Raw genomic sequence first — 144179 nt, forward strand, 5'->3', positions numbered from 1 at the left:
GCATCTACCCTGCTTGGTGACCTTCAGACAGCTTAGGAGCAGGACCCTGAAATTCAGAAAATCAAGCAGGGGTTAGCAGAATCAGAAGGTAGAGAATTCAGAGTGTCCGATAGTGGGGTATTGTACTTTGGTGACAGACTCTGTGTTCCAGATCAAGAGGAACTAAAGAGAAAGATTTTGGATGAGGCTCACAAGACTCCTTATGCGATGCATCCAGGTTCCACCAAGATGTACCAGGACTTGAAGAAACGCTTTTGGTGGCCTGGGATGAAAAGAGACATCGCTAGATATGTTATCACCTGTCTGACCTGCCAGAGGGTCAAGACAGAACATCAGAGACCAGGCGGAGTTTCGCAGCCTATTCAGATTCCAGAATGGAAGTGGGAATACATTTCTATGGATTTCATAGTGGGATTACCCAAAACCACGAATGGTTTTGATACCATCTGGGTAATAGTCGACAGATTGACTAAATCAGCCCACTTCTTAGCTATCAGGATATCCTACTCCATGGAACAGCTAGCTCAGTTGTATCTCAAGGAGATTGTCAGATTACATGGAGTCCCATGAACCATTATTTCAGACCGAGACAGTACGTTCACCTCTCACTTCTGGGAGTGTGTACAGACAGCGTTGGGCACTAAGTTAAGATTCAGCATAACTTTCCATCCTCAGACAGATGGTCAAACAGAGCGAGTAAATCAGGTACTCGAAGATATGCTCCGAGCGTGTGCTCTAGATTTCAAAGGAAGTTGGTGCAAATATCTGAGCTTAGCAGAATTTGCATACAACAACAGCTATCAGGCCACTATCGGCATGGCACCTTACGAGGCTCTCTATGGGCGGAGGTGTAGATCTCCAATCTGCTGGTATGAGAGTGGTGAATAGAAAGAACTAGAACTTCAGACAGATCTAGTAGCAGATACCACAGCAGCTATACAGTAGATCCGCCAGAGGATAGAGACAGCTCAGAGCCGCCAGAAAATCTATGCTGATACACGGCGCATACCCTTAGAGTTTTCAGTTAGGGATTCAGTGCTCCTCATAGTAGCTCCCATGAAGGGAGTAATGCGTTTTGGGAAGAAGGGCAAACTAAGTCCCAGATATGTGGGACCATACCTTATCAGTAGGAGAGTTGGCAAGGTGGCATATGAGCTAGAGCTACCCCAGTAAATGTCAGCTATTCATAAGGTATTTCATGTTTCTATGCTGAAGAAGCATATCCCAGATGCCACCCAGGTGATTGAGCCCCAGCTGGTACAAGTCTACGAAGACCTCAGCTATGACAGTCGACCTACTCAGATAGTAGATCGAGCAGTTAAGAAATTACGGAATAAGGAGGTACCATTAGTAAAAGTCATTTGGCAAAATCACACAACAGAAGAGGCGACTTGGGAGATGGAAGCCAGTATGAGACAGAAGTACCCAGAGTTATTCTAAGTTCGAGGACAAACATTTTATAAGGTATGGGGGATTATAATGCCCGAAAATTCTCAAAATAATTATTAGAAATATCCTAGTATTTTTCTGGAATTTTAGGATATTTTTATGGAATTTTTAGATTAGCGGAAGTAGTAAAAATAAATAGAGAACGAAAATAGCTTACGCGGGAATTGAACCCGAGACCTATTGGGTCCTATGACTTATAGTGAACTCCAGTAACCAAGTGAACCCAGCAGGGCCGTGCTGAAAGAAAAGGGAGGCAATTAAATTTATATTAGAGTTGGGTGAAATTACCCACTTAATATAAATAGGGAATTAATAAGTAAAGAGTTATTCTAACGTAACTTTTCTCACCCTCACCCTAACCTCACGCCGCCCCCTCCCTCCTCTTTCTCTCTCGGCGCACCAAGCCCCCAAGGGCTAGGGTTTCATCCCAAAGGCTCTAGGAGCAACTTTCGGCGATGACTCCGACACGAGGGTGCTCCCCTCCGCGAGAGGAACGCATAGACGCGAGAAGATCGTCGAAAGGATCGTCTTCTCCGGAAACCTAGCGATTAGAATCGTAAGAAACTTCGAGCAAGAGGTAAGAAACCCCTCACCTGCAGTATAAGTAGCTTTCGTATGAATTTTAAGCTTCAGTTTAGTAGTATGTAGACTTTCGGCACAAAGGATGCGAACTAGCGCATACCAAGTGTTCGAATAAATTGTTAGCGCAGTCGAAATGCAACTTAGGCATTTTATTAGCTTAGATAAATGCAATAGAAGCATTTTCACAGTTTATTTAGTCTTGCTATAGCTCTTATAGGACTAGATGTCCAATGGGTGGGCTCCCACAGTCGCCTCTAGGTTCAGACAACCTAGCTCTAGGTTCAGATAACCTGGAAAGAGCAAGACAAGTAATAATTAGCTATGTTCAGTATTTTATTTTCTCAGTGGCACTGTACTGGATTAGATATCCATTGGGTTGGGCTCCCATAGTCGTCCCTAGGTTCAGCTAACCTAGTAACCCTACTAGATTCGGAATTTGCAACCCCGGGTTTAGTTAGAGATGCGCGAACAGCAAGTACAGTTGCCGGGCCCAAACAACAACATGATTATGTATTTTAATCTATTATGAATATAGTTTTCAAACATCACAAAATAGTTATGTGAACTCAGTACAACTTCAGCATCAGATTAGTATTAGCTTAGCTCAGTTTTATATCGGTGTAGCTTTCTGTTGATACAACATGATAGTTTATGATTAGCTCTATTGTTATGATCAGCTTTGCTTTTATGTGTTGTATGTCATGTCATGCTTAGCATATTCAGTATGTATTTCAAATAGCATGTTTTAAAAATATAAATTGCATCGTATGCATGTTTTGTGAGGTAGATGGTTTCTTACTAAGCATAAAGCTTACAAATACTCTTTCCTTATACTGCAGATAAAGGTAAAGGAAAGATGGACTAGCGGAGGCTGGAGGGCAATGCGATGAAGATGTGTGTGGATGGAACTTGGAATAAAGACCTTGGAGAAACTAGAAATACATCTGAAACTTTAGCATTTTATTGAGTTGATACTTTCTTTATTTTCAGTTATTTTAATGTTATGAATCATGAAAGACCTGTTCAGATTATTAGTGTTCATGCTTAGAATGTCAGTTAGTGTTATTAGAATGTTTCCCAGTCATCTTAGAACTTATGTGTGTGATTGAGGCACGAAACAGTGCTGAAATCAAACTTCTAGTACGAAATCAGAACCCCCAATCGATCGGCTGATCGATTGGAGGCTTCTCAATCGATCAGCCGATCGATTGAGAAGTTCGTACTGTGAACAGTAAGCTCCTCGATCGATCAGCCGATCGATCCGGATGCCTTCTGTCACGAACAGAAAGCCCTGGGATCGATCACTGGATCGATTGGCCAGTCTGGATCGATTAGCCGATCGATCCAGAATATTGCCCCGAGCACAGTAGCGTGCTGAATCGATCACTGGATCGATCCAACCTGAGTTCCGCATACAGTAGCCACCTGGATCGATCAATGGATCGATCAAGCCATTGCAATCGATCCGTGGATCGATTGGGAGGCCTGATTTCAGTAAGAAACTCTTAGCTAAGTTCCTTGACCATTGGGGGATGTAATATATGTCATGAATGGTTTAGATCACACCCCTTAGCACATATAGAATCAAGAAATGATAATAGTTAGCAAAATTTTAATTAGTATAGCTTCCGCACCTAGACTTAGTGATGGTCATGGAATAGTTAGCACAACATATTGTGACGGTCCGGCCTTACAGCCTACCAGTAGAAGGCGGGTCGTTACAGTTTAAAACAAAAGTATGTCTTCTTTTAATGTATCATTTTGTGAGTAGATGGTACTTACTAAACATCCGCTTATAGAGTGCATTTCCTTATACTGTAGATAAAGGTAAGGGAAAGCTCGAGTAGGAGGAGGCAGCAGGAGCAGTGCTTGGGTGTGTAAGTGTGTGTGTGGCGGAACAATGGAAAGAGATCCGAGATTTTGTTATTTTGGGGAGCATGTAGAACTCTGGTCATGTTTCTTCTCTCCATTTTACCTGTGATACTGGCACTAATTGGGTTAGAATAGATTTGGCGGTTTGGCAAAATTTTGAATGGCAAGTGAAAGTGAAAAAGAGGAGAACAAGCCTTTCCATCGGAGAAAGGGGGTCCTCCGCACGGCCCGTGGCACGGCCGTGCGGGTTCTCATGGCCTTGCGTTGTTTCCTCTCGGCCAGGGTGACACAGCCGTGTGAAATCACACGGTCGTGCCCTTCCTCCTCTCGGCCAAAGGTGACACGACCATGCGAAAACACACGGCCATGCCTTTCTTTCTCTCGCCTGAGGTGACATGGCCATGTGGAATCACACGGCCGGGCACCTCCTCCTTTCGGCCAATGCTACATGGCCGTGTGATTTCACACGACCATGTCTCTCCTTCTCTCGGCTGAAGTGACACGGTCGTGTGGGTTCACACGACCATGCCCCTTCCATCCTCTAGTAAGGGTCCCAGCCGTACGACCCTCACACGGTCGTGCCCTGTGCCAGTGGGAGTACAATACCTATCAGGGCCACACGGTCCAGACTCACTAGAAGCTTCAAACTCCCTTCGACCTTACGTGGCTGCAAGTCATATACTACTAGTCGTAACAGGGTAGAATAGATCTATGGACTAAGCAGCATGTAACAGTTAAGAATGCCAAAAATTTAAGATATAAGAGGAAAGAGTAACGTTTGTTCTGTAGCTTAAGGGTATGAGTAAGGGTAGGCATTACAGTTTAGTATTAGAGCTAGTTCCATCCTTCCATCACATACCTCAATCATTGATCCTGTAGCTTCCAAGTAAGAAATTACCATTTTCATAACTTTTATGCATCTAGTTCTATTATGATTATTAAGAATGCTTGTTAAGATTTAGCACGATTTTACATGGAAATGTTATCCCGTGCTAATGATAGAAAGTAAAAATGAGAGCATGCTTATACCCGGAAGTACTACTAATAGTAAATAAGAATAATAATAGGCTGACGAAATATCTTACTGGTTGGTCTATGGATATGTAGAATGGCTAGAGGACAACCAGCTAGATAGCCGAGAGTTAATGAACCTCAACCGGTGGGAAATGAGTCTGCACCCCAGCCCAACCTTTTAGAAGTAGTAGCTCAACTACAGAGATAATTGGCAGAGCAGCAACAGGTCATTGCCACCCTGACTGCTAATCAACAAGTTCATCCTGTAGTCCCACCGGAAGCTAATATGGTGACACCTACTACCGTCGAAGTTCCATCAGTTACACCTGTAGCACCAGCAAAGGTAGGGAGGCAAGAAGCATACCTCATCCAGTGGCAGAAACTGAAACCAGAGAACTTCTCTAGCACTAATGAACCATGGGATGCTCAGGCATGGTTCAAAACCCTGGAGAGCATAATGGAGCTACTGGACTGGCCGGAGGTAGAAAAGATTAAGTGTGCTTCCTTCTGCTTTACTGGTGATGCAAGAATGTGGTGTGAACGGGTCATGGCAAAATGAAAAGTGGATCAAATAACCTGATCTGTCTTCGAGACTAAGTTCTTTAAAGAGTTTTTCCATATGCGAGTCACGAATAAACATTATGACAAGTTCACGAAATTTCGACAAGGAAATTTATCGGTGGACGAAGCCGTGAAGAAATTCAATAGACTAGCTCGCTTATGCCCCAAGCTGGTCAGCACGGAATGAGAAAGGGTGAGACTAATGCTTAAGATGTTGAGGCCAGAGATAGCTCTGAATGTAGCTGGTGGAATAAATAGATCGTAGACTGCAGAAGAGCTGATTAGTAGTGCCCTGATCATGGAGCATTACCTGAACAGCATCAAGCAGTAGAAGCCAGTACAGATGGAGAACAAAGGTCAAGGGAGTTCTGGCACTCAGAAAACTCAGGGCCAAGGTTCAACCTAGAAGGGGAGCTCCAAGAGAAAATGTAAGATACCGCATCCAAATAATAATTAAAAATAAGATTTAATGGACAAAAAATCTTAATGGAATTTTTAGGAAATTATAGAAATTTTCTGAGAATTAATTAGAACTCGTATGAGTTAGGTTAAGGGGATCAATTATTGGACTAAGGAAAAGTCTGTTTAAGTTACCCGATTTAAACGAGGAAATGTTTAATTTCCTTAAATATTTTATTTTTCCTTTTTCTTTAAAATCTCTCTCGTGCCCTAACCTTGATCGCCGAACTCCCTCTCTTCCCTCTCCTCCTCACGCGATCTCCTCACCTTGCGACACCACAACCGGCGATTTTCCCTCTCGAGCCACAGCTGCCTGCCCTAATCCTTTCCCCGCCGCCGACTTCTCCCGATTACCCTTGCGAGTTCCCGTGCACAGCCGGGACTTCTTCTTCCTCGAGCTATAGCCGCCGCCTCTCCGTGCACTAGCTCCACGGCAGCCAGCGATCTCCCTCTTCTCCTCGCGAGCTCCCGCAAGCATAGCCGCCTCAGCGACCGATCGCGCCGGCTCTGCCATCCCGGCGTCGGCCGAGCCTTCTTCCCTCTTCTCCTTGCGAGTTCCCGCAAGCACAACCGCCGATCCTCTTCTCTCCGAGCCGTGCCCTAACCATCTCCACCCGATGCCGCACCACCTCCACCTGACGCCACAGAACAATAGCTACTGCTGTTGTCGGCACCGCTGCCAATTGTTTACACCCGCGACACAGTAGCTTCGCAGATTGCCTTGAGCCACCATTGGAGCAGTGAACAGCCACCCGGGGATGAAGTCATAAGTAATGAGGTTTATACCTAAGTTCACTCATTCAATTTAGTTAATTAGATCCTATTAGCAATCAAGGTTAATTTAACTATAGGAATTGAAATCTACTTGTTGATTTGGGATGTGAATAATTGTTTGTTCTTGTTAACGGAGAGGATAATGAGCTTTCTTTTCATTCAGTAAGTTCTCACTAGCTAACAATAGAGATAAGGGTGGAACCCTGTTATTAATTGGCTAAAAGCTTGTGACTTAATTGAGTTAAGTATATGATGGATATATTTATAGAATAATAAGTGGGTAGATAGATTAATGAAACCATGGATCTAATAACTTATACCATACTCATTATGTTCGGTTACTGGTTTTCCATCTATTTTAGTATTCAGCGTGACTAATTACTAGGTTTGTGGTTTGATGGATTTGGGTGAATTGAGGTTCATAGTTGGATTAGGATTTTATTTCCCTAATTAAGTTGGGTTTAGATTTAGCTAGTTGCTGCGTATGAAATTAGCTAAATTGTATATCACGCGATTTGCAGGACGTTGATTTGAGACGAGCATCACGACGTGAGTTTAAGTCTCATACGATCGACAGATGAAGGTGGGTGCTTCTTGCTTTGTTTTCTTTTAGTACTTTGACCTTAGTGCATGAATTATTTTGGATAAGGACTGTTTACCTTGACTCCACTCTTATTTTTCCTGCGCTTGATACTTCCACGCAATCTTTGAGAAATTCGTTCTATATCTATACAGTCTCTTGTTGTTGTCCATGATCAGTAGCAGATACTAGATACCATGTTTGTATGCTTGGACTATTGCTTATTTATGTACGATATTGAGCATGCTGGCTTTATGTAGCATACCTGTTTCTGCTTATATATATATGATGACTGTTGCATTGTTCGCATCATGTCATTGCATGCATGCCGCATCCTCGGCCACTCGAGAGAGTGGTAGCTGGAGTTGATGCCGCTTGTCCTGTCGTGCCGCACTCGGCCACTCGTGTGAGTGGTAGCTGGAGTACGAGCAGCAGGGACCCCGTCACAGATGTAGCTAGTTAACTACTATGCAACTGTCCGCTCGGGCACTCGTGTGAGTGGTAGCTGGAGTGGTGTACAGTCTGTCACTGACCCGGCCTCTCGACCATACAGGGGTCATGGTGTTGAGAGGTGGGCGGGAGTGACCATCCGTGCATACGTTGTTATTATATTTGTTTTGGCTGCTGCTGTCTATATATGCTGTTATTGCTTACTTACTGTTGTTGCTCACTTATACTGCTATGCTTGCTTGTGATGAGATATACCCTCGTTGTAGGGGTTTAGTCCTTGGTTTACTTATATGGAAGTTTGTATATGCCTTACCTACTACCTAGTAGCAGTACAGTAGCAAATCTGCGATACTTTGACCTTCTATTGTTAGCCTAGGATATGACTTCAGGTATGATCATTTATGTTAACATCATGGTGGTATCTGCTATTTCCTTTTATGAGACTGTATACTCTTGGCTCACTTTCTTGTTATATGTTATGTTCATGCACTATCTCTTTCCTTACTCGCTGAGTTACAATACTCACCACCTCGCAAATTGGTCTTCTTTCGCCAGGTAACAGGTAGATGAGTCATGGATGCTTGGAGAGATGTCGGCTGCCAGTCCTAGGTCCTACGTCACACTCGAGGATAGTTTTCGTTTTAGTTTTGTTATCGTTTGGGGTGGTATATTATTTTTTTGTATATTTTGTTTTTTCAACAAGTCGATGTGAATTTTGGGTCAAGTCTGTGATGACAGGTATTTTTGTTAGTGTCGTTATTGGTGTTACGTTCGTATCGTTTTATGTCTTCCGCTGCTGTGTGTTTACGTTCAGCCGTGTAGGCTTATTAAACTGCGTGGTTATGATATTTCTATTCTATATATATTCCAGCCGAGTGTGGCTGAGGTATATTTTGTATGTAGTAATGCTTCAGATTGTCACCCATACAGGGGAGATGCTACCGAAATTTCTTCGGACAGGGACTCCTTTGGGGCGTGTCAATTTAGTGGTATTAGTGCGGGTTTGCGATTCCTATTTTCGTATTTTGGATTTTTGAGTTAATCTGATACCAATTAGTGGTATCAGAGCAGGTTTTCGATGTCTATTATTTTTCATGATCTGGATTTTTGAGTTGGTCTGATACCAATTAGTGGTATCAGAGCCCAGGTTGCGTAGCCTATTTTTATGTTTCAAATTTTGCGATTTGTTTTTCGTATTATGGATTTTTAAGTTAATCTGATACCAATTTAGTGGTATCAGAGCCATTTTTCTATGCCTATTTTTTTTTTATGTTCTGAATTTTTGAGTTGATCTGATATCAATTCAGTGGTATCAGAGCCAAGTTGCGAAGTCTATTTTTATGTTTCAAATTTTGTGATTTGTTTTTCGTATTATGGATTTTCAAATTTATCTGATACCAATTTTATGGTATCAGAGCAGGTTCGATTTTGTTTCGATTTATGATTTTCGGTGTTCCGATTGTTTTGCTTTCCTTTTGTAAGGATACCTCGATGTAACTCTCGAGTTGTGGGACCAGGCAACGGCAGGAATCTCCAAGCTATAGGAGGTATGTGGTATACCGTTATCATACACTTTTGTTAGTACTTGGTTAGTTATTTATACCATGTGTTTATACCATGTATGGTTTACGGTGTCAGTCATTGGTTAGATCAAATATGGTGATATGGTTATCTTTTGATGATCTATTTGTGGATATTAGACTTGATGGTCTATTATTTAGCCTTTGATGTGGATAGTAACTTAAAGAGTATAACGCCTTGATATTTATGGAGTTGGTGATTTTAGTTGAAGGTTAGATTACAGACTTTGTGCTAGTAATCTTATTTTTGGGTATGTTTGTCGTACGAACATGAGAAGTCCTTGATATTTCTATTTAGGTTTACAGTGCCCTAAATATTTTTATAGACCCGATGTATTGAGTGTCAATTCACTCGCGTTGATTTAGTTAGTAGAGAACCAATTGACTTTTGTTAACTTTGATCAATAGAGTATCAATTTACTTGTTTTCATGGAAATTATGAGAAACTAGCTAGAAACCTCATTGTGGAAACCCAGTGGGAAAAATGCAAATGTGGAAATTAACCAATGTTCAAATATGGTTGCATTTATTACGTTTTAAGAAATTTGTGTTTTTTAGGAAATCGTTCTCAGGGGAAATGTTTAGTATCAACATTGTGGTCCAGATCAGCTTCCAATTTCTAATCATAACGGTTGAGATTTAATTTCAGTTATGATCGGTTCTTGTGGATCTTTTCCTTTTCTAAAACAATAGACTTGGATAACTTTTGAAGTTTTGGTATTATAAGGATTGCAGATTATTCCAGGTCCTGCTTAGGTGCATCTCTTTCTAGAATAATGAATTTTGAATTTTCTAAATGTTTATTTCCTATAATAGGCAGAATGCATTTGTAATTTAAATTTTGATCTGATTTAGGACCCTAGTTGAATTAATCCTGTTGTTGCCATCATAACTATTATGGTTATTATTTGACTAAGTTCTTCGAACTTGCTTCACTGAAGTAAGTGCTAGGGAGTCAGATTGAATCTTTAAAGAGTGTAATAAAGAGGATCTATTGACAGTGTGTATTATGGATTTAAGATGTAATTAATTTATTCATAGTTGGGTAGGTAGCAGAGTATGTGCGCAGCGGAAGCAGGGTGGGCTCATAATCCACAGAGTCATCCTTTATGGTTGGAGATTCGTTATGATACTTATATGGAGTGGTACATAACGATGTTGTTTGGTTGTTACCCTTAGATGAGAATTCTGAGTTTGAGAGGTAAATTTGGGGACCAAATTTTTATTAGTAGGGGAGAATGTAAGATACCGCATCCAAATAATAATTAAAAATAAGATTTAATGGACAAAAAATCTTAATGGAATTTTTAGGAAATTATAGAAATTTTCTGAGAATTAATTAGAACTCGTATGAGTTAGGTTAAGGGGATCAATTATTGGACTAAGGAAAAGTCTGTTTAAGTTACCCGATTTAAACGAGGAAATGTTTAATTTCCTTAAATATTTTATTTTTCCTTTTTCTTTAAATTCTCTCTCGTGCCCTAACCTTGATCGCCGAACTCCCTCTCTTCCCTCTCCTCCTCACGCGATCTCCTCACCTCGCGACACCACAACCGGCGATTTTCCCTCTCGAGCCACAGCTGCCTGCCCTAATCCTTTCCCCGCCGCCGACTTCTCCCGATTACCCTTGCGAGTTCCCGTGCACAGCCGGGACTTCTTCTTCCTCGAGCTATAGCCGCCACCTCTCCGTGCACCAGCTCCACGGCAGCCAGCGATCTCCCTCTTCTCCTCGCGAGCTCCCGCAAGCATAGCCGCCTCAGCAACCGATCGCGCTGGCTCTGCCATCCCGGCGTCGGCCGAGCCTTCTTCCCTCTTCTCCTTGCGAGTTCCCGCAAGCACAACCGCCGATCCTCTTCTCTCCGAGCCGTGCCCTAACCATCTCCACCCGACGCCGCACCACCTCCACCTGACGCCATAGAACAATAGCTACTGCTGTTGTCGGCACCGCTGCCAATTGTTTACACCCGCGACACAGTAGCTTTGCAGATTGCCTTGAGCCACCATTGGAGCAGTGAACAGCCACCAGGGATGAAGTCGTAAGTAATGAGGTTTATACCTAAGTTCACTCATTCAATTTAGTTAATTAGATCCTATTAGCAATCAAGGTTAATTTGACTATAGGAATTGAAATCTACTTGTTGATTTAGGATGTGAATAATTGTTTGCTCTGGTTAACGGAGAGGATAATGAGCTTTCTTTTCATTCAGTAAGTTCTCACTAGCTAACAATAGAGATAAGGGTGGAACCCTGCTATTAATTGGCTAAAAAGCTTGTGACTTAATTGAGTTAAGTATATGATGGACATATTTATAGAATAATAAGTGGGTAGATAGATTAATGAAACCATGGATCTAATAACTTATACCATACTCATTCTTTTCGGTTACTGGTTTTCCATCTATTTTAGTATTCAGCGTGACTAATTACTGGGTTTGTGGTTTGATGGATTTGGGTGAATTGAGGTTCATAGTTGGATTAGGATTTTATTTCCCTAATTAAGTTGGGTTTAGATTTAGCTAGTTGCTGCGTATGAAATTAGCTAAATTGTATATCACGCGATTTGTAGGACGTTGATTTGAGACGAGCATCACGACGTGAGTTTAAGTCTCATACGATCGACAGATGAAGGCGGGTACTTCTTGCTTTGTTTTCTTTTAGTACTTTGACCTTAGTGCATGAATTATTTTGGATAAGGAATGTTTACCTTGACTCCACTCTTATTTTTCCTGCACTTGATACTTCCACGCAATCTTTGAGAAATTCGTTCCATATCTATACAGTCTCTTGTTGTTGTCCATGATCAGTAGCAGATACTAGATACCATGTTTGTATGCTTGGACTGTTGCTTATTTATGTACGATATTGAGCATGCTAGCTTCATGTAGCATACCTATTTCTGCTTATATATATATGATGACTGTTGCATTGTTCACATCATGTCATTGCATGCATGCCGCTTCCTCGGCCACTCGAGAGAGTGGTAGCTGGAGTTGATGCCGCTTGTCCTGTCGTGCCGCACTCGGCCACTCGTGTGAGTGGTAGCTGGTGTACGAGCAGCAGGGACCCCGTCGCAGATATTGCTAGTTAGCTATTATGCAACTGTCCCCTCGGGCACTCGTGTGAGTGGTAGCTGGAGTGGTGTACAGTCTGTCACTAACCCGGCCTCTCGACCATACAGTGGTCATGGTGCGGAGAGGTGGGCGGGAGTGACCATCCGTGCATACGTTGTTATTATATTTGTTTTGGCTGTTGCTGTCTATATATGCTGTTATTGCTTACTTACTGTTGTTGCTCACCTATACTGCTATGCTTTCTTGTGATGAGATATACCCTCGTTGTAGGGGTTTAGTCCTTGGTTTACTTATATGGAAGTTTGTATATTCCTTACCTACTACCTTGTAGTTAGTAGCAGTACAGTAGCAGATCTGCGCTACTTTGACCTTCTATTGTTAGCCTAGGATATGGCTTCAGGTATGATCATTTATGTTAACATCATTGTGGTATCTTCTATTTCCTTTTATAAAACTGTATACTCTTGGCTCACTTTCTAGTTATATGTTATGTTCATGCACTATCTCTTTCCTTACCCGCTGAGTTCCAATACTCACCACCTCGCAAATTGGTCTTCTTTCGCCAGGTAACAGGTAGATGAGTCATGGATGCTTGGAGAGATGTCGGCTGCCAGTTCTAGGTCCTACGTCACACTCGAGGATAGTTTTCGTTTTGGTTTTGTTATCGTTTGGGGTGGTATATTATTTTTTTGTATATTTTGTTTTTTCAACAAGTCGATGTGAATTTTGGGTCAAGTCTGTGATGACAGGTATTTTTGTTAGTGTCGTTGTTGGTGTTACATTCGTATCGTTTTATGTCTTCCGCTGCTGTGTGTTTATATTCATCCGTGTAGGCTTATTAAACTGCGTGGTTATGATATTTCTATTCTATATATATTCCAGCCGAGTGTGGCTGAGGTATATTTTGTATGTAGTAATGCTTCAGATTGTTACCCGTACAGGGGAGATGCTGCCGAAATTTCTTCGGACAGAGACTCCTCTGGGGCGTGACAGAAAGCAGTGGAGTAATAAGAAGGGAGAATCCGTAAGCAAGCAACCTAAGTATGCCACGTGTTCCACGTGCGGAATGATGCATCCTGGAATCTGTCGCAAGGGCACTAGTGGTTGTTATACGTGTGGTCAAGAGGGGCATATAGCCAGGTATTGCCTGACCAAGAGCAACCTACCTCCAGTACAACCTGTTCAGTATGGAGGCAACCAGGCGCAGATACACCAGATGTAGGCCACGTTGGAGGGTCCTCAAGTTAGCCAGGGCAGATTGGAGGCTCCACCAAGTGCCACTAATGCTCGAGTCTTCTCCCTTACCAGAGAGGAGGTATCAAATGCCTCCATGGTTGCCACAGGTCAGATACGCATTTCTAATCTATATGCAACTGTGCTATTTGATACTAGGGCAACCCATTCGTTTGTCTCCATAGAATTTGCTGAAAGTATAGGTATACCCCCGGATGTCCTAAGCGGATAGTTCTTAACGACACTACCCTCGGGAGAGATAATGACATCTACGCACTAGCTACGTGTTGTGCTAGTCGAAATTTCAGACAGAGAACTGTACAGTGATCTGATAATGCTGAACATGTCTGATTATGATGTTATTTTCGGGATGGACTTTCTAAGCAAGTATGATGCTTCCATCGAGTGTCAAAAGCGAAGAGCCCTATTCCAATCTGAGGTAGAGCCTAAGTTTGAGTTAATCAGAGAATCCAAGAAGAGAACCCAGAAATTCTTATCGACCATAAAATCTCAGAAAATGTTAGCCGATGGATGTGTCGGGTTTCTAACTCACGTGGTTAATACCCAGTAAGAAAGAGACCAAAAGCTAGAGGAAGTTAGAGTTGTATGTGACTACCCAGAAGTGTTTATGAATGAGTTGCCAGGCTTGGCTCCGGATAGGGAAATCGAATTTGAGATTGAACTTATTCCGGGTACCCATCCAATCTCAAAGGCACCCTACCGCATGGCTCCGACAGAATTGAAAGAACTTCAGGGATAATTACAAGAGTTGCTTGACAAGGGTTTTGTTCGCCCTAGTCACTCACCATGGGGAGCTCCGGTGTTGTTTGTAAAAAAGAAGGAAGGGTCCATGCGAATGTGCATGGACTACCTATGTAACGCCCCGCCATCTACTCACTAAACTGTAAGGTCAGGGGTTACGGTTGCTAACTATTCTATCCTTTCAGTGAAGTATAATATGCGGAAAGTTGAACTAATTAAAATCTCAAGTGATTGCTATTAAAACTAGAATTTACATTCAAAATACATTTTCATTGTTGTACATATGCTAAAGGAGGGAATCTAAACATTCCATTTGATCAAGGAGCTGAAATCAGACATTTCCAGCTGAAATCAGACTTTCCAATCGATTGAAATTGGGACTCAATCGATTGAAGTCATTTCGATCGATCCACTGATCGATTCAACGTGCTTCTGTGCAAGGAAGTCAATTCTGAATCGATCGGCTGATCGATCCAGCCTGGCCAATCGATCCGATGATCGATTCAGCAGCTCTCTGTTCACGGAAATTACTTTTCTATCGATCAGCTGATCGATCCATGGCCAATCGATCAGCTGATCGATTCAACAGCTCTCTGTAGGCGGGAAATCACTCCCCAACCGATCGGCTGATCGATTGAGGACCCTCCAATTGATCGGTTGATCGATTGGAGCTCTGATTTCTGCTGCATTCACCCAATAATCCCTATCCAATGTCAATGTATCAACTTAAAAGCATTACTAAGCTACTAGGCATGTCAATACTTTCATTATTCACAGTTTATTAACTAACATCAAGACAATTAGTAGTCTAGGCATAACATAGTGCATATTTTCACAATCCATGGCATTTAAACATTCTAAAGGTGCGGAATGATAAGAATATAAGAAGTCTAATTCTTAAACTTGCTAGTCCCTGAGAGTCTTTATTCCAAGTTTCTTCTCACACACATCTTAACACATTGTCCTCCAGCCTCCGCTAATCCATCTTCCCTTTACCCTTATCTGCAGTATAAGGAAAAGGAAACTATAAGCTTGGGAGCTTAGAAAGAACCATCTACCTCACAAAACATGTATTCGATGAAATCATGCTTTTAAAAGATGCTATGGGAAATGCATGCTGATAGTTACACTGAAAATGCTAAAACATGGCATACTGATATACGAGTAACGGCAAACAAATACTGATCATAGAACTATCTTATTGTATCAATAGAAAAAGAAGCTGAACTGATACAAAAACTAAGCTAACCTAATGCTAGGCTAATGCTAAATCTGAATTGTATTCACATAACTGAATTATGAAATTTTGAAAATATTTTTCATAATAGGTAAAAATAATAATCATGCTGCTGATAAGCCCGACAACTGTACTTGCTATGTGCGCATCCATAACTAGACCCGAGGTAGCTAGTCCCGAATCTAGTAGGGTTTACTAGGTTATCTAAACCTAGGGACGACTATGGGAGCCCAACCCAAGGACAACAAAGAGTCTAGCATAGTGCCACTGATAAAAGTAAAATATTGATTCATAAGCTAATTTATCTTATCTTGCTCTTACTAGGTTATCTGAACCTAGAGCTAGATTATCTGAACCTAGAGGCGACTGTGGGAGCTCACCCATTGGACCGTAGTCCCATATAAACTGAAGCAAGACTAAGCATGCTATTTTAAATGCTTCTATGACATTCAACTGAGCTATTAAAATGCCTACTGTAGCATTTAACTGTACTAGTCATTTTATCGAACACTTGGTGTGCTCGATCTCTCCTCTCTATTAGGGGACCACCTCTAGGCACTCGGCAGCACCTAAAACCCCAAAAACTGGAGAGGGAGATATGTCTGGCCCATCTAGAGGTGCTCGAATAAACCCTAAACTTACGATGAGGGTCAAATACACCCTACGTGCCGAAAAATCTGCATATGGCTAAACTAAAACATAAAAACATATGATTAACTACTTATACTGCAGGTGAGGGGTTACTTACTTCCTGCGCTAGGTTTCTTACAATTCTAATTGCTAGATTTCCGGAGAAGAAGATCTCTTCGGCAATCTTCTTGCGTCTACGTGTTCTTCTCGCGGAGATGAGCGTCCTCGTACTAGAGTTGTCGCCGGAAGGTACTCCTATGACCCCAGGGATGGAACCCTAGGTCCCTTGGAGCTTGGTGTGCCGAGAGGGTGAGGAAGAGGGAGAGGTTGGCGTTTTTGTGGTGAGGAAGAGTTGCCGATCCAAAATAATAAACCCTCACTTAAATTCCCTATTTAATTTAAGTGATTAATACGGCCCAAATAAATCATAACTATAATTTCTCTCCTCTTCTTTCTGCACACCCCTGCTGGGGCCACCTGGTTACTAAAGTAAGGCTATAAGTTGTAGAGTCTAATAGGTCGCGGGTTCATTTCCCGCTTACGCTATTTTATGTTTTTTATTTAATTTTGCTACTTCTGCTACTCCAAAAATTCCATAAAAATATTCTAAAATTCTAGAAAAATAATAGAATATTTCTAAAATTTATTCGAGAATTTTCGGGCATTATAATCCCCCATACCTTATAAAAAATTCGTCCTCGAACTTAAAATAACTCTGGGTACTTCTGTCTCATACTAGCTTTTGTCTTCCAAGTTGCCTCTTCTGCGGTGTGATTTTGCCAAATGACTTTTACTAATGGTACCTCCTTGTTCCATAATTTCTTAACTGCTCGGTCTATTATCGGAATAGGCCAACTGTTATAGCTAAGGTCTTCGCGGACTGGTACCGACTGGGGCTCAATCACCTCGGTGGCATCTGAGATATGCTTCTTCAGGATAGAAACATGAAATACGTTATGGATAGCTGACATCTCCTGGGGTAGCTCTAGCTCATATGCTACCATGCCAACTCTGCTGGTGATAAGGTATGGTCCCACATATCTGGGACTTAATTTGCCCTTCTTCCCAAAACGCATTACTCCCTTCATGGGAGCTACTCGGAGGAATACTATATCCCCCTCTGAAAACTCTAAGGGTCGACGTCGTGTATTCGCATAGCTTTTCTGGCGGCTCTGAGCTGTCTCTATCCTCTGGCGGATCTGCTGTATAGCTGTTGTGGTATCTGCTACTAGATTTGTCTGAAGTTCTAGTCCTTTCTGTTCACCACTTTAATACCAGCAGATTGGAGATCTACACCTCCGCCCGTAGAGAGGCTCGTAGGGTGCCATGCCGATAGTGGCCTGATAGCTATTATTGTATGCAAATTCTGCTAAACACAGATATTTGCACCAACTTCCCATAAAGTCTAGTGCACACGCTCAGATCATATCTTCGAGTACCTGATTTACTCGCTCCGTCTGACTATCTGTCTGAGGATGGAAAGCGGTGCTAAACTTTAACCTGGTGCCCAATGCTGATTGTACACACTTCCAGAAGTGTGACGTGAATCTACTGTCTCTGTCTGAAATGATGGTCCGTGGAACTCCATGCAGTCTGACAATCTCCTTGAGATACAACTGAGCTAGCTGCTCCATGGAGTAGGATATCCTGATAGCTAAGAAGTGGGCTGATTTATTCAATCTGTCGACTATTACCCAGATGGCATCAAAACCATTCGTGGTTCTGGGTAGTCCCACTATGAAATCCATGGAAATATCCTTCCACTTCCATTCTGGAATCTGAATAGGCTGCAGAACTCCTCCTGGTCTCTGGTGTTCTACCTTGACCCTCTGACAGGTCAGACAGGTATTGACATATCTAGCGATGTCTCTTTTTATTCCAGGCCACCAAAAAGGACTAATTAGGTCTTGGTACATCTTGGTGGAACCAGGATGCATTGCATAAGGAGTCCTTTGAGCTTCGTCTAGGATCTTCCTCCGTAGTTCCTCCTGATTCGGAACGCATAGTCTGTCACCAAAATACAATACCCCACTATCAGATACTCTGAACTCTCAGATTTCTGATTCTGCTAACCCTTACTTGATTTTCTGAATTTTAGGGTCCTGACCCTGAGCTGTCTAGATGTCACCAAGCATAGTAGATGCTAATGTCATAGTAGAGAGCTGTCCAACTATAAGTTCGAGACCGAAATTTGTAATTTCCTTTTGTAGGGGCGGTGACATGGCTGCTAGGGATAGTAAGGTGGCACTGGACTTCCTGCTAAGTGCATCTGCCACCTTATTGGCTTTTCCTGGGTGGTAGAGGATGTCTATGTCGTAGTCTTTGTCCAGCTCGAGCCATCTGCGATGTCGCATATTCAGATCCTTCTTAGTGAAGAAGTACTTCAGACTCTGATGATCTGTATACACTCTGCACTGAGCTCCATACAAGTAGTGTCTTCAAATTTTGAGGGCGAAGACAACTGCTGCAAGCTCAAGGTCATGAGTAGGGTAGTTCCTCTCATAGTCCTTAAGTTTTCTAGAGGCATAGGCGATCACCTTGCCATTTTGCATCTCCTAGTCCCAATTTAGAAGCATCACTGTAAATATCAAAGCTATCTGTGTTTTCTGGCAGAGTCAGAATGGGAGCACTGGTCAATCTTCTTTTTAGCTCGATGAAGTTGTTCTCACAGACCTCTGTCCACTAAAATTTTCTGTTCTTCCTGGTGAGAGCTATCAGTGGGGAGGTTATCCTAGAGAAATCCTCTACAAATTTTCTGTAATAGCCTGCTAGTCCCAGAAAGCTTCTGATTTCACTGGCGTTCTTAGGTCTTTTCCAGTTACTCACAGCCTTTATCTTACTGGGGTCTACCATGATACGATCCTTGGAGATGATGTGACCCAGGAAGGATACCTGATCGAGCCAGAATTCACATTTCATGAACTTGGCGTACAGCTGGTTCTGCCGAAGGGTCTGTAGTACTATCTTCAGGTGCTCTGCGTGTTTTCCTGAGTTTCGGAATAGATAAGAATATCGTTGATGAACACGATAACAAACTTATCTAAGTATTCTCTGAATACTCTGTTCATGAGGCCCATGAAAGTAGCTGGAGCATTCGTCACGCCAAAGGACATGACTACGAACTCATAATGTCCGTATCTGGTCCTGAAAACTGTCTTGGGTATATCACCTTCTTTAACTCTCACCTGGTGATAACCCGATCTGAGGTCTATTTTAGAGAACACCGCTGCTCCTTTTAGCTAATCAAACAGGTCATCTATTCTGGGAAGAGGATACCTGTTCTTAATCGTGACTTGGTTTAGTGCCCGGTAGTCTATACACAGGCGCATGCTCCCGTCCTTCTTCTTCACGAACAATATAGGCACTCCCCATGGTGAGTGACTAGAGTGTATGAAGCACTTGTCGAGCAGCTCCTGTAGTTTCTCCTGAAGTTCCTTCAGTTCCGCTGGAGCCATGCGGTAGGGTGCTTTGTAGATGAGATTTGTACCGGGGATGAGTTCTATCTCAAATTCAATCTCTCTGTCTGGTGCTAGGCCCGATAACTCTTCAGGGAAGACTGCTGGGTAGTCACATACGACTCGGACCTCTTCTAGCTTTTGGTCCTTGTCCTGATTGGTACTTACTACATGTGCTAGGAATCCCTTACATCCTGAATCCAGTAGTTTCTGTGCTTTCAGAGCTGAGAGAAACTTCATGGCCTTTCTCTTTGGTTCTCCGATGTACCTAAACTGCACTCCTGCTTCAGGTTGGAATACAACTTTCTGTTTACGGCACTCTATGGAGGCACCGTACTTGACCAGGAAATCCATTCCTAAGATGACATCATAGTCAGTCATATCGAGCACTATAAGATCACCAAAGAGTTCTCTGTCCGCTATAATGACTGGCACTGCTCGCAGCTAGTGCGTGGATGCCATGATTTCTCCTGAAGGTAGTGTTGTCAAAAACTGACCACTGAGTGCCTCTGGAGATATTGCTAACTTTTCGGCGAATGTCTTGGATATATAAGAATGGGTTGCCCCAGTATCGAATAAGACAGTTGTACTTTTCTTTAAAATACAAATCTGACCTGTAACAACTGTCGAGGCATTCGCTACGTCCTCTCTGGTTAGTGAGTAGATTCTCGCGTTCGTCGTGGCTTAGGGGGCTTCTAGTCTGCCCTGGCTGATGTGTGGACCATCTAAAGTAGCCTGCATCTGGTGTAACTGTGCTGGGTTACCTCCGTACTGAATCGGCTGTGGTGTGGGAAAGCTGGTCTTGTTCGGGCATTGTTTAGCCATATGCCCTTCCTGGCCACATTCGAAGCATCCTCGTGTGCCCTTGTGACAAACTCCTGGGTGGAATTTCCCACAAGTGGAACACTTGGGATAGCTAGGCTGTTTACTAGTTTGTCCTCCTTTTGGATAACTCCCTGGTTTACGTTTGTTACTGGAGTTCCCTTTCCAGTTAGAGTTGTGGCCACAGTATTTCTGAGTACTTGAGCCTCCTTGGCCTTTTGACTCTAAGAAGGCTTGATTCTACTGCTTGAAGCTGTTCTGGTAATGCTCGGTGATTAGAGCACTACTTACCAGTTCTTCAGTGGTTTGCGGCCTACAAACGCTGCTGGCCACGTTGAGTGCTATTTCCGGCCTTAGCGTTTTTAGCATCAGCCGGACTCGTTCTCTTTCGGTGTTGATTAGTTCGGGGCACAGACGAGCCAACCTGTTGAATTTCTTCACGGCCTCCTCAATTGAAAGGTTGCCCTGACGAAATTCAATGAACTCATCGTAGTGGCGATTTGTGATCCGCATGTGAAAGAACTCCTCAAAGAATTCCCTTTCGAAGTCGGCCGATGTCATCTGGTTCACTGGGCGTTTCTCTCTAATCCTCTCCCACCACATACGTGCATCTCCTGCCAGGCAGAAGGAGGCGCATTTGACATTTTCATGCTCTGGCCAGTCTAGGAGCTCCATCGTACTCTCCAGTGTTTTGAACCAGGCTTGGGCATCCCATGGTTCACTGGTGCCTGAGAAGTTCTCTGGCTTGATTTTCTGCCACTGGATCAGATAGGCTTCTCTCCTTGCCCCTGCTGTTGGGGCTACAGGTGCTGTAGGTTGGACTGGTGGAACCTCTATAACTACTGGGGTTGCCTTGTTAGGTTCCGGAGTGGCAGTGTGAGTATTCTGCTGATTAGCCCTTAGGGTGGCTATCTCCTGTTGCTGTTCAGCTAGTTGCTTCTGTAACTGAGCCACTACCTCTGTAAGGTCTGAGGGAGGCACTGAGCTGTCTATCTCATGCTGAGGCTTAGTAGCTGGTGCCCTTCTAGCTGGGCGTCCTCGTACCATTTTCTAGAGAAGTTGAGGGCATACATAACTACTACAATCATGTTCACATAACTACTACTATCATGTTAGATGTTATCATATATAAACATGCTTTAGTTATCTATAAACATGAAAGCAAGAAACATAAATAAGTTGAGGTATTATTACTTGGAAGCTGCAGGTTCAATGCTGATGTCTGTGTGGAGGAAATATGGAACTTGCTCTGATACCACTCTGTAACGCCCCGCCTTCTACTGACTAAACTGTAAGGTCGGGGGTTACGGTTGCTAACTATTCTGTGCTTTCAGTGAAGTATAATATGCGGAAAGTTGAACTAATTAAAATCTCTGTTGATTGCTATTAAAACTGGAATTTACGTTCAAAATACATTTTCATTGTTGTACATATGCTAAAGGAGGGAATCTAAACTTTCCATTTGATCAAGGAGTTGAAATCAGACATTTTCAACTGAAATCAGACTTTCCAATCGATTGAAATTGGGACTCAATTGATTGAAGTCATTTCGATCGATCCACTGATCGATTCAACGTGCTTCTGTGCACGGAAGTCAATTCTGAATCGATCGGTTGATCGATCCAGCCTGGCCAATCGATCCGATGATCGATTCAGTAGCTCTCTGTAAGCAGAAATTACTTTTCGATCGATCGGCTGGTCGATCCATGGCTAATCGATCAGCTGATCGATTCAACAGCTCTCTGTATGCGGGAAATCACTCCCCATTCGATCGGCTGATCAATTGAGGACCCTCCAATCGATCGACTGATCGATTGGAGCTCTGATTTCTGCTGCATTCACCCACTAATCCCTATCCAATGTCAATGTATCAACTTAAAAGCATTACTAAGCTACTAGGCATGTCATTACTTTCATTATTCACAGTTTATTAACTAACATCAAGACAATTAGTAGTGTAGGTATAGCATAGTGCATATTTTCACAATCCATGACATTTAAACATTCTAAAGGTGCGGAATGATAAGAATATAAGAAGTCTAATTCTTAAACTTGCTAGTCCCTGAGAGACTTTATTCCAAGTTCCTTCTCACACACATCTTAACACATTGTCCTCCAGCCTCCGCTAATCCATCTTCCCTTTACCTTTATCTGCAGTATAAGGAAAAGGAAACTATAAGCTTGGGAGCTTAGTAAGGACCATCTACCTCACAAAATATGTATTCGATGAAATCATGTTTTTAAAAGATGCTATGGGAAATGCATGTTGATAGTTACACTGAAAATGCTAAAACATGGCATACCGATATACGAGTCATGGCAAACAAATACTGATCATAGAACTATCTTATTGTATCAATACGAAAAGAAACTGAATTGATACATAAACTAAGCTAAGCTAATGCTAGGCTAATGCTAAATCTGAATTGTATTCACATAACTGAATTGTGAAGTTTTGAAACTATTTTTCATAATAGGTAAAAATAATAATCATGCTGCTGATAGGCCCGGTAACTCTACTTGCTATGCGTGCATCCCTAACTAGACCCGAGGTAGCTAGTCCCGAATCTAGTAGGGTTTACTAGGTTATCTAAACCTAGGGACGACTATAGGAGCCCAACCCAAGGACAACAAAGTGTCCAGCACAATGCCACTTATAAAAGTAAAATACTGATTCATAAGCTAATTTATCTTATCTTGCTCTAATTAGGATATCTGAACCTAGAGGCGACTGTGGGAGCCCACCCATTGGACCGTAGTCCCATATAAATTGAAGCAAGGCTAAGCATGTTATTTTAAATGCTTCTATGGCATTTAACTGAGCTATTAAAATGCCTACTGTAGCATTTAACTGTACTAGTCATTTTATCGAACACTTGGTGTGCTCGATCTCTCCTCTCTATTAGGGGACCACCTCTAGGCACCCGACAGCATCTAAAACCCCAAAAACTGGAGAGGGAGACATGTCTGGCCCTTCTAGAGGTGCTCGAATAAACCCTAAACTTACGAGAAGGGTCAAATACTCCCTACGTGCCGAAAAATCTGCATATGGCTGAACTAAAACATAAAAACATACGATTAACTAGTTATACTGCAGGTGAGGGGTTACTTACTTCCTGCGCTAGGTTTCTTACAATTCTAATCGCTAGATTTTCGGAGAAGAAGATCTCTTCGGCGATCTTCTTGTGTCTACGCGTTCTTCTCGCGAAGATGAGCGTCCTCGTATTAAAGTTGTCGCCGAAAGGTACTCCTACGACCCTAAGGATGGAACCCTAGGTCCCTTGGGTCTTGGTGTGCCGAGAGGGTGAGGAAGAGGGAGAGGTCGGTGTTTTTGTTGTGAGGAAGAGTTGCCAATCCAAAATAATAAACCCTCACTTAAATTCCCTATTTAATTTAAGTGATTAATACGACCCAACTAAATCATAACTATAATTTCTCTCCTCTTCTTTCAGCACACCCTTGCTGGGGCCACCTGGTTACTAAAGTAAGGCTATAAGTTGTAGGGTCTAATAGGTCACGGGTTCAATTCCCGCTTAGGCTATTTTACATTTTTATTTAATTTTTCTACTTCTGCTACTCCAAAAATTTCATAAAAATATTCTAAAATTCCAAAAACATAATAGAATATTTCTAAAATTTATTCGAGAATTTTTTGGTGTTACAATCCCTCATACCTTATAAAAAGTTCGTCCTCGAACTTAAAATAACTCTGGGGTACTTCTGTCTCATACTAGCTTTTGTCTCCCAAGTTACCTCTTCTGCGGTATGATTTTGCCAAATGACTTTTACTAATGGTACCTCCTTGTTTCGTAATTTCTTAACTGCTCGGTCTATTATCTGAATTAGCCGACTGTTATAGCTAAGGTCTTCGCGGACTGGTACCGAGTGGGGCTCAATCACCTGGGTGGCATATGGGATATGCTTCTTCAACATAGAGACATGAAATACGTTATGGATAGTTGACATCTCCTGGAGTAGCTCTAGCTCATATGCTACCTTGCCAACTCTGCTGGTGATAAGGTATGGTCCCACATATTTGAGACTTAATTTTCCCTTCTTCCCAAAACGCATTACTCCCTTCATGGGAGCTACTCGGAGGAATAATGTATCCCCCACTGAAAACTCTAAGGGTCGACGCCGTGTATCCGCATAGCTTTTCTGGCATCTCTGAGCTGTCTCTATCCTCTAGCGGATCTGCTGTATAGTTGCTGTGGTATCTGCTACTAGATCTGTCGGAAGTTCTAGTACTTTCTGTTCACCACTTTCATATCAGCAGATTGGAGATCTACACCTCTGCCCGTAGAGAGCCTCGTAGGGTGTCATGCCGATAGTGGTCTGATAGCTATTATTGTATGCAAATTCTGCTAAACACAGATATTTGCACCAACTTCCCTTGAAGTCTAGGGCACACGCTCGGAGCATATCTTCGAGTACCTTATTTACTCGCTTCGTCTGACCATCTGTCTGAGGATGGAAAGCTGTGCTAAACTTTAACCTGGTGCCCAATGCTGACTGTACATACTTCCAGAAGTGTGACGTGAATCTACTGTCTCTGTCTGAAATTATGGTCCGTGGAACTCCATGCAGTCTGACAATCTCCTTGAGATACAACTGAGCTAGCTGCTCCATGGAGTAGGATATCCTGATAGCTAAGAAATGGGCTGATTTATTCAATCTGTCGACTATTACCCAGATGGAATCAAAACCATTAGTGGTTCTGGGTAGTCCCACTATGAAATCCATGGAAATATCCTCCCACTTCCATTCTGGAATCTGACTAGGTTGCAGAACTCCTCCTGGTCTCTGGTGTTCTGCCTTGACCCTCTGACAGGTCAGACATGTACTGACATATCTAGCGATGTCTCTTTTTATTCCAGACCACCAAAAATGTCTCTTTAGGTCTTGGTACATCTTGGTGGAACCAGGATGCATTGCAAAAGGAGTCTTGTGAGCTTCGTCTAGGATCTTCCTCCGTAGTTTCTCCTGATCCGGAACGCATAGTCTGTCACCAAAATACAATACCCCACTATCAGATACTATGAACTCTCCACTTTCTGATTCTGCTAACCCTTGCTTGATTTTATGAATTTCAGGGTCCTGACCCTGAGCTGTCTGGATGTCACCAAGCATAGTAGATGCTAATGTCATAGTAGAGAGCTGTCCAACTATAAGTTCGAGACCAAATCTATAATTTTCTTTTGTAGGGGCGGTGGCATGGCTGCTAGGGATAGTAAGGTGGCACTGGACTTCCTGCTAAGTGCATCTGCCACCTTATTGGCTTTTCCTGGGTGGTAGAGGATGTCTATGTCGTAGTGTTTGACCAGCTCGAGCCATCTGCGATGTCGTATATTTAGATCCTTCTTAGTGAAGAAGTACTTCAGACTCTGATGATCTGTATACACTCTGCACTGAGCTCCATACAAGTAGTGTCTCCAAATTTTGAGGGCGAAGACAACTGCTGCAAGCTCAAGGTCATGAGTAGGGTAGTTCCTCTCATAGTCCTTAAGTTGTCTGGAGGCATAGGCAATCACCTTGCCATTTTGCATCAGTACCGCTCCTAGTCCCAATTTAGAGGCATCACTGTAAATATCAAAGCTATCTGTGTTTTCTAGCAGAGTCAGAATGGAAGCACTGGTCAATCTTCTTTTTAGCTTGATGAAGTTGTTCTCACAGTCCTCTGTCCATTGAAATTTTCTGTTCTTCCTGGTGAGAGCTATCAGTGGGGAGGCTATCCTAGAGAAATCCTCTACAAATTTTCTGTAATAGCCTGCTAGTCCTAGAAAGTTTCTGATTTCACTAGCGTTCTTAGGTCTTTTCCAGTTACTCACAGCCTCTATCTTACTGGGGTCTACCATGATACCATCCTTGGAAATGATGTGACCCAGGAAGGATACCTGATCGAGCCAGAATTCACATTTCATGAACTTGGCGTATAGCTGGTTCTGCTGAAGGGTATGCAGTACTATCTTCAGGTGCTCTGCGTGTTCTTCCTGAGTTCCGAAATAGATAAGAATATCGTCGATGAACACGATAATAAACTTATCTAAGTATTCTCTGAATACTCTGTTTATGAGGTCCATGAAAGTAGCTGGAGCATTCGTCACGCCAAAGGGCATGACTATGAACTCATAATGTCCGTATCTGGTCCTGAAAGTTGTCTTGGGTATATCACCTTCTTTAACTCTCACTTGGTGATAACCCGATCTGAGGTCTATTTTAGAGAACACCGCTGCTCCCTTTAGCTGATCAAACAGGTCATCTATCCTTGGAAGAGGATACTTGTTCTTAATCGTGACTTGGTTTAGTGCCCGGTAGTCTATACACAGGTGCATGCTCCCGTCCTTCTTCTTCACGAACAATATAGGCACTCCCCATGGTGAGTGACTAGAGTGTATGAAGCCCTTGTCGAGCAGCTCTTGTAGTTGCTCCTGAAGTTCCTTCAGTTCCGCTGGAGCCATGCGGTAGGGTGCTTTGTAGATGGGATTTGTACCGGGGACGAGTTCTATCTCAAATTCAATATCTCTGTCTGGTGCTAGGCCCGGTAACTCTTCAGGGAAGACTGCTGGGTAGTCACATACGAATCGGACCTCTTCTAGCTTTTGGTCCTTGTCCTGACTGGTACTCACTACATGTGCTAGGAATCCCTTACATCCTGAATCCAGTAGTTTCTGTGCTTTCAGAGCTGAGAGAAACTTCTTGGTCTTTCTCTTTGGTTCTTCGATGTACCCAAACTGTACTCCTGCTTCAGGTTAGAAAATAACTTTCTGTTTACGGCACTCTATGGAGGCACCGTACTTGACCAGGAAATCCATTCCTAAGATGACATCATAGTCAGTCATATCGAGCACTATAAGATCACCAAAGAGTTCTCTGTCCGCTATAATGACTGGCACTGCTCGGAGCCAGTGCGTGGATGCCATGATTTCTCCTGAAGGTAGTGTTGTCAAAAACTGACCACTGAGTACCTCTGGAGATATTTCTAACTTTTCGGTGAATGTCCTAGATATATAAGAATGGGTTGCCCTAGTATCGAATAAGACAGTTGCACTTTGCTTTAAAATACTAATCTGACCTGTAACAACTGTCGAGGCATTCGCTACGTCCTCTCTAGTTAGTGAGTAGATTCTCGAGTTCGTCGTGGCTGAGGGGGCTTCTAGTCTGCCCTGGTTGATGTGTGGACCATCTAAAGCAGCCTGCATCTGGTGTAACTGTGCTGGGTTACCTCCGTACTGAATCGGCTGTGGTGGGAGAAAGCTGGTCTTGTTTGGGCATTGTTTAGCCATATGCCCTTCCTGGCCACATTCGAAGCATCCTCGTGTGCCCTTGCGACAAACTCCTGGGTGGAATTTCCCACAAGTGGAACACTTGGGATAGCTAGGCTGTTTACTAGTTTGTCCTTCTTTTGGGTAACTCCCTGGTTTACGTTTGTTACTAGAGTTCCCTTTCCAGTTAGAGCTGTGGCCACGGTATTTCTGAGTACTTGAGCCTCCTTGGCCTTTTGACTCTGAGAAGGCTTGCTTCTGCTGCTTGATGCTGTTCTGGTAATGCTCGGTGATTAGAGCACTACTTACCAGTTCTTCAGTGGTTTGCAGCCTACAGACGTTGTTGGCCACGTTCAGTGCTATTTCTGGACTTAGCATTTTGAGCATCAGCCGGACTCGTTCTCTTTGGTGTTAACTAGTTCGGGGCACAGACGAGCCAACCTGTTGAATTTCTTCACAGCCTCCTCAACTGAAAGGTTGCCCTGACGAAATTCAGTGAACTTGTCGTAGTGGCGATTTGTGACCCGCATGTGAAAGAACTCCTCAAAGAATTCCCTTTCGAAGTCGACCTATGTCATTTGGTTCACTAGGTGTTTCGCTCTAATCCTCTCCCACCACATACATGTGTCTCCTGCCAGGCAGAAGGAGGCGCATTTCACCTTTTCATGCTCTGGCTAGTCTAGGAGCTCCATCGTACTCTCCAGTGTTTTGAACCACGCTTGGGCATCCCATGGTTCACTAGTGCCTGAGAAGTTCTCTGGCTTGATTTTCTGCCACTAGATCAGATAGGCTTCTCACCTTGCCCCTGCTATTAGGGCTGTTGGTCGCTACTCTGAAAACCTAATGACTCCACTGTACAAAAAATTTGTACAAAGGTCTGAAGCTTTTCCTAACTACCATGTGTTCTTTTAAATTAAACTTGGATCGCCTGCGGAACTTAACACGTTTGATCCAAAGTTTAATCTATTTGTTCTTTTAGGTTTAGACTCGGATCTCCTGCGGAACTTAACACGTTCAATCCAAATCACCTAGGTTATTAATTTCATTAAATATTAATTTCCAAAATTGGCTTCCAGTACTGACGTGGCGAGGCACATGACCTTCTTGGATATGGGAACAACCACCACCGACTAGACAAAGCCTTTTAAGGAAAGTTAATATTTAATTTCCTTAAATAACTTTAGGTCAACCGAAAAAAACAATCAAATCACAAGGAAAAGAAAAAAAAAAAGAACACAACATCGAAAACAAATTCGAAATACTAGAATCGCATGCCTCTTGTATTTGGTATTATTTTCAAAAATAACTAGTATGATGCGGAAAGGAAAAATACTAGTTATACCTTTTAGAAAGACCTCTTGATCTTCTACGGTATTCCTCTTCTAACCTCGGACGTTGTGTGGGCAACGATCTTCCGAGATGAGAACCACCAAGCACCTTCTTCTTCCTTACAAGTTTCGGCCATCAAAACTTCTCCTAGGATGAAGAGGTTCGGCCACCACCACCATGCTCCAAGGGATGCTAGAAACAAAATTTTCTTTCTCTCCTTCTTCTTCTTCTTCTCTAAACTTGATCCGGCCACCATATGAATCTCCACAAGAAGGATGAGGTTCGGCCATCAAAGAGAAAAGAGGAGGAGAGGATGGCCGGCCACACCAAGGAAGAAAAAGAGGGAGAAAATAGAATAGAGTTGTTCACCATGAAGCCTTCTCTACCCCCTCTTTTATAATCCTTGGTCATGGCAAATAAGGAAAATTTAATAAAAACTTCCTTAATTCTTTTTCCATTGAAAAGGAAAATTTATTTAATTAAAAATAATTTTTCTTTTCAATTTACAATGGCCGGCCACACCATAAAATTTCCAAGCAAATAAAATTTTAAACACAAATTAAAACTTCCTTATTTGCTTCCGGAAATTTATAAAAAATTTCTCCAATAATTTTTCCCTTCATGATTGGTTAATAAAAATGAAATTTTATAAATTTAAATCTCTCTTTTAACATGTGGATAAAAAGAAAGTTATCTCTAAAAATTAAAATCTCTTTTAATCTACCAATAAGGAAAGATATTAAATCTTTTCTAAATCTTTTGTAGAAACTAATAAAAGAGAATTTTTAATTTTTAAACTTTCTTTTAAATAATAAACATGATTAATAGAAAAGTTTTTACCAAAATTAAAATCAACCTTTTAATCTACAAATAAGGAAAAAGATTTAGCTCTTCTCTTAATATTTTGTAGAATCTTATAAAAGGAAAGATTTAAATTTTTAAACTCTCTTTTAAATCATGTTATCCACATAAGAAAAATTTAAAAAATAAAAATCCTTTTATTTAAATTTGGGCCGGCCACACCAAGCTTGAACCCAAGCTAGGGCCGGCCACCTTGAAGCACCCATGAACCAAACTTTGGCCGGCAGTAGCTTGGTCTCCAAGCTAGCTTGGCCGGCCCCTATGGGATGGGTAAGAAGGTGGGTATAGGTGGGTATAGTACTCTATAATTAAGAGCCTACGATAGGGACCGAGAGGAGGAATTGGTTTTGGTCTCCCGATAAAATTAAGCATCCCGTGTTCACCCCGAACACACAACTTAATTTTATCAATAATAATTCATTCCACAAGAGAACTATTATTGAACTACCGCACCAATCCCAAATTACATTTTGGGCTCCTTCTTATTATGAGTGTGTTAGTCTCCCTGTGTTTAAGATGTCGAATGCCCACTAATTAAGTAAGTTACTGACAACTCACTTAATTAATATCTAGCTCCAAGAGTAGTACCACTCAACTTCATCATCATGTCGGACTAAGTCCACCTGCAGGGTTTAACAAGACAATCTTTATGAGTTCCTCTTGGGGACATTCTCAACCTAGATCACTAGGACACAGTTTCCTTCTATAATCAACAACACACACTATAAGTGATATCATTTCCCAACTTATCAGGCTTATTGATTTATCGAACTAAATCTCACCCATTGATAAATTAAATAAATAAATATCAAATATATGTGCTTGTTATTATATTAGGATTAAGAACACACACTTCCATAATAACTGAGGTCTTTGTTCCTTTATAAAGTCAGTATAAAAGAAACGACCTCAAATGGTCCTACTCAATACACTCTAAGTGTACTAGTGTAATTATATAATTAAGATAAACTAATACCTAATTACACTATGACCTTCCAATGGTTTGCTCCTTTCCATCTTGGTCGTGAGCTACTGTTTATAATTTATAAGGAACCGATAACATGATCTTCTGTGTGTGACACCGCACACCATGTTATCTACAATATAAATTAATTGAACAATTACATGTAGACATTTGATCAATGTGATTCTTATTTTTAGATAAATGTTTATACCAAAAGCTAGGCTTTTAGTATACATCCTAACAATCTTCCACTTATACTAAAAGACTAAGCTGCAATATCTGCTGCCATACATTTGATTCCCAACTCTTCAACATGCTCATCAAAATCTCTTGCCTTAAAGGCCTTAGTGAAAAGATCTATAGGTCATCATCTAATGTAATCTAGGCAGCAACAACTTCTCCTCGTTTATACGATTTCTCGTATTGGGTGGTAGTTGCGCTCTATTATGTTTACCTACCTTATAGACTTATGGTTTCTTCGAGTTTGTTACTGTACCAATATCATTACAATAAATTGTAATAATCTTTGGACAAACCAGAAATCATATCTAAGTCCATCTTGAGGTTATTGAGTCATTTAGCTTTTATGGCTACCTCAGAGGCTTGCCATATACTCATCTTCTATGGTGGAGTCCAGAAAAACACCTATGCTTATCACTCTTCCATAGTTATGAATTTTCCTCCTAAAGTAAACACAAAACCCCGAGGTTGACTTATTATTGTCCCTATCTGATTGGAAGTCAAAATTCGTGCAACCCACAGGGACCAAATTAACTGCCTTGTAAGCTAGCATATAATCTCTAGTGCCTCTAAGGTACTTTAATATATGCTTTACTGCAGTCCAATGTCCTTGTCTAGGGTTACTTTGATATCTGTTAACTATGCCCTTGGAAAAACAGATTTCTGATCTCGTGTATAGCATATATTAGGCTGTCTAACTTTTGAAACATAAAGAACTGCCTACATGTCCTCAATTTCCTTTGATGTCATCGGAGACATCTCTTTAGATAAAGACACTCCATGCTTAAAAGGTAGAAAACTTTCTTGGAGTTTTGCATGCTAAAACGAGTTTGTTATATAAAGCTTGAGATAAGCACAACATTCTTTTCTTGCGAACCTTGATCCCAAGAATATGTGCTTATTTTCCTAAGTCCTTTATAACGAATTGCTTGGACAATCATACCCTTACTTCCGATAGCACCTTGATATTGTTTCCAACTATCAAAAATGTAATCTACGTATAGTACAAGAAATACCACCACGTTTCCATCACACCTTTTGTATACACAAGACTTATCCGGTTACTAAATAAATCCATAGGTCTGGATAACTTTGATAAACCGGATGTTCCAAGACCTTTGAAGCTTTGTCTCAGTCCATAGACTGATTGAGCTTGCACACAAGATGCTCTTAGCCCTTTGCAATGAACCCTTCTGGTTACTTTATATGGATGCTTTCTTCAAGACTTCCATTAAGGAATGCTGTCTTGACATCCACTTGCCAAATAGATAAAAGAATCCAGATAGACTTAAGCATGGCTACCAATGAAAAAGTTTCATTTTTCATCAAGCCTTGCTTTGAAAGTTTCTACCTTCCTGTCTATCCCTCTTTTCCTATTATAGACCTTTTTATACCCAAAGGCTTTTACACCATTTGGTGGTTCTACAAGCTTCCAGATTTTATTAGAATACATATATTCTAATTTTGTTATTCATTACTCTTTGCCAAGATGCTGCATCTTTATCTTGGAGTGCTTCGTCATATGTCCGGAGATCAGGTTCATGTCCTCCAGGGATCGAGTCCAAAAACTCTCCCAAAACATGAATCTTTTTAGGTTGCCTAACAACACTCCCACTACGACGAGACACTTTCTGCAATTGTGTATCATTTGTGATACGTGTTGCAGTTTCTTGTGATATTTCATCTTGTACAGTTGGTACTAGGTTAGACATGTCCTTTATTATTTCCTTAAGAACAAATTACTTATGGGCACGTGATTTATTACATAGTCATTTTCTAAAAATCGGTCATTGATGCTAACAATGACCTTCTGATTTTTAAGACTATAATCCTACTTTCATTTCTCTAGGATAACCTACAAACAAGTGAATTCCTGTCCAACTTATCATTATCTCTCTTCAGCATATGTGCTGGACTGCCCGAATCCGAATATGCTTCAAAATAGGCTTACGCTTATTCAGCAATTCTATATGAGTAGAGAGTTCTGACTTTGGAAGGTACTATGTTCACTTCCGTTTCCAGAGTATATCCTTAAAATGAATTTGGTAATTTTCCAAATAACTCATCATCAATCTACTTATTTCTATAAGAGTCCTATACCTTCCTTTTTCTACACCATTCTGTTGGGGTGTACCAGGTGCAGTTAGTTGGGATTGAATCCCTACTTCTGATAAGTGACTCCGAAATTCTCCCAAAGAGGTACTTGCCACTACGATCTCACCGTAGTGTCTTGATACTTTTACTTTGACTTTTCTTCGCAACAGCCTTGTACTTTTTGAACTAATCAAAAACACTTAGTCTTACGGCACATCAAGTAAATGTATTTGTATCTTGAATAGTTGTCTATAAAATAGATGAAATATTTGATACTACCTCTTGTCTGGATAGTCATAGGATCACACAAATTAGAATGAACCAATTCCAACATATCTTTGGCTCCATACCCCTTAGACTTAAAAGCTTCTTGGTTATTTTTCCTTCCAAGTAAGACTCGCAGGTTGGAAAGATTTCCACTACTAATAAACCCAAAAGTTCATCAGCTACCAATGAATCCTACTCAAGTTAATATAACCTAGCCTTAGATGCCAAAGATATAATTGGTTCATTTCCGAAGGTTGCTTTCTCTTAAAGTTAGAAGATGTGTTATAATTTCCATTTATTGCATCGTGGGAGTTATTGGATTATAAATTGTCAACCAACATACTAGAATAGATAACTTCTCTATTTTTCTTGATAACAGCTTTGTTATCAAAATAGACACAATATCTATTCTATAATAGTTTAGAAACTGAAATCAGGTTCTTTCTAAACTTAGTATGTAAAGACAATTTCTAATAATCCATATTTTATTCCTATTAAAAGATAAACATCTCCCACTGCAACAGCTGCCACTTTTACAGCAGTGCCCATGTGGACGGTGTTTTTATTTTCATTTAGTTGTCAGATTTCCTGGAACCCTGTAATGAATTGCGGACATGATTAATGGCATCTGTATCTACACTCCAGGTTCTGGTAGATAACACCACTAAACATGTTTCAACTAATGAATTAAATACACTTATATTGTTCATTAGTTCTAAAAAGACAGACTACCTTAATGTCCAAGTCCTATTTCCAATTATTACAATCGGGACTACTAAGTCTTTTCTATAGTATAACAACTAGGGAATTGACAAACATTTTAAATCCTAAGAATCAAAAAAATATTTGGTCAAGATCAATTCCTTAAAATCCTCATGAATTTTGTATGCCACGATAGTGTGGACGTATACAAAATCAAAGAAGAGATTTTATCCATTTATTTTATTATCTTGTCAACTTTACTTTATGATGAATAAAATTAATAGTTGATCTTTTTTTGATCAAATATTTGGTCAAAACTTTTGAATTTAAAATAACATTGATTCCTCAAACAATATTATTTAAATTCACCAACACCTCAAACACCGTGAATTTTGCATGCCACGATAGTGTGGACGTATACAAAATTTAAACATTTGTAAGAGGAGGGGTTTACCCATTAATTATCTTGTCAATAAATCTTTATGACAAATAAAATTACCTCAAACACCGTGAATTTTGTATGCCACGATAGAGTGGACGTATACAAAATCAAACATTTATAAGAGGGGTTTTTAATTTTATTATCTTGTCAACTTATTTATTTGACAAATCAATAGTTGGTTTTCTTCGGTCACACAAATAATAGCAGTGACTCCGATGGGGAGGATACTATTAGACGTGCCTAAGTGTATACCATTACTTGACACTAAGTCCGTTAATAAGATTGTGTCCCTTCCGATGGGGAAGATCACACGTTCTTAATTAATTTCCTATAGTCATCCAAAATGGAAGTTTAAGCTAGTGATCCGCAAACAAGCTCATCCAATATGGAGGAAGGCACTCAGAGCCAACGCGCAAGCTTGTTGCATCACTTATAAACCAGTAATAGAGACCGTGGAATTTATTTAAAATAAATCTCTCTCCCACTTAGTTATTTAAAGTGAGGAATTTTGACTATGCTAGCCTACTTAGCATGCATACTAACAAGCACACACAACACAGCATAAAAAGCAATAAATAGAAAAACTAATTTTCAACTATTATGGCTTTTATCTATTGCTGTCCTCCGTGTGTCGCCAACCCTAGCTGCTGCCATCTTTGGCCACCGCCACCGGGTCTAGTTGTCGCATCCATCTTGCTCCTTGTTCCGCTGCGCCTCTGATCCTCAAAAGGTTCCACACCTTGCAAGATTCGATCCGCGACATAAATAGAATTTTACATTTTTCGATCCTATATTCCTCGAAGGAATGTACATGTAAACTAGATTGAACATAAAATAAAATTTACATCCATCGATCCTATATTCCATAAAAGGAATGTACATGTAACTAGATCAAAAAATAAAATCCTAATAAAACTAAATACAGCACCTGCTGTATTTTATAATACAATCATGCACACACAATAAATGCCCTTGACATGTCCAAGGGTCCAATCACACACATAATAACTATAAGCCATAATAGTTGGATCCTGCATCCACAAAGTTAGCACATCCTACTATTATCCTGCCTAAATTATGTATGACATGTGCATAATTAAACTAATACCAAATACACAGAGGCAAAACCCTAGCTCTGATACCAATTGTTGGTTGCTACTCGGAAAACCTAATGGTTCCACTGTACAAAAATTTTGTACAAAGGTCTGAACCTTTTCCTAACTACCATGTGTTCTTTTAAATTAAACTTGGATCACCAGTGGAACTTAACACGTTTGATCCAAAGTTTAATCTATTTGTTCTTTTAGGTTTAGACTCGGATCTCCTGCAGAACTTAACACGTTCGATCCAAATCACCTAGGTTATTAATTTTATTAAATATTAATTTCCAAAATTGGCTTCCAGTACTGACGTGGCGAGGCACATGGCCTTCTTGGATATGGGAACAACCACCACCGACTAGACAAAGCCTTTTAAGGAAAGTTAATATTTAATTTCCTTAAATAACTTTAGGTCAACCGAAAAAACAATCAAATCACAAGGAAAAGAAAAAAAAAAAACACAACATCGAAAACAAATTCGAAATACTAGAATCGCATGCCTCTTGTATTTGGTATTATTTCCAAAAATAACTAGTATGATGCGAAAAGGAAAAATACTAGTTATACCTTTTAGAAAGACCTCTTGATATTCTATCGTATTCCTCTTCTAACCTCGGACGTTGTGGGGGCAACGATCTTCCGAGAAGAGAACCACCAAGCACCTTCTTCTTCCTTACAAGTTTCGGCCATCAAAACTTCTCCTAGGATGAAGAGGTTCGGCCACCACCACCATGCTCCAAGGGATGCTAGAAACAAAATTTTCTTTCTCTCCTTCTTCTTCTTCTTCTCTAAACTTGATCCGGCCACCATATGAATCTCCACAAGAAGGATGAGGTTTGGCCATCAAAGAGAAAAGAGGAGGAGAGGATGGCCGGCCACACCAAGGAAGAAAAAGAGGGAGAAAATAGAATAGAGTTGTTCACCATGAAGCCTTCTCTACCCCCTCTTTTATAATCCTTGGTCTTGGCAAATAAGGAAAATTTAATAAAAACTTCCTTAATTCTTTTTCCATTGAAAAGGAAAATTTATTTAATTAAAAACAATTTTTCTTTTCAATTTACAATGGCCGGCCACACCATAAAATTTCCAAGCAAATAAAATTTTAAACACAAATTAAAACTTCCTTATTTGCTTCCGGAAATTTATAAAAAATTTCTCCAATAATTTTTCCCTTCATGATTGGTTAATAAAAAAGAAATTTTATAAATTTAAATCTCTCTTTTAACATGTGGATAAAAAGAAAGTTATCTCTAAAAATTAAAATCTCTTTTAATCTACCAATAAGGAAAGATATTAAATCTTTTCTAAATCTTTTGTAGAAACTAATAAAAGAGAATTTTTAATTTTTAAACTTTCTTTTAAATAATAAACATGATTAATAGAAAAGTTTTTACCAAAATTAAAATCAACCTTTTAATCTACAAATAAGGAAAAAGATTTAGCTCTACTCTTAATATTTTGTAGAATCTTATAAAAGGAAAGATTTAAATTTTTAAACTCTCTTTTAAATCATGTTATCCACATAAGAAAAATTTAAAAAATAAAAATCCTTTTATTTAAATTTGGGCCGGCCACACCAAGCTTGAACCCAAGCTAGGGCCGGCCACCTTGAAGCACCCATGAACCAAACTTTGGCCGGCCGTAGCTTGGTCTCCAAGCTAGCTTGGCCGGCCCCTATGGGATGGGTAAGAAGGTGGGTATAGGTGGGTATAGTACTCTATAATTAAGAGGCTACGATAGGGACCGAGAGAAGGAATTGGTTTTGGTCTCCCGATAAAATTAAGCATCCCGTGTTCGCCCCGAACACACAACTTAATTTTATCAATAATAATTCATTCCACTAGAGAACTATTATTGAACTACCGCACCAATCCCAAATTACATTTTGGGCTCCTTCTTATTATGAGTGTGTTAGTCTCCCTGTGTTTAAGATGTCGAATGTCCACTAATTAAGTAAGTTACTGACAACTCACTTAATTAATATCTAGCTCCAAGAGTAATACCACTCAACTTCATCGTCATGTCGGACTAAGTCCACCTGCAGGGTTTAACATGACAATCCTTATGAGCTTCTCTTGGGGACATTCTCAACCTAGATCACTAGGACACAGTATCCTTCTATAATCAATAACACATACTATAAGTGATATCATTTCCCAACTTATCGGGCTTATTGATTTATCGAACTAAATCTCACCCATTGATAAATTAAAGAAATAAATATCAAATATATGTGCTTGTTATTATATTAGGATTAAGAGCACACACTTCCATAATAACTGAGGTCTTTGTTCCTTTATAAAGTCAGTATAAAAGAAACCACCTCAAATGGTCCTACTCAATACACTCTAAGTGTACTAGTGTAATTATATAGTTAAGATAAACTAATACCTAATTACACTACGACCTTCCAATGGTTTGTTCTTTTCCATCTTGGTCGTGAGCTACTGTTTATAATTTATAAGGAATCGATAACATGATCTTCTGTGTGTGACACCACACACCATGTTATCTACAATATAAATTAATTGAACAATTACATGTAGATATTTGACCAATGTGATTCTTATTTCTAGATAAATATTTATACCAAAAGCTAGGCTTTTAGTATACATCCTAACAGGGGCTACAGGTATTGTAGGTTGGACTGGTGGAACCTCTATAACTACTGGGGTTGCCTTGTTAGGTTCCGGAGTGGCAGTGGGAGTGTTCTGCTGATTAACCCTTAGGGTGGCTATCTCCTGTTGCTATTCAGCTAGTTGCTTCTGTAACTGAGCCACTACCTCTGTAAGGTCTGGGGGAAGCACTTAGCTGTCTGCCTCATGCTGGGGCTCAGTAGCTGGTGCCCTTCTAGCTGGGCATCCTCGTACCATTTCCTAGAGAAGTAGAGGACATACATAACTACTACAATCATGTTTACATAACTACTACTATCATGTTAGATGTTATCATATATAAACATGCTTTAGTTATCTATAAACATGAAAGCAAGAAACATAAATAAGTTGAGGTACTCATACTTGGAAGCTACAGGTTCAATGCTGATGTGTGTGTGGAGGAAATATGGAACTTGCTCTGATACCACTCTGTAACGCCCCGCCTTCTACTGGCTAAACTGTAAGGCCGAGGGTTATGGTTGCTAACTATTCTATGCTTTCAGTGAAGTATAATATGCGAAAAGTTGAACTAATTAAAATCTCTGCTGATTGCTATTAAAACTGGAATTTACGTTCAAAATACATTTTCATTGTTGTACATATGCTAAAGGAGGGAATCTAAACTTTCCATTTGATCAAGGAGCTGAAATCAGACATTTCCAGCTGAAATCAGACTTTCCAATCGATTGAAATTGGGACTCAATCGATTGAAGTCATTTCGATCGATCCACTGATCGATTCAACGTGCTTCTGTGTAGGGAAGTCAATTCTGAATCGATCGGCTGATCGATCCAGCCTGGCCAATCGATCCGATGATCGATTCAGCAGCTCTCTGTTCTCGAAAATTACTTTTCGATCGATTGGCTGATCGATCCATGGCTAATCGATCAGCTGATTGATTCAACAGCTCTCTGTACGCGAGAAATCACTCCCCAACCGATCGACTAATCGATTGAGGACCCTCCAATCGATCGGCCGATCGATTGGAGCTCTGATTTCTGCTGCATTCACCCACTAATCCCTATCCAATGTCAATGTATCAACTTAAAAGCATTACTAAGCTACTAGGCATGTCATTACTTTCATTATTCACAGTTTATTAACTAACATCAAGACAATTAGTAGTCTAGGTATAGCATAGTGCATTTTTTCACAATGCATGACATTTAAACATTCTAAAGGTGCGGAATGATAAGAATATAAGAAGTCTAATTCTTAAACTTGCTACTCCCTGAGAGTCTTTATTCCAAGTTCCTTCTCACACACATCTTAACACATTGTCCTCCAGCCTCCGCTAATCCATCTTCCCTTTACATTTATCTGCAGTATAATGAAAAGGAAACTATAAGCTTGGGAGCTTAGTAAGGACCATCTACCTCACAAAACATGTATTTGATGAAATCATGCTTTTAAAAGATGCTATGGGAAATGCATGCTGATAGTTTCACTGAAAATGCTAAAACATGGCATACTGATATACGAGTCATGACAAACAAATACTGATCATAGAACTATCTTATTGTATCAATAGGAAAAGAAACTGAATTGATACATAAACTAAGCTAAGCTGATGCTAGGCTAATGCTAAATCTGAATTGTATTCACATAATTGAATTGTGAAGTTTTGAAACTATTTTTCATAATAGGTAAAAATAATAATCATGCTGCTGATGGGCCCGGCAACTGTACTTGCTATGCGCGCATCCCTAACTAGACCCGAGGTAGCTAGTCTCGAATCTAGTAGGGTTTATTAGGTTATCTAAACCTAGAGACGACTATAGGAGCCCAACCCAAGGACAACTAAGAGTCCAGCACAGTGCCACTGATAAAAGTAAAATACTGATTCATAAGCTAATTTATCTTATCTTACTTTTACTAGGTTATCTGAACCTAGAGCTAGGTTATCTGAACCTAGAGGCGACTGTGGGAGCCCACCCATTGGACCGTAGTCTCATATAAACTGAAGCAAGACTAAGCATGCTAATTTAAATGCTTCTATGGCATTTAACTGAGCTATTAAAATGCCTACTGTAGCATTTAACTGTACTAGTCATTTTATCGAACACTTGGTGTGCTCGATCTCTCCTCTCTATTAGGGGACCACCTCTAGGCACTCGACAGCATCTAAAACCCCAAAAACTGGAGAGGGAGACATGTCTGGCCCATCTAGAGGTGCTCGAATAAACCCTAAACTTACGATGAGGGTCAAATACACCCTACGTGCCGAAAAATCTGCATATGTCTGAACTAAAACATAAAAACATATGATTAACTACTTATAATGCAGGTGAGGTGTTACTTACTTCCTGTGCTATGTTTCTTACAATTCTAGTTGCTAGATTTCTGGAGAAGAAGATCTCTTCGGCGATCTTCTTGCGTCTACACGTTCTTCTCACGGAGATGAGCATCCTCGTACTAGAGTTATCGCCGGAAGGTACTCCTACGACCCTAGGGATGGAACCCTAGGTCCCTTGGGGCTTGGTGTGCCGAGAGGGTAAGGAAGAGGGAGAGGTCGGCGTTTTTGTGGTGAGGAAGAGTTGCCGATCCAAAATAATAAACTCTCTCTTAAATTCCCTATTTAATTTAAGTGATTAATACGACCCAACTAAATCATAACTATAATTTCTCTCCTCTTCTTTCAGCACACCCCTGCTTGGGCCACCTGGTTACTAAAGTAAGATTATAAGTTGTAGGGTCTAATAGGTCGCGGGTTCAATTCCCGCTTAGGCTATTTTACGTTTTTTATTTAATTTTGCTACTTCTGCCACTCCAAAAATTCCTTAAAAATATTCTAAAATTCCATAAAATTAATAGAATATTTATAAAATTTATTCGAGAAGTTTTGGGCGTTACAACTTAGCGCTGAACAAAGTAATAATTAAGAATAGATATCCCCTACCTAGAATTGATGATCTGTTTGATCAGTTAAAGGGAGTCACATTCTTTTCCAAGATAGATTTGTGGTCCGGATATCATCAAGTGAAAGTGAAATCGGATGATGTGCCAAAGATGACATTTCGAACGAGGTATGGGCACTACGAGTTTGTAGTTATGCCTTTTGCAGTAACGAACGCTCCTGCTACGTTTATGGATCTGATGAACAGAGCATTCAAAGCATATTTGGACAACTTCGTAATCATCTTCATAGACGATATTCTTATATACTCCAGAACTCAGGAAGAACATGCTGAACATTTGAGGACAACATTACAGATCCTTCAGCAGAGCCAGTTGTACGCCAAGTTTTCCAAGTGCGAGTTCTGGCTCAATCAAGTGTCCTTCCTAGGTCACATTATTTCCAAGGATGGGGTTATGGTAGACCTGACAAAAATAGAAGTTGTGAGTGACTGGAATAGACCTATGAATGTCAGTGAAATCAGGAGTTTCCTTGGGTTAGCAGGCTATTACAGGAAATTTGTAGAGAACTTTTCAAGGATAGCCTCACCATTGACATCACTTACTAGAAAGAACCAAAGATTTGAGTGGACAGAGGATTGTGAGAAGGGTTTCACCGAACTGAAAAGGAGACTGACCAGTGCCCCAATCCTGACTCTCCCAGAGACTAAAGAAGGCTTCGATATCTATAGTGATGCGTCTAAATTGGGACTCGGGGTTGTACTGATATAGACTGGCAAGGTCATCTCTTATGCCTCGAGGCAACTCGAGGATTAGGAGAAGAACTATCCTACTCACGACCTTGAGTTAGCAGCAGTAGTCTTCGCTCTCAAGATTTGGAGACATTACCTATATGGAGCTCAGTGCAATATTTACACAAATCACCAGAGTCTGAAGTATTTCTTCACTCAAAAAGACCTGAACATGAGATAGCGGAGATGACTTGAACTGGTCAAAGACTATGACTGTGAAATCCTCTATCATCCAGGGAAGGCGAACAAAGTGGCAGATGCACTAAGTAGTAAATCTTGTGCCACTCTACTGTCCTTACTGTAACAACCATAGAATCTCTAATAATTCATGTAGATTTATGCATGATTAATATAGATTTGTGCATGATTAAAATGGGCCTTAATAATTCAAATAGATTTATACATGATATAGTATGAGCCTTATGTGGATTTTCAAAAAATAAAAGAAAAAGAACCAAAAAAGAGGCATGACAAAGGATTGAACCTTGGACCTCTTGGTAAGTGGTTCCATGACATAACCAGTAGCCCCAGCAGGGGTGTGCAGATATGGAAAGAGGGAAATTATGGTTAAAGGTAAGGAAAGTGAAGGCTCACTTCACTAAGGAGGAGAAATTCAAGCTTCCTTCTCTTCTTACAATGAAAAGAGAGTTTTTACTTTCTCCCTTCATTTAGGATGAGTAAAAGAAGAGGGAAGGAAAAGATCATTTTTCCTTCTTCCTCTTAATTGGAATAAAAGGAGAAAGAGAATGAAAATCTTCATTTTTGCTCTCTCTTTCTCCTTCCACCTTCTCTCCACCGAAACCACTCTCTTCTTCCTCACCATTGCCGAACCAAGCAAGAAGGTTTGCTCTCTAGGAAAATCTTCACAACCAAGGATTTCTTCTCTTAGAGGATTAAGCAAGAGATGTAAGTATCCTTTCACCTGCAGTACAATAGTTATCGTAAACTTTACATTTTATATGAAAAAAAAGGACTTAGGGATCTCCTTGCAAGTTTTGGCCAAGATAAGAAGTTGTGGTCACTTATGGTTGTCAAGTTACAAATTATGCTTCATGTTGTAACAAAAAAATAAAACCTAGGACCCTACCTTAGGTTTCGGCCAAGAGAAAATACAAGGTGTAGAGTAAGATTTTGAAATCTAAACATGCTTATTTATGCTCCTTCATGATACATGATCTATTATATGTTGTTAGATAAGTTTTCATGCTACATGATGTATAAACAAAACCTAGAACCTTTCTTTAGGTTTCGGCCAAAGATGAACACAAGGTCTAGGGCAAGATTTTGAGACCTAACTATAATTACTTTATGCTTCCTCATGATGTATGCTTTCTTATGCTATGTTAGGTTAAATATCCATGGCTTATGTTGCATGAAAACCTAGAAATACCACCTTGAAGTTTCGGCCAAGGTTGAATTAAAGGCTTAGAGAAAGTTGTTGACCTAACTATACTTGTTTTATGCTTCCTCATGATGTATGCTTTCCTATGCTATGTTAGGTTAAATATCCATGGCTTATGTTGCATGAAAAACCTAGAAAAACCACCTTGAGGTTTCGGCTAAGTTAAGAGACAAGGTCTAGGGCAAAATTTTGAAATGAAAACATGCTTGTTTATGCTCCTTCATGATACATGATCTCTTATATGTTGTTAGTTAAGAGTTTTATGCTCCATGTGGTATTAAAGGTTGACAAAACCCTACATTGATGTTTCTGCCAAGTTGGGATACAAGGTCTAGGGCAAGGTTTTGAAATCTAGTCATGCTTGTATATGCTTCCTTATGATGTATGATCTTTATTATATGGTTAGTTTAAGTTTCATGTTTCATGTTGTATTTAAAAGTTTGAATACCTCACATTTAGGTTTCGGCCAAGGTTGAAATTGAGACTTAGAGCAAAGTTTTGAAACCTAACCATGATTATTTATGCTTCCTTATGATATATGATTTCTTACATGTTGTTAGTTTCATGTTACATGTTGTATTAAAAAGAATTGGAACCTCACCTTAAGGTTCGGCCAAGGATGATTTAGGGTTTGTAGGAAGATCAAAACCCCAACCATGCATGATAATGACTCTTTATGATATGCTTTAGGTTATATGCACTTATGACATCATGTTATGTTTCCTTATGATATGCTTTATGTATGTGCACTTATGACATCATGTTATGATTCCTTATGATATGCTTTATGTATGTGCACTTATGACATCATGTTATGATTGCTTATGATATGTTTTATGTTATGTCCACCTCATGCTATTATGGTATGTTCTGAAAGGCTTATGTAAGATGAAAAGCCTAAGAGATGCTTCCCTTGAGATGAGATCAAGAGCTCTCTTCATGGTATAACAAGAACATGAAATGTTATGATATGACAAGAACATGATATGTTATGATATGACATGATATGACATGCTATTTTACGTTGTATGGCTTGTACCAAGGGTGGACTCTATAAGCGCCCCTAGGTCGATGGTCTATGAAACGGGTCTAGTAAAAGGGATGGGCTCCTAAGTTGCCCCTAGGTCGATGGTCTATGAAACGGACCTAGTTCCTAGTAGGTTCAAGATTAGCTACCTTGGATCTATTTAGGATGCGCACATTCATGTATGTATGTGGTACAAGTCGGGCCCTCATGTTGAGATTATGTTTAAGTATGTATATGATATATGTTTTCAAAAGGACATCTTGCATATACTCATCTCATGTCACATGTTTTCAAAAGAACATCTTGCATCTACAAGTTCATGTTATATGTTTTCTTTTATGCTTACTTAAGATGCTCTTGAAAATATGCCGATGATGCTCCTATGATCATGTTATTACTTTATGTTTATGCTCTCACATGCTATGATATGATCTTATGTTCTCACATGATATGATATGATTTGATGTTTATGATTTCACATGATATGATATGACTTTATGTTTATGTTCTCACATGATATGATATGACTTTATATTATGCTCTCACATGTTATGTTATGATTTGCCAAATGAATATGTTATCACTCTATGTTTATGCATGATCCATGATTTTTGTGAGTAGGAAAGGAACTTACTAAGCCTATGGGCTTATAGTCTTTTTATGTTTCCTTGTACTACAGAAAAAGGAAAGGAATGGCTAGATTAAGAGGAGCAGCAGGAAGGGAAAGTGTGTGTGTGGCAGTGGCATGGTGGAAGAAAAAAAACTGCTTTATGTTTATATGTTTTAAGTTTGCATATGAACCATGTGTTGACATTATGCTTTGATGGTACTTCCACTAGTATGGATAGTATGCACTTATGTTCTCCTTATTTCATATTATTATGCTTATGATATCATGAATCATGTTTCAAGTAGTTGATACTAACTAAGTTATATGCCTGAACATTAGCATGTCTACATGTTCAATATGATAAGCATGATGTTTAGTGTAGTTAGTGTAGAAAAAAAAATTATAACTGTTTCCGCTGCCATGATTTTATATGTATGCACGTATGTAAGTAAGTAACCCCGTCCCTCCTTGAGCAGTGTGAAGGCGGGCGTTACAGTTTGGTATCAGAGCAGGTCTGCCTTTCCACTACACACACACGTCAAGCCTACATCCTGCCGCTCCAACTAAGAATTTCTGTGCCTACTCTATATTATTTTTGTTTTTATGTATGATAAAGAATGCTTTAATTTAAGTATGCATGTCTACTTCATTTTTATTATTTGATAAGTTACAGTTTTAGTTTAAGTATGCATGATGGTAGATTAGGAATAATAATAACTTATGCTAGCCTTGTTGTCATTCATGAAGATAAGCATGGCTAGAAGACGCAATACTAAAGCCGATGAGACAGTACCTCCACCTGATCTGATGCATGTAGTCACTGAACTTCAGCGTCAGGTCACAGAACAACAGCAAATAATAAATACTCTGATGAATCAGCAAGGGAACCCTGCTACCCCACCGAGAAATCAGAATATGATGCCAGTCATACCTATAGTTGCACCAGTGCCACCAGCACCTGTACCACCGGTAGGCCCAGCTCCAGTGGTTCATCAGGAGGCGTATCTGATTTAATGGCAGAGACTAAAGCCGAAAGCTTTCTCCGGTAACTGTGAGCCATGGGACGCCCAAGCCTGGTTCAAGACTGTGGAGAGCATAGTGGAGCTATTGGATTGGCCCGAACATGAGAAAGTAAAATGTGCATCGTTCTACCTTACGGGCGATGCCAGAATGTGGTGGGACCGAGTCAAAGCAAAGAGACAAGTGAATCAAATGAGATGGACAGACTTCGAGACTGAATTCTTCGAGGAATTCTTTCACATGCATGTGACCAACAAGAACTATAACGAGTTCACCGAGTTCCGACAAGGTGACCTCTCAGTTAATGAAGCTGTGAAGAAATTCAACCGTCTAGCGCGCCTATGCCCAGAATTGGTCAGCACAGAAAGAGAAAGGGTCAGACTTATGCTGAAGATGCTCAGACCCGAGATAGCTCTGAATGTGACCGGCGGAGTTAATAGACCGCAGACTGCCGAAGAGTTAATCAGCAGTGCCCTGATCACCGAACACTACTTGAAAGCGCTGAACGAGGGCAAAAGTCAAGCCCGGCCGGGAGGATAGAAATCTCAAAACACCAAAGCCAGCTGGAAAGGAAACCACAGAGGCAAGAGAAAGCAATGGAACGACTCTAAGAGTGGTCCAGCAAGCAAGCAACCTACGTTCCCTTAGTGTACCACATGTGGGAAGAAACATCCAGGAAAATGTCGTATAGGCACAAATAAGTGCTACAACTATGGATTGGAAGGACATATGGCCAGAAACTGTCCTACTCAGAGTCAGACACCTCCTCAGTAGTATGTCCAGAACAGAGGTACTCCCCCACAGCTACACCTGATGCAAGCTGCGATAGAAGGTCCTCAGATAAGCCAAGGGAGATTGGAGGTCCCGCCAGTTACGATGAATGCCAGAATTTTCTCCCTCACCAAGGAAGATGTGGCGAATGCTTCTACCATTGTCACAGGTCAGATATTTATTTTCAGTCAGCATGCTACTGTATTATTTGATACTGGGGCAACGCACTCGTTCGTCTCTACCCTGTTCACAAGAAAGATAGACATGCCACTCCAAGCCTTAGATTGCAAGTTCTTAACAACCCTACCGTCGGGAGAAGTGATGTCATCTACTCATATGTTGTGAGCTACGCTCATCAGAATCACAGACAGAGAACTCTACTGTGACCTGATAGTGCTTGACATGCAGGATTATGATATTATATTGGGCATGGACTTCCTGAGCAAGTACGGTGCTTCGATAGAGTGCCATAAGAGGAAAGTGATTTTTCGGCCTGAAGCAGAACTGACTTTCGAATTTATCGGAAAGACAAGGAAAGAAATTAAGAAATTCTTATCAGCCTTAAAGGCACGAAAGATGTTGGACAACGGATACACTGGGTTTCTAGCACATGTGGTTGATACAAGTCAAGCAGAGGAACTAAAGCTGGAAGATGTCAGAGTTGTATGCAATTACCCAGAAGTATTCCCCGATGAACTACCAGGGTTGGCCCCCGATAGAGAAATTGAATTTGAGATCGAAGTGATTCCTGGTACTAAACCGATCTCTAAAGCACCATACCGTATGGCGCCAGCTGAATTGAAGGAACTTCAAAAACAGCTACGGGAGTTACTCGACAAGGGACTTATTCGCCCTAGTCACTCTCCATGGGGAGCTCTGGTACTGTTCGTGAAAAAGAAGGATGGGTCTATGCGAATGTGCATAGACAACCGAGCACTAAACAAAGTGACGATCAAGAATCGGTACCCTCTACCACGGATTGACGACCTGTTTGACCAGTTAAAGGGTGCCACCGTCTTTTCTAAGATTGACCTAAGGTCTGGCTATCATCAAGTAAAAGTGAAACGGGATGATATACCGAAGACGGCTTTCCGAACAAGATACGAACATTTTGAGTTCGTAGTAATGCCCTTTGGAGTGACGAATGCTCCTGCCTTGTTTATGGACCTGATGAATCGGGTATTCTCAGCATTTCTTGACAAATTTGTGATCGTCTTCATCGACGATATCCTCATCTATTCGAGAAACCAAGCGTAGCATGCCGAACACCTGAACATAGTTTTGCGGATTCTTTAGGAGAAACAGCTGTATGCGAAATTTTCCAAATGCGAGTTCTGGCTCGATCGAGTATTATTTTTGGGTCATGTTATCTCCAAGGATGGAGTAATGGTGGATCAAATCAAAATTGAAGCTGTGAGTAACTGGAACAGGCCAAAGAATGCCAGTGAGATCAGAAGTTTTCTCGGGCTAGCAGACTATTACCGGAAGTTCGTAGAGGGTTTCTCTAGAATTGCAGCCCCTATGACAGCTCTCACCCGGAAAAATAAGAAGTACGAATGGACAGACGATTGCGAGAAGAGTTTCACAGAATTGAAAAGGAGACTGACCAGTGCTCCAATTCTCACTCTTCAGGAAGGCAACGAAGGATTCGATATGTACAGCGACGCTTCCAGATTAGGACTCGGAGCTGTACTCATGCAGAAAGGCAAAGTTATTGCCTATGCCTCTAGGCAACTCAAAGAACATAAAAGAAATTACCCCACTCATGATTTAGAGCTAGCAGCCGTGGTCTTTGCTCTCAAGATATGGAGGCATTATTTATATGGAGCACAATGTAAGATTTATACAGATCACCAGAGCCTAAAATATTTCTTCACACAGAAGGACCTAAACATTAGACAACGTAGATTTCTTGAGCTAGTCAAGGACTATGACTGCGAGATCTTCTACCATCCGGGAAAAGCGAACAAAGTGGTTGACGCACTCAGCAGGAAGTTCTAGGCCACCTTAGTTACCCGGAGTTATTTTAAGTTCGAGGATGAACTTTTATGAGGTATAGGGGATTGTAACAACCATAGGATCTCTAATAATTCATATAGATTTATGCATGATTAATATAGATTTGTGCATGATTAAAATAGGCCTTAATAATTCAGATAGATTAATACATAATATAGTATGGGCCTTATGTGGATTTTCAAAAATATAAAAGAAAAAGAACCAAAAAAGAGGCATGACCAAGGATTGAACTTGGACCTCTTGGTAAGTGGTTCCATGACATAACCAGTAGCCCCAGCAAGGGTGTGCTGATATGAAAAGAGGGAAATTATGGTTAAAGGTAATGAAAGTGAAGGCTAACTTCACTAAGGAGGAGAAATTCAAGCTTCCTTCTCTTCTTACAATGAAAAGAGAGTTTTTACTTTCTCCCTTCATTTAGGATGAGTAAAAGAAGAGGGAAGGAAAAGATCATTTTTCCTTCTTCCTCTTAATTGAAATAAAAGGAGAAAAAGAATGAAAATCTTCATTTTTGCTCTCTCTTTCTCCTTCCTCCTTCTCTCCACCGAAACCACTCTCTTCTTCCTCACCATTGCCGAACCAAGCAAGAAGGCTTGCTCTCTAGGAAAAGCTTCACAACCAAGGATTTCTTCTCTTAGAGGATTAAGCAAGATATGTAAGTATCCTCTCACCTGCAGTACAATAGTTATCGTACGCTTTACATTTTGTTTGAAAAAAAAGGACTTAGGGATCACCTTGCAAGTTTCGGCCAAGATAAGAAGTTGTGGTCACTTATGGTTGTCAAGTTACAGATTGTGCTTCATGTTGTAACAAAAAAAAAAAGCTAGGACCCTACCTTAGGTTTCGGCCAAGAGAAAATACAAGGTGTACAGTAAAATTTTGAAATCTAAACATGCTTATTTATGCTCCTTCATGATACATGATCTATTATATGTTGTTAGATAAGTTTCATGCTACATGATGTATAAACAAAACCTAGAACCTTTCTTTAGGTTTCGGCCAAAGATGAACACAAGGTCTAGGGCAAGATTTTGAGACCTAACTATACTTGTTTTATGCTTCCTCATGATGTATGCTTTCTTATGCTATGTTAGGTTAAATATCCATGGCTTATGTTGCATGAAAACCTAGAAATACCACCATGAAGTTTCGGCCAAGGTTGAATTAAAGGCTTAGAGAAAGTTGTTGACCTAACTATACTTGTTTTATGCTTCCTCATGATGTATGCTTTCCTATGCTATGTTAGGTTAAATATCCATGGCTTATGTTGCATGAAAAACCTAGAAACACCACCTTGAGGTTTCGGCTAAGTTAAGAGACAAGGTCTAGGGAAAATTTTTGAAATGAAAACATGCTTGTTTATGCTCCTTCATGATATATGATCTCTTATATGTTGTTAGTTAAGAGTTTTATGCTCCATGTGGTATTAAAGGTTGAGAAACCCTACATTGATGTTTTGGCCAAGTTGGGATACAAGGGATAGGGCAAGGTTTTGTAATCTAGTCATGCTTGTATATGCTTCCTTATGATGTATGATCTTTAATATATGGTTAGTTTAAGTTTCATGTTTCATGTTGTATTTAAAAGTTTGAATACCTCACATTTAGGTTTCGGCCAAGGTTGAAATTGAGACTTAGAGCAAAGTTTTGAAACCTAACCATGCTTATTTATGCTTCCTTATGATATATGATTTCTTACATGTTGTTAGTTTCATGTTACATGTTGTATTAAAAAGAATTGGAACCTCACCTTAAGGTTCGGCCAAGGATGATTTAGGGTTTGTAGGAAGATCAAAACCCCAACCATGCATGATAATGACTCTTTATGATATGCTTTAGGTTATATGCACTTATGACATCATGTTATGATTCCTTATGATATGCTTTATGTATGTGCACTTATGACATCATGCTATGATTCCTTATGATATGCTTTATGTATGTGCACTTATGACATCATGTTTTGATTCCTTATGATATGTTTTATGTTATGTCCACCTCATGCTATTATGGTATGTTATGAAAGGCTTATGTAAAATGAAAAGCCTAAGAGATGCTTCCCTTGAGATGGGATCAAGAGCTCTCTTCATGGTATGACAAGAACATGAAATGTTATGATATGACAAGAACATGATATGTTATGATATGACATGATATGACATGCTATTTTACTTTGTATGGCTGGTACCAAGGGTGAGCTCTATAAGCGCCCCTAGGTCGATGGTCTATGAAACGGGTCTAGTAAAAGGGATGGGCTCCTAAGTTGCCCCTAGGTCGATGGTCTATGAAACGGGCCTAGTTCCTAGTAGGTTCAAGATTAGCTACCTTGGATCTATTTAGGATGCGCACATTCATGTATGTATGTGGTATAAGTCGGGCCCTCATGTTGAGATTATGTTTAAGTATGTATATGATATATATTTTCAAAAGGACATCTTGCATATACTCATCTCATGTCACATGTTTTCAAAAGAACATCTTGCATCTACAAGTTCATGTTATATGTTTTCTTTTATGCTTACTTAAGATGCTCTTGAAAATATGCCGATGATGCTCCTATGATCATGTTATTACTTTATGTTTATGCTCTCACATGCTATGATATGATCTTATGTTCACACATGATATGATATGATTTGATGTTTATGATTTCACATGATATGATATGACTTTATGTTTATGTTCTCACATGATATGATATGACTTTATATTATGCTCTCACATGTTATGTTATGATTTGCCAAATGAATATGTTATCACTCTATGATTATACATGATCCATGGTTTTTGTGAGTAGGAAAGGAACTTACTGAGCCTATGGGCTTATAGTCTTTTTATGTTTCCTTGTACTGCAGAAAAAGGAAAGGAATGGCTAGATTAAGAGGAGCAGCAGGAAGGGCAAGTGTGTGTGTGGCAGTGGCATGGTGGAAGAAAAATAACTGCTTTATGTTTATATGTTTTAAGTTTGCATATGAACCATGTGTTGACATTATGCTTTGATGGTACTTGCACTAGTATGGATAGTATGCACTTATGTTCTCCTTATTTCATATTATTATGCTTATGATATCATGAATCATGTTTCAAGTAGTTGATACTAACTAAGTTATATGCCTGAACATTAGCATGTCTACATATTCAATATGATAAGCATGATGTTTGGTGTAGTTAGTGTAGAAAAAAAAATTATAACTATTTTCGCTGCCATGAGTTTATATGTATGCACGTATGTAAGTAAGTAACCCCGTCCCTCCTTGAGCAGTGGGAAGGCGGGCGTTACACTTACCTGCCATGGACACTCCCCTACAAAAAGAAATAGAAAGTTTTGGACTTGAAATCGTTACTGGGCAACTCTCCACTTTGACATTAGTGTCAACCCTGCTTGACGAGATATAGAAAGGGCAAGAGGAAGATTCTAATATTCAGAAGATCAAGCAAGGAATATAGGAAGGAGAAAATGGGGAGTTCCGAGTAGCAAATGGTGGGATACTATATTATGGTGATCGCCTCTGTGTTCCTAATCAAGAAGAACTACGAAGGAAAATTCTAGATAAAGCCCATAGAACGCCCTATACTATGCATCCTAGTTCCCCCAAGATGTACCAAGATTTAAAGGGGCGCTTTTGGTGGTCAGGAATAAAAAGAGATATTGTAAGATATATCAGTATCTGCCTGACATGCCAACAGGTTAAAGCAGAACATTAGAGACCAGGCGGAGTTTTACAGCCTATCCAGATTCCAGAATGGAAGTGGGAGGATATATCTATGGATTTCATAATAGGACTACCCAGAACCACAAATGGTTATGATGCTATCTGGGTAATAGTGGACAGATTGACCAAGTCTGCTCATTTCCTAGCTATCAGAACATCTTACTCCATATAAAAGCTAGCGCAATTGTATGTTAAAGAGGTTATCAGATTGTATGGAGTTCCCAAAATCATAATTTCTGATAGAGATGGTCGATTTACTTCACACTTCTGGGAGTATGTTCAAAGAGCTCTTGGCACTAAGCTGCAGTTTAGCACCGCATTTCATCCTCAAACTTTTGGGCAAATGGAACGAGTAAATCAAGTTCTAGAGGATATGCTACGGGCTTGTGCCTTAGATTTTAAAGGGAGCTGGTGCCGATACCTATGCTTAGCGGAATTCGCATACAATAATAGCTATCAAGCTACTATCGGAATGACACCCTATGAGGCTCTATATGGGAGGAGATGTAGATCCCCTATCTGCTGGTATGAAGGTGGTGAAAGGAAAGAAATGGGACCCCAGACAAACCTTATCGAGGACACCACCAAAGCCATTCAGAACATTCGCCAGAGGATAGAAACTACTCAGAGCCGGCAGAAGAGCTAAGCGGATGTGTGCCATAGACCACTGGAATTTGAGGTTAGAGACTTAGTGTTCCTCAAAGTGTCTCCTATGAAAGGAGTGATGCGGTTTGGAAAGAAGGGAAAGTTGAGTCCACGTTACGTGGGGCCAGACCTAATCACCAAAAGGGTTGGCAAGGTAGCTTATGAGCTGGAACTACCTCAGGAAATGTCAGCCATCCATAATGTATTCCATGTCTCAATGCTGAAGGAGCGGGTTCCTAATACAAATCAAGTGATTGAGCAACAGACGGTACAAGTTCAAGAGGACCTCAGTTATGAAAGTCGACCTATTCAGATAATAGATCAAGGAGTTAAGAAGCTGAGGAACAAAGAGATATTGTTAGTGAAAGTACTGTGGCAAAGTAAACAGTATGAAGAGGCAACATGGGAATGCGAGGACGATATGAGACAGAAGTATCCCCAATTTTTCTAAGTTCGAAGATAAACTTTTTATAAGGTATGAGAAATTGTAACACCCGTAAATTTCCTCTATTATAAAAGAGCAAAAAAAAAATAGAAGAATAGAAAAGAAAATAAAAATATACTCATAAATGGCCCGGGCTAAGATTTGAACTCGAGACCTCTTAGTTGAGTTGGATTTAAGTAGCCATTAGGTGGTGGTAAAGCATTACATGAGTCATATGAAACAATTCCTTATATGTGGATTATGTACGAAGAGATGCTCCAACCTCCACTTAGTATAAAGGGGTTGGATGAGATCAAAACCTAATCTTCCGCCTCCTTTTTCCTCTCTAGCCGAATCCTCTTCTCCCTCCCTTCAAGTTTCGGCCAATGAAACCTAGGGCTCCAAGTCTTAAAGCTTTCAAAGGAGGGAATCTAAGGGGAGGGTTTCTCCCAAGGAGGTAGGACGCAAAAGGAGGGTGACTCGGAGATTAAGGCATATGAGGGAGGATTTTGGAGTCTTCCTTGCACCTTATAATCGTAAGATCCCGCGAAAAGAAGTAAGTATCCCTCACCTGCAGTATGAGTAGCTTCGTTAATACATATTATGATATGTTTTAAGCGTGTTGTCTGTTAAAGGAGATAGATGCTATGATATGTAGGATGCCCTCTTCGTTAATACTTGGTTTGCTTCCCATTAAGTTTTGGGACTAAGAAGTATAATCAAGTGCCTAAAGTGTTTCCCTATAAGTACGGGGGAATTAAGCACACGTAAGGTGTTTGGTTAAATGCCAAGCAAGTGCAAGTACAAGAAATTAATAGTTAAAAGGAAGTATTTTACTTTAGAAAGGCATGTACTGGACACAAGGTCCTTGGATGGGATCCTAGATCGCCCCTAGGCTCCTAGACCGCCTAGTAGTACCTTAATGGGTTCAGGATTAGCTACCTCGGATCTTATTAAGGATGTGCGCAAAATGGTACAATGTCGGGCCTAAGCAAGTGATTATTATTTTCACTATTATGTAATATAAAGTTTAAACTTCATGGGTTGTCTTAGTGGAAGCTTTCTAAGTTGAGGATTTGGGTTAGGTAGTGTAGTAGTGACAACCTCAACAATATGCCAAGATGACTATTTTATTTCGTTACTAGCATGGTTTTTGTTTTGATGGTTTGCATGATAAACTGGTATGAAAATACATGTCATGTGCATATTTCCAAAGTACAATTTTGGTATGAACTACTGGCAAAAGCATGGTTACAATGTTGCATTTTTCTTCAAGCAGTTTAAAACAAAAGTATGTCTTCTTTTAATGTATCGTTTTGTGAGTAGATGGTACTTACTAAGCATCCGCTTATAGAGTACATTTCCTTATACTGCAGATAAAGGTAAGGGAAAGCTCGAGTAGGAGGAGGCAGCAGGAGCAGTGCTTGGGTGTGTAAGTGTGTGTGTGGCGGAACAATGGAAAGAGATCCGAGATTTTGTTATTTTGGGGAGCATGTAGAACTCTGGTCTTGTTTCTTCTCTCCGTTTTACCTGTGATACTGGCACTAATTGGGTTAGAATAGATTTGGCGGTTTGGCAAAATTTTGAATGGCAAGTGAAAGTGAAAAAGAGGAGAACAAGCCTTTTCGACGGAGAAAGGGGGTCCTCCGCACGGCCGTGCGAGTTCTCACAGCCTTGCGTTGTTTCCTCTCGGCCAGGGTGACATGGCTGTGTGAAAGCACACGGTCGTGCCCTTCCTCCTCGCGGCCAAAGGTGACACGGCCATGTGAAAACACACGGCCGTGCCTTTCTTTCTCTCGGCCGAGGTAACACGACCGTGTCGAATCACACGGCCGGGCACCTCCTTCTTTCGGCCAATGCTACATGACCGTGTCTCTCCTTATCTCGGCCGAAGTGACACGGTCGTGTGGGTTCACACGGTTGTGCCCCATCCATCCTCTAGCAAGGGTCCCGGTCGTGCGACCCTCACATGGTCGTGCCCTGTGCCAGTGGGAGTACAATACTTGTCAGGGCCACATGGTCCAGACTCACTTGAAGCTTCAAACTCCCTTTGGCCTTACGTGGCTACAAGTCATGTCCTACCAGTCGTACTAAGTTAGAATAGATCTATTGACTAAGCAACATGTAACAGTTAAGAATGCCAAAAATTTAAGATATAAGAGGAAAGAGTAACGTTTATCCTATAGCTTAAGGGTATGAGTAAGGGCGGGTGTTACACCGTTAAGGTCTACGAGGACCTCTCTTTTATGTTTAACTTCTCAACCTTAATCTACCTACTTAACTTGACAAACCCCATCAACAAATACAACATTAAATCAAAACCACTCATTCAACTCAAACACTTAGAAGTATTATTTCACCAACACTATTAACCTAATTAACTAATTGGATAGAGGTCGTGCGTATATGTACTGCCACACTATCATAAATTATAACGTCCAATCTCCCAATCACGGAGATGGTAGACCAATGCCACTCCAAAGTACAATAAAGATCATTATGCTAAATCATAGGCCATCTTGATCACCCATAGTGTCACGCCCCAGGTAGTCCCTGTCCGAAGAAATTTCGGCAGCATCTCCCCTGTACGGCGGACAATATGAAGCTCAGTATACATATATCTCCATACCTCGGCCACACACGGCCGGAACAATACAATACAATAAGAACAAACCACGCAGTTTATATCAACATTCACATAACTCAACATATAATCAATCCACGCAGTATAATAAGGAAAGACGATATAGAATCTCGAAGATATATGTAAACATCCTACTCCACTACATCGAAGAAAACCAAATCCACGAAGTAACGGAAAATATCTGCAGCGGAAAACAATAGTAGCAAACCCGAATGTCAATGTCTACAATACAACCCACAATACAAGTATATAAGATGCAAAAGCAGGATAAAATCCGACAAAGAAAGTCCTCGCTGAATGGGGCTAGCGACTGGAATATCTCCCGACGGCCTCAACCTGAAAATAGTAACAACGGGGTGAGTCCAAAGAACTCAGCAGGTAATCCAATAGATATGTACAGCAATATATAACTACCAGTAATATCCTAAGGTACAGCCTCCTAAACCATAAAGTCTATAGTACAGTCTCCTATCAGTATAACACATATGCATAACTGAATAAAATGCAGTAACCAACAATAGGCATGTAACACAGTCTACTGCACAAATAATAAGAAATGCGGTACTGTAATAAACTGTACTCACCTGCGAGGCTTGGACAAATAACTGTGGACATGCACAGACAAAGATAGTCAGAGCAAAAGCATGTATCCTGTATGCATGTCAATCATATGCAATCACCAAAATGCATCAATCATAACGAATGCAATCCGTGCATATGATGCAATATGACATGGTCACCCCTGTCAACCAGTCAGCCATCTCACACACAATGGTGAGACCGAGTGGGTAGGGCTGTGACACCGTGCACTCTGCCATCACTGCCCCTGAAGAGTGACCGAGTGGACGGGATGCTGTCGGAGTACACCTATCCTCCTACCTCAAACATAGTGAGGGAGCGCAATGCTCTCATCTCCCGGTACGCAATGACGGGGAGGGACCCCTGTCTGCTACCACGCTGCAGTCACACTACCCATGAGCGGACCAGCGGAGCACTACAGAGCAACCTACCATACACACCCTAAGTGCTGTGCCACTACCCATGCAGTGGTCACGTGTGTAGAGGTCCATGTAGCCGGCCGACGAGCTCAACAACAATGGAGTCGTCAATCGCCCAGCATGCAATCATGCGATATGGTGCATGCGGCTACAGTATGTCATACCTGAACATAGCCTCCTCCATATATGTGTGTGCCCAAAAGGTAAACGCATATATATAAACATGATATAAACAGCATAAATCCAAAGACATCACATATACAATGATGTAAGTATCATGAATCCAAGGGCATGTATCACACATGTAAAGCAACTAATCCAGTAGAGTAGAGCACTATAGATATCCACCTCTATGAACATATATACACATGGCAAGAGATAAAATATCCAATCCTGAAGTAAAGCAACTAGCAGATGAAGCATGTGATAGGTATCAACTAAACCTAAATCCAGGGGAAGTGTTGAACTACCAATCACTAGTAACCGTCTACAAGTATCGAATAATCTATAACCAGGGAAGTGCTAAATCTACCAGTCACTAGCAAGTATATATATAAACTGCACATATCAAAAGACACTATCAAGAGATAAGTCAAAGGGTACCCGCCTCAAATAGAAGGTACAATCCAGTCCTAATCCAATGTCAACTTCGAGACGCCCGTCTCAAATCAGAGTCCTGTGTCAATCAAACAATATATATTTTATTTAGCTAAAATCCAAATGAATAGCTAAATAAAATCCCTAAAACTATATTAGGGCAAAACCCTAATTAAATCATCTCAACCTCCCTAATTTAAATCTAACCGTTAATTAGGGTTAATTACACTAACCCTAATTACCCCATTAGATTAATTCAAACAATTATATCTAATCCCAATCGACCACTAATTACAAAATGTATCAAAATCCCTCCACATAAACAACTAAGTAAAACCCTAATTCCAATCTAGAACAAAATCAAAAACCTTGCACCATACCTCAAGCTCACAGCCCTGTTGATTGCTGGATCAAAGAACTGCGGCTGGAATTCACCTCTCTGGAATTAATCAGATCAAAAAGAGATTAAATCTCAACACAAACCTATCACCAACTAAGTCCAAGAAACAATCTACTCATCTTACCTCCTCCTCTCCAATCCCGTGCCCTAATCAATAGCAAGGCAGAGAAGATCCAAGATCCAATCCAGGGAAAACCTAGCACAAGTCTGATCTGATTCCTTCCCTAATCCAAACAAGACCTCCCTGATACCAACCTCTCCAACCCGAGACCTAATTCCACCGTCAAGAAGATTAGGATCGGTAAACAGAGAAGAAAATTGAAGCTCTGAAATCCATAGCTAGGTTTAATAGCTTACCTTCGAAATCACCGCTAGGGCACGATGAATTCTTGCGATGAACAGAGAAGAGGATCGGACAAGAAAATCGTGAAGACTAGGGCTGGTACCTCACCCACACAGCCGGTACCGGACAAATCCGACGCTGGTAGCCCTAATTTTCTTCCCGCCGGCAATCGGATGACAAATGCTCGACCCAGTGGCGTCGGATCAGGGAAGAAAGGTGGGCAGTCGGCTAGAGGAGACACAATGCCGTGCCTGTGATCCGAAGAGGAATAGCGCCGCCGGATCTGAGCTCAACAGCCGCCGATGTCGGTAGAGGAAGATCGCCGGAGTTGGAGCCTTGCTCCCGTCGTCGCCGCTTGTCCACGAGAGAGATCGGAGTCGGGGCAGAAGAGGGGAAGGAGTTCGGGTATCGGCGATAGGTTTAGGGAAATAAGAAAAGAAAAGTATTTATAAACAAAAACATTTCCTCACTTAAACTAGTATTCCAAACAGACTTTATCCATATCCGTAAATTCGTCCCCTCGAAACCCGTCGTACGAGCTCCGAAAAATTCCCAGAAAATTTCTAAAAATTCCGGAAAAATTCTATAAGGTTATTTTCCAAATAACCCTCTTAATTAAATTTTCCGAGATCTCACATCCTCCCCTACTAATAAAAATTTGGCCCCCAAATTTCGCTATAACTAACAGCAAACACTAAAATATAACCAAACAGTATAAATGCTGAAAGGAACTCTAACCCACATACCTCAAGTAAAAAGATGAGGGTATCGAGCTCGGATCGTATCCTCCAGCTCCCACGTAGCCTCCTCGTCAGAATGATGCTGCCATCCGACTTTAACCAGTCGGACAGTCTTGTTCCGTAGCTGACGCTCCCGGTAGTCCAGAATCCGCACCGGAACCTCCTCGTAAGTAACATCAGGCTGAATAGGAACAGATATATCTGACAGAACATGTGCCGGATCGGATACGTATCTCCTCAGCATAGATACATGGAATACATCATGAATGCCAGCTAGAGATGGTGGTAGCGCCAGACGGTAAGCCACTGCTCCAATTCTCTCCAAGATCTGGAATGGTCCAATATATCGGGGAGCTAGCTTACCTCGGAGACCAAATCTCTTCACCCCTTTCGTGGGTGAAACTCTAAGAAATACATGATCACCAATGGAGAACTCCAGGGGTCTCCGTCTCTGATCAGCATAACTCTTCTGACGGTCCTGGGCCTCTGACATCCTCCGTCTGATAGTGCGAACTAACTCTGCATCCTGCTGAGCTCTCTGAGGTCCTATCAGCTGGGCCTCCCCAACCTCTTCCCAGAGGATGGGTGTCCGACAAGGCCTACCATACAACGCCTCAAACGGTGCCATCTGGATAGCCGAATGATAGCTGTTGTTGTAGGCGAACTCCACTAATGATAGGTGGTCCTCCCAACTGCCTCCGAAGTCCATGACACAAGATCTCAGCAAGTCCTCCAATGTCTGAATAGTCCGCTCTGACTGCCCATCTGTCTGCGGATGGAATGCCGTACTGAAACGAAGCTGTGTGCCCAAGGCCTGCTGCAGACTCTGCCAGAATCGGGACGTGAACCGTGGGTCTCTATCTGATATGATGCTCAACGGAACTCCATGCAATCTGATAATCTCTCGACAGTACAACTCAGCTAATCGATCCAGAGAATCAGTCTTCCGGATCGCTAAAAAGTGTGCGGATTTGGTTAATCGGTCAACGATTACCCAAATCGCATCATGACCTCGTCGAGTCCTAGGCAATCCTACCACAAAATCCATAGTGATATGCTCTCACTTCCACTCTGGAATAGGGATCCTCTGAAGTAACCCAGCAGGTCTCTGGTGCTCAGCCTTCACCTGCTGACAAACAAGACATCTAGCTACAAAATCTGCGATGTCTTTCTTCATGCCGTTCCACCAATAGGAACGTCTCAAATCGCGATACATACGAGTCCCACCTGGGTGGATAGCAAATCTAGAACGATGAGCCTCCTGAAGTAACTCCTCCATGACCGGGTGAGACTGAGGTACACATAATCTGCCTCGGAAATAAATAATACCCTCATCATCTCGTGTAAACTCGGTCTGCTGTCCGGAAGCTATCTGGCTGCTAATGAACTGTAAATGCTGATCTCCGGCTCGACGACTGAGCAACCATGGTAACAAGAATACCCTGCTCTGTCCGTCCCTGCTCCTCAAGGCCCAACTCGGAGAATCCCTGAATCAAGTCCGTGACTGTAACTCGGTGACAAGCTAAAGTCCCTCTGGACTTCCTGCTCAGTGCATCAGCAACCACATTAGCTTTACCCGGATGGTAGCTAATAGTACAATCATAATCCTTCAGGAACTCCATCCATCTCCTCTGTCGGAGATTGAGTTCCTTCTGGGTGAAAATATATTTGAGACTCTTATGATCAGTAAGAATCTCAAAAGTAATACCATAAAGATGATGTCGCCAAATCTTCAAAGCAAAGATAATAGCGGCTAGCTCTAAATCATGTACTGGGTAGTTCTTCTCATGCTCCTTCAACTGACGAGAAGCATAGGAGACTACCCTACCGTGCTGCATCAAAACAGCGCCCAAGCCCTGAAGGGATGCATCTGTGTAAAGTACGAACCCGTCATCACCAGAAGGTAAAACCAAAACTGGTGCTGATACTAATCTCCGCTTCAGCTCCTGGAAGCTGGTCTCGCAAGCCTCTGACCACATGAACTTCACGCCTTTCCTAGTCAGACGTGTCAACGACATAGCAATGCTGGAGAAACCCTCAACGAATCGTCGGTAATATCCAACCAAGCCCAAGAAACTGCGGATCTCCTGGACTGACTAAACTGTCCTCTCGGAACAGAAACTCCGGACGCTACATGCTGAGCCTTCAGCGAATAGTTTCGGCTCAAGTGCCCAGGCAGTTTGCAATAATAACAAACTGACTGTCCCAGGGTGCATGCAGAGGTGATGTGATCTGGGGATCCATATCAAGTGCAGTAAGGGTCACCAGTGGACTGTTTCCGGTTCTACTGAGAAGACCGAGAACGTCCAGATGAAGATCGTCCTGACTTCTGGGGTTGGCCAGATGACCCAGAAGTACTCTGACCCATCTGAGGGTGATTTCTCTGCTGCTGTCCCGTAGTCTGTGGCTGCTGGCTCTGTCCGGAAGTCCGATCAGTCTGCTTCCTCTTCTTGTCTGGGAAATATGCTGCTCGCCTATAATGGAGCGCTGTGTCCCACCAGACCTCTGCCTCCTCTAGTAAGTGGTAAGCAGCCAGCTCAGCCTTCTCCCACTCGGAGCAACCATGTAAAAGAATGTCCGCTCCATAGACTCTATCCAAGATTGAGCCACGCTCGGATCAGTCTCCCCGCGAAATAGCGTGAATTGGCTTTTCACCAACTCCGCCAAGGCTGGGATCCATGCTCGTGCTACAACCATATCCGTAGATATCGCTGCGGTACTGGGCAGAATCACTGGAGTTGATCTTATGGGTGGTACTGATGGATAGGTTGGAAGAGGTACCACTGGTGCTGCCACATAAACAGGGTAGGAACCACTAGTAGAACTACAGAGTAGGCATCAGTAGGGACGACTAAAGGTACGATGGGCCCTCTAGCGCTTCTAGATGCAACACCGAGTATGTAGTAACCAGCACAGATGTCTGTGGTGGTACCGAGTACGCAGTAGGCACGGCTAGAGAAGGTGCCGAGTACCCTGTAGGTACTACAGGCGGTACAGGCGAGGTAGGTACCTCTGAAGTCGGAACCATCAGGATCTGATAGTCTAACGTGGTCACAATACCCTGAGGAGTCTATCCCTGACGGACAGACTCAACCCTAACAGAACTCTCTGGAGACTCTGTCTCTAGAGAATCGATCGCCCTCATACCTGTGCGACCACGTCTAGTACTAGAACACGTATCATATATGAAAAAAAACAATGTTATCCAGATATCACTACAGGTATGAAAACTATAAAATCACCTGATTTACCTATTGCCGTCTGGAGATGTCCTGTCGCTGCTTAGCCCCAAATAGAACCTCGTCAAAATACCTCGGAATTCCGAAACGATAAAATCGACGGAAATGCGTACAATCCGGAATACCGAGAAAGGCTCACGAAAGTAAGCATCGTAAATCCGAAACCCGACAAGTAGGTATCGCAAAACTCGTACGAACTAGGATCAGATAGGCTCTGATACCAAAAATTGGTATCAGATAAAATCCCAAAAATCCAGATAAAAAGAAAATACAGAGCATCGTAACCCATGCTCTGATACCAAAAATTGTCACGCCCCAGGTAGTCCCTGTCCGAAGAAATTTCGGCAGCATCTCCCCTGTACGGCGGACAATATGAAGCTCAGTATACATATATCTCCATACCTCGGCCACACACGGCCGGAACAATACAATACAATAAGAACAAACCACGCAGTTTATATCAACATTCACATAACTCAACATATAATCAATCCACGCAGTATAATAAGGAAAGACGATATAGAATCTCGAAGATATATGTAAACATCCTACTCCACTACATCGAAGAAAACCAAATCCACGAAGTAACGGAAAATATCTGCAGCGGAAAACAATAGTAGCAAACCCGAATGTCAATGTCTACAATACAACCCACAATACAAGTATATAAGATGCAAAAGCAGGATAAAATCCGACAAAGAAAGTCCTCGCTGAATGGGGCTAGCGACTGGAATATCTCCCGACGGCCTCAACCTGAAAATAGTAACAACGGGGTGAGTCCAAAGAACTCAGCAGGTAATCCAATAGATATGTACAGCAATATATAACTACCAGTAATATCCTAAGGTACAGCCTCCTAAACCATAAAGTCTATAGTACAGTCTCCTATCAGTATAACACATATGCATAACTGAATAAAATGCAGTAACCAACAATAGGCATGTCACACAGTCTACTGCACAAATAATAAGAAATGCGATACTGTAATAAACTGTACTCACCTGCGAGGCTTGGACAAATAACTGTGGACATACACAGACAAAGATAGTCAGAGCAAAAGCATGTATCCTGTATGCATGTCAATCATATGCAATCACCAAAATGCATCAATCATAACGAATGCAATCCGTGCATATGATGCAATATGACATGGTCACCCCTGTCAACCAGTCAGCCATCTCACACACAATGGTGAGACCGAGTGGGTAGGGCTGTGACACCGTGCACTCTGCCATCACTGCCCCTGAAGAGTGACCGAGTGGACGGGATGCTGTCGGAGTACACCTATCCTCCTACCTCAAACATAGTGAGGGAGCGCAATGCTCTCATCTCCCGGTACGCAATGACGGGGAGGGACCCCTGTCTGCTACCACGCTGCAGTCACACTACCCATGAGCGGACCAGCGGAGCACTACAGAGCAACCTACCATACACACCCTAAGTGCTGTGCCACTACCCATGCAGTGGTCACGTGTGTAGAGGTCCATGTAGCCGGCCGACGAGCTCAACAACAATGGAGTCGTCAATCGCCCAGCATGCAATCATGCGATATGGTGCATGCGGCTACAGTATGTCATACCTGAACATAGCCTCCTCCATATATGTGTGTGCCCAAAAGGTAAACGCATATATATAAACATGATATAAACAGCAAAAATCCAAAGACATCACATATACAATGATGTAAGTATCATGAATCCAAGGGCATGTATCACACATGTAAAGCAACTAATCCAGTAGAGTAGAGCACTATAGATATCCACCTCTATGAACATATATACACATGGCAAGAGATAAAATATCCAATCCTGAAGTAAAGCAACTAGCAGATGAAGCATGTGATAGGTATCAACTAAACCTAAATCCAGGGGAAGTGTTGAACTACCAATCACTAGTAACCGTCTACAAGTATCGAATAATCTATAACCAGGGAAGTGCTAAATCTACCAGTCACTAGCAAGTATATATATAAACTGCACATATCAAAAGACACTATCAAGAGATAAGTCAAAGGGTACCCGCCTCAAATAGAAGGTACAATCCAGTCCTAATCCAATGTCAACTTCGAGACGCCCGTCTCAAATCAGAGTTCTGTGTCAATCAAACAATATATATTTTATTTAGCTAAAATCCAAATGAATAGCTAAATAAAATCCCTAAAACTATATTAGGGCAAAACCCTAATTAAATCATCTCAACCTCCCTAATTTAAATCTAACCGTTAATTAGGGTTAATTACACTAACCCTAATTGCCCCATTAGATTAATTCAAACAATTATATCTAATCCCAATCGACCACTAATTACAAAATGTATCAAAATCCCTCCACATAAACAACTAAGTAAAACCCTAATTCCAATCTAGAACAAAATCAAAAACCTTGCACCATACCTCAAGCTCACAGCCCTGTTGATTGCTGGATCAAAGAACTGCGGCTGGAATTCACCTCTCTGGAATTAATCAGATCAAAAAGAGATTAAATCTCAACACAAACCTATCACCAACTAAGTCCAAGAAACAATCTACTCATCTTACCTCCTCCTCTTCAATCCCGTGCCCTAATCAATAGCAAGGCAGAGAAGATCCAAGATCCAATCCAGGGAAAACCTAGCACAAGTCTGATCTGATTCCTTCCCTAATCCAAACAAGACCTCCCTGATACCAACCTCTCCAACCCGAGACCTAATTCCACCGTCAAGAAGATTAGGATCGGTAAACAGAGAAGAAAATTGAAGCTCTGAAATCCATAGCTAGGTTTAATAGCTTACCTTCGAAATCACCGCTAGGGCACGATGAATTCTTGCGATGAACAGAGAAGAGGATCGGACAAGAAAATCGTGAAGACTAGGGCTGGTACCTCACCCACACAGCCGGTACCGGACAAATCCGACGCTGGTAGCCCTAATTTTCTTCCCGCCGGCAATCGGATGACAAATGCTCGACCCAGTGGCGTCGGATCAGGGAAGAAAGGTGGGCAGTCGGCTAGAGGAGACACAATGCCGTGCCTGTGATCCGAAGAGGAATAGCGCCGCCGGATCTGAGCTCAACAGCCGCCGATGTCGGTAGAGGAAGATCGCCGGAGTTGGAGCCTTGCTCCCGTCGTCGCCGCTTGTCCACGAGAGAGATCGGAGTCGGGGCAGAAGAGGGGAAGGAGTTCGGGTATCGGCGATAGGTTTAGGGAAATAAGAAAAGAAAAGTATTTATAAACAAAAACATTTCCTCACTTAAACTAGTATTCCAAACAGACTTTATCCATATCCGTAAATTCGTCCCCTCGAAACCCGTCGTACGAGCTCCGAAAAATTTCCAGAAAATTTCTAAAAATTCCGAAAAAATTCTATAAGGTTATTTTCCAAATAACCCTCTTAATTAAATTTTCCGAGATCTCACCAACACTATTAACCTAATTAACTAATTGGATAGAGGTCGTGCGTATATGTACTGCCACACTATCATAAATTATAACGTCCAATCTCCCAATCACGGAGATGGTAGACCAATGCCACTCCAAAGTACAATAAAGATCATTATGCTAAATCATAGGCCATCTTGATCACCCATAGACCTATCCAATTCTAGCAAGTCACCCATAGACCCGTCCCAGTATGGAGCAAAGTTCATTAGCAACTTTCACACTTTTCTTCTTACTATATTAGCAATGTGGGACTAACTAAAATCTAAAACTTTATCACCGACAAGCAAGTTTAGAATTTCATTAACCCAACTAATTGGATCTATGATTCTTAAACAATCTATTGAATAAACCTAGATCTTACCATGACTTTTAAAGAGATGTAAAAGTATAAGCATATGTAGGGTTGGTCCTTATTGACTAATTTGAGATATTGATGGTATTTGTGAACTCGTTGTATAATTGCATCAACCCATCACCCATGAGTGAGTGTATAAGTTTTATAAACCAAATTAATTAATTATATAGTTTTAAATTAACTTCTTTCAAGAAATATAGTTGTATTTTTGGATTTCTTAGATTATATTAACTTTTTGAAAATGTAAGAATGTATGTAAAATGATTAAATAAAACCAATCATCAAATATGTAAAAATTAATTATTATTAATAAAATTAAGATTAAAATAAACAAAATAATTTAATTTAATAATTAAGAAGAGCTAAACTTGAGGTTTGGAAAATCTTTTTAATGCAAATATAAAACATTTGTTCTTGTTAATATTAAAAATAAGCGACGAAAACATAAAACAATAAACACAAAAATATTATCATCGTTCAAAACGCTAATGTTTCTATGGACTAACAAGGTAAGTCAACCTCGGAAAACCACTAAACCTTTTCCTTTATGAAACTGTTTAAAGGAAACTAGGCAAGAAATCTTTTACAAAAGCCTATGAAATCATAAGTGTGAGAAAATCTTTGTAACAATTTTAGAGCTTAAAGTTAGAGACCTTAAGTCAAAATGAATAAGTATTCTCAATTTCAATTGAGAATTTAGTTGACTAGGGCCAATTGACTCATCCTTTGATAGTTGACTGAAAACTCTTTTAGTTGATTTAACTCGAAAAAGAACCTTTTTTTAATTTTAAGCAGAGCATCCTATTATCACCTACCTCACTCAAGCTTCTCTATCTGCTAAGATCTTTGTTGATCTCTCTTTTATCTATACATGTTAAACCACACTATCAATTACTTAATTAACTTTGACCTACTTAAACTTCCCTATTTGTAACCTTTTCTTTATCTTGATTTTTTTGGACTTCTTTAACTTGTCAAAATTTTGCACCTCAGACAAACCTCAATCAAATAAAATATTAAATGAAAACCACTTGATTAACTCAACTAGTTGAATATAATTGCACCAAAACATCACCCAAGAGTGTATAAGGTTTCAAATTTACTTAAAACATGATTAAATAAGATTAGATCATGCAAAATATAAATTAATAATAATAATATTAGAATTATAAATTTATTTTGAGATTTAGGCAGGGTCGCGCGAACGCATACCCCACTACCACAAATTATGACGTCCACTCTCCCAACTTGGGGAGATGGTAGACCAATGCCCCTCCAAAGTGCAATGGAGGTCATTGGGCTAGGTCATAGGCCTTCTTGATCACCCATAAACCTCGTCCAGGTAAGTATGGAGCAAAGGTTCATGTCCACATGCTTTAATAGCAGCTTTCACATTTTACTTCTTGTTATTTTAACGATATGGGACTAATTATAATCTAAAACTTTATTATGTTAGGATTAGAGAGGCAACTTAGATGGTTCGATAATATTTCCGTTACAAATATGAAAGTTCAAACATTTTTATTTTCTTAAGATTAAGAATAAGAAGCGAAAATAAAAAAACACAAAATATTTTATCATGGATCAAAATCTTAATGTTTTTATTTTTCAACAAGGTGAATCAATCTTAGAAAAGTCATTATACCTTTTTCATTATAGAAATTTTGAGAGAGAGAGAGAGAGAAATCTTTTAAACAGCTTTCGCAACAAATATGCATGGAGCTTCAAGCTAAACACCTAAGCTCAAAATTAAAAAATAATAAAATAATAAAATAAATATAAATTTTGTGGTGAAATGAGGAACATAAACACCTTTTTTAGGGGTGCTTCCCTTACTTTTTTTTAGGATTAGAGAGGTGTTTTGAAAATATTTTCAATGCAAATATGAAAGTTAAAACATTTCTATTTTGTTAACATTAAGAATAAGTAGTGAAAATAAAAGGCATAAATAACAAATATAAAATATTTTATCATGGATCAAAATCTTATTGTTTTTATATCTCAATCAATCTTAGAAAAGTCATTATAACTTTTTTATTATAGAACTTTTTAGAGATAAAAAACCTTTTAAAAAGCTTTCCTAACAAATATGGAGCTTGAAGTTAAAAACCTCAAACTCAAAACTCAAAATGAAAAATAAATTTTGTTGTGGAATGAGGAACATAAACACTTTTTTTTTTATTTTAGGAGAATTCTTATTTTTCAAGCTTCCCTTACTTTTTTTTATAAACCTCTAAATGGTCATGAATAAATTCCAACAACAATCTTACATTAATGTTAGTCAAGTTATTTGAATTGTCAATCAACTAAAATTTGATCATGGGATCCTTAACTGCTAGCTATTGTATTTAGTTAACTCATTGACAATTCAATCAATAGGAATGGATTCGTTAAGGTCAGCGTGGACCTCTCTATTGTGTTTAACTTCTCAACCTTCATCTACGTACTTAACTTGACAAACCCCATCAACAAATACAACATTAAATCAAAACCACTCATTGAACTCAAGCATTTAGAAGTATTATTTCACCAACACTATTAACCTAATTAACTAATTGGATAGAGGTCGCGCATATACGTACTACCACACTATCATAAATTATAACATCGAATCTCCCAATCACGAAGATGTTAGACTAATGCCCCTCCAAAGTACAATGAAGATCATTATGCTAAATCATAGGCCTTCTTGATCACCCATAGACCTGTCCAATTGTAGCAAGTCACCCATAGACCCGCCCCAGTATGGAGAAAAGTTCATTATCAACTTTCACACTTTCCTTCTTACTATATTAGCAATGTGGGACTAACTAAATCTAAAACTTTATCACAGAAAAGCAAGTTTTGGATTTCATTAACCCAACTAATTGGATCAATGATTCTTAAACAATCTATTGAATAAAACTAGATCTTACCATGACTTTTAAAGAGATGTAAAAGTATAAGCATATGTAGGGTTGGTCCTTATTTACTAATTTGAGATATTGATGGTATTCGTGAACTCGTTGTATAATTGCACTAACCCCATCACCCATGAGTGAGTGTATATGTTTTATTAACCTTATTAACTAATTATATAGTTTTAAATTTACTTCTTTCAAGAAATATAGTTGTATTTTTGGATTTCTTAGATTATATTAATTTTTTGAAAATGTAAGAATGTTTGTAAATTGATTAAATAAAACCAATCATCTAATATGTAAAAATTAATTATTATTAATAAAATTAATATTAAAATAAACAAAACAATTTAATTTAATAATTAGGAAGGGCTAAACTTGAGGTTTGGAAAATCTTTTAAATGCAAATATTAAACATTTGTGACTGTTAATATTAAAAATAAGTGGTGAAACATAAAACAATAAACACAAAAATATTATCATGGTTCAAAATGTTAATGTTTCTATGGACTTACAAGGTAAGTCAACCTCGGAAAACCACTAAACCTTCTCCTTTCTGAAACTGTTTAAAGGCAACTAGAGAAGAAATTTTTCACAAAAGCCTATGAAATAATAAGTGTGAGAAAAACTTTTATAACAAGTTTAGAGCTTAAAGTTAGAGACCTTTATCAAAATGAATAATTATTGTCAATTTCAATTTCAATTGAGAATCTAGTTGACTAGTCGATTGACTCATCTGTTCACAGCTGACTGAAAGCTCATTTAGTTGATTTAACTCGAAAAAGAACCTTTTTTAAATTTTAAGCAGAGCATCCTATTATCACCTACATCACTCAAGCTTCTCTATCTGCTAAGATCTTTGTGGATCTCTCTTTTATCTATACATGTTAAACCTCACTATCAATTACTTAATTAACTTTTGACCTACTTAAACTTCTCTATTTGTCAACTTTTCTTTATCTTGATTTATTTGGACTACTTTAACTTGTCAAATTTTTACACCTCAACATACAAACCCCAATCAAATAAAATATTAAATGAAAACCACTTGATCAACTCAACTAGTTGAAAATATTTGCACCAAAACATCACCCATGAGTGTATATGGTTTCAAATTTACCTAAAACATGATTAAATAAGATTAGATCATGCAAAAGATAAATTAATAATAATATTATTATAATTACAAATTTATTTTGAGATTTAGGCAGGGTCGCGCGAACGCGTACCCCACTACCACAAATTATGACGTCCACTCTCCCAACTTGGGGAGATGGTAGACCAATGCCCCTCCAAAGTGCAATGGAGGTCATTGGGCTATGTCATAGGCCTTCTTGATCGCCCATAAACCTCATCCAGGTAAGTATGGAGCATAGGTCCATGTCCACATGCATTAATAGCAGCTTTCACATTCAACTACTTGTTATTTTAACGATATGGGACTAATTATAATCTTAAACTTCATTATGTTAGGATTAGAGAGGCAACTTAGATGTTTTGAAAATATTTCCGTTGCAAATATGATTAGAGAGGTGTTTTGAAAATATTTCCAATGCAAATATGAAAGTTAAAACATTTCTATTTTGTTAAGATTAAGAATAAGTAGTGAAAATAGAAAACATAAATATAAAATATAAAATATTTTTTCATGGATCAAAATCCTAATATTTTTATTTCTCAATCAATCCTAGAAAAATCAATATAACTTTTTCATCATAGAACTTTTTAGAGATAAAAAACCTTTTAAAAAGCTTTCGTAACAAATATGGAGCTTGAAGTTAAACACGTCAAACTCAAAACTAAAAATGAAAAATAAATTTTGTTGTGGAATGAGGAATATAAACACATTTTTTTAGGAGAATTCTTATTTTTCAAACTTCCCTTACTTTTTATTATAGGCCACTAAATGGTCATGAATAAATTCCAACAACAATCTTACATAAATGTTAGTCAAGTTATTTGAATTGTCAATCAACTAAAATGTTGATCATGGGATCCTTATCTACTAACTATAGTATTTAGTTAACTCATTGACAATTCAATCAACAGGAATGGATTCCATTACGGTCTGCGTGGACCTCTTTTTTGTGTTTAACTTCTCAACCTTCATCTACCTATTTAACAGGACAAACCCTTCATCAAATACAACATTAAATCAAAACCACTCATTCAACTCAAACACTTAGAAGTATTATTTCACCAACACTATTAACCTAATTAACTAGTTGGATAGAGGTAGCGCGTATAAGTACTACCACACTATCATAAATTATAACGCCCAATCTCCCAATCACGGAGATGGTAGACCAATGCCCCTCCAAAGTACAATGAAGATCATTATGCTAAATCATAGGCCTTCTTGATCACCCATAGACCTGTCCAATTGTAGCAAGTCGCCCATAGACCCGTCCCATATGGAGCAAAGTACATTAGCAACTTTCACACTTTCCTTCTTACTATATTAGCAATGTGGGACTAACTAAAATCTAAAACTTTATCACCGACAAGCAAGTTTAGGATTTCATTAACCCAACTAATTGGATCAATGATTCTTAAACAATCTATTGAATAAACCAAGATCTTACCATGACTTTTAAAGATATGTAAAAGTATAAGCATATGTAGGGTTGGTCCTTATTGACTAATTTGAGATATTGATGGTATTCGTGAACTCGTTGTATGATTGCACCAACCCATCACCCATGAGTGAGTGTATATGTTTTATTAACCTAATTAACTAATTATATAGTTTTAAATTAACTTCTTTCAAGAAATATAGTTGTATTTTTGGATTTCTTAGATTATATTAATTTTTTGAAAATGTAAGAATGTATGTAAAATCATTAAATAAAACCAATCATCTAATATACAAAAAATAATTATTATTGATAAAATTAAGATTAAAATAAACAAAACAATTTAATTTAATAATTAAGAAGGGCTAAACTTGAGGTTTGGAAAATCTTTTTAATGCAAATATAAAACATTTGTGCTTGTTAATATGAAAAATACGCGGCGAAAACATAAAACAATAAACACAAAAATATTATCATCGTTCAAAACGCTAATGTTTCTATGGACTAACAAGGTAAGTCAACCTCGGAAAACCACTAAACCTTCTCCTTTATGAAAATGTTTAAAGGCAACTAGGCAAGAAATCTTTTACAAAAGCCTATGAAATCATAAGTGTGAGAAAAACTTTTGTAACAAGTTTAGAGCTTAAAGTTAGAGACCTTAAGTCAAAATGAATAATTATTGTCAATTTCAATTTCAATTGAGAATCTAGTTGACTAGCCGATTGACTCATCCTTTGACAGCTGAATGAAAACTCTTTTAGTTGATTTAACTCGAAAAAGAACCTTTTTTTAATTTCAAGTAGAGTATCCTATTGTAAAGACCCAACTCCTGGGTACTGAGCTGTGAGCCGGATTGCTACATTAACTATTGAAACTACTGTGCTGTACTGTGCGAAAACTGGGTAAAATAAAATTTTACTAAACTATTGTAGTTGCCTCTGTTAACTCTGTGAGAGTGAGATTTCATATCCAACTACCTTCTAGATATTCATAGCTATACTGAGGAGGTGAAACTGGAGCTTTGGATCGGTCCGTGTAACGACCCAACTCCTGGGTACTGAGCTGTGAGCCGGATCGCTACATTAACTATTGAAACTACTGTGCTGTACTGTGCGGAAACTGTTGATACAGTCTGACCTGGATGTTGTTTTACTGTTGACACTGATTTAAGTTTGTATCAGATAATTAACTCAGATTAATTACTAATGCAGGTTGACTAGGTTGACCTGATTGAAGCAGTTGGAAAGTCCTGGTGAGTGAAGCCAGGTGAAAACCCTAGTGAGTGAAGCTAGGTGCAAGTCCTGGTGAGTGAAGCCAGGAGAAAACCCTAGTGAGTGAAGCTAGGTGCAAGTCCTGGTGAGTGAAGTCGGGCAAGGGAAAATCCAGATGGATCAAGGGTGATCGGACATCTGGTGTTGAAAAGTCCAAGAAGGAAACTTGGCATGCGGAGTCAGAGAGGGTTCGGTAGCTCGTTCTCTAGGACCAGATAAAGTCGGAAAGGGCTAGGGAGCTCATTTTTCCGGACTAGGTCAGAGAGGGCTCGACCCGGACTGAGTCGAGAAGCTGGATCGGTCGGCAGACCGATCCAGTGAAACCTTGACACCTGATCGGTGCCGACCGATCGAATTGATCGATGGCTCGAGCGTTCATCGACGCCCGGACCGATCGAAATCGATCGAGCCCATCAGGTTTTTACCGATCGGTGCGGAGATCGATCAGAGGCTATAGCGTTTGGGAAGAACGCTATCTGATCGGTCTCGGGACCGATCAGACATCTGATCGGTCCCGCATCGATCGAAGTGCGATTTGTTGAACGCCTCGATCGGTCGGGGACCGATCAGATTAGTGCTCGATCGTCCGCACCGATCAGCGATGATCGAAGCGTGGATCGGTGCGCCGATCCACGGTATTGTTTATTTTACATGTACTTTTTCTGATTGCCGTATTTGTCTTCACCATCTGTTTTTAACAATCTGCTGTGAGTCTTTTGAGCTTGCAGGTTGCAGGTCACATTCTCATGGTTGAATTCAAATTGAGCTTCATTAAGTGAAGAAGACAAGTGCTCTTTACACTGTGATTTGCTGCAACAGATGCATTTGAGGCATCAACGTTCACTGGGTTTCTGATTGCGATTGGGCTGCGATCTGCTTGACTCCTGGGGATTGGTTCGAGCTCAGAAGACGCCAGTGATGACTGTGATATCATTGGTGTGAGTTCAGAGAACCAGGTAAGGAGGAAGAGGGATTGGCTGCAGCGCTGATTTGCGCAGTTTTGACCAGATCTGTGACAGCAGAGATCAGATTTGAGAAGCAGTAAAAACAGCGAGAGGGGAACAAGAACAATACAATGAAGAAAGCTTGAAAAAAAAGTCTGTGCTGTTGTGCGAAGTTCTTGAGCTCTCTGGTGAACTGCGATCTCTGTTTTCTGCTACTGATACTCGCGTGGTTGTAAGCATTTCTATTCTCCTTTGCCACCGAGTTTCTGTAAGTCTCGTGCTTTAATTTAAATCTTCCTTGAGACTCTGTTGAGAGGTTGCTCCACCGAGAAGGAGACATCTTTAGCCGGAAGTTATCCGGGGTGCGATCTGCCGAAGATCAAGGAGTCGTCCACCTTACGGACACGCCGAGGAGTAGGGGCAAGTTATCCCCGAACCTCGTATATCTTTGTGTCTGCTGTGTGTGTGTTTTTCTTCCTTCGTTTTAGTTTTCCACTTCCGCTGTGCTAACTAGTTTTTGTGTAGAACTCTCTGCCTAAGTTTTTTAAGAGGCTATTCACCCCCCTCTAGCCATCTAAGATCCCAACAAGTGGTATCAGAGCCTGGTGCTCTTCATCTGTACTAACATTCCAAGGAGCAACAAGATGGCCATGAAGGAAGGATTCAGCACCAACAGACCACCGTTCTTCGATGGAAGAGCCGCATGGAGTATTACCTCAAGACTGATATCTCCATGTGGTTCTCGGTCAAGGAAGGCTTCACACCACCGAAGGACGAAGAAGGTAAGGAACTCGATTCATCAAGGTGGTCTACTGAACAAACTCGTAAAGGGCAAGCCGATGCCAAGGCGGTTGTCACCTTACAATGTGGGATTGCCAAGGACCAACTCGTCAAGGTAGGTCCATTCTCGAGCTCCAAGAAGGAACTCGAGATTCTCGGATAGCCAAGAGGGACCTATTCTTGAATCAACTACAAAATCTCACCATGAAGGAAAATGAAACGGTAAGTGAACTACATGGGAGGTTCAAGGAAATCATCAATGGTTTACATTCCGTGGATGAACGCGTGGAGAATCGCGACCTAGTAAGGTACACTCTTAAATCCTTTCCAAGGAATGCCTTGTGGTCATCTATGGTAGATGCCTACAAGGTTTCCAAGGATCTTTCCATTGTTAAATTAGACGAATTCTTTTGTGAAATGGAACTTCATGAACTTGCTAACAAAGGTCAAAAGGAGAAAGGTATAGCTTTGGTTGTAGGAGAAAAGAGCAAGGATGGGAGAAGAAGGAGAGAAAAGAAGAAGGAGAAAGAGATTCCTTCATCTTTATCCTCCTCCGAGTCCGATGATGAAGGTGGATCATCATCAAGCGAGATGGCAAATTTTGTGAGGAGGATCATGAGAAGAAGCAGGAGATATAAAGGAAAAGGTAAATCTAATGATCAAAATATCGATAAGACTAATGTTACATGTTATGAGTGTAGCAAGAAAGGCCACTACCGGAGTGAGTGTCCAAAACTCAAGAAGGAGGAACGGGCCAAAAAGAAGGAGGAAAGAGCCAAGAAGAAGAAAGCTCTCAAGGCCACTTGGGATGAATCCTCCTCAAGCTCATCGGAGGAGGAAGAGAAGAAGGAGAAGAGTACTCGGCAATTGGCACTCATGGCAAGGGAGGAGTCCGAATCCGAGAGTGATGACTCAAGCACATCAGCCGCGGCTTCATCATCTTCGGATGATGAAGAGGTAACCTCTTCTCACTTAGAAAAATGCTATAAGACTATTACACATTTGTCTACCTTGCTTAAAAAATCAAAAACATAAAATAAATCATTAAAAGAAGAAGTAGAGAACTTGAGAGCTCTTAGGGAAGATGAGGTTGATGACCTACATCTAGAGCTCCTTGAAGATGAAAACAAAGCCTTGAAGGGTGAGGTTGAGAAACTCAAGAAAATGCTTGAGAAATTCTCAACTAGCTCCAAGACATTAGACATGATTCTAAATGCCCAAAGGGCGGTCTACAACAAGGCTGGATTAGGATACCAACCTAAGGAGTCTAGTTTTATTTCTTTAGTGTCAAGAACCCAATTTCATAGATCGCATGTTTCTAGGGTTCATGAGACTAGGAAGAAGGTAACAAAGGCATGGGTGCCTAAGTCTTTCATTGTAGATGCATTAGGTCCCAAGATTTGGGTACCTAAAACATCTATCTTTCGTGTCTTGTAGGCATTGGTAAAGGGGGAGCGTCTATCAACTTGGTTTGTTGATAGTGGATGCTCCAAGCACATGACCGGGGACAAGTCACTATTTTCTACCATTCAAAACAAAAATAGAGGTAATGTGTCATTTGGTAACAATGGTAGTCTTAAGGTTGTAGGAGTTGGAGACATTCATATATCCGAATGTCTCCATATCAAAAATGTCCTTCTAGTCAAGGGGATGACTTTTAATCTCCTAAGTGTCAGTCAATTGTGTGATACGGGTTACACAATTGAATTTCATTCAAGTCAATGTTTGGTTAAACACATTGACACACTTGACACGGTACTAGTAGGCACAAGGGTTGATAATATTTATCAAGTATCGTTTAAAAGTGCTACTAATGCTTTGATTAAGTGTTTCATGTCAAAAGAAGAAGAGTCTTGGCTATGGCATAGAAGGTTGGCACATGTAAACATGAAGAACATCTGGAAGTTGGCCAACTAAGGATTAGTGCGAGACTTACCCAGCATCAAGTACCACAAGACCAAACTATGTGATGCATGTCAAAAGGGTAAGCAAACAAAAGGTGTTCATAAAGGTAAAAGCATTGTAAGTACATCTACTGCTTTAGATTTATTGCACATGGACCTATTTGATTGCAGTAGTGTAATATCATTGAATGGAAGTAGATATTGCTTGGTAATCGTTGATGATTTTACTAGATACACATGGACTTTCTTTTTGAAACATAAGGACCAAACTATAGATATTTTTATTTCCTTTTGTAGAAGAACTGAAAATGAAAAATCGACAACAATTAAAACCATTAGAAGTGATCATGGTGGGGAATTTCAAAATCATAGGTTTTTAGAGTTTTGTCAAGAAAAGGAATATAGGCATGAGTTCTCTACTCCAAGGACCCCACAGCAAAATGGGGTTGTGGAGAGAAAGAACCGAGTCTTACAAGAGGCTGCACGAAGCATGCTCAATGAGTACTCACTACCGAGCTACTTATGGGCTGAAGCTGTGAATACAGCTTGCTATGTGCAAAATCGAGTTTTAATACATAGGTTTTTAGGAAAGACTCCCCATGAACTTTGATTTGGGAAACCACCTACAATTAAACATCTTAGGGTGTTTGGTTGTAAGGTGTTTATTTTGAACACCAAGGACCATCTTGGGAAGTTCACGGCTAAGGCTGATCAAGGGATACTGGTCGGGTATTCTCTTACCAGCAAAGCCTATCGAGTCTACAACAATAGGACCAAATTGATTGAAGAGTCCTCTGATGTAGCCTTTGAAGAAATCCCTAACTTAAATGATCAACCAAGGGATGTAGGAGAAATTCAATTTGAACTTAGAAATCTAAGTTTGAATGATCAAAATGAAGAACGAGTCGAAGTTGACTCTGATGTTGATGAGCAAAGGCAACAAAGAACTCAATTTGATCCTTTGCCTGATATTGAGTCCTCGCTTGTGCCGAGTGAGACCATTCATGAGGCACCACCAACACCAAGACAATCTAGGATAGCCACTAGTCATCCCCAAGACCAAATTGTGGGAGACATCCAACAAGGGGTTAGGACTAGATCATTCTTCAGAAATGAGTCTAATGAAGTCGCATTGATTTCAGAGATTGAACCAAAATTAGTTGATGAGGCATTGCGCGATCCTGATTGGATCATAGCTATGCAAGACGAATTAGGTCAATTTGAAAGGAGCCAAGTGTGGGACTTGGTTGCTAGACCGAAAAAGACCACCATTATTGGAACTAAATGGGTCTTCAAAAATAAGTTAAATCAAAAGGGAGAAGTTGTAAGAAACAAGGCAAGACTTGTAGCCAAGGGCTATAGTCAAGTCGAAGGTCTCGATTATGATGAGACTTATGCTCCCGTGGCACGATTAGAGTCCATTCATTTGATGCTAGCTTTTGCTGCACATAGAGGTTTCAAACTCTATCAAATGGATGTTAAATCTGCCTTCTTAAATGGTTTTATTAAAGAAGAAGTCTATGTTGAACAACCACCGGGGTTTGTGAATACCGAAGCTCCAAACCACGTGTACAAGCTCAAGAAAGCACTTTATGGGCTTAAACAAGCACCACGAGCTTGGTACGAAAGGTTGTCAACATATTTACTAGAAAAGGGTTTTGTGAGAGGCCAAATAGACCCAACACTATTTCTGCGTAGAGATGGTGAAAATATTTGTGTAGCCCAAGTATATGTCGATGACATAATTTGTGGCTTAAATAACAAGGGCTATTTGAATGGATTTATTTCTCACATGGAAAGTGAGTTTGAGATGAGTCTAGTAGGAGAATTGACATTCTTCCTTGGACTTGAAATCAAACAAACTCGAGATGGCATTTATGTCCATCAGACGAAATACACTCAAGAGATGCTTAGAAAATTCAATATGAGTGACTCTAAGGAAGTGTCCACTCCAATGGCGACAAACACTCGCCTTGACAATGATGAGAGTGGGAAATCAATTGATCTAACGCAATATAGAAGCATGATTGGTAGTCTTCTATATCTCACAGCTAGTAGGCCTAACATACTTTTTGCTGTGGGCATGTGCGCTAGATATCAAGTCTGTGCCAAGGAATCTCATTTAATTGCAGTTAAGAGAATATTGAGATACCTTAAGGGCACAATTCGAGTAGGTCTATGGTACCCTCGTACAGAGTCTTTTGACTTGGTAGGCTATACTGATTCCGATTATGCTGGGTGCAAATTGGATCGGAAAAGCACTAGTGGGGGTTGTCAATTTTTAGGTTCATCATTAGTTAGTTGGTCAAGTCGGAAGTAACATTGTGTTGCCCTCTCCACGACCGAGGCTGAATATATTGCCATGGGAGAGAGTGTATCACAATTGTTGTGGATGATACACACCCTAGAGGATTATGGACTTTCTTATAAGGGTGTACAAGTGCTATGTGACAACATTAGCACGATCAACCTAACTAAAAATCCAGTCCATCATTCAAGGACCAAGCACATTGAAGTGCGTCATCACTTCATTAGAGATCACGTAGCTAGGGGTGACATTGTGCTCACATATGTGGAGTCAAAGTCAAACCTAGCCGACATTTTCACCAAACCCCTTCCGGAAAATGAATTTAGTCATTTAAGGAGGGAGTTGGGGATGTGTTTGGCTCCTTAGGTCCTTAGGACTTCATCATGATCAATAAGGATAAATTAAAATGACAAAAGAAATTGGGAATGATTTTGGGCAACTTGGGAACATCTCACACAAACTATAAGGTTTAACAAAATATTTTTGTTTGCTAGAAATGGGGTGAGATGCTAGGAACAACCAAATTATTCAAAATGTATCATGCATCTCTTGAATAATTAGGTTGAAGAGAAATTAATTGAGTATGGGGAACACCATTATATAATTCATGTGTAATTGGTTCCTAGATCTTACTCATATATTCCAACCAAGGAATCTTGGTTGGACTTTTGCCTAGAAATTTTCTAATCATGGTTGATGGTTGATGTGTTGATTGGTATTGTTGTTTGGTTCATGTCATGACTTTTGATTGATAAAACGATAGGTTATTAAAGGAAATAATAATAACTTGGATATATTTTGACAAACTTGAAACTAAACATAACAAGAATCAAGAATTTCAGTTTTCATGCCTTGATTGCAAATTAGGACAAGTTGTCTATATTTTGACAAACTTGAACCTGATCATAGAGACGAGTTTAGCAAAAATATGTTTTGAACTCTTAAGGACCAAGAAGACAGAACTCCATATGTTTGGAGTTAGTGTGAGGTTTTGTTTGATGAGAATCTGAAACTTTAGGGCTATAAACCTGTTCAGACCATAACTTTTAGGTAAGAGCTATGCTTGTAGATCCTCCATGTTCTAGGTGCTGAACTTGGGAGTTTTCCTAGAGAAACTCCCACGAATTATCGAACACAAGTTACTGAAATTACTACTTTCAGTTACTGAAATTACGGGAGAAATCAGACACTGATCGGTCTACGGACCGATCAAGTCAGCCTGGCACGCTCGAGCCCGCTACTGATCTCTTTCTGATCGGTCTACAGACCGATCAGAGAGTTCCCTGATCGGTCCGGAGACCGATCAGATCAATTCGGCAGAAAAGCCACTGATCAATCTCTGATCGGTCTACCGACCGATCAGGAATCTTGCTGATCGGTCAAGGGGACCGATCAGTGAGTACTGATCGTCTCCTGATCGGTCCGTGGACCGATCAGGATGATCCTGGATCGGTCCAGGGACCGATCAGGAGGCTTCTGATATCTTCTGATCGGACAACCGTCCGATCATTTCTTCACTGTACACCCATCTAAACCCTTAAAACCTCCCGATCCCTTATTTTCCTCATTCACGGGAAACCCTAGCCGACTCTTCCCACCAGCTCACCCTTTCTCTTCTCTTTGCACGCCGGAACACTAGTCCAGTTCTAGCCCTCCGAAGCTCTAGCCGAGAGTTCAATGGCACCAAGGTAACTCCTATTTCTCTAGAACTTTGGCATTTCGACTTCATTTCTCACATATCTGTGGCTTTGTGTTTCGGGTGGCTCCTGTGCTCTTCTTTTTCCCATTGTGTCCCATTAGAAAGAAACCAGTAGGTGAGGGTACTTCCAAGTCCAAAGATAAATCCAAAGCTCCTGCTGCTAGTTCCCGACCTCAACCATCCAGTTCGGGAAGATTTCCCAACCAACAGTTTGAACAATCCTTTAAGGAAAGGACCTTCAAATTGCTCCCATGTAGATCAGTCGATCAAAAATACATGAATGAGTTTTGTCCAGCAATTACGGAGACCATAGCGTACTATAAACTTGATTCCTTGGTATATTTAGAGAGAGATATCAACTTTGACCTAGTTTCTGAATTCTATAACAACCTTCATCAGACTATTGATGGTAGTTATAGATCAAGAGTGGCTAAGCAAAACGTTGATTTCAGCTTAATTGCCTTCTTTGATTATTTAGGCTGTCGTTTGTGTTCGGGGACGGTGTTCTCATTCTATCCTTCTTTGCCTGAACCCGTGCCTCATCCTCTTGATGTCTCATCTGACTCGATTTATGAGTACTTCTTTGGACATCCGAGACCGGATGGATTAGATGAGTTAGATGTCGACTTTCCTACATTTGCAGCCCTTGGCCTTTCTGCTCCTGATTACATTCTTTTCAAAATTGTCACAAACTGTCTTCTACCTATCACCTCTAAACCATTGGCAGAGATTCGACCGTATCATTGTCTGATGCTTTATGGGTTGCGTAGGCGTCTTGACTTTGATGTCATGTCGAGTGTCTATACTTCTATCATATCCCATAGCGAGCCAAGCGGTTACACCATCTATATGCCTTTTGGGCATATAATTACTGACTGGCTTGAGACCCTGGGTATTGATGTCTCTAAGGGGAGGATAGTAAAGATGGTTAGGCAGGATTGTCGACTTGGGAAACGTGCGTTTTCCAAGTCTGGAATCTTAGGACAGGATGGGACAGTTAGGTGGAAGGATGGGAGGGCACTAGGTGAGTTACCTCGACGACAGGTTGCTCCTGTTGCTGCTCCTCCTGCTGCTGACGATGGAGAGGCCGATCCTGATCTGCGCTGGCAGATCGCCGAGCTGGAGAGTCGTTTTGATCGACACGAGGAGATGGTGGCTGCTGAGTTCGATGGACTTCGCATTCGGATAGACCAGCGCTACGATGACCTGCGCGGGCAGATTGACCAGTGCTTCGATGATATGCGCAGTCATCAGGTGGTGACACAGCAGTTGCTACTCGGATGGATGGCACGCTACCCGCCTCCGCAGTCTTACCCAGGCTATCCATCCTCCAGCGTGCCGCCTCAGGATTTCACCCCTCCAACCGATGGTGGTGATGTTCCTCAGTGTGAGGATATTGATTGATACAGTTTGTTTATTGACTGTCTGTATTTTGGATGTTATTTATTAGTTTTTATGTCGGACCTGGATGTTTGCACTTCTGATGCTACTCATGTATTTATGCTACTCAGTTTTATATTTGCTTGCTCTTTATTATGCTTCATTTTCTATCGGTTTTTAATATGTTGTTCCTATGCCATGATTTGATTGTATCTTATGTCTTTCTTATTGTCATATTGTGACCTTAGAGGGAATTCTAGGTCAGTTAAGAGAAGGCAGTATGGGTTAAGGGGGAGCCTTTTGAATTTTTGTCACCTCATTTGCACCTTTTCGGTGTTTGACAAAGGGGGAGAGGATACCTAAGTTTAGAAATGTATGAAAGCTTGATTTTAGGGGAGAGGATAACGGGAAGGATCTTGATTCCCGTCCTTGACTTGGTGGTGTATCCGTCTTAGGGGGAGGATCCTGATTTCCCTAAAATTATGGGTATATGAGCATTTCTGATCTAAACTTAAATCGTGTTGTCAAACAACAAAAAGGGGGAGATTGTTGATACAGTCTGACCTGGATGTTGTTTTGCTGTTGACACTGATTTAAGTTTGTATCGTATTATAGATAATTAACTCAGATTAATTACTAATCCAGGTTGACTAGGTTGACCTGATTGAAGCTAGGTGCAAGTCCTGGTGAGTGAAGCCAGGTGAAAACCCTAGTGAGTGAAGCTAGGTGCAAGTCCTGGTGAGTGAAGCCGGGCAAGGGAAAATCCAGATGGATCAAGGGTGATCGGACATCTGGTGTTGAAAAGTCCAAGAAGGAAACTTGGCATGCGGAGTCAGAGAGGGTTCGGTAGCTCGTTCTCTAGGACTAGATAAAGTCGGAAAGGGCTAGGGAGCTCATTTTCCGGACTAGGTCGAGAGGGCTCGACCCGGACCGAGTCGAGAAGCTGGATCGGTCTGCCGACCGATCCAGTGAAACCTTTATACCTGATCGGTCTGCCGACCGATCAGGAATTGATCAGTGGCTACTGAACGTTTACTGATCGGTCTACAGACCGATCAGAAATCGATCAGTAGCCTACTGTGATGTTACTGATCGGTCAGGAGACCGATCAGGAAGCTGTAAGCGTTTGGGAAGAACGCTATCTGATCGGTCTCGGGACCGATCAGATTAATTCCTGATCGGTCCGCAGACCGATCAGAAGCTGCGCGTATTTGGAAACAGCGCCATCTGATCGGTCTGGGGACCGATCAGATTAGTGCCTGATCGGTCCGCAGTGATGATCCAGAAAGCGTGGATCGGTCTGCGGACCGATCCACGGTATTGTTTGTTTTGCATGTACTTTTTCTGATTGCCGTATTTGTCTTCACCATCTGTTTTTAACCATCTGCTGTGAGTCTTTTGAGCTTGCAGGTTGCAGGTCACATTCTCATGGTTGAATTCAAATTGAGCTTCATTAAGAGAAGAAGACAAGTGCTCTTTACACTGTGATTTGCTGCAACAGATGCATTTGAGGCATCAACGTTCACTGGGTTTCTGATTGCGATTGGGCTGCGATATGCTTGACTCCTGGGGATTGGTTCGAGCTCAGAAGACACCAGTGATGACTGTGATATCATTGGTGTGAGTTCAGAGAACCAGGTAAGGAGGAAGAGGGATTGGCTGCAGCGCTGATTTGCGCAGTTTTGACCAGATCTGTGACAGCAGAGATCAGATTTGAGAAGCAGTAAAAACAGCGAGAGGGGAACAAGAACAATACAATGAAGAAAGCTTGAAAAAAAAAGTCTGTGCTATTGTGCGAAGTTCTTGAGCTCTCGGGTGAACTGCGATCTCTGTTTTCTGCTACTGATACTCGCGTGGTTGTAAGCATTTCTATTCTCCTTTGCCACCGAGTTTCTGTAAGTCTCGTGCTTTAATTTAAATCTTCCTTGAGACTCTGTTGAGAGGTTGCTCCACCGAGAAGGAGACATCTTTAGCCGGAAGTTATCCGGGGTGCGATCTGCCGAAGATCAAGGAGTCGTCCACCTTACGGACACGCCGAGGAGTAGGGGCAAGTTATCCCCGAACCTCGTATATCTTTGTGTCTGCTGTGTGTGTGTTTTTCTTCCTTCGTTTTAGTTTTCCACTTCCGCTGTGCTAACTAGTTTTTGTGTAGAACTCTCTGCCTAAGTTTTTTAAGAGGCTATTCACCCCCCTCTAGCCATCTAAGATCCCAACAGAAACTGGGTAAAATAAAATTTTACTAAACTATTGTAGTTGCCTCTGTTAACTCTGTGAGAGTGAGATTTCATATCCATCTACCTTCTAGATATTCATAGCTATACTGAGGAGGTGAAACTGGAGCTTTGGATCGGTCCGTGGAACGATCCACTGACACCCACCGAACACTGGCTGGATCGGTCTGCCGACCGATCCAGCTGCTCACTGATCGGTCGGTGAGACCGATCAGTGGCGAACTGATCGGTCGGCCGACCGATCAGTGACTGCTGAATTCGTCCCGAACTCTCTGTTCGCGGAGGGATCGATCTGCTGACCGATCCTGGGAGATACAGTAAGCTACTGTATCCATCTGGATCGGTCGGCTAACCGATCCAGGAGAAGGAATGGCACTGGATCGGTCTGTTGACCGATCCAGGTTCTGATAGTCTGATACGAAATCAGAATTTCTGATTTCCAGCACTGATTCGTGCCAAAAATCGCATACAAAAGTTCTAGATACATGAAAAACACTCTAGCATGTAAATACTAACATTCTAAACATGATAAACTCAATAAGACATAGTTTACTAAGCTGTAACACCTAGTAACAAGACTAAGTCATAAAACTAGGCATGTTAAGTACTAAAACTGAAATAAAAACGTATAGATCCCAAGGATCTTTATTCCAAACCCCTTGCACACACACATCATCGTAGCATCGCCCTCCAGCCTCCGCTAATCCACTTTTCTTTTACCGGTATCTGCAGTATAAGAAAAGTAGCATCTGTAAGCTAAGAAGCTTAGTAAGAAAACATCTACCTCACAAAAACATGCAACGATGCGATTATGTTTTTAAAACATGTTGTTTGAAAACCGAGCTGAGCATGACAACATGGCATGGTATATAAAAGCATAAACTGGAACTGAGACATGGCATAGCATATAAATTAAACATGCTTTAAACTGAACATGGCATACTTATAAACGGAGCATGAAACTGAACTAGTCATGCATATATCTAAATCTGTACATGAACTCAAATCATGAAAACTGAACCTGAACTGAACTGAAAGCTAAATTAGTGTTCTCATCACTAGTTTCAAATTTGAAAACTATACATATAATAGATGAAAATAATAAACATGCTGTTGGGGCCCTGGCAACTGTACTTACTGTGCGCGCATCCCTACGAGACCCGGGATTGCAAGTTCCGAATCTAGCAGGGTTACTAGGTTATCTGAACCTAGGGACGACTGTGGGAGTCCAGCCCATGGATATCTGATCCAAATACAATGCCAACTGAATAAAAGTAAAATACTGAATACTATTTTATTTTACTTTGCTGTTCTAGGTTATCTGCACCTAGAGCTAGGTTATCTAAACCTAGAGGCTACTGTGGGAGCCCACCCAATGGATATCTGATCCATATAGCTGTAATAACTGATAATAAACTGAGTAAAATATTTCTAATACGTTTTACATGCTGTTAGGACGCCTACTGGTGCATCCTTCTGAACTAGGCATTCTGCCGAATGCTTTGTGTGCACTGAGAGCACACCCTATAACTGAAAACTGTAAAACTACTAAACTAACGCCAAAACTAACAAGCGAGAGCAATTATACTGCAGGTGAGGGGTTTCTTACCTCAATCGTAAGGTTTTCTTACAATTCCTTTCACTAGAAATTCCGGTGAAGACAAATTTCTCGACGATTCGCTCGCGTCTACGTGCTCTACTCGCGGAGGGAACTTCCTTGTGTTGAAATCGTTGCCGGATGGTAACCTTGGGACCCTAGGAAGAAATCCCTAGCCTTTCCTTGATGTGGCGCCGAGAGAAGGAGGAAGAAAAGGAGGGGGCGGCGTGAATGGTCTCGGTGAAGAGGGATTTGCCGAACCAAAATAAAATAACCCAACTCCATCTTAAGTTTATTATTTATATTAAGTGGTTTAATGAACCCAACTCTAATATAAATATATTTGGTTCTCCTTTCTTTCAACACGGCCCTGCTGGGTTCACCGGTTACTAAACTTATCCGTAAACCATAGGTCTCGGGTTCAATTCCCGCCTAAGTTATTTTACGGTTCCAATTATTTTTGCCACTTCCGCTACTCGGAAAATTCCAGAAAAATATCTAAAAATTCCACAAAAATCATAGAATAATTCTAAAATAAATTCGGGAATTTTTCCGGGCTTTACAATCCCCCATACCTTATAAAAAGTTTATCCCCGAACTTAAAACAATTCTGGGTACTTCTGTCTCATGCTGGCCTCTGTCTCCCAAGTCGCCTCTGCTGCTGTGTGATTTTGCCAACTGACTTTGACTAATGGCACTTCCTTCTTCCGTAATTTCTTTTCTGCTCGGTGTATTATCTGAATAGGCCGACTGTCATAGCTGAGATCATCACGGACCTGTACCAACTGGGGCTCAATCACCTGGGTGGCGTCTGGAATATGCTTCTTCAGCATGGAGACATGAAATACGTTATGGACGGCTGACATCTCCTGAGGTAGCTCTAGCTCATATGCTACCTTGCCCACTCTCTTCGTGATAAGGTATGGTCCCACATATCTGGGAGCTAGCTTGCCCTTCTTCCCAAAACGCATGACTCCCTTCATGGGAGCTACTCTGAGGAAAACTGTATCCCCAACTGAAAACTCTAGGGGTCTGCGTCGTGTATCAGCATAGCTCTTCTGACGGCTCTGTGCTGTCTCTATCCTCTGGCGAATCTGCTGTATGGCTGCTGTGGTATCTGCTACTAGATCTGTCTGAAGCTCTAGTTCCTTTTGTTCACCACTCTCATACCAGCAGATTGGTGATCTGCACCTCCGCCCATAGAGTGCCTCATAAGGTGCCATGCCGATAGTGGCCTGATAACTGTTGTTGTATGCAAATTCTGCTAGACTCAGATATTTGCACCAACTTCCCTTGAAATCTAGGGCACAAGCCCGGAGCATATCTTCGAGTACCTGATTTACTCGCTCCGTCTGACCATCTGTCTGAGGATGGAAAGCTGTGCTGAATTTTAACTGGGTGCCCATAGCTGACTGTACACACTTCCAGAAGTGTGATGTAAATCTGCTGTCTCTGTCTGATATAATGGTTCGTGGGACTCCATGCAGCCTGACAATCTCCTTGAGATACAATTGAGCTAGCTGCTCCATGGAATAGGATATTCTGATAGCTAAGAAGTGGGCTGATTTAGTCAACCTGTCGACTATTACCCAGATGGCATCGGAACTATTCGTGGTTCTGGGTAATCCCACTATGAAGTCCATAGAGCTATCCTCCCACTTCCATTCTGGAATATGGATCGGCTGTAGAACTCCTCCTGGTCGCTGATGTTCTGCCTTAACCCTCTGACAGGTTAGACAGATGCTGACGTATCTGGCGATATCTCGCTTCATCCCAGGCCACCAAAATCGTTTCTTTAGATCCTGATACATTTTGGTGGAACCAGGATGCATCGCATAGGGAGTCCTGTGAGCCTCGTCTAGAATCTGTTTTCGTAGTTCCTCTTGATCTGGAACACAAAGTCTGTCACCACAGTACACTACCCCACTGGCGGACACTCTGAACTCTCCACTTTCTGATTCTGCTAACCCTTGCTTAATTTTCTGATTTCAGGATCCTGCTCCTGAGCTGTCTAGATATCATCAAGCAAGGTAGATGCTAAGGACATAGTGGAAAGCTGCTCGACTATAAGCTCGAGTCTAAAAGCTATAATCTCCTTCCTTAGGGGTGGTGACATAGCTGCTAAAGATAATAAGGTAGCACTGACTTCCTAAGTGCGTCTGCTACCTTATTAGCTTTCCTCGATGGTAGAGGATATCTATGTCATAATCCTTGACCGGTTCTAACCATCTGTACTGTCGATATTCGGATCCTACGAGTAAAGAAATACTTGACTTTGATGATCTGTATACACTCTGCGCTGCAATAAATAATGTCTCCAAATCTTGAGAGCGAACACCATGCTGCAAGCTCAAGGTCGTGAGTAGGATAGTTCCTCTCATAATCCTTGAGTTGTCCGGAGGCGTAGGAGATCACCTTGCCCTTCATCAGTATTGCTCCTAATCCCAATTTGGAGGCGTCACTGTGATGTCTATGTTTTCTGGTATAGCTAAAATAGGAGCACCGGTCTCGCTGAAATTGTTCTCACAGTCCTCTATCCACCGAAATTTCTTGTTCTTCCTGGTCTGTCAGTGGGGAGGCTATCTGGAGAAGTCCTCTGACGATTTCAGTGCTCGCTAATCCCGAAAGCTTCGATTTCACCGGCGTTCTGGGTCTCTTCCAGCCATTTACCGCTTCTATCTTGGGATCTACCATAACAGCATCCTTGGAGATGATGTGACCTAGAAAGGCTACCTGGTCTAGCCAAAATTCACATTTCGTGAATTTGGCATACAGCTGGTTCTGCTGAAGGATCTGCAAAACTGTCTTCAGATGCTCTGCATGGTCTTCCTGAGTGCTTGAATAGATAAGAATGTCATCGATGAACACGATGATAAACTTGTCTAAGTATTCTCTGAATACTCTGTTCATGAGGTCCATGAAAGTAGCTGGAGCATTTGTCACGCCGAAAGGCATGACTACGAACTCATAATGTCCGTATCTGGTCCTGAAAGCTGTTTTAGGTATATCACCTTTCTTGACTCTAACCTGGTGATATCCTGATCTGAGGTCAATTTTAGAGAACACCATGGCTCCCTTTAGCTGGTCAAACAGGTCATCTATCCTGGGGAGAGGGTACCTGTTTTTAATTGTGACCTGGTTCAAGGCACGGTAGTCTATGCATAGGCACATGCTTCCATCATCCTTCTTCACGAACAACACAGGTGCTCCCCATGGTGAGTGACTAGGGCGTATGAAACCCTTGTCAAGAAGCTCCTGTAATTGCTCCTGAAGTTCTTTCAGTTCTGCTGGAGCCATGCGGTACGGTGCCTTGGAAATTGGATTTGTGCCGGGAATGAGCTCTATCTCAAATTCAATCTCCCTGTTTGGTGCTAAGCCTGGTAACTCTTCAGGGAAGACTGATGGGTAGTCACAAATGACTCGAACCTCTGATAGCTGTTGGTTCTTGTCCTGGCTGGTGTTGACTACATTTGCTAGAAATCCCATGCATCCTGAATCCATTAGCTGCTGTGCTTTCAGTGCTGAGAGAAACTTCCTGGCTTTTCTCTTTGGTTTTCCCATGTACTCAAACTGTACTCCTGCTTCAGGTTGGAATATGACCTTCTGTTTACGGCACTCTATAGAAGCGCCGTATCTGATCAGAAAATCCATTCCAAAGATGACATCGTAGTCAGTCATTTCTAGTACTATCAGATCACCAAAAAGTTCTCTGTCTGCTATAATGACTGGCACTGCTCTGAGCCAGTGTGTAGATGCCATAATGTCTCCTGAGGGTAGTGTTGTCAGAAACTGACTATTGAGTACCTCTGGAGGTGTTGCTAATTTCTCGGCAAACGCCCTGGATACATAAGAGTGGGTTGCCCCAGTATCGAATAAGACAGTTGCATTATGCTGTAAAATACTGATCTGACCTGTGACAACTGTCGAGGTATTTGCTACATCCTCTCTGGTCAGTGAGAAAATCCTGGCATTCGTGTTAGCTGTGGGGGCTTCTAATCTGCTCTGACTGATCTGTGGACCATCTAAGGCAGCATACATCTGATGTAGCTGTGCTGGCTGAGCTCCGTACTGTATCGGCTGAGGAAGACTGTTCTTGCATTGCTTAGCCATGTGCCCTTCCCGTCCACATTCAAAACAACCTCGCGTACCCTTGCGACAAACTCTGGATGATGTTTCCCACAAATAGCACACTTGGGATGTCGGAATGTTTTCCAACGGTCCTCCTTTGGGTCCTTTGCACTTGCGTTTCCCTTCCAGATTGGAGCTATGTCCCTCATTGTTTCTGCGAGTACCGAGGCGACTTGTCCCTTGGGCTCTGTGGAAACCTGCTTCTGTTGGGTGATGCTGTGTTGATAGTGCTCGGTGATCAGAGCACTACTCACTAGCTCCTCTGTGGTTTGTGGCCTATGAACACCACCAGCCACATTCATTGCGATCTCTGGTCTGAGCATCTTCAGCATCAACCGTTCTCGTTCCTTCTCTGTGCTGATTAGTTCTGGACATAGACGGGCCAACCTGTTGAATTTCTTCACGGCTTCCTGCACTGATAGGTTGCCCTGACGAAATTCTGTAAACTCGTCATAGTGTCGGTTCGTGACTTGCATGTGAAAGAATCCCTCGAAGAATTCTTTCTCGAAGTTGGCCCATGTCATCTGGTTTACTGGCCACTTCGATTTAATCCGCTCCCACCACATGCGTGCGTCTCCTGTTAAACAGAAGGAGGCACACTTCACCTTTTCGTGCTCTGGCCAGTCTAGAAGCTCCATCGTGCTTTCCAGTGTTTTAAACCATGCCTGAGCATTCCATGGTTCGCTGGTGCCTGAGAAGTTCTCAGGCTTAATTCTCTGCCACTGGATAAGGTAAGCTTCTCTCTTAGTCCCTGCTACTGGGGCTACTGGGACTGGTACTACCTCTGTGATTACTGGAGTCGTGAGGTTTGGTACTGGAGTGACTGGGGGAGTAGTCTGCTGGTTAGCCTTTAAGGAGGCTATCTCCTGCTGCTGTTCAGCTAACTGCTGCTGTAGCTGAGCCACTAGTGCTGTAAGGTCTGGGGGAGGCACTGAACTGCCTGCCTCATGCTGGGGCTCAGCCGCTGATGCTTTCTTAGCTGGACGTCCTCGTACCATTTTCTCAATCGCAGAGAACACATATATATAACTAGGCTATCATGTTATAGTTAACTACTGGTAACATGTTAAATACTATTACTGTAAACATGAATTAATTAACTACCAACATGAGAGCAAACATGAAGCACATATAACTGATATGAAAGCTGAAAACAAAATTGAGTGAGAGATGTTCTTACTTGGAAGCTGTAGGCACAATGCTGATGTGTGTGTAGGAAGTATGGAACACCGCTCTGATACCACTCTGTAAAGACCCAACTCCTGGGTACTGAGCTGTGAGCCGGATCGCTACATTAACTATTGAAACTACTGTGCTGTACTGTGCGGAAACTGGGTAAAATAAAATTTTACTAAACTATTGTAGTTGCCTCTGTTAACTCTGTGAGAGTGAGATTTCATATCCAACTACCTTCTAGATATTCATAGCTATACTGAGGAGGTGAAACTGGAGCTTTGGATCGGTCCGTGTAACGACCCAACTCCTGGGTACTGAGCTGTGAGCCGGATCGCTACATTAACTATTGAAACTACTGTGCTGTACTGTGCGGAAACTGGGTAAAATAAAATTTTACTAAACTATTGTAGTTGCCTCTGTTAACTCTGTGAGAGTGAGATTTCATATCCAACTACCTTCTAGATATTCATAGCTATACTGAGGAGGTGAAACTGGAGCTTTGGATCGGTCCGTGGAACGATCCACGACACCAGAACCTTTGGTGGATCGGTCTGCCAGGATCATTGCTCACCGATTCGGCCGACCGATCGCTCGATCTGTCGTCCCCGAACTCTGCATTGGCGGAGGGATCGATCTGGCGACCGATCACGGGAGATCGATGGCTATTGTATCCATCGGATCGATCGGTGGCCGATCGAGGAGAAGGAATAACGGATCGGTCTGGCGACCGATCCAGTGATAGTCTGATACGAAATCAGAATTTCTGATTTCCAGCACTGATTCGTGCCAAAAATCGCATACAAAAGTTCTAGATACATGAAAAACACTCTAGCATGTAAATACTAATATTCTAAACATGATAAACTCAACAAGACATAGTTTACTAAGCTGTAACACCTAGTAACAAGACTAAGTCATAAAACTAGGCATGTTAAGTACTAAAACTGAAATAAAAACGTATAGATCCCAAGGATCTTTATTCCAAACCCCTTGCACACACACATCATCGTAGCATCGCCCTCCAGCCTCCGCTAATCCACTTTTCTTTTACCGGTATCTGCAGTATAAGAAAAGTAGCATCTGTAAGCTAAGAAGCTTAATAAGAAACCATCTACCTCACAAAAACATGCAACGATGCGATTATGTTTTTAAAACATGATGTTTGAAAACCGAGCTGAGCATGACAACATGGCATGGTATATAAAAGCATAAACTAGAACTGAGACATGGCATAGCATATAAATTAAACATGCTTTAAACTGAACATGGCATACTTATAAACGGAGCATGAAACTGAACTAGTCATGCATATATCTAAATCTGTACATGAACTCAAATCATGCAAACTGAACCTGAACTGAACTGAAAGCTAAATTAGTGTTCTCATCACTAGTTTCAAATTTGAAAACTATACATATAATAGATGAAAATAATAAACATGCTGTTGGGGCCCTGGCAACTGTACTTACTGTGCGCGCATCCCTACGAGACCCGGGATTGTAAGTTCCGAATCTAGCAGGGTTACTAGGTTATCTGAACCTAGGGACGACTGTGGGAGTCCAGCCCATGGATATCTGATCCAAATACAGTGCCAACTGAATAAAAGTAAAATACTGAATACTGTTTTATTTTACTTTGCTGTTCTAGGTTATCTGCACCTAGAGCTAGGTTATCTAAACCTAGAGGCTACTGTGGGAGCCCACCCAATGGATATCTGATCCATATAGCTGTAATAACTGATAATAAACTGAGTAAAATGTTTCTAATACGTTTTACATGCTGTTAGGACGCCTACTGGTGCATCCTTCTGAACTAGGCATTCTGCCGAATGCTTGGTGTGCACTGAGAGCACACCCTATAACTGAAAACTGTAAAACTACTAAACTAACGCCAAAACTAACAAGCGAGAGCAATTATACTGCAGGTGAGGGGTTTCTTACCTCAATCGTAAGGTTTTCTTACAATTCCTTTCACTAGAAATTCCGGTGAAGACAAATTTCTCGACGATTCGCTCGCGTCTACGTGCTCTACTCGCGGAGGGAACTTCCTTGTGTTGAAATCGTTGCCGGATGGTAACCTTGGGACCCTAGGAAGAAAGCCCTAGCCTTTCCTTGATGTGGCGCCGAGAGAAGGAGGAAGAAAAGGAGGGGGCGGCGTGAATGGTCTCGGTGAAGAGGGATTTGCCGAACCAAAATAAAATAACCCAACTCCATCTTAAGTTTATTATTTATATTAAGTGGTTTAATGAACCCAACTCTAATATAAATATATTTGGTTCTCCTTTCTTTCAGCACGGCCCTGCTGGGTTCACCGGTTACTAAACTTATCCGTAAACCATAGGTCTTGGGTTCAATTCCCGCCTTAAGCTATTTTACGGTTCCAATTATTTTTGCCACTTCCGCTACTCGGAAAATTCCGGAAAAATATCTAAAAATTCCACAAAAATCATAGAATAATTCTAAAATAAATTCGGGAATTTTTCTGGGCTTTACACCTATTATCACCTACCTCACTAAAGCTTCTCTATCTGTTAAGATCTTTGTGGATCTCTCTTTTATCTATACATGTTAAACTTCAATATCAATTACTTAATTAACTTTTGGCCTACTTAAACTTCTCTATTTGTAAACTTTTCTTTATCTTGATTTATTTGGACTTCTTTAACTTGTCAAAATTTTGCACCTCAACAGACAAACCTCAATCAAATAAACTATTAAATGAAAACCACTTGATCAACTCAACTAGTTGAATAAAATTACACCAAAACATCACTCAGGAGTGTATATGGTTTCAAATTTACCTAAAACATGATTAAATAAGATTAGATCATGCAAAATATAAATTAATAATAATAATAATAATAGAATTATAAATTTATTTTGAGATTTAGACAAGGTCGCGCGAACGCATACCCCACTACCACAAATTATGACGTCCACTCTCCCAACTTGGGGAGATGGTAGACCAATGCCCCTCCAAAGTGCAATGGAGGTCATTGGGCTAGGCCATATGCCTTCTTGATCGCCCATAAACCTCGTCCAGGTAAGTATGGAGCAAAGGTTCATGTCCGCATGCTTTAATAGCAGTTTTCACATTTTACTTCTTGTTATTTTAACGATATGGGACTAATTATAATATAAAACTTTATTATGTTAGGATTAGAGAGGCAACTTAGATGTTTCGATAATATTTCCATTGTAAATATGAAAGTTCAAACATTTTTATTTTGTTAAGATTAAGAATAAGACGTGAAAATAAAAAAACACAAAATATTTTATCATGGATCAAAATCCTAATGTTTTTATTTATCAACAAGGTGAATCAATCTTAGAAAAGTCATTATACCTTTTTCATTATAGAAATTTTGAGAGAGAGAGAGAAACCTTTTAAAAAGCTTTCGTAACAAATATGCATGGAGCTTGAAGCTAAAACCTAAGCTCAAAATTAAAAAATAATAACATAATAAAATAAATATAAATTTTGTGGTGAAATGAGTATCATGAACACTTTTTTTAGGAGAGTTCTTTTTTTTTTTGAGCTTCCCTTACTTTTTTTTAGGATTAGAGAGGTCTTTTGAAAATATTTCCAATGCAAATATGAAATTTAAAACATTTCTATTTTGTTAAGATTAAGAATAGGTAGTTAAAATAAAAAACATAAATAATAAATAGAAAATATTTTATCATGCATGGATCAAAATCCTAATGTTTTTATTTCTCAATCAATCCTAGAAAAGTCATTATAACTTTTTCATTATAGAACTTTTTATAGATAAAAAACCTTTTAAAAAGCTTTCGTAACAAATATGGAGCTAGAAGTTAAAAACCTCAAACTCAAAATGAAAAAAGAAAAATGAAAAATAAATTTTGTTGTGGAATGGGGAACATAAACACTTTTTTTTTGTTTTAGGAGAATTCTTATTTTTCAAACTTTCCTTACTTTTTTTTATAGGCTCTAAATGGCCATGAATAAATTCCAACAACAATCTTACATTAATGTTAGTCAAGTTATTTGAATTGTCAATCAACTAAAATGTTGATCATGGGATCCTTATCTGCTAACTATAGTATCTAGTTAACTCATTGATAATTCAATCAACAGGAATGGATTCCGTTAAGGTCTACGTGGACCTCTCTTTTGTGTTTAACTTCTCAACCTTCATCTACCTATTTAACAGGACAAACCCTTCATCAAATACAACATTAAATCAAAACCACTCATTCAACTCAAACACTTAGAAGTATTATTTCACCAACACTATTAACCTAATTAACTAATTGGATAGAGGTCGCGCGTATACGTACTGCCACACTATCATAATTTATAACGTCCAATCTCCCAATCACGGAGATGGTATACCAATGCCACTCCAAAGTACAATGAAGATCATTATGCTAAATCATAGGCCTTCTTGATCACCCATAGACCTATCCAATTCTAGCAAGTCACCCATAGACCCGTCCCAGTATGGAGAAAAGTTCATTAGCAACTTTCACACTTTCCTTCTTACTATATTAGCAATGTGGGACTAACTAAAATCTAAAATTTTATCACCGACAAGCAAGTTTAGGATTTCATTAACCCAACTCATTGGATCAATGATTCTTAAACAATCTATTGAATAAACCTAGATCTTACCATGACTTTTAAAGAGATGTAAAAGTATAAGCATATGTAGGGTTGGTCCTTATTGACTAATTTGAGATATTGATGGAATTCGTGAACTGGTTGTATAATTGCATCAACCCATCACCCATGAGTGATTGTATATGTGTTATTAACCTAATTAATTAATTATATAGTTTCAAATTAACTTCTTTCAAGAAATATAGTTGTATTTTTGGATTTCTTAGATTATATTAATTTTTTGATAATATAAGAATGTATGTAAAATGATTAAATAAAACCAATCATCTAATATATAAAAAATAATTATTATTAATAAAATTAAGATTAAAATAAACAAAATAATTTAATTTAATAATTAAGAAGGGCTAAACTTGAGGTTTTGAAAATCTGTTTAATGCAAATATAAAACATTTGTTCTTGTTAATATTAAAAATAAGCGGCGAAAACATAAAACAATAAACACAAAAATGTTATCATCATTCAAAACGCTAATGTTTCTATGGACTTACAAGGTAAGTCAACCTTGGAAAACCACTAAACCTTCTCCTTTATGAAACTGTTTAAAGGCAACTAGGCAAGAAATTTTTCACAAAAGCCTATGAAATAATAAGTATGAGAAAAACTATTGTAACAAGTTTAGAGCTTAAAGTTAGTGACCTTAAGTCAAAATGAATAATTATTGTCAATTTCAATTTGAATTGAGAATCTAGTTGACTAGCTGATTGACTCATCCTTTGACAGCTAACTGAAAATTTTTTTAGTTGATTTAACTCGAAAAATAACCTTTTTTTAATTTCAAGCAAAGCATCCTATTATCACCTACCTCACTCAAGCTTCTCTATCTGCTAAGATCTTTGTGGATCTCTCTTTTATCTATACATGTTAAACTTCACTATCAATCTCAATCAAATAAAATATTAAATGGAAACACTCAACTAGTTGAATATAATTGCACCAAAACATCACCCAGGAGTGTATATGGTTTCAAATTTACATAAAACATGATTAAATAGGATTAGAACATGCAAAAGATAAATTAATAATAATAATATTAGAATTACAAATTTATTTTGAGATTTAGGCAGGGTCGCGCAAACGCGTACCCCACTACCACAAATTATGACGTCCACTCTCCCAACTTGGGGAGATGGTAGACTAATGCCCCTCCAAAGTGCAATGGAGGTCATTGGGCTAGGCCATAGGCCTTCTTGATCGCCCATAAACCTCGTCCAGGTAAGTATGGAGCAAAGGTTCATGCCCGCATTCTTTAATAGTAGTTTTCACATTTTACTTCTTGTTATTTTAACGATATGGGACTAATTATAATCTAAAACTTTATTATGTTAGGATTAGAGAGGCAACTTAGATGTTTCGATAATATTTCCATTGCAAATATGAAAGTTGAAACATTTTTATTTTGTTAAGATTAAGAATAAGACGCGAAAATAAAAAAACACAAAATATTTTATCATGGATCAAAATCCTAATGTTTTTATTTTTCAACAAGGTGAATCAATCTTAGAAAAGTCATTATACCTTTTTCATTATAGAAATTTTGAGAGAGAGAGAAATCTTTTAAAAAGCTTTTGTAACAAATATTCATGGAGCTTGAAGCTAAACACCTAAGCTCAAAGTTAAAAATAATAACATAATAAAATAAATATAAATTTTGTGGTGAAATGAGGATCATAAACACCTTTTTTAGGAGAGTTCTTTTTTTTTTTTGAGTTTCCCTTACTTTTTTAGGATTAGAGAGGTGTTTTGAAAATATTTCCAATGTAAATATGAAAGTTAAAACATTTCTATTTTGTTAAGATTAAGAATAAGTAGTGAAAATAAAAAACATAAATATAAAATATAAAATATTTTATCATGGATCAAAATCCTAATGTTTTTATTTCTTAATCATTCCTAGAAAAGTCATCATAACTTTTTCATTATAGAACTTTTTAGAGATAAAAAACCTTTTAAAAAGCTTTCAAAACAAATATGGAGCTTGAAGTTAAAACCCTCAAACTCAAAATGAAAAATGAAAAATAAATTTTGTTGTGGAATGGGGAACATAAACACTTTTTTTTGTTTTAGGAGAATTCTTTTTTTTCAAGTTTTCCGTACTTTTTTTTATAGGCCTCTAAATCGCCATGAATAAATTCCAACAACAATCTTACATTAATGTTTGTCTAGTTATTTGAATTGTCAATCAACTAAAATGTTTATCATGGGATCCTTATCTGCTAACTATAGTATTTAGTTAACTCATTGACAATTCAGTCAACAGGAATGGATTCCGTTAAGATCTGCGCGGACCTCTCTTTTGTGTTTAACTTCTCAACCTTCATCTACCTACTTAACTTGACAAACCCCATCAACAAATACAACATTAAATCAAAACCACTCATTGAACTCAAACAGTTAGAAGTATTATTTCACCAACAATATTAACCTAATTAACTAATTGGATAGAGGTCGCGCGTATACATACTACCACACTATCATAAATTATAATGTCCAATCTCCCAATCACGGAGATGGTAGACCAATTCCCCTCCAAAGTACAATAAAGATCATTATGCTAAATCATATGCCTTCTTGATCACCCATAGACCTATCCAATTCTAGCAAGTCACCCATAGACCCGTCCCAATATGGAGCAAAGTTCATTAGCAACTTTCACACTTTCCTTCTTACTATATTAGCAATATGGGACTAACTAACATCTAAAACTTTATCACCGACAAGCAAGTTTAGGATTTCATTAACCCAACTAACTGGATCAATGATTCTTAAACAATCTATTGAATAAACCTAGATCTTACCATGACTTTTAAAGGGATGTAAAAGTATAAGCATATGTAGGGTTGGTCCTTATTGACTAATTTGAGATATTGATGGTATTTGTGAACTCGTTGTATACTTACATCAACCCATCACCCATGAGTGAGTGTATGTAAAATCCGTCAATTAAATAATGAGGGTTATTGGATGAATAATCTTAACGTAATTTTTAGGAATTTTTAGAAATTTTCTGGATTTAATCAGAGTTCATATGACGAGTTTAAGAGAGGTGGATCAGTTAAGTTAGATAAAGCCCAATTGAAATACCCCTTAAGTAGGAGTTAATAAATTTCATTAAGGCCGAATTAACCTAAGTGTTAAATAAAAACCCTAAGTTTCCTCTTATCTACGCTGCCGAACTCCCGTTTTCCCCGAGCCCTCTTCCTCTCATGATCTCCTCTCTTCCTCGCGCGCGCGCACCCTAGCAACCGCCGGCTCTCCTCTTCTCCCTTGAACTACAACCACCAGCTCTCCTCCTCACGCCAGCACCAGAGACACCGCATTATCGCCGATCGAGACAAGCCAACGGCCGAGACCTTCTCCCGATCCAGCGAGACGCTGCCATGATTTGGTCGATCCTCTCTGTGCCACCATCGATCTCCACGGCCACCGACTCTAGTTGTGGCTTCAATGGGGAAGAAGGCCAGCTCTTGCCTTATCGTAGTCATGCCCTAGCTTTAGGTAACTCTGCGTCGCCGCAAGCCCTTCTTGTTTCGATTACCAGCCACCTATGTCACAGTGGGTCTTTCCGTTTAGAAGCCTTGGTAGATTGATCATCTTCGGTTACCAATATCACTGCCTCCCCCTAATGTTGTGTTTTGGCCAAGACCATCGTCACTGAGTGTTAGCCATTGTTTGTCGTGAGTCTCTACCGGAGCAACAAATAACTGATGGGAAGACACTAGAGGGTAACAAATCTCTTAACGTAAGCTAGTTTGACTTATGTTAGTTTTAATTGGAAGTGGGAATTTAGTTATGGAGGTGTTGATTGTGTTTTAGGTGTAAAATACCGGAAAATAGGCGAATATGAATAAAGGAATTTTCCTGAATTTTTGGTAATTTTTCGGAAATTTTCGGAGCTCGTACGTACGAGTTAACGGGGAAAAAACGGGGTCCGGAAAAGCCTGTTTAGGCTACCCCATTTAAGTGAGGAAATGTTTATATTTACAATTCCTTTTTCTTTTGTTTTTCTTTATTTTCTTTATTTGTTTTCTTCTTCTCTTCCTCTCCAAAATCCCTCGCGCGCCCGATCCTCCTCGCGTGCCCTAACCGCGGCAGTTCCTCCTCTCCCTCGCGACAAATCCCCACAGCCACATCTTCTTCCTTCTCCTCTCCTCTGCCGCCATCACAGCTACGCCGCAACCCTCGGTGCCCTAGCGCCGGTCATCGCGTGCCCTAGCCGAGTTCACCGACGCCGCCTTTCTTCTTCTTCTTCTTCCCTGTCTCGCCGTGGAGGTCCCAGTGTCGCGGCTTCCTTTGTCTTAGCCCCGGCCGACCGATGACTTTCCCTTCCTTCCTTTGGTCCGACGAGATACCGCCGACCTTCCTTCTGCCGCAGCCGCCACAGGGAGCAGTGCTGCCACCTGGTGTTAGATCTTTTCCTTTGTTTCGGTCAGGAGTTTACAGACAAGTTGTACTGGCCAAACAAGCTTGATCTGGCTAGAAGAAGAGTATCGATTTGGAGGGTATAAGTAGTTGGTTTAGAGGATTATACATTAGTAATTTTAATCTAATGTTTAGTAGTGAAGTTTTCCAGTGGGTATAGTGTGCTGTGGGTTGTTCTTGGATCCGGCAACAGTGGTGATTTTCAATCACTAATTCCAGCAGCTTCTTATTCTAGAACAAAGTTGTGATTTAAGGTAAGCTAGAGATCAACATGTAGTTTAATGATGGTTTTGAATGGTATCATTAGCTGGTTATGAGTATTATGAGGGAATTGAAATTTTAAAGGTAATGTGTTGAGGTAAGGAATAGAGGACTTGTTTCAGTTGTAGTAGCGTACACAGGAATTTGATATGTTTTGTAGTTGGACAATCATGTGTATGTTGATTAGGTTTATGTGTTTTTGAAATTAGGGTTTTGCCCTAATTTAGGGTTAAAGAATTTATTTAGCTATTTATATTAATTTAGCTAAATAATTGTATATCTATTGGATACAGGACTTTGACGCGAGACGGGTATCTCGGAGTCAGATTTGGACTTTTCTTATCGGAGGTGGGTACTTTTGACTTATGTCATTTGATATACATAGCAGTGAATTTAACAAGTTGCATTAATTATGTCCTTTATTTGTTTCGGTTATTCACTACCCAATATCTGATACATGATTGATTGATTGCTTGATTTGCATCCCATGTATATTTTATTTGTTTATACATGCTTATAGGGGGTAATGATATGCCATGCTTCACCATGTTCAGGACCTAGGTTTTTATACTTTCTGTGTACCTTTGATTCAATATAATTCGTTGATCTAGGGTGCACTTTTCTATATATATGGATTAGGTCAGGATGTTTTTATGGTTATTGCCATGCACCATTTGCATGATTGCATGCTGTGCGATAGTCCGCTCCATTATTGTTGAGCACATCGCCAATTACATGGATCTGCACACACCACCACTCATGGGTTTGTGGTCGATTCAGGCAGAGTGTGTTGCAGCAGGGACTCTGTTAGGCACCGTTGGTCCGCTCATGGGTAGTGTGACACAACGTGTTATCCGGCAGGGATTCCTCCCCGTCATCGTGTACCGGGAGTTGAGAGCATTGCGCTCCTCCATTTATGATTTGGGGTAGGAGGATATGTGTACTCCGATAACATCCCGTCCACTCGGTCACTCATCAGGAGTAGTGACGACAGAGTGCACGGTTGTCACAGCCCTACCCACTCGGCCTCACTATTCTGTGAGATGATCGACTGGCGTCAGGGGTGACCAGGACGCATCATTGGCATCATATGCATGATACATTTATTGCTTGTGTTTGTGTTTGCTGCATTTATATGCTGCATATTGTTTGGATACCTATGTTTGACATGCATACAAGATTTCCCTATCCCTCGGATTTTTTGACCTTATACTCAGGTCCTGGTTAGTACAGTCTCTCCTGTTTACTTCATATGCATTTTTATCTTTTTTTATCAGGAGACTGTACGCATGATTAGTGCCAGGTGTTATTTCTCTACTTTGTATATCAATTGTACCTGCTGAGTGTTGGACTCACCCCGCCTCCATTGTTGATATTTTCAGGTTGATGCTGTCAGGAGAGAGTTCCAGTTGCTGGTCTCTGAAGACCTCGAGGATATGATTGGTTTTCTTTTGGTTTTCTTTTCTGTTCTAGACTGTTTTGATCTTGTTATGTTTTGGATTATTTTACTTATGGACATGTATGGATTTTATTATGTTGATGGATTTGGATTTGGATTTATTCTACTACATGCCTGCCTGGAAGGCAGAAGAGGTGAGTTCGTCGGATTTGAGCTTTACGAGTGTAGTTGAGTAGGGTGGATTTCGAGTCAGAGTACTATTGTTTGTGATTACTATTATTAACTGTGTGGTTGTGACAGCCAGAGGCTGAATATCTTTATAAACTGCATGGTTATTGTTTTTATTTATTGTTATCATTCCAGCCGCCTGTGGCTGAGGTATATGTGTTATGTAGAAGTTTCAGATTGTCCGCCGTGCAGGGGAGATGCTGCCGAAATTTCTTCGGACAGGGACTCCTCTGGGGCGTGACAATTTAGTGGTATCAGAGCACAAGTATACGATCTTTTGTTTTCGTATTTTGGATTTTTCGGGATTTATCTGATACCAATTTATTTGGTATCAGAGCAGGTTATGATACCTGTTTTTGGTGTTCTGGAGATTTATCGGATACATATTGTTGGTATTCTGGATATTTGGGTTAGCCAGGTTTGCGAGTCAAAATGGCCATTTTCGGATTTCTATTGTGGTTATGTTTCGGATTTCCGTTTCAGATTTATATGGATTTCCGACGATTTTCTCGTTCGGAATTTTGAGGTCAAATTGGGGGCTGGACAGCGACGGAACATCTCCAGACAGCAAATAGGTATGATGTTTATTTTATGATTGTTATACCTGTAGTAATATCTGTAATTTAATTTAACAGATATGAGACGATCTACTCATATTGCTGCGAGACGTGGTGCTGGACGACCACGTGCGAGAACCACGGGATCTCTGGATATGCCAGAGATGCCCACTGTTAGTGAGCCTGTCAGTCAGGGACAGACTCAGCATGCTGCGGGCACGTTGGGCTTTCAGACACCGACGGCTTCTATAGAGGTACCTACCTCGGTTGTGCCGAGTGTACCTATCCCTACAGTAGTTTCGGTACCATCAGGGGTACCATTGGCGTACCCGACATCTGCTCCAGCGTAGCCTACGGCGTATTCAGTACCACCGCCACCTGGACCTTCAGCGTACCCGATACCAGTGGCACCTGTGCCCCCAGTGCCTACAGTAGCAGCAGCTGCACCATATCCGGTACCATTACCTACCGTACCTCCAGCTGCGACCACTTATGTTCACCCGGCAATACCACCGACGGCTTATGCTTCAGTATATACAGCAGCACCGGGAGTTCCTCCTCCAGTTTATTCCGCGGTACCACCTTTAGTATCAGCTCCAGTGTTTCCGCCAGTTCCTACAGCCGTCCCGACACAGCTCACTGATATTGTCGCTGCACGAGCTAGGATTCCAGCATTGGCTGAGTCGATGAAGACTCGTTTCACTCTTTTCCGCGGAGATCTCGATCCGAGCATGGCTCTGTCATGGATAGAGACTATGGAGCAGACTTTCTTCTATATGGCTTGCTCCGAGTGGGAGAAAGCAGAGCTGGCTGCCTACCATTTACGGGAGGAAGCTAATGCCTGGTGGATTACTCAGCGGTCTATTATTGGTGAGCGCAACGTCACGTGGACCAGGTTCAGAGAGGCTTTTGAGAGCCGCTTCTTTCCACTGTCTTATCAGATGGCTCGCCGGCAGGATTTTATGAGTCTGAGGCAGAACAACCGCACAGTGACCGAATATAATACTGAATTCCACCGGTTGGCGAAGTTTTGTCCAGAGTTAGTTGCGGATGATAGAACTCGCATGATGTAGTTTATTCAGGGATTGGATGGTTATCTGCATGTACGACTTGCCGGTTTAGGGATCACATCTTACTCTGATGCACTGGATCGAGCTTTGATGATAGAGTTAGCTCAGCAGACAGCATATCCGGACAGGAAAAGGAAGCATACGGGTCAGACATCAGGGCAGATCCAGCAGACACAGGCGACAGGACAGCATCAGAGTAGTCGCAGACGGTCAGGTCAGAGATCTTCTGGGGTATCTCGTAGGCCTCAGAAGTCAGGGCGGTCTTCTTCAGGACGTTCCCGATTTTCTCAGCAGAACCGGCAACCACCTCCCAGTGATACTCATTGTTTCAAATGTGGATCGAGAGATCACCTCACCCCAGCTTGCTCTCTGGGACAGTCAGTTTGCTTTTATTGCAAACTGCCGGGGCACCAGAGCCGAGATTGTCAGCTGAAGGCTCAGCACACGGCTTCCGGAGGGTCAGGTCAGAGGGGACAGTCTAGTCAGTCAGGGGCATATCGAGGAGGGCAGAAAGCCCAATCTTCACAGCGTCAGCAGGGAGCAGCTCCCTCCGCAGCAGCATTTGGCATGCTTGGACAGGAGTACTCCAGTGCTTCTGTAGCACCCCAGAGTTTTGCTCCAGGACCTTATTATCCGACTCAGGGGCAGTATCAGACTCAGTCCCAGCCAGCTGCACAGTATCAGTCACCATCCTCTCAGTCTTATCTGGCACATAGTCCAGCAGCGCCTCAGTGGCAGGCTTCTGCCCAGCCGCTGGCAGCATTACCACCTCCTCCTCCGCCAGAGACTGGTCGTGTTCATGCTATTACCAGAGAGGATGCTCAGCGGGCCGACGGATCCGTTTTCCGCGGTACGATTTCCATTTATGCATTTTCCGCTGATAATTTGATTGATATTGGTAGTTCGCACTCTTTTATATCCCGTACCTTTATGCGGGAGATTGGTAGATTACCTACTGTTAGACTGCAGTGGTTGACCGTCTCCCTACCGTCCGGTGATACTTTAGACGTCACCCAAGAGGTCAGAGGTTGCCCGTTAGACTTTGGCAACATGACACTTACGGTAGATCTTCTAGTATTGGAGATGATCGAGTTTGATATCATACTTGGCATGGATTGGCTGTCAGTATATCATGCTATCGTTGATTGCCAGACGAGGGTGGTCACCTTCCGGCCTCCGAACCAACCCTCGTGGAGTTTCACTGGCATCAGAGATGACGACATCTCGATTATTTCGGCGATTCAGGCGCAGAAGCTGCTGTCTCACGGCTGTCATGGTTTTCTATTATCTCTGATTAGTACTGAAGACAGCAGCAGTTCGCAGCTCTCCGACATTTCTGTAGTCCGAGAGTATCCAGATGTATTCCCTGAGGAGCTTCCTGGTTTGCCTCCCAGAAGGCCAGTGGAGTTCACTATTGAGCTGATTCCGGGAACCTCACCCACATCGAAAGCTCCGTATCGTATGACACCGAAAGAGTTGAACGAGCTGAAGGTTCAACTCCAGGAGCTTTTGGATAGGGGATTTATACGCCCTTGTGTTTCACCATGGGGTTCTCCAGTATTATTTGTCAAGAAGAAAGACGGTACCATGAGGTTATGTATTGACTACAGGCAGCTGAATTCAGTGACCGTCAGAAATAAATATCCATTACCACGGATTGAGGATTTGTTTGATCAGCTCAGAGGTACTTCAGTGTATTCTAAGATTGATCTACGATCCGGATATCATCAGCTGAGAGTCAGAGACTCAGATATTCAGAAGACAGCGTTCCGTACCAAATACGGTCATTATGAGTTTTTGGTAATGCCATTTGGGCTTACCAATGCTCCAGCGGTGTTTATGGACTTGATGAACCACATCTTTCTGGAGTATCTGGATCAGTTTGTTATCATTTTCATTGATGACATATTGGTCTACTCGCGTTCCGATGAGGAGCACGCACAACATCTTCGTACAGTTATGGAGATTCTTCGACGGCATCAGCTGTACGCGAAGTTCAGCAAGTGTGCATTCTGGCTATCTTCAGTCGATTTTCTGGGACACGTGGTCTCTAGCAGAGGTATTTCAGTTGATCCTCAGAAGATCGAGGCTGTCACCGGTTGGGAGCAGCCGAAGTCAGTTCAGGAGATCCGTAGTTTTCTGGGATTGGCTGGATATTACCGACGTTTTGTCGAGGGTTTCTCACGTATTGCTATGCCATTGACACGTCTTACCAGGAAAGGCGTGAAGTTCATGTGGACAGAGGATTGCGAGACCAGCTTTCAGGAGCTGAAGCGGAGATTAGTGTCGGCTCCAGTTTTGGTTTTACCTTCTGGAGAGGATGGATTTGTACTCTATACCGACGCTTCTCTACAGGGTTTGGGTGCTGTTCTTATGAAGCACGGCAGAGTAGTCTCTTATGCTTCTCGTCAGCTGAAGGAGCATGAGAAGAACTACCCAGTTCATGACCTGGAGTTAGCCACCATCATTTATGTATTGAAGATTTGGCGTCATCACCTGTACGGCATTACATTTGAGATTCTCACGGATCATAAGAGTCTCAAATACATTTTCACTAAGAAGGAGCTTAATCTCCGACAGAGGAGATGGATGGAGTTCCTGAAGGATTACGATTGTACCATTAGCTACCACCCGGGTAAAGCTAATGTGGTTGCCGATGCACTCAGCAGGAAGTCTAGAGGGACTTTGGCTTGCCACCGAGTTTCAGTTACAGACTTGGTTCAGGGTTTCTCTGAGTTAGATCTTGAGGAGCAGGGATTGACAGAGCAGGTTATTCTGGTTACCATGGTTGCTCAGTCGTCGATCAGGACTAGGATCCGAGAGGCCCAGGCTGGTGATCAGCATTTGCAGTTCATTAGCAGTCAGATAGCTTCTGGGCAGCAGACCAATTTTACACGAGACGAGGAGGGTATTATATACTTCTGAGGCAGATTATGCGTACCTCAGTCTCATCCGGTCTTACAGGAGCTACTCCAAGAGGCACATTGTTCTCGATTTGCGATCCATCCAGGCGGGACCCGTATGTATCGAGACTTGAGGCGTTCCTATTGGTGGAACGGCATGAAGAAAGACATCACGGATTTCGTAGCTAGATGTCTTGTTTGTCAGCAGGTGAAGGCTGAGCACCAGAGACCTGCAGGATTACTTCAGCGGATTCCTATTCCTGAGTAGAAGTGAGATCACATTACCATGGACTTTGTGGTAGGGTTGCCGAGGACACGACGAGGTCACGACGCGATTTGGGTAATCGTTGATCGATTTACCAAATCCGCGCACTTTTTAGCGATTCGGAGGACTGATCCCTTGGATCGATTGGCAGATCTGTATTGTCGGGAGATCATCAGACTACATGGTGTTCCATTGAGTATCATTTCGGATAGAGATCCATGGTTCACGTCTCGTTTAGTCTGCGGCAGCCTTGGGCACACAGCTCCGTTCAAGATCACCTTCCATCCATGAGCGGATGGACGATCGAGCGGACCATTCGGACTTTAGAGGACCTGCTTGAGGTAATGTGTTATGGATTTTGGAGGCGCTTGGGAGGACCGTTAGTAGAGTTTGCTTACAACAACAGCTTCCATTCGGCTATCCAGATGGCACCGTTTGAGGCGTTGTATGGTAGACCTTGTCGGACACCCGTCCTCTGGGATGAGGTTGGAGAGGCCCAGTTGTTGGGACCTCATAGAGTTCAGCAGGATGCAGAGTTGGTCCGTACTATCAGACGGAGGATGTCAGAGGCACAGGATCGCCAGAAGAGTTATGCTGATCGGAGACGCAGACCACTAGAGTTCTCTGTTGGTGACCATGTATTTCTGCGAGTTTCACCCACGAAAGGGGTGAAGAGATTTGGCCTCAGAGGTAAGCTAGCTCCGCGGTATATTGGCCCTTTCGAGATCTTGGAGAGGATCGGAGCGGTAGCTTACCGGTTGGCACTACCACCGTCCCTGTCAGGTGTACAGGATGTATTTCACGTATCGATGCTGAGGAGATACGTGCCTGACCCGACACATGTGCTGGCAGATATTCCAGTTCCAGTACAGCCTGACATTACATATGAGGAGGTTCCGGTACGGATTCTCGACCGGAAAGAGCGTCAGTTGCGGAACAAGACTATCCGGCTTGTTAAAGTCGGATGGCAGCATCATTTGGACGAGGAGGCTACTTGGGAGCTTGAGGATACGATCCGAGCTCGATATCCCCATCTTTTTACGTGAGGTATGTGATTCAGTTTACCGTTCAGCATTTATACTTTCTATATCTGTTGTTAGTACTTGATGATGGTAGATAACGAAATTTGGGGACCAAATTTTTATTAGTGGGGGAGAATGTAAAATACCGGAAAATAGGCGAATATGATAAAGGAATTTTCCGGAATTTTTGGTAATTTTTCGGAGCTCGTACGAACGAGTTAACGGGGATAAAACGGGGTCCGAAACAGCCTGTTTAGGCTACCCCATTTAAGTGAGGAAATGTTTATATTTACAATTCCTTTTTCTTTTATTTTTCTTTATTTTCTTTATTTGTTTTCTTCTTCTCTTCCTCGCCAAAATCCCTCGCGCGCCCGATCCTCCTCGCGTGCCCTAACCGCGGCAGTTCCTCCTCCCCCTCGCGACAAATCCCCAGAGCCACATCTTCTTCCTTCTCCTCTCCTCTGCCGCCATCACAGCTACGCCGCAACCCTCGGTGCCCTAGCGCCGGTGATCGCGTGCCCTAGCCGAGTTCGTCGATGCCGCCTTTCTTCTTCTTCTTCTTCCCTGTCTCGCCGTGGAGGTCCTAGTGTCGCGGCTTCCTTTGTCTTAGCCCCGGCCGACCGACGACTTTCCCTTCCTTCCTTTGGTCCGACGAGATACCGCCGACCTTCCTTCTGTTGCAGCCGCCACAGGGAGCAGTGCTGCCACCTGGTGTTAGATCTTTTCCTTTGTTTCGGTCAGGAATTTCCAGGCAAGTTGTACCGGCCAAACAAGCTTGATCCGGCTAGAAGAAGAGTATCGATTTGGAGGGTAAGTAGTTGGTTTAGAGGATTATACATTAGTAATTTTAATCTAATGTTTAGTAGTGAAGTTTTCCAGTGGGTATAGTGTGCTGTGGGTTGTTCTTGGATCCGGCAACAGTGGTGATTTTCAATCACTAATTCCAGCAGCTTCTTATTCTAGAACAAAGTTGTGATTTAAGGTAAGCTAGAGATCAACATGTAGTTTAATGATGGTTTTGAATGGTATCATTAGCTGGTTATGAGTATTATGAGGAAATTGAAATTTTAAAGGTAATGTGTTGAGGTAAGGAATAGAGGACTTGTTTCAGTTGTAGTAGCGTACACAGGAATTTGATATGTTTTGTAGTTGGACAATCATGTGTATGTTGATTAGGTTTATGTGTTTTTGAAATTAGGGTTTTGCCCTAATTTAGGGTTAAAGAATTTATTTAGCTATTTATATTAATTTAGCTAAATAATTGTATATCTATTGGATACAGGACTTTGACGCGAGACGGGTATCTCGGAGTCATATTTGGACTTTTCTTATCGGAGGTGGGTACTTTTGACTTATGTCATTTGATATACATAGTAGTGAATTTAACAAGTTGCATTAATTATGTCCTTTATTTGTTTCGGTTATTCACTACCCAATATCTAATACATGATTGATTGATTGCTTGATTTGCATCCCATGTATACTTTATTTGTTTATACATGCTTATAGGGGGTAGTGATATGCCATGCTTCACCATGTTCAGGACCTAGGTTTTTATACCTTCTGTGTACCTTTGATTCAATATGATTCGTTGACCTAGGGTGCACTTTTCTATATATATGGATTAGGTCAGGATGTTTTTATGGTTATTGTCATGCACCATTTGCATGATTGCATGCTGTGCGATAGTCTGCTCCATTATTGTTGAGCACATCGCCAGTTACATGGATCTGCACACACCACCACTCATGGGTTAGTGGTCGATTCAGGCAGAGTGTGTTGCAGCAGGGACTCTGTTAGGCACCGTTGGTCCGCTCATGGGTAGTGTGACACAACGTGTTATCCGGCAGGGATTCCTCCCCGTCATCGTGTACCGGGAGTTGAGAGCATTGCGCTCCCCCATTTATGATTTGGGGTAGGAGGATAGGTGTACTCCGACAGCATCCCGTCCACTCGGTCACTCATCAGGAGTAGTGACGACAGAGTGCACGGTTGTCACAGCCCTACCCACTCGGCCTCACTATTCTATGAGATGATCGACTGGCGTCAGGGGTGACCAGGACGCATCATTGGCATCATATACATGATGCATTTATTGCTTGTGTTTGTATTTGCTGCATTTATATGCTGCATATTGTTTGGATACCTATGTTTGACATGCATACAGGATTTCCCTATCCCTCGGACTGTTTGACCTTATACTCAGGTCCTGGTTAGTACAGTCTCTCCTGTTTACTTCAGATGCATTTTTATCTTTCTTATCAGGAGACTGTACGCATGATTAGTGTCAGGTGTTATTTCTCTACTTTGTATATCAATTGTACCTGCTGAGTGTTGGACTCACCCCACCTCCATTGTTGATATTTTTAGGTTGATGCTGTCAGGAGAGAGTTCCAGTTGCTGGTCCCTGAAGACCTCGAGGATATGATTGGTTTTCTTTTGGTTTTCTTTTCTGTTCTAGACTGTTTTGATCTTGTTATGTTTTGGATTATTTTACTTATGGACATGTATGGATTTTATTATGTCGATGGATTTGGATTTGGATTTATTCTACTACATGCCTGCCTGGAAGGCAGAAGAGGTGAGTTTGTCGTATTTGAGCTTTACGAGTGTAGTTGAGTAGGGTGGATTTCGAGTCAGAGTACTATTGTTTGTGATTACTATTATTAACTGCGTGGTTGTGACAGCCAGAGGCTGAATATCTATATAAACTGCGTGGTGATTGTTTTTATTTATTGTTATCATTCCAGCCACCTGTGGCTGAGGTATATGTGTTATGTAGAAGTTTCAAATTGTCTGCCGTGCAGGGGAGATGCTGCCGAAATTTCTTCGGACAGGGACTCCTCTGGGGCGTGACATTAGGATTTGTTTGGAGAGAAACGACTCCATTCTACTTCGGCCACTGTTTTCGATAGCAACCTCCTTCGGTAGCGGACAATAGGTCAAGTGGCGGCGCTATGAATTTAGGTGAGTTTTGATTGATGCTTGAATTTAAATCTAGATTAATTGGTGACATGGTTGGGGTAGTTAATCTAATTTGATTATGGATTCAATTGTTATGATTTGGTTAACTAGTGGTTGATGTTCAAGATCATTATCAAATTTGAGTTAATTGAAATTGAGGTGTTTTTTTGAGGAGATGAATAGGTATTCCTTTTGCTAATTCAGTTAGGATAGGGTTATTTTTTATTAAGCATCAATAAATGGGTAGATGATGAAAACTTGGGATCAAAGTTGTTAAAAAGGTTGATTGTATTAGGGCTAAGTGAAGATCGTGTTTCGATTAGGGCTATCCTAATTGGGATAGAGATTGGTTTAGTTACTTGATTCATGTGAGAGTAGCTAAATAATATCTATTGACGCGGGACTCTGATTTGGGGCAAGCATTACAACGTGGATTTTATCCTGATATGATCGACAAGTAAAGACGGGTACTTCTTACCTTGATTCTGTAGTTCTTTGAACTTAGTGCATGAGCTATTTTGGATAAGAAACTATTTTTACCTTGACTCCACTCTTATTTTCCTACGCTTGATACTTCCACTCAATCTTTGAGATATTCATTTCCATATCTATACAGTCTCTCGTTGTTATCCATGATACATAGCAGATACTAGATACCATGTTTGCTTGTTTTGACTATTGTTTATTTATGTACCGTATTGAGCATGCTGGCTTCATGTAGCATACCTAATTTCTGCTTATATTTGTATGATGATTGTTGTATTTAGCACATCATATCATGGCATTCATGTCAACAACAAATTCTCCCTTGCGGTCGAGAGAGTCGTTGACCAGGGCCGCATCCTCGGCCACTCGAGAGAGTGGTAGCTGGAGTTGATGCCACTTATCCTGCCGTGCTTCCACTCGGTCACTCATAGGTAGTGATAACTGGAGTTGTGAGCAGCAGGGACCCCGTCGTAGATGTAGCTGGTTAGCTACTATGCAACTGTCCACTCAGTCACTCGTGGGAGTGGTAGCTGGAGTGTTGTACAATCTGTCAATGACCCGGCCTCTCGACCATACAGGGGTCATGGTGCAGAGAGGTGGGCGGGAGTGACCATCCGTGCATACGTTGTTATTATACTTTCTTTGGCTGCTGTTGTTTACATATGCTATTATTGTTTACTTATGCTGTTGTGGTATACTTATGCTGCCATCGCTTACTGCTGTTGTTCACTTATGCTGATATGCTTACTTATGTTGAGATATACATCTCCAATATTACCCTTGTAGTTATGAGTGTTGGTTGCTACTCAGAATACCATCCTAGTTCCCCTATATAAAATTTATACAAGTATAGAACTATCCTAGCTACCCATGTGTTATACTGAAGTTAAATTTGGATTACAAACGATGCTTAACATTATTAATCCAAATTATCCTTCAAAAGTTAAACTTAGATTGGAAACGATACTTAACATTTTTACTCCAAGTTTAACCGATATGATCTTCCTAAGTTAAACCATATTACAGAAGTTATCAAATATCTATTTCAAAGATTGGCTTTCAGGTTAAACATGGCAAGGCACTAGGCCTTCTTGGGTATAGGATCATCCACCACTTCCTAGACAAAGTGTAACGACCCGCCTCCTACTGACTAGGCTGCGAGGTCGATCGTTACGTAATGCTGTGCTAAATTACTATTGCGGAAAATCTGGATTGATTAAAATTTTTACTAAACTAATTACTGTAAACTGAACTTAATATTCTAGGTGTACCTAGGAGTTATACACATGCTAGGGAAGGTAATCTATGCCTCTTGGATGACCTGCTAGCTGTAATCAGGCATTTCAATCGACCCATGGATCGATTGGGATGTCGGATCGATCCAGTGATCGATCCAGCTTGACACTGGCACAGAAGAAGACTCTGGATCGGTCGGATGACCGATCATCAAGCCATCTCGCTGCTGTAAGCGGCTGGATCGGTCCACCGCCCGATCCAGGAGTGCACTGATCGGTCGGTAGACCGATCCAGTGGCTCACTGATCGGTCGGCTGACCGATCAGTGAGTTGCTACACCCTCTGTTCGCATTTGGATCGGTCGGCTGACCGATCCTTAAACTCTCTGTTCGCGACTGGATCAGTCAGCTGACCGATCCAGTGGCACAACTCAACTCTGATCGATCCGTGGATCGATCGGAGTTTCTGATTTCGCACTGAAACTCTGATTTCAGCACTTGTTCGTGCCAAAATCTCACATTTCACTTATACAATCCATAAAATATATTCTAATGACATAAAGCTAGCATTCTAGACTGGATATAACGCATGGTTTACTAGTTCGTAGCATTTAACAATTAAAAATGCGTGAAAATAGAAATACTAAAGGTTCAATTGTTTAAGCTTGCTAGATCCCCTAAGGATCTTTTATTCCATGTTCCTGCCACACACACCATCTCTGCATTGACCTCCAGCTTCCTCTGCTAGTCCATCTTCCCTTTACCTTTATCTGCAGTATAAGGGAAAATAGTATCTGTAAGCTTTAAGCTTAGTAAGAAACCATCTACCTCACTAAAACATGCATACGATGCAATATGCTTTTAAAACATGCTATTTGAAAATACATACTGAATATGCTAAGCATGGCATGGCATACAACACATAGAAGTAAACTAATCGTGACAATAAAGCTAATGATAAACTATCATTTGTATCAACAGAAAACTAAACTGATCTGAACATAAACTGAGCTAGACTGAAGCTGAATTCAAACTCAACTAACATAACTAATCTTTGTGAGTTTTGAAAAACTAATAATGTAATAGATTAAAGTACATAATCATACTGCTAGTGGGCCTGGCAACTGTATATGCTATGCGCGCATCCTTAACTAGACCCGGGGTTGCAAATCCCGAACCTAGTAAGGTTTACTAGGTTATCTAAACCTAGGGACCGACTATGGGAGCCCAGCCCAGTGGATATCTAATCCTGTACAGTGCCACTGAAAATAAAATACTGAACATAACTACAAATTGCTTGTTTTGCTGTTTCTAGGTTGTCTGAACCTAGAGCTAGGTTATCTAAACCTAGAGGCGACTGTGGGAGCCCACCCATTGGACCGTAGTCCCATGTAAGCTGTAGTAAGGCTAACTAAGCTATTTTAAATGCTTCTATTGCATTTACTGAGCTATTAAAAATACTAAGTTGCATTTTACTAAGCTAATATTTTAATCGAACATCTAGTGTGCTTAAACTCTCCCCTCTATTAGGGAGACTACCTATAGGCACCCGACAACATCTAAAACCTCCAACTGAAGGGGGAAAGACGTGTCCGGCCCATCCAAAGGTACTCACTAAATCCCTAAACCTGCGAGGAGGGTTAAATACACCCTATGTGTCCGAAAAATCTGCATATAACTAAACTAATGCGTAGAAAACCCAAACGGAGCTACTTATACTGCAGGTGAGGGGTTTCTTACCTCGTACGCTAATTTCCTTACAATTCTATTCGCTAGAATTTCGATGGAGACGACTTCTCGGCGATCTTCTCGCGTCTAAGCGTTCCCCTCGCGAAGGAGAGCGTCCTCGTGCCAGAGTTATCGCCGGAAGATGTCCTTGGGGCCCTAGGGAGAGAACCCTAGGTCTTCCTTGTGGTTGGCGCCGAGAGAAGGAGAAGAGGAAGGGAGCGGCGTGAGGTTAGGTCTCGGTGGAGAAGTTGCCGAACCAAAATAACCCTTCACCTAATTAATTCTCTATTTATATTAAGTGGGTATTTCGGCCCAACTTAAACTCAAATATAAATGTTTCCCTTTCCTTTCAGCACGGCCCTGCTGGGTTCAACTGGTTACTAGAATTATCCATAAACCATAGGTATTGGGTTCAATTCCCGCCTAAGCTATTTTACGGTTCTAATTGTTTTTGCTGCTTCCGCTACTCGGAAAATTCCGGAAAAATATCTAAAAATCCCAGAAAAATGATAGAATATTTATAATGCAGTTTCGAGAATTTTTCGGGCGTTACACAAAGCCTCACAAAGAAATCAGATATTTAACTTCTTACAGTAAACTAGGTTTAACTATAGAGACCTCAATAGAAGCACATTATCAAAACATGAAATTGAAGAAATAAAATCGATAACAAAAATGATAACTTAAAAATCGATAACCTCTTGTGTTTGGTTCTTCAAGATCTATACAAAAGATGAACTAGTTATGATGCGGAAACTAATAACTAGTTATACCCTGTAGCTTATAGACCTCTTGATCTTCTATTGTATTCCTCTCCTTCTCTTGAACGTCGTGTGGGCGATGATCTTCCAAGATGAAATCCACTCAAGCTTCTTCCAAGACTTCCAAGATCTAGCCACCAACTAACCTCCAAGGGATGCTAGACAAAAGAGCTTCCTTCTCTTCTTCTTCTCCTTCAAGCAACCAACCACCAAGAGATTACGACAATTGATGCCGCCGGCCTCCAAGGAAGAAAACGAAAGGAGAAAAGTGAAGGACAAGGGCCGGCCACCAAGGATTGGTAGAGAGGAATAGAAGATGTGTTGAGGTGAGGCACCCCCTCCTTCTCTTTTATAATCCTTGGTCTTGGCAAAAAATGAAAGTTTTAAACATAATTAAAACTTCCTTATATTCCTTGCCAATGACTAAAAAGGAAAGTTTTAAAACAAAAAAAATTAAAACTTCCTTTATACTTGTCATGGCCGGCCCTATGCTTGTGCTCCAAACAAGGAAAGTTTTAAACACAAAATTAAAACTTCCTTATTTGTTTCCGGTAAGAAATTTTAATAGAAAATTTTCTCTTTTAAATCCCTTGTTGGTTATAATAGGAAAATTTTATAAATTAAAATCTCTCTTTTAAAACATGTGGATGGTTACAAAAAAGGAAAGTTTTATCAAAAATTAAAATATTTCTTTTAACTACATATAAGGAAAGATATCAAACATTTCTCTTAATCATTTGTAGAAAGCTATAAAAGGAAAGATTTAAAATTTAAAAACTCTCTTTTAAAACCATGGATTCCACAAAAAAGGAAAGATTTTAAAATTAAAATACCCTTTTATTTTAATGTGGCTAGCCACCTTGCTTAGGCTCCAAATTTGGCCGGCCATAATCTTGGCTCCATCCTTTGGCTTGGTCGGCCCTAGCTTGGGCTCCAAGCTTGGCTTGGCCGGCCACAATGAGATGGATAAGAAGCTTGGCTCTAAGTGGATATAAGGCTTTATAAATAAGAGGCTACAATAGGGACCAAGAGGAGGAATTGGTTTTGGTCTCCCGATGAGCTTGAGCTTCCCGTGTTCGCCCTGAACACCCAACTCAAGTTCATCAATAATAACTCATACCAATAAAGAGTTATTATTATACTACCGCACCAATCCCATATTACAATATGGGCTCCTTCATATCATAAGTGTGTTAGTCTCCCTGTGTTTAAGATATTGACTGCCCACTAATTAAATGAGTTACTAACAACTCACTTAATTAATATCTAGCTCCAAGAGTAGTACCACTCAACCTTATTGTCATGTCGGACTAAGTCCACCTGCAGATTTTACATGACAATCCTTATGAGCTCCTCAAGGGGGCATCATCAACCTAGATTACTAGGATACAGTTTCATTCTATAATCAACAACACACCATATAAATAATATCATTTCCCAACTTATCGGGCCTATTGATTTAACGAACTAAATCGCACCCTTTGATAAATTAAAGAAATAAATATTAAGTATACGTGCTTGTTATTATATCATGATTAAGAGTACGTACTTCCATAATAACAGAGGTTTTGTTCTTTTATGTAGTCAGTATAAAAAGAGACTACCTCAAATGGTCCCACTCAATACACTCATAGTGTACTAGTGTAATTTTATATTCAAGATAAACTAATACCAAATTACACTACAACCACTCTAATGGTTTGTCCCATTCCATCTTGATTGTGAGCTACTATTTATAATTTATAAGGAACTGATAACATGAACTTCTGTGTGTCACCTCACACCATGTTATCTTCAATATAAATTAAATAGACAACTACACTTAGCATAAATATAGACATTTGACCAATGTGATTCTTATTTTAAAATAATTATTTATACAAAAAGCTAGACTTTTAGTATACACTCTAACAATCTCCTACTTATACTAAAAGACTATGCTGCCATAAACACTACCATACATCTGATTCCCATCCCCTCAACATGTCGATCAAAAGCTTTCGCCAGAAGGGCCTTGGTGAAAGGATCTGCCAGGATATCTGCTGATGTAATCTTGGCGATAACAACTTCTGCTCGCTTTACGATGTCTCGTATGTTAGTTAGAGCCCTAGAGCCAATCATTTGATAATTGTTGTATGGACTCATTGTATCATATTCTTATATAAATAAAGGCATTTATTTTGGTTATTATACTTACTTGTATTGGTGCCAAATAACTAAGTATAATAGCGTCCTTGAGTAGAAGGTTCTTACCTATATCAATCGATTGGTTGAATCGATAGTGAGATGATATAGGGAACACTACTCTTAATCATTCCTAGTCAAGTATTAACATTCAGGGACAATGTTAATGCGATAAGACTAGCATGTAGGTCAACTCGATGACTTGATCTCACAAGTCATGGATATAGAGATATCAAGTTGACACATGGGTATGCATTGGAGAATGTATACTGAATGACCCGCCATGAGAAAGTATCATGGATTGTTATATGAGTATCATATACTTTCTCATGTGGCTATTAGTATGACTACTAGTCCTTGGACCTAAAGTCACCATGGTTCCCTACATAAGGAGTTACGTACTTTGGCTTCGTCAAACGTCACCCGTAACTGGGTGGACTATAAAGGCGATTACTGGGTATGTAACAAATTATGCGGAGGGATGTGAGTGATGTAGATTGGATCTATCCCTCCTATATGACGGGAGTGACATCGATATTCTTGATAGAGTGAGACCACTAAGTGCATGGTCATGCCCAAATGAGTCAATATGAGATGTTGAGCTCATTTGATTGAGTGAGTCTACTTGGAGTTCAAGATTTAGATTGATTAGAGGATGACACGGTCTATGCCTCACATTGATCAATCTAGATGTCAAGGATAGAATGACACTTGTCATATATTGTGAAGAGTCACAATTAGTAGTCACAAGTTGATGTTGGATCACAACATTCTTGTAACTTGGGTAGTAATGATGTATTGCTAGATACCGCTCATTACTTATGCTTCTAAATTAGTTTAGGAGCATTGCCAACGTCACAAGAACCTATAGGGTCACACACAAACGACAATTAGATGGAGATTAGGTTCATATGATGAACCAAGAGGATTAGATTCATGTGATGAATCAAATTGGATTAAGAATAATCCTAATTGAACTAATTGAGTTGGACTCAAGTTGATTCATGTGTTCAATGAGTCTAATTTAGATTATGACTCATTGAATCAATTTAATTAAATGAATTAGATTCATTATATTAAGTTGGTTTGAATCAAATGTGTTGGTGCAACATCTCTCAGGTCAAGGTTGACCTGGTTGACCAAGCTTGAGTCTTGGTTTGGGTTTCGATATTTGACAATACAAGGTTGATTGAAGAAGAGTCAAGTAGGTCAAGGATTGATCGGATACTTAACTGGGAAGTCCTAACTGGGATGTTAGGCGAAATGAAAGTCCTGGTGAGTGAAGCCAGGCAGAAGAGAAGTCCTGGTGAGTGAAGCCAGGCAGAAGAGGAGTCCTGGTGAGTGAAGCCAGGCAGAAGAGAAGTCCTGGTGAGTGAAGCCAGGCAGAAGAGAAGTCCTGGTGAGCGAAGCCAAGCAGAAGAGAAGTCCTAGTGAGTGAAGCTAGGTAGATTGGAAGTCCTGGTGAGTGAAGTCAGGCATGATGAAGAAAAGTCCAAGTAGGTCAAAGGGATTGACCGGATACTTGGCACAAAGAAAAGTCCAAGTGGGTCAAAGGGATTGACCGGACACTTGGTGAGGGAGTCCTAGCAGGTCAAGGAAGTGACTAGATGCTAGGCATGACGTACCAACAGGTTAAAGTTGACCGAAGGTTGGTTTGGGAGGCTTGGGACTTGGTTTTGGGTAAAATCCAAGAGCTGGATCAATCAGTGGATCAATCAGTGGATTGATCAGTGGATCAATCAGTGGATCGATCAGTGGATCGATCCAGGCAGTTTCCCAGGGCACAGAAAGCCTCTGGATCGATCAGTGGATCGATCCAGAGGTCCCAATCGATCAGTGGATCGATTGGGACGCTGCTGTTTCACACAATAAGCACTGGATCGATCCGTGGATCGATCCAGGCATTTTTCCAGAGTACAGAGGCACTCTGGATCGATCCGTGGATCGATCCAAAGCCTCCCCGATCGATTGGGAGCATTCCAATCGATCGGGATTCGACCGTTAGCGTCGATTTAAGCCGCAGGCGTTCATTTCCTTCGGCATCGCTTTCACGACAAACCTCAGATCTTCACCAGCGACTCCACAGAGCTCTCCACGCCAGTTCTTGAAGTTCTTGGAGGTTCTTCCAAGTCAAGAGGCGAATCTATTGCAAGAGGAAGAAAGCTAGGGTTAGGGTTTTCTTGTACTCATTGTAAGCTTTGTGCTTGTATTTTGTATCCTTTCCCCTTCTTCTTGTAGTGTGAACTTATAGGGCTTCTTCGCCTTTGGTAGTTACCAAAAAGGAGGGCTTTATTAGTGGAGGGTGCGTGAGTAGGTGTGGATCCTTGGACTAGTCACCTCTTGTGAGGTGGATACCAAGTAAACCAACCTTGTTAGCGTTGTGTGGTTTGTTTCTTGTGTTTCCGCTGCGCATCTTTGAAGAAACAAGCAACGACGAGCACCTAGCACGCGACGAGCTATTCACCCCCCCCCCTTCTAGCTACTTTTCGGTCCCAACAAGTGGTATTAGAGCGAGGCCGCTCTTCACCGGAATCATCGCCGGAAGGGGCAAACAAAACAAGCAAAGCTAGAGGGTGAAGAAGTTGGAGCAAATTAATCAAAGTCAAAGAATTCAAGAAGCTCAACTTCAAGATGCAATTCCAAGATGGATTTGGATTTGACACAAGGGTGGCTCCACCGTACATATCTACAAGCTTCGATCTTTGGAGATCAAGGATCGAGAATTTCTTAATGGTGGAGATAGAGCAATGGTTTGCTCTTATGGAAGGTTTTGAAGCTCCAAAGAACTCCAAGGGCAAAGCTCTCAAGAAAATCAAATGGAGTAAGGAGCAACTCCAAAGATGTGAGGTCAATGACAAAGTGACCAAGCTTTTGGTCAATTTATTGCCAAGCAACATCTTGGAGCAAATTGGAGAGTTTGAAGATGCCAAGGAGGTTTGGAGCAAATTGGCAAGGATTCATGAGATCCCCTCCACTGTACCAAATCAAGGAGAATCCAAAGAGGACGACTCAATGGAGCAAAACCAAGAAGAGGAGGATTCCGAGGTTGAGAGATGCTCAACCTCCGAAGAGGAGGTCCAAGAAGCTTCATCCTCAAAGGAGAGCAATCAAAAGAGCAAGGAAGGAGTATATTCCTTGTTTCATGTACAAGAGGATGAAGATGAAGAAGAAGGTGAAGCCTCCACCTCTAGGATTGAGGGGGAGCAATCTTCATTGACACCGGAACAAGAGCAAGAAGAATCCTCCACATCCGGGTCAAGAGAAGAAGAGGATGAAGAAGCTTCCACCTCCACAAGTCAAGCAAAATCAAATGGAGGAATATCACCTTCGGATCAAGAGGAAGCTTCTACCTCCGGATCCAAAGGAGAAAGTGTCATCCCTACACAAAAAGGTATAAACATTTTAATTAATAATAAAAATAATATTATATGCTTTGAATGTAGGGAACATGGGCATTACAAGAGCAAATGTCCTAAATTGGCCAAGAAGAAGGGCCAAGTGGCATTAAAGGGCAAGGAGAAGCCCAAGGAGACCATCCCCGGAACAAAGAAGAGCAAGGAGCACATTGTGTGCTTCTCTTGCAATCAAAAGGGGCATTACCGAAGTCAATGCCCTAAGGGGAAGAAGGTGGTCAAGGCTTAAGGAGGAAGCTCAACTCAAGGGGGAGCCTCCAAGGTAAAAAGAAAGGTAACCTTTATTGAGCCTATCCCTTTGAATAATGGTAAAAAGCATGATAGTTCAAGTTTATATCATTTAAATGCTATTTACCATGAAAATAGGAGGCATGATAAAATTAAAGAAAATCATGTAGCTTATCATGCTAAAACCTCTCAACCTAGGTTTAGAAAGGTAGATAGGAACTTAGGCAAGAACCCTAAGGATTCTAGGTATGTGCCTAAGAAGAACAAAAATCAAGGTTTTAGTGAAAAACCTAAGGTTGGAGAATTATGGAAGGAAAATCAAGTCTTGAGGTCAAGACTTGATAAATTAGAGAAGACCCTTAGAAAAATCATAAATATGACACAAGGGTCATCCAAGGGCTATAGAGGTTTGGGATACAAACCTAAAATCAAAAGGGATACACCTACTTACCATAGGGTTCCATATAGCTATGGAACCAACCCTAAGCCTAGTGGACAAGCAAAAAATACTAGGGAGGTCATCCCTAAGAGTATATTTGCAATAAATGTGACTAAGACTTCTAAGAAGTCTAAGAAAGTCACAAACAAGGTCACAAGGGAAGCAATCCCTAGAGTTGACCTAGAAAAAGTGATCAAGGCTTCTAAGAAGCCAAACAAGGTCACTCGGAAGGTATCTAGGGAAGTTATCCCTAGTGAATACCTAGAGCATCCAAGGAGCAGTTTTGGGTTCCTAGGAGCATCTTCTCTACCCCATAGATGGGTTAGAGAGTGTCAATTCTAAGAAGAAGGGTAGTTAACCCACCTTTGGAGAAATTGACACTCAAGGAGCATTTTCAAGGTTATTATTAACCTTTGAAAATGAAATGGATTTATGTTTACTCTTGAGAAGAGTAAAATGTGTCACAATTTGATAAATTGGATGATATTTTAAGTGACACAAATTGGAAAAATCATAAGAACTATCAAGTTGGGATTTTGGTATGTTCTTAGGAAATTTAAGGCCAATTTAAGCCTTAATTTCAAAGTGCTACTCTTGTGGAAGAAAAAAATATGCCAACATTTGAAGAATAAGCTTAATTTCAATTGACATAAGTTAATCAAGAGAATTAGAAATGCCAAGTTAGGTTTTGGCATTTTCTTGGAGCATTTAGAGGGCAATCTAGGTTTAAGTTTTAACTTAGCTAAGGTTTAAGGACACCTAGATAGGTAATCTAGGTATTTTATTTATGCTAAACCTTTCCATGATTGTTTGCTCACTATATGCCATGACATCATATTTAGTTTTGTATTGTGTATTCATGACTTACTATGAAAAATACAAAAATACCATGTCATGTCATACATACATCATGTAGTTATAGGAATCTTTCTTTTGAAAGCTAATCCATTTTGATGTATGCCATAACATTATCATGCATTATGTCTATTTCCTTAAAATTAAGTACAAAAGGCATTTATAAACAAGTGAAATCAACAAGTAACATCCTTGGTGGATGTTTACCACTCAAAATGCCTAGAAAGATATGCATGATCCCAAGATTAGGGAAAAACCAAAATTTACATCTCACAAAGACCTATAAGATGACTTGTATGTGGTTTAGTGCACATTAGATACAAGTGAGGTGTTAGGATGATGAACAAAACTCAAGATGTTGATTTAGTACATTCGTTTGAGTTTTAAGTTCATCAAAACACATAGTTATGTGTTTTTCCCATCATTGGGAAAGCTAATGTACAAATCATGTGCATTATGCCCAAGGAACATGGTGGGATATTGGTTTTGAAAATGTTTTTAAAATGAGTTTGGAAAACTTTGGTGAAAGCTATCTTTTGGTAGTAATCACCATTGAATAGTTAGACACAAACTTGAAGAAAACACTAAAGTTTTTGCAAGTTTTCAAGTTTGTGTCAATCTTTGAAAATATGAAGTATTTTCATAGAAAACTATTTTTCCATGATAATATATGCCCTAAACAATGTTTACAAAAATTTTCACGATTTTTAGAATTTTGTAGAATTTTCTAGGGGCTTCTGAAGTTGACTGAACTTGAATTTCAGCAACTTTCAGACCTCAATCGATCACCCGATCGATTGAAGGGTCTCAATCGATCGGGCGATCGATTGAGAGCAGACTTTCTGTGAACAGAAGCCGTCTGGATTGATCCATCGATCGATCCAGCCCTCCTGAATCGATCAATGGATCGATTCAGCAAGGTTCAATCGATTGGAACCCAACTCCAATCGATCCAAGTTGCTGATTTTGGCTGGGAAGTCCTGATTTCAGCATTTTGAACCTATGTTAGTCTAGGTAACCATTCCAAACCCCTTGATCCTGTCCGAAAGCTGAATCAACGGACGCTGGGCACGTGGCGTTCTCTGAGTCGCTGATGTGGATCTCCGACTGGTCGTATGATCCTCCGGCGAACCTGCACAGAAGTCGGGCTTGGAAGGGGTTCCCGGCGGCGACCCTCCGACGCTCAAGTCAGGCAAAGCTCGACAACAAGAAAGTGGCTCCAAATCTCAAAGAACGCGTCCCTACGGCGAAGGGTGAGGGCCTTTATATAGGGCTGTGGAGGAGCGAGTGCACACATACCGAGGTGTACACGTGTCCTTTCCCATACCGTAGTGTGGGCTTGTCAGAGGAGCTTACCTGACACCATACTGCTACAGTTTGAGCACGTCTCTGATGGGACAGCGGATCCTTCTGTCGTAAGATTTGGAGTATGGCCAGATTATAGAGCATGCCCGCTGTCAGATGTCCTTTTCTACTTACTCCCTGCCGGGCGTCCGGCCGGCCAGCACACGCCTTGCGTCCGGCCGGTCACATAGCGTGGTCTACTTAGGAGATTTCTGGTAAGGTGTTCTGTGGAGACCGTTAGCAGTATGCCACCTTATGTCTTCGGCCGAACGTGTCATCCGCTCGGCCTTACAATCCTATTCAATGAGCGCCGGAACCCCGACTCCTGCTGGGGCGCCTTTTGTCATCTGTTAGTCACCAGTCGGCCGGTCGGACGGTCGGCCCATCCTTCTCCGGTCGGCCCATCCTTCTTCTATCGACCACCTGATCCTTTGACTTCCTCGTGGCTTTGACTCCCCAGAACGGGGGTCCCTTGTTCTTACCGCCAGATCACTTGCCTCCCCTTCAAGTCTAGTCGAAGGAGGCACTTAGTCTGACTGACTGGACTGCAAATCTAGCCTGGCGGCGCTTTCGTGCAATTATCCTCCGCTCGGTTTTCCGCGAGGATGGCCGTAAGGTTAGTCAACAGCAACATTCCTCGGATCTTCTCGTAACCTGCGTCAATCCTCGACATTAAGGCTGAGCATACGCTCATTAAATGCCTCGAATGGCTGAATGCCACGTGACGCACTGTCATCATCGTACGGCGGCGGCGTGGTGCTTTGATGGGATCGAGGCGGTTCGAAATGGACGGTGCGATGCGCGCTTTGATTCCCGTGACCTGGATCCAACGGTGGAGGCCGCCCGACCCCCGCCTTATAAAAACTTCGCTTCCTCCTCCGTCGTTTCACTTCTTCTCTCGCTTGCCTTCGGTTACTCCTCACGCTCCAAAGTTCCGGCGGTCGTATTCTTCTGCTTCCGGCGATCCCCGGTGTTCCTCCTTCGGTCCCCCTTTTTCTTGTAAGGTTCTCCTCTTTTCTTTCTGCTCCTTGTGATTTCTCCTCATTTCTTTCCCCAGTTTTTGCTCCCAAGGTACTCTTTTAGCTTGTTGTCGTCTTTCTTCTGCCTTATTGCCTTTTCGATTTATTCCGATCGGACCATGGCTAGTTCTTCTCATCCTGAAGACCAGTCCCTTGGCCCTTGGTACACCACCATGCAGTCACGATTCGATCAGCGTGACTTTGATATTCTGACCGATAATTTTGAAATCCCCGGTGATTTTGAACTTCTTTTAGCCGGTCCTTCCGCTCGGCCACACAGGCCGCCGCGTGGAGCTTTCTGTGTCTTCCGCGGCCAGTTTACTGCCGGTCTGCGTTTCCCTGTACATCCCTTCATTATAGATGTTTGTAATTTTTTCGGTGTTCCGCTCGGCAGTCTAGTACCCAACACCTTTCGTCTTCTCTGCGGTGTTGTTGTTTAATTCAAGATCCACAACATCCCCCTCCGACCGGAGGTCTTTTATTATTTCTATTACCCCAAGCAGTCCGAGCCGGGCACCTTCATGTTCCAAGCTCGGTCCGGCTTAGTCTTCTTTAACAAACTACCTTCTTCCAATAAACATTGGAAGGAGTATTTTTTCTATATTCGTTTGCCCGATCAGGCCAACTTCCAGACCAAGTGACAGGTCAACCTACCCCCCACTCCCGAGCTGAAGAAATTCAAGACCCGACCAGATTACCTCCAGGCTGCAAATATGCTAGCCGGTCTGCGGCTTGACATCAATAAGCTTCTTCACGAAGGAGTGATGTACATCTTCGGCCTGAGTCCAACGCGGACTCCTCTTCCGAGCAGCTTCGGTAAGAATTTTACTTGGACATATGCTTCAATTGCTAACTGATTTCTCTTCTTTCCTTTGTAGCGGACATCGTCACGGAGTCGGTAATGGCCGGCATTTTGAAGAGAAAAGCGACGGCGCTCGAAGCCGCGGCAGCCAAAGAAATGGAGACGCTCGGCATCCAGCCGGTCGGCTCGCACGAAGGGGAAAGCGGGACTCAGGAAGAGTCGGCCGCTCAGGCTTCTCAACAGAATGTGGCAAGCGGAGCCACCCCCAGCGGAGGACCAACTGTCCCAGAGGAAGGTTCCGCTCGGGAGGAGGAGCAACCTCGACAAAAGAGGCGCCGAGTGGAGACTCCCCTACAATCGGCTACCTCCGCAGTCCAACCATCCGAGCGGATCACTGCTACTGCTCTAGGCAAGGCTCCAGACGTCGAGGCCATTTCGTCCGACCGGACGCCTTCTGAATGGGACGAGCCGGCAGCCCCTATTGAGGCTATTCCGGTCAGCACCCTTCCGCCCGCTTGTCAACTAGTCCAGCGTTCGACCATTCATTCTCAATTTTCGGCGCCGACTTCTGATCCTCTTCCGACCGCCGGTCGGACGACCCCCGGTCATGGCCGCACAGTACGAGTCACTCTTCATCTCCCGACTGAAGAGCTGCTGCCAGAAGCTGACCGACCAACCGCGCCCGAGCACACCATTACCTTGAAAGGGCCCCTAGCCGAGATGTGGGCCGACGCTCGGGCGCGCATCGCGATGATCCCCCTCCATAACTTGGCCAATAGCCACATGCAAGAGGCCACGGGGGTAAGTTCATTTTTTCTGAAGTTCTGCATGCATTTTTTCCGATCGGCCATTAATAACTTCTCCTTTCTTTTGCATCAAAGATGGGTGGAGGAGATAGCAGTCTCCAACCGCTTTGCGATGGTGGACGAGGAGTTAAGGCAACTGAAAGCAGCAGGCGGTCCGTCCGGTTCTCATGGCCCGAAGTACTCTAAGCTGCAGAAGGAGCTCAAAAAGACTCAAAATTTGCTGGCGGCCGAACAGAAGAAGACGCCCGATCAGGCCCACGCCTTGGCCGAGTCCGAGCGACAAGTCAAGTCGCTTGACACAAAGATAACCCTGGCCGCCACTCGGAAAAACACGGCCATCTCCGATCTGGAGAAAAATAATGTTGAGGCTCGGGGATTGGAGCAGAAGGTCAAAGAGCTGATGGAGCAGCTCGACTAAGAGAAGGCGGGCCGCGCGGCCGACACAATCAAGCATAAGGACGAGCTGAAAACTCTACAGGAATCCCTCGCTGCGTCTCAATTGGCCTTCAAAGAATACCAAGAGGCCGAGCCGAGCCGGGTTGCTGCTCTGAGACAGACTTACATCCGCTCGCCCGAATTTTCATAAAAAGTTTGCGAGCGGATGTACACTGCTTTCGACCTTGCCATGGCCGGTACAACTACCTACTTGAAGTCCAAGGGGAAACTTCCCGAGTCCCACGTCATCCCGGCTGCCGATCAGGTGGCGCTTCTTGACAATATACCGAAGGATCTCTACGACTATCTAGAGTAGGAAGTTAATATGTAATTCGGCCGCTCGGCCTAGAAACTTCACCTTTTGTACTTCGGCCATTCGGCTTTAATTTCCTTAATGATAATCTTTTTGCGTGCTTAGTCCCTTTGATATAGTATCTTGAATAGAAGTTTATATGTGTGTTGTCCGCTCGCCTTTTGTCACATCTCTTGCTCTCGAAAGGGATTTGTACAAAGTATCTCGCGTAACATTTTCGCTCGGACATGTTATATTCTGCTTCCACAGAAGCGGTTATTCAATGGATATTGATGAAGTGCCTTTGGGTACTGGGCCGAGCGGAACGTAGAGGCGATCGAACAACATTGACGCTTTGCTAGCAGAGTTCCTTGGACACTTGACAGTCCTTATCGTTCTCATCCGCTCGGAGGGTTTATAGACGCCGGCTCGTCTCTCGATTTTTAACGTCGGAGCTCGACGGTCTTCCGCTCGGAGGGTTTATAGACGTCGGCTCGTCTCTCGATTTTTAACGTCGGAGCTCGACGGTCTTCCACTCGGAGGGTTTATAGACGCCGGCTCGTCTCTCGATTTTTAACGTCGGAGCTCGACGGTCTTCCGCTCGGAGGGTTTATAGACGCCGGCTCGTCTCTCGATTTTTAACATCGGAGCTCGACGGTCTTCCGCTCGGAGGGTTTATAGACGCCGGCTCGTCACTCGATTTTTAACGTCGGAGCTCGACGGTCTTCCGCTCGGAGGGTTTATAGACGCCGGCTCGTCTCTCGATTTTTAACATCGGAGCTCGACGGTCTTCCGCTCGGAGGGTTTATAGACGCCGGCTCGTCTCTCGATTTTTAACATCGGAGCTCGACAGTCTTCCGCTCGGAGGGTTTATAGATGCCAGCTCGTCTCTCGATTTTTAACGTCGGAGCTCGACGGTCTTTAAGGCTAATTTTAACACTGCCGTTCGGCGAAGCTATTTGCCCTCCTTTAAATCATTTTGGCTTCCTGCATTACAAGTACTTGGGCGACCAAAGCGTATACAAAAATTACATCAGCGCACCTCTTACCCAGCTCAGTATGGCTGGAGATGATTCGCGCTCCATGGTCGATCCAGCTGCCGCCTGTCTTCATCCTCCAGATAATAAGCGCCCAAACGAAGCTTTTCGATGATTTTGAAGGGGCCTACCCAAGGAGCATCTAGTTTGCCGACGTCGCCGACCGGCTTTACTTTCTTCCAGACAAGGTCGCCGACCTGGAATGATCTGGGGATTACGCGCCGGTTTTAGTTTTGCTTCATGGGTTGCCGGTACGCCATCAGCCAGACGGACGCCTTGGCTCGCTCCTCGTCAACCAAATCCAGCTCCATGTTCCTCCGCTCGGCGTTGCCCTCATCATAATTCTGGATCCGGACGGACTCGACGCCGACTTCGACAGGAATCACTGCTTCACCGTCGTACACCAGACGGAAAGGCGTGACGCCCGTTCCTTCCTTTGGAGTCGTTCGGATGGCCCATAGGACGCCCGGCACTTCATCCACCCAACTTCCTCCAAATGGTCGAGCCGAGCGCGCAGAATGCGAAGAATTTCCCGATTGGCTACTTCAGCTTGACCATTGCTTTGGGGGTATGCTACGGACGTGAAGTGTTGCTCAATGCCATAACTTTTGCACCAATCTTCGAGCAACTTTCCAGTGAATTGCCGTCCGTTGTCAGAAATAAGTTGGCGAGGGATGCCGAACCGACAGATGATGTGCTGCCAGATAAACTTCTTGACCATCTGCTCGATGATCTTGGCTAGCGGCTCGACCTCCACCCACTTGGAAAAATAATCGACCGCCACTAGTAGAAATTTCCTCTGCCTGGTCGCCATAGGAAATGGACCAACAATATCCATTCCCCATTGGTCAAACGGACAGGACACTGTAGCTGCCTTCATTTCCTCCGCCGGTCGGTGGGAGAAGTTATGGTACTTCTGGCAAGAAAGGCACGTCGCCACGGTCCAAGCGGCGTCTACTTGCAGGGTTGGCCAAAAGTATCCGGCCAGCAGGATCTTCTTAGCCAGCGATCGTCCGCCCGGATGCCCTCCGCACGATCCTTGATGTACTTCTTGGAGAATGTATGCCGAGTCTTCCGAGCTCACGCATTTCAACAGCGGGCGGGAGAAAGCCTTCTTGTATAATTGATCTCCAATGAGTGTGAACCGGTCGGCTCTCCTCCTTAACAGCTGGGCCTCATCCCGATCGGACGGTGTAGCGCCCGAGCGCAGAAACTCCATGATGGGTGTCCTCCAGTCGCTAGGAAACGTGAGGCCCTCCATCCGGTCGACGTGCGCCACCAAAGATACTTGTTCAATTGGTTGCTGGATGGTGATCGGCGTTATTGAACTTGCGAGTTTGGCTAACTCATCGGCTGCTTGGTTTTCCGCCGGGGGTATCTTTTGTATAATGACCTCTCTGAAGTCGGCCTTGAGTCTTTCAAAGGCTTCGGCGTAGAGTTTGAGCCGAGCATTGTTAATCTCAAAGATACCAGAGAGCTGCTGAGCGGCCAATTGAGAGTCTGAAAGCAGCATCACCCGTCCGGCCCCTACATGCCGGGCGGCCTGTAAGCCGACTATAAGGGCTTCATACTCTGCTTCATTATTCATAGCTCTATAATCAAGCCGGACGGATAGATGCATCTTTTCTTCTTGGGGAGAAAGCAATAATACACCAATACCGCTCCCGAGCCGAGTGGCCGATCCGTCCACAAATATCTTCCACATGGCTTCGGGTTCTGGCCTTTGTACTTCGGTGACAAAATCCGCCAAGGACTGCGCCTTTATCGCCGACCGGGGCTGGTATTGGATGTCGAATTCGCTTAACTCCGTCGTCCATTTGATGAGCCGCCCGGACGCTTCGGGATTCAACAACACTCTTCCCAGTGGGCTGTTCGTCCGGACAATGATAGTGTGAGCCAAGAAATAGGGACGGAGGCGCCGAGCTGCGAGGACCAAAGCGAAAGCCAGCTTCTCGAGCCCAGTGTAGCGTGATTCAGCATCTTTTAAAATATGGCTCAGAAAATATACAGGCTCTCCTTCGCTCGCCCTCACTAGTGCTGAGCCGACTGCTTACTCAGTTGAAGATAAATAAATACAAAGTGGCTCACCCGTAGTTGGCTTGGCTAGCACAGGCAGAGAGTTCAAGTATGCCTTCAGATCTTCAAACGCCCGATCGCACTCTTCGTCCCAGTGAAACTTAGTGGCTTTGCGCAAGATTTTGAAAAATTGGAGACTCCGATCGGCGATCTTTGAGATGAATCTGGACAATGCTGTTATCCGACCGGTCAAGCGCTGCACTTCCCTCAGATTTCTCGGGGGTGACATATCTTGTAATGCTTTCACTTTGCTGGGATTTGCTTCGATGCCCCGCTCAGTCACTATATATCCCAAGAAACGCCCTCCTTTTGCTCCGAACAGGCACTCCTGAGGGTTTAGCTTGACTCCATATTTCCGTAGCGTTCAGAAAGTTTCTTCCATGTCTTCGAAGAGATCGGTCGCTCGGACGGACTTGATGAGAATGTCGTCCACGTATACTTCCAGATTTCGCCCGATCTGTTCCTTGAACACTTTGTTCATCAGACGCTGATATGTGGCTCCCGTGTTCTTCAATCCGAACGGCATCACATTATAGCAATAGGTGCCTTCGGCTGTAACGAAACTGACTTTTTCTTGATCTTCTTGGGCGAGCGGCACTTGATGATAGCCTTGGTAAGCGTCGAGCATACATATCAACTCGCAGCCAACTGTGGAGTCCACCAGCTGATCGATCCAAGGCAGAGGATAAAAGTCTTTCGGGCAAGCTTTGTTGAGATCCCGAAAATCTATGCACACTCTCCACTTGTTGCCTGACTTGGAGACTAATACTACGTTCGCCAACCAACTTGGGAACTGAACTTCGCGTATATGGACGGCCTCCAGAAGCTTCTCAACCTCCGCCCGGATAATGGCATTCTGTTCAACGTTGAAATCCCTTTTTCTTTGCTTCACCGGCCGAGCATCCGGTCGGACATGTAGCTCGTGCTGCACTATGCTCGGCGAAATTTCGGGCAGCTCGTGCGTCGACCAGACGAAGACATCACAGTTTCTCTAGAGGCATTTGATCACTTCCTGTCTTTGGCTTGCCTCCATATCGGCCGTAACGAACGTTGTGGCCTCCGATCGGGTCGGGTGAATCTGCATTTCCTCTTTTTCTTCATAAACTAAAGAGGGAGGTTTTTCAGTTATAGCGTTCACCTCGATCCGTGGCGTCTTCCGAGCGGAATTGGCTTCTACTCGGACCATCTCGACGTAGCATCGCCGAGCTGCTAGTTGATCTCCTCGTACTTCTCCCACTTTATCCTCGACCAGGAACTTGATTTTCTGGTGGAAGGTGGAGACGGCCGCTCGGAATTCACTGAGAGCCGGTCGTCCCAATATGACGTTGTACGCTGACGGAGAGTCCACCACAACGAAGTTTACAGTCCGCGTCCTTCTGAGCGGCTCTTCCCCCAGCGAAATGGCCAGCCGGATCTGTCCGACCGGCAGGACTTCATTGCCCGTAAACCCATAAAGGGGGTTGTCATGGGCAGCAGCTCAGCTCGATCAATTTATAGTTGATCGAAGGCCTTTCTGAATATGATATTGACTAAGCTTCCTGTGTCAATAAAAACGCGGTGAATAGTATAGTTGGCTATTACCGCTTTGATGAGGAGAGCATCGTCATGAGGCACTTCGACTCCTTCCAAGTCCTTAGGTCCGAAGCTGATTTCGGGTCCGCTCGCCCGTTCCTTGCTGCAGCCGACAGCATGGATCTGAAGCTGTCGGACGCTCGCCTTTCTTGCTCGATTGGAGTCTCCTCCGGTCGGACCGCCAGCTATGATGTTGATTTTACCTCAGGAAGTGTTGTTTCTATTCTCTTCTTCCCGAGCGGACGGTCGGGGCCATTCCCTAGACATCCGAGGATTGTCTTCACGCCTAGGAGTACGTTGTCGGTCGGGCGTTTTTCTTTGCTGGCGGTCAGATATAGTCCGATCGGCTCCGTGAGTTCTCTGTCGCCTGTCGGACGATGGAGATCGGCGGCCGCCACCCCGAGGCACGGGATGAGCGATCAAGGGAAGACTCCGACAATCTCTGGTGTTGTGAGTGTCCGTCCGGTGGAATGAGCAGAACATGGGGGTCCACTTCTTTTTTGGCTTGGGCCGCTCGGCTGCTACTTCTTGGACATGGGTCCTAGCATGGGGGGAGCGGATTACTTCGGCCCTCGGTCCTCTCGGAGGCTGATGAGCAGTGTGCGACTTCCGCTCGGGAGGTGGAGCCTGCTCGATCGGAGTTTCTTTTCTTCGGGCCGCTTGGGCTTCCTCCACGTTGATGTATTCGTTGGCCCGGTGTAGCATATGGTCGTAGTCTCGGGGCGACTTCCGAATGAGCGAGCGGAAGAAGTCCCCGTCCACGAGGCCTTGTGTGAAGGCGTTCATCATGGTTTCCGAGGTGGCCGTAGGGATATCCATGGCCACCTTGTTGAACCGCTGGATATAGGCTCGGAGCGATTCGCGGGCTTCTTGTTTGATGGCGAACAGACTGACACTAGTCTTCTGATAGCGTCGACTGCTAGCAAAGTGGTGAAGGAAGGTCGTTCAGAAGTCCTTAAAACTTGAGATAGATCCGTCCGGCAACCTCGGAAACCACCGTTGAGCCGATCCCGAGAGGGTGGTAAGAAAAACTCGACACTTCACCCCGTCTGTGTATTGATGAAGGGTAGCGGTATTGTCGAACTTACCCAAATGATCATCTGGGTCGGTAGTTTCATTGTATTCACAGATCGCCGGGGGCACATAGTACTTTGGCAGAGGGTCTTGTAGAATAGCCTCTGAGAATTGACGGTTGATCCGTTCGGGAGAGGCGTCCGCTCGGGTGACTTTCCCTTTTTTGCTATCTCGCCTTGGCATTTCATCTGAGGAAGATCCTCGATCACGATTAACTGTCGCGGCATCAGGAGTGCGGAATAGAGCCCGATGAAATGCAACTGTGGCCTGCGGTACTTCTGCTCGGCCTCCTGATGCTGATGTTGTTTGTTGCTCCGCCCACTCGGCTTGCGACTTTTGCCTCTGTTCTACAAGCTTGGCGGCTCTGGTCTCGATCAAAGTGTCGAGCTCCTCTGTGGAGAGCATCACCGAATACTGTCGTCCAGCCTCGTCCATTGCTTCCGATCGGATGCAGGAGCGTTCCCACATACGACGCCAAATTGATCCTGTCCGAAAGCTGAATCAACAGACGCTGGGCACGTGGCGCTCTCCGAGTCGCTGATGTGGATCTCCGACTGGTCGTATGATCCTCCGGCGAACCTGCACAGAAGTCGGGCCGGGAAGGGGTTCCCGGCGACGACCCTCCGACGCTCAAGTCAGGCAAAGCTCGACAACAAGAAAGTGGCTCCAAATCTCAAAGAACGCGTCCCTCCGACGAAGGGTGAGGGCCTTTATATAGGGCTGTGGAGGAGCGAGTGAACACATACCGAGGTGTACACGTGTCCTTTCCCATACCGTAGTGTGGGCTTGTCAGAGGAGCTTACCTGACACCATACTGCTACAGTTTGAGCACGTCTCTGATGGGACAGCGGATCCTTCTGTCGTAAGATTTGGAGTATGGCCAGATTATAGAGCATGCCCGTTGTCAGATGTCCTTTTCTACTTAGTCCCTGCTGGGCATCCGGCCGGCCAGCACACGCCTTGCATCCGGCCGGTCACATAGCGTGGTCTACTTGGGAGATTTCTGGAAAGGTGCTCTGTGGAGACCGTTAGCAGTATGCCACCTTATGTCTTCGGCCGAACGTGTCATCCGCTCGGCCTTACAATCCTATTCAATGAGCGCCAGAACCCCGACTCCTGCTGGGGTGCCTTTTGTCATCTGTTAGTCACCGGTCGGCCGACCGGACGGTCGGCCCATCCTTCTCCGGTCGGCCCATCCTTCTTCTATCGACCACCTGATCCTTTGACTTCCTCGTGGCGTTGACTCCCCAGAACGGGGGTCCCTTGTTCTTACCGCCGGATCACCCCTCAAAATATATTTGTATACATAAAAAAGGGAGTTTTCATGTTGAAAACAAGGATGGATTGGTTAAGGAAGACTATATTGAAGTTTAGGTTTAGGTTTGTTTCAAAGTTTTGAATATTTGAACCTCACAACTTCAAATTTTGGGTTTCCTAAAGGTTTAGGGATTCCAAGTCATTGCTGGTGCAATGACAGAAGTTATCACCATGTGTTTAGGGGGAGAGACTCTTTAAAGACATGAAAATTATTTTCATGAACCTTGGAAGGTGGTTAACTTTCCTTTAAGAACATGCTCAAAGTTGAGCGTTTGAACTTTAATGGGGAGTGGATATCCTCATTGTTCAAGTTGTTCAAGTGGATAATGCTCAAGGATGGGCATTTAACTACATTGAAGGAGAATGTAGGATTAAGGACAAATGAAGGGTATGGGACCTTCATTTGGGTCATTAGACCTTGTTAATGCTCCAGGGTGAGCATTGGTTGAAAATGAAGGGAATGAGACCTTCATTATCGTGTTGATCACAACGAGTGAAGTTGTGATCAACGATGAGCAACTCTTCAGGGGGAAAGTTTTCAACAAGTGGATTTGTTGGATGTGTGCCCGAAATTGGGGCATGGGTTGATCAGTGCTCAAAGATGGTTTGATGTGTGCCAATAGATGAGAATGAAAGGACTTGTGAATGGGAGTAAGTTAGGCTTTCATTACCTAGAGGGACTTTGTCCTCTTAGGGGGAGAATGGAGAGCTTAACTTATGTGTTCATTACCTAGTGGCATGAAGAAGAATGAGGCTATGGGATTAGCCTAACTTGCATGTGGTATTGTAAGTGTTATTGTGGTATTATCAAACATCAAAAAGGGAGAGATTGTTGGTGCAACATCTCTCAGGTCAAGGTTGACCTGGTTGACCAAGCTTGAGTCTTGGTTTGGGTTTCGATGTTTGACAATACAAGGTTGATTGAAGAAGAGTCAAGTAGGTCAAGGATTGACCGGATACTTGACTGGGAAGTCCTAACTGGGATGTTAGGCGAAATGAAAGTCCTGGTGAGTGAAGCCAGGCAGAAGAGAAGTCCTGGTGAGTGAAGCCAGGCAGAAGAGGAGTCCTGGTGAGTGAAGCCATGCAGAAGAGAAGTCCTGGTGAGTGAAGCCAGGCAGAAGAGAAGTCCTAGTGAGTGAAGCTAGGCAGATTGGAAGTCCTGGTGAGTGAAGCCAGGCATGATGAAGAAAAGTCCAAGTAGGTCAAAGGGATTGACCGGATACTTGGCACAAAGAAAAGTCCAAGTGGGTCAAAGGGATTGGCCGGACACTTGGTGAAGGAGTCCTAGCAGGTCAAGGAAGTGACTAGATGCTAGGCATGACGTACCAACAGGTTAAAGTTGACCGAAGGTTGGTTTGGGAGGCTTGGGACTTGGTTTTGGGTAAAAACCAAGAGCTGGATCAATCAATGGATCAATCAGTGGATTGATCAGTGGATCGATCCAGGCAGTTTTCCACGGCATAGAAAGCCTCTGGATCGATCAGTGGATCGATTGGGACGCTGCTGTTTCGCGCGATAAGCACTGGATCGATCCGTGGATCGATCTAGGCATTTTTCCAGAGTACAGAGGCATTCTGGATCGATCCGTGGATCGATCCAAAGCCTCCCCGATCGATTGGGAGCATTCCAATCGATCGGGATTCGACCGTTAGCGTCGATTTAAGCCGCAGGCGTTCATTTCCTTCGGCATCGCTTCCACGACAAACCTCAGATCTTCACCAGCGACTCCACAGAGCTCTCCACGCCAGTTCTTGAAGTTCTTGGAGGTTCTTCCAAGTCAAGAGGCGAATCTATTGCAAGAGGAAGAAAGCTAGGGTTAGGGTTTTCTTGTACTCATTGTAAGCTTTGTGCTTGTATTTTGTATCCTTTCCCCTTCTTCTTGTAGTATGAACTTGTAGGGCTTCTCCGCCTTTGGTAGTTACAAAAAAGGAGGGTTTTATTAGTGGAGGGTGCGTGAGTAGGTGTGGATCCTTGGACTAGTCACCTCTTGTGAGGTGGATACCAAGTAAACCAACCTTGTTAGCGTTGTGTGGTTTGTTTCTTGTGTTTCCGCTGCGCATCTTTGAAGAAACAAGCAACGACGAGCACCTAGCACGCGACGAGCTATTCACCCCCCCCCCTCTAGCTACTTTTCGGTCCCAACAAAATGGTTAGATTAGATCAACCATGAGAGAGATTTGGTCAAGTTTGACTTGACTTGAGAAGGAAGATGAAAGGTCAAGTTTGACTTAACCATTTGCCACCTCATTTGTGAGTCGGCATTAAGTGGCCAATAATGGTGTTACACATCATCATGTTTAGCACATGTGTGTGCCACCTCATGGAGGTTACAAATCTCCTCTTTAATGGCCACATTAAATGAGAATGGAGGCTACAACTCCAATAGTGGCCGGCCACTTATGGTTGAATGGATGGATTAATTTTCATTCAAGCAAAGTAACTCTCATCTTCTTCCTTGCTCTCATTCTCCTCTCCCTCTCCTCCTCCTTGGACGAACAACCTAAGGTGCTAGCACACCTTTGTTTGGTCTTCTTCACCTAGTTTGTTCGTGTGGATATGCATAGAGGATCGTACACTTGACGATCTCCAGATCCGGCGAACCTTTGGACGAGCGGGATTGCGAAGGGCATCGCATCAAGGGTAAATCTCTTAACATGTAAATCTAGTGTAGATCTAGGGTTTAGAAACTCGTACTCGAAATTTTATGAAATTATTTTACTTCGCATGGATCCGGTGGCATGGGAATCGGGGTTTCCGCAACGCGAAAAAGTGGTTTTTGCAGCCCAAAATTCCCAACATCGTATCAGGTGGTACTTGCGCTCAATGTGTTTACTCACCTTATGGGCTCGTGGTTCCTCCGAGTTTTCTACTGCACCACTATTATCACAATAAATTGTGATGATTTTGGGCAAACCAGGAATCACATCTAAGTCCATCAAAAAGTTCCTGAGCCATACAGCTTCTTTGGCTGCCTCGGAGGCTGCCACATACTCAGCTTCCATGGTTGAGTCTGAAACACATTTCTACTTAACACTCCTCCATGCTATGGCTCCACCTCTTAAAGTAAACACATAACCTGAGGTAGACTTACTATTATCCCTATCTGATTGGAAGTCAGAATCCGTGTAACCCACAGGGAGCAAATCATCTGCTTGGTAAACTAGCATATAATCTCTAGTCTTTCTCAAGGACTTTAATATATGCTTTATGGTAGTCCAATGTCCCTATCCCGGATTACTTTGATATCTGCTAACCATGCCCACGGTAAAACAGATATCCGGTCTCATGCATAACATTGCATACATTAGGCTTCCTATAGCTGAAGCATAAGAAACTGCCTTCATTCCTCTATCTCTTTTGATGTCTTAGGAGACATCTCTTTTGATGTCTTAGGAGACATCTCTTGAGATAAGGATATTCCATGCCAAAAAGGTAGAAAACCTTTCTTGGAAAAATGAGCTAGGATAGTATCGATATATGAAGCTTGGGATAAACACAACATTCTTTTCTTGTGATCCCTTATTACTTTGATCCTGAGAATATGGGCGCATTTTCCCAAGTCCTTCATATCGAATTGCTTGGACAACCATACCCTTACTTCTGACAACACTTTGATATTGTTGTCAACTAACAAAATGTCATCTACGTATAATACAAGAAATACCATCACATTTCCGTCACATTTCTTGTATACACAAGACTCATCCGGACATTGAATAATTCCATAAGACTGGATTACTTCATTAAACCGAATGTTCCAAGATCTTGAAGCTTACTTCAGACCATAAATAGATCGATTGAGCTTACATACAAGATGCTCTTTGCCCTTTGCAATAAACCCCTCTGGTTGCTTCATATGGATGCTTTCTTCAAGACTTCCGTTAAGGAAAGATGTCTTAACATCCATTTGTCAAACCTCATAATCCATATGAGCAACAATAGATAAGAGTATCCGAATAAACTTAAGCTTAGCTATTGGCAAAAAAGTTTCCTCATAATCGATTCCCTCTTTCTGAGTATACCCCTTCGCAACAAGCCTTGCTTTGAAGGTTTCCACCTTCTCATCTGTCCCTCTTTTCCTTTTGTAAATCCATTTATATCCAATAGATTTTACACTATTTGATGGTTCTACTAGCTCCCAGACTTTGTTAGAATACATAGATTCTATTTCTGAATTCATTGCTCTTTGCCAAGATGCTGCATCTTTATCTTGGAGTGTTTCGTCATATGTTCGGGGATCAGGTTCATGTTTACCTGGGATCAATTAGAGTGTATACTAAAAGCCTAGCTTTTGTATAAATATTTATTTAAGAATAAAGAATCACATTGGTCAAATGTCTACATTTATATGCTAAGTGTAGTTGTTCAATTAATTTATATTGTAGATAACATGGTATGTGGTGTCACACACAGAAGATCATGTTATCAATTCCTTATAAATTATAAATAGTAGCTCATGACTAAGATGGATAGGAACAAACTATTAGAATAGTCGTAGTGTAATTAGGTATTAGTTTATCTTGACTGATAAATTACACTAGTAGACTATGAGTGTATTGAGCAGGACCATTTAAGGTAAGTTCTTTTTATACTGACAGAATAAAAGAACAAGACCTTTGTTATTATGGAAGTGTGTGCTCTTAATCATGATATAATAACAAGCATATATACTTAATATTCATTTCTTTAATTTATCAAAGGGTGTGATTTAGTTCGATAAATCAATAGGTCCGATAAATTGGGAAATGGTATTATTTATATGGTGTGTTGTTGATTATAGAATGAAACTATATCCTAGTAATCTATATGGATAATGTCTCCAAGAGGAGCTCATAAGGATTGTCATGTAAACCCTGCAGGTGCATTCAGTCCGACATGACGATAAGGTTGAGTGGTACTATTCTTGGACTAAGATATTAATTAAAAGTGAGTTGTCAGTAACTCATTTAATTAGTGGGCATTCGACATCTTAAACACAGGGAGATTAACACACTCATGATAAGAAGGAGCCCATATAGTAATATGGGATTGGCGTGGTAGTTCAATAATAACTCTTTAGTGGAATGAGTTATTATTGATGAACTCGAGTTGGGTGTTTGGGGCGAACACGGGAAGCTCAAGTTCATCGGGAGACCAAATCCAATTCCTCCTCTCAGTCTCTGTCGTAGCCTCTTATTTATAAAGTATTATACCCAGTCATATCCACCTTCTTACCCACCTTAAGGTGGTCGGCCAAGCCTAGCTTGGAGCCCAAGCTAGGGCCGGCCAAACCAACGTGAGTTGGCTTCATTGGGTGACTGACCCTAGCTTGAATCCAAGCTTAGGTGGCCGGCCAAAATAAAATAAAAGGGATTTATTTTTAAAATCTTTTCTTATGTGGAAGCCATAGTTTTAAAAGAGAGTTTAAAAATATAAACCTTTCCTTTTATAGCTTTCTACAAAAGATTAAAAGAAAGATTTGATGTCTTTCCTTATTTGTAGATTGAAAGGAAGATTTTAATTTTGAGAAAACTTTCCTTTTTTGTAACCATATTCATGATTTAAAAGAGAGTTTTAAAATTATAAATCTTTCCTTTTATAGTTTCTACAAAAGATTAAGAAAAGATTTTATATCTTTTCTTATTTGTAGATTGAAAGGAAGATTTTAATTTTGAGAAAACTTTCCTTTTTTGTAACCATGTTCATGATTTGAAAGAGAGTTTTAAAATTATAAATCTTTCCTTTTATAGTTTCTACAAAAGATTAAGAAAAGATTTAATATCTTTCCTTATTTGTAGATTGAGAGGAAGATTTTAATTTTAGAGAAAACTTTCCTTTTTGTAAATCATCCACATGTTTTAATAGAGATTTTAATTTATAAAAGTTTCCTTTTATAACCAACCATGAAGGAAATTTTTAAAGAGAAATTTTTATTTTAAAAATTTTCGGAAATAAATTAGGAAGTTTTAATTTTGTGTTTAAAACTTTCCTTGTTTGGAGGATTAAAAGTGGCTAGCCATTAGAGGTTTAATAAAGAGATTTTAATTAAATTTTCCTTCTTAAACAATGGCAAGAAATATAAGGAAGTTTTTATTTATAAAACTTTCCTTATTTGACAAGACCAAGGAATATAAAAGAGAGGGTAGAGGTGCCTCACCATATAACATATCTTCTATTATTCTTCTCTCTTTTATTCCTTGGTGTGGCCGGCACTATTCCTCTTCTCCTTTCTTCTTCTTGTGGTCGAACCTCATCATCTCTTGGAGCTCTTGTGGTGGCCGGATTTTGCTTGAAGAAGAAGAGAAAGGAGGCTTTGTTTCTAGCATCCCTTGGAGCTTGGTGGTGGTGGCCGAACCTCATCCTTTCTTGGAGTTATTGTGGTGGCCGAATCTTGCTTGGAGAAGAAGGTAGTTTGGGTGGATTCTCGTCTCGGTAGATCGTCGCCCACACGACGTTCGAGATAAGAAAAAGAATACGACAGAAGATCGTGAGGTCTATAAGATATAAAAGGTATAAACTAGTTATTAGTTTCCGCATCATAACTAGTTCATCTTTTATTTAGATCTTGAAATACCAAACACAAGAGAATAATGAATCTAGGTAATCGAATTTATGTTTTCGATTTTGTGTTTCTTTTCGTTTTTCGAATTTGTGATTTGATTGTTCTTTTTGGTTAAACCTAGGATTACTATAAGGAAATTAAATATTAAATTTCTTTAAAAGGCTTTGTCTAGGTGGTGGTGGATGAACTCATACCCAAGAAGGCTTAGTACCTCGTCATGTAGTCTTGGAAGCTAATTTTAGAAATTAATATTTAATTAAATTTGTGACATGGGTGGATTTGCATCAATAATGTTAAGCATCGTTTGCGATCCAAGTCTAAACCACTATGAACAGATAAGTTAAATTTGGAATCAACAATGTTAAGTTCCGTTTGTAATTCCTAATTTAATTTCTAAAGAACACAATAGGTTGTTAGGTTGTTAGTAAAGGTTCAGGACTTGTACAAAATTTTTGTACAAGGGAACCAGTATGATATTCCGCATAGCAACCAACAATTTATATCAGAGCCAAGTTTTGCCTCTGTGTGTTTGATTTTCAGTTTAATTATGCACATGTCATACATATTTTAGGCAGGATAATAGTAGGATATGCTAACTCTGTGATTGCAGGCTCCAACTATTATGGCTTAATGTGATTGTGTGTGATTGGACCCTTGGACATGTCAAGGGAATTTTATGTATGTGTGCATGATTGTAATATTAAATACAGCAGGAGCTGTATTAGTTATTAGGATTTTATTTTTTTTTCTCGATCTAGATTATATGTACATTCCTTCGTGGAATATAGGATCGATAAATGTAAAATTCTATTTTTGTCGCAGATCGTATCTTTGCGAGGCGTGGTGCTATTGGAGGACCAGAGGCGCAGCGGAAAAGGAAGCTCGATGGACACGATGTCATGAGCCCTAGGACTGGCAGCTAGAGTTGACGACTGCTAGGCCTTGCGGCACACGAAGGACAATGATGGAAGAAGCCATAATAGTTGGAAAATTATATTTCCATATTTATTGCTTTTATTTACTGTAATGTGTGTGATGTATGCTTGCATTGGTTAAAATTCCTCACCTTAAATAACTAAGTGGGAGAGAGATTTTTAAATAAATTACACAGTCTCCATTATTGGTTTGTAAGTGATGCAACAAACTTGCGTGTTGGCTCTGAGTGCCTCCCTCCCCATCGGATGAGTTTGTTTGTAGATCACTAGATCAAACTTCCTTTATAGATGGTTATAGGAAATTATTTAGGAGCGTATGATCTTCTCCATCTGAAGGGGCGCAATCCTATTTAATGGACTAAGTATCAAGTAATGGTATACATTTAGGCACATTTAATAGTATCCTCCCCATCGGAGTCACTGCTATTATTTGTGCGACCGAAGGAAAAACCAACTATTAATTTTATTTGTCATAAAGTTAGGTTGACAAGAATAAAATTAATGAGTAAAACCTCCTCTTACAAATGTTTGATTTTGTATACGTCCACACTATCGTGGCATGCAAAATTCACGGTGTTTGAGGTGTTGGTAAATTTAAATGATATTATTTTGAGGAATCAATATTATTTTAAATTCTAAAATTTTGACCAAATATTTGATCGAAGGAAGACCAACTATTAATTTTATTTGTCATAAAGATACGTTGACAAGATAATAAAATTAATAAAATCTCCCCTTACAAATGTTTGAAGTTGTATACGTCCACACTAACGTGGTATACAAAATTCACCGAGATTTTGAAGTGTTGGTCTTGACCAAATATTTTTGTGATTCTTAGGATTTCAAATATTTGTCAATCCCCTAGCTATTATACTATATAATAGAGTTAGTAGTCCCAATTATAATGATTGGAAACAAAACTTGGACACTAAGGTGGGATGTCCTCTCAGAACTGAGAATAATAAAGGTGTATTTTATTCATTAGTTGCTGAAACATGTTTAGTGGTGTTATCTACCAGTACCTGGTGTGTAGATACGGGAGCCACTGATCATGTCTGCAATTCATTGCAGGGTTCCAGGATGTTGGAGTGTAAACTTAAAAGTTTAGCTTTTGTACACATTTATTTTGAAATAAAGAATTACATTGGTCAAATGTTTACATTTATTTGTTAAATGTAATTATTCAATTAATTTATATAGTAGATAACATGGAGTGTGGAGTCACACTTAGAAGATCATGTTGTCGGTTCTCTATAAATTATAAACAGTTGCTCACGACTAAGATGGAAAGGAACAAACCATCAGAATAGACGTAGTGTAATTAAGTATTAGTTTGTCTTGACTAATAAATTACACTGATACACTTTAAGTGTATTGAGTAGGATCATTTAGGTAAGTTCTTTTTGTACTGACTTAGTAAAAGAACTAGACCTTAGTTATTATGGAAGTGTGTGCTCTTAATCCTAATATAATAACAAGCATGTATATTTAATATTTATTTCTTTGACTTATCAAAGGGTGAGGTTTAGCTCGATAAATCAATATGCCCGATAAGTTGAGAAATAATATTACTTATAGTATGTGTTGTTGATTATAGAAGGAATTTGTGTCCTAGTTATCTAGGTTGAGAATGCCCCCAAGAGGAGCTCATAAGGATTGCCATGTTAAACCTACAGGTGGACCTAATCCAACATGACAATAAAGTTGAGTGGTACTACTCTTGGAGTTAGATATTAATTAAATGAGTTATCAGTAACTCACTTAATTAGTGGACATTCATAATCTTAAACACAGGGAGACTAACACACTCATGATAAGAAGGAGCCCATAATGTAATTTGGGATTGGTGCGGTAGTGTGGTAATAACTCTCTAGTGAAATGAGTTATTATCGATGAACTTGAGTTGTGTGTTCGGGGTGAGCACGGGATACTCGAGCTCATCGGAAGGCCAAAACCAATTTCTCCTCTAGGTCCCTGTTGTAGCCTCAATAAAGCCTCAAGTTCATCCAAAGAAAAGTCTATCTTGGTGTCCAAGAAGGGGCCGGTTCATTGCTTGGTGACCAAGCAATGGCCGACCACATATTCTCTAGAAGTAGTCGGCCCTTGCCTTGGGCAAAGGGGCCGGCCGCAATATTTAAATTAGGAAGGTTGTTTTTGAATTTTTAAATTTCCTCAGATATTTACAATTTGTAAAAAGAGAGATTTTAAAAATTTATAAAATTTTCCTAATTTAAATTAGGCCACGAGGTTTTAAAAAAGAGTTGTAAAATTTATAAAACTTTCTTTTAAAAATAAATATTATTAGAAATATTTTAAATTTTAAAACTTGGTTTTAAATTTTAAAACTTTCCTTTTAATATCCACATTAGAAAAAAAAAGAGTTTGTAAAATTTTATTAGAAGTTTTCTTCTTTTAAAATTTTATAAAAATCTTTTCTTTCTTTCCCTTTTAATAAGTGGCCGACCACCTTGCTTGGTGCCCAAGCAAGGGGCCGGTCAAATAATTAAACATCAA

General features: G+C 41.4%; 10 non-coding genes across 10 annotated transcripts; all 10 read right to left on the minus strand.

The window, feature by feature from the left end:
* Nucleotides 1-56114: 56114 nt before the first annotated feature.
* LOC122018150 lies at nucleotides 56115-56276 on the minus strand. The gene has a single exon (XR_006121615.1). It is a non-coding gene; the product is annotated as a U1 spliceosomal RNA (small nuclear RNA).
* Nucleotides 56277-66106: 9830 nt separating this feature from the next.
* Nucleotides 66107-66262, minus strand: LOC122018149. Its single transcript, XR_006121614.1, has one exon. It is a non-coding gene; the product is annotated as a U1 spliceosomal RNA (small nuclear RNA).
* Nucleotides 66263-67646: 1384 nt separating this feature from the next.
* On the minus strand, nucleotides 67647-67805 carry LOC122018113. The gene has a single exon (XR_006121583.1). It is a non-coding gene; the product is annotated as a U1 spliceosomal RNA (small nuclear RNA).
* Nucleotides 67806-69016: 1211 nt separating this feature from the next.
* On the minus strand, nucleotides 69017-69172 carry LOC122018143. The gene has a single exon (XR_006121609.1). It is a non-coding gene; the product is annotated as a U1 spliceosomal RNA (small nuclear RNA).
* Nucleotides 69173-70562: 1390 nt separating this feature from the next.
* LOC122018125 lies at nucleotides 70563-70722 on the minus strand. Its single transcript, XR_006121594.1, has one exon. It is a non-coding gene; the product is annotated as a U1 spliceosomal RNA (small nuclear RNA).
* Nucleotides 70723-71586: 864 nt separating this feature from the next.
* LOC122018140 lies at nucleotides 71587-71742 on the minus strand. The gene has a single exon (XR_006121606.1). It is a non-coding gene; the product is annotated as a U1 spliceosomal RNA (small nuclear RNA).
* A 22498-nt stretch (nucleotides 71743-94240) lies between these two features.
* LOC122018124 lies at nucleotides 94241-94399 on the minus strand. The gene has a single exon (XR_006121593.1). It is a non-coding gene; the product is annotated as a U1 spliceosomal RNA (small nuclear RNA).
* A 1233-nt stretch (nucleotides 94400-95632) lies between these two features.
* On the minus strand, nucleotides 95633-95788 carry LOC122018148. Its single transcript, XR_006121613.1, has one exon. It is a non-coding gene; the product is annotated as a U1 spliceosomal RNA (small nuclear RNA).
* Nucleotides 95789-97059: 1271 nt separating this feature from the next.
* LOC122018110 lies at nucleotides 97060-97219 on the minus strand. The gene has a single exon (XR_006121580.1). It is a non-coding gene; the product is annotated as a U1 spliceosomal RNA (small nuclear RNA).
* Nucleotides 97220-98439: 1220 nt separating this feature from the next.
* LOC122018146 lies at nucleotides 98440-98604 on the minus strand. The gene has a single exon (XR_006121611.1). It is a non-coding gene; the product is annotated as a U1 spliceosomal RNA (small nuclear RNA).
* Nucleotides 98605-144179: the final 45575 nt, after the last annotated feature.

This window comes from Zingiber officinale, chromosome 8B, assembly GCF_018446385.1.
Source record: "Zingiber officinale cultivar Zhangliang chromosome 8B, Zo_v1.1, whole genome shotgun sequence".
Classification (NCBI taxonomy): domain Eukaryota; kingdom Viridiplantae; phylum Streptophyta; class Magnoliopsida; order Zingiberales; family Zingiberaceae; genus Zingiber; species Zingiber officinale.